Below are 144,179 nucleotides of genomic sequence, written 5' to 3' on the forward strand. Positions count from 1 at the left end.
GCTCAGCTCCTTATGTTTGCACAGCAAACACCGTCTCCTGCCAGCTCCCCTTACCCCAGCAGTTCAGTTTGAAAGTCGGGAAGTTGTTAACTGCAAAGCCCGACAGTCGTGTGTGTGTGTGTGTGTGTGTGTGTGTGTGTGTGTGTGTGTGTTAGCGAGAGTCTTTCTGCCTTGTAGTGGGATTACATTTTTGAAAACATTTTTATAATCAATGTTTTTAAAGAGGTGATCTGCTTTATTCATACTTATACTAGTACCACTAAAAATGTCTCCACTCATGTGATCATATTGTTATTGTTAAATGTTAGACTTTGTGTTCTTTTTCTTTTATTGACTTTTTTCCAGATGTGATTTATTTCTGTTGACATTTTCAAGAAGATGTTCTTGGATTTATGGTGAACTTAAACATTTTTAATTTAAGATATAGTCTTACAAGAGGAATTATTTGATCAATGGTTCTGGACATTTTTATTGCTCTTGAAATCTACTGCCATATTTCTTTCTGGAAAGTTCATAAGTGCAATGTTTATCATCTTCACTTTCATACACTAGGGTCATATGCATTATTCTGAAACACTCTTATTTTAAAACTTTTTAATAGCTATGTGCTGTGTCAGTCTGTGGATGTGCCACATTTTACTTAACAAATTCCATACTGACCTGAAAATTAGTCCTGTATAAACTGTTACAAAACTCAAGAACATGAAATATCACCTTGCTTTGCTCGTTTTATAGGATATAAGTTAGACAAGGTACAAAGACGGGTAAATGATCTCTGGTCCATGGTGTCTCTGGACTTGGTTAACTGTGAGATCCAACAGCTGAAATGAGTCAAAGGTGGGGGATTGGAGTCATTGACAGGTATTTTACCTCACAAACTCAGTGACCCACCAGAACTAAATGATAAAACTCTATGTCTGATGACCGATTCTGTATATTGGCTGTAGGACATCAAGAAATCAAGACATAACTGGTCTAGAAGCCCCCCACTGCCCTGCACCTCCTGAATATCTTTCATAGTTTTGGAAGTTCAAGGCAGGCTTCTGGGGAATAAAAGTCATCAATATTCTTATTCATCTGTGAGCTCGGTGGACTGCAATACCAGCCCTCTAGGCAGGATGTGCCCACTGGTGCAATAGTGGCATGAATAATACGGGGCACAGGGCCCAATCCACATGTGGGATTCGTGCTTAGTATTATAAACCAGTCCAAAAATCTATGTCTAGGGATGGTATCAGTCCTATGGAAAATGATTTGCTAAGTGGACACGGTGTCCAACTGCCTTCTGAATATTCATGTTTATATCCATAATTAAGTATGTTTTCAGCCTTGGTCAGAGACGCTTCTGTTTGCAGTGGGCAGTGGTCAATGCAGAGATTCAACTAAACAAGAGCTGAAAATAATGGCTGGAGTGCTCGGCTGTGAACAGGGTCTTCATCACACCCTCTGAGGCTCAGGGGACAGTTTGGAAAGTGTGTGGGGGAAAGTCTAAGAGCTGGAAGACGGGAGGAGTGATGTGAAATGCTATCTTCTGGATGGATATCATATACCTGTGAACTCACAGCACAAGTGGCTATGTGTTCAAGACCTGCATAAAACTAGGCCCTGTTAAAGATGGGGAATGAGTTTATGAGCTGCATCCCATCCCTGAGCTTGGTGCTATAGGAAGTTAATGGTGGCTGGGGGAGGGGAGCCATATACCTCAGTAGTGTAGTTACTGGTAATTGCCCTTGCTCCATTAAACAACCCCTACCCATGGTTGTGTATTTACTCTAATTAAATGCATGTCACACACACACACACACACACACACATACACACACACACACACACGCACACACATGCACATGCACGCACACACACACAATTATTGGTTCTGTTCTTCTAGAAACTCTTGTTCAATATAATATTCTTATGAAATTTAAAACCGTTGAAAACTATAGGTGAGATTGACAACTTTTCTAGGGACACACAGGACTTCCCTTAGGAGGCAGCCTGCATATAATTTCAGCGTGTGCTTTCTCGGGAATCCAGGTTGACTGAGACAAATATTTAATACCTAGAATTGGCAAAGGCGTTGCGATATGCTGTGTAACCCTCTGATAAATATAGGAGCATAAAGAAGAACGCAATCAAGAATGGACCAGTGGAATTTATTATTAACTCAGGAGATGGGGATGCAAACAAAGGTACTAGGCATACAGATCACTGTAATTCTCTTACCGTGGGGGAAAATTGACTGACGGAAAACAGTGATCAAATCATATGAGAGAGGTGGGGCTTCCATTGGTTCCTCTAGGAGCAGAGATAAATAAGACTGTGCTGTATGAGGGAGTCAGGGCAGATTCCTCTGGCATTGGCAGGGAAGTACATTTGCCTCTGTAAATTTCTTTCCTGGTGATGGGAAACCTCTCCTGGTCTACAGGGGCTTTAATGATAGTGAATATATCTTTTGAAATTTCATATACAGAAAAGCAAACTTAATACTTATTAAAATAAGGGTTTTGCAGAACATGTAAGCACGGGCAATAAAACCAGAGGAAGGATATCGAGAGGACTGAATGTTGTAGTTTTGGGAGCATGAGTAAGTGCCCCAGCCAACTCACACATTGCTTTCTTTCTTTCTTTATCTAGTTCTTAAGGAGTTGGAGGTGATGGGGGGAAGTGCACTGGTAAACAAGATCAGCATGGTAGCATCACAGATAGGCCAACATGGACAGGAGGAATTCCATGGGGCCCCATCCCTAGATGAAGAGCTACAGGTGGTCAGTGGGTACTGAGAGACAGAATCAGTTTTCAACAGGGATAAGCTCCCACATAAGTTGTCCCGTCCCAAGTTGTCAGCCCTGGACACGTGCATATGAGCAAAGCTGAACTGACTCACTAGGTCATGTATGCATGGATATTTACACACACCCTTGTATGCGCAAATGGATATTTATGTGTGCATAGATGTATACATTCTAAAAAGATATGAATTGTGGGGGGAGCCACAAGAGTAGTTGGGTGGAGAGATGGTGGGAGTGACACAGATCAGAACTCATGAATTTCTCAAAAAATTAATTTAAATAAAAAGAAGCTTGAGTTTGTCCAACAAATGGATCTTTTTAAGAACTGTTTTTTTAACATTAATAATTTGAACTGAAAATTACATTTTTCCTCAGTTTACACTCCCTTGAACATTCTTTAGTCTTTTGGCTCTGTCTTCTTTCTCGTTCTAGATGGCGATAGCTTCAGTTACCTCAGTTCCTGTCAGAGATGAGATCCACCTTCTTTATGCCCACAGTCCCCAGTTCTCCCTGTTGTCCGGTATTTAAAATGAGTAGCAGCTTTTGTTCGTGACACACTTGGCTTTGGAACCGAGGATAACGATTTTTGGCACTGGGGTCACAGTAGTCTGTGACCTGGAGCCCAGTAGTCTTCTAAAGGACTTCGTTCGACTGCTCTTCCATCTCCTCTTTATCCTTTGTGTTTCCAAACAGTGCTGCGACATTTCCTACTTTAGGAACAGGTGTCATGGTCACCTCCAGCATCTCTACCTTCAACACTAGGATCCCTTCTGGTGTCTGAATATCCAAAGGCACAAATCCCATTACACGTGTTTTTCTCCATAAGTTTGTCAATGATCCTCTTTGCTCATAAGAGAGGTTCTTAGCAGAAAAATTTGGAGTTGTCTTTGGTCTGCCTCCTCTCCATAAAATCCCAGTTCACCCTCTTCCATCCCACGTTCTCTCTCTACATTCAACACTGGGCAGGATTTCTCAGTGTTCTCCTGTAGCCCGAGGGTTGTGGTGAATTAGTGCTTCTTCATGAAATACAACTTACCCGAGTCGCTTTTCTTCCACTGACGCAAAATACCTGGCGACTTAAGGGAGAAACGGCTTATGTTAGCTCATGGTTTCATGGGGATTTCAGTCCGCCACAGCTGGAAAGTCATGGTGCAACTCACGGGAACCCATGGAAGTACTGGTTTTTGTTTGTTCGTCTGTTTGCTTGTTTTTGTTTTTCTAGACAGGGTTTCTCTGTATAGCTCTGGCTATCCCGAAACTCACTTTGTAGACCAGTCTGGCCACAAACTCAGAGATCTGCCTGCCTGTCCCTCCTAAGTGCTAGGAGTAAAGGTGCACCACACCATGGCATCTGATGTAGCACCATATCTGGCTCAGCATGCCCAGCATGGGCCAGAAAACAGGGCAGCTAGACCAGCAGGGGATGGAATCCTCACAGGAATGCTGCCTCCATCTAAGCCCATCTTACAAATTCAGCACAGACTTCAAATTAGGTCTGCAAGATGGGGACCAAGTTCTGGATAGACAAGCCTCTGAGTGGAATTTCTGATGCCAATTATCACAATGTAGCCATCTCATCCATGGAAACCTTCCTGACCTACTAAAGTTTAGTTTCCTGTTCCTGTCTGCGCCTTTGTTCTCAGCTAGGCTGTGGGCTTTCTCTGAAGCCAAGGCTTGAGCAGTCATTAACATCCGCACTGTATTGCCCAGGATTCCCCCTGAATAGCTGGGTGAACTTTACTTTTATTTATTTAGTTAATTAATTTTGGGACAGTTCTTTACTACCTAGGCTTGGCTGGCCTTGGACTTGAAGTGTTCCACCTTTCTCTGCCTCCTGAGTGCTGGGGTTACTAATATGTACCACCATGCCTGACTACCTGGATGCACTTTAAATAAACATCCATTGAAGAGTGACGATGGAGATGCAGCCAAACCTTTAGGTCACTGTTTCCTGAAAAGAGATCCCGAGGACTGTCTGTTACAGAAAAATTGTATTATATACAAGTTTAGGTTCCTGGGCTAGACCCTACATACTTTCAAACAGAAGGAACCCTGCAGTCTGCATTTTAAATGCATTTTAAAAATGTTTAAAGGTTGAGAACTATTGTTCATGGGTTTTGTTTTTGCTGTCCAAAGTGAAACTATTAGTCAGGTGACTTTCTTCTGCTGCTCACCTGTAGTTTGTCTGCACCTTGACATCGGCCACCACTTATGATGGCTGCTCTTGAGGCCCTGTTTCTCTGCCTTATCTTCTGGTTTCTGTTTCCTTCTAACTCATGATGGCAGTTAACATCACCTCTCCACATAACCATACAACAGCCCACAGGTACTTGTGATTTCAAACTTCTCAGCCACTGGGACCTTAGAGTTGCTGTAACCACACAGGCTCCACCGCAGGGCGTGAGGAAGAGCTCTGTAGAACCCAGGGCAAACTTGTGCCTCTTGTACTTGCACGGAATCCCACTTGGGGATTCCGTGGCTCTTTTGGTTCTTTTCAGAGTTCTGAAGGCCTGTAGCTGCTTGGCAGTGGATGTCCAGTAGATGTCAGTCAGTCATAGAGAATATTCTCTGCTCCAAGGATGGTTGACAGGGGTAGGAAGAGCCTCCTGCCTCCCCAGCCAACAAGACTGACATTTTTTATACCATTGGAAGGAAATGTAACTTGAAATCATAGTTTCCCTTTTGCTATTACTTTAAATAGTGACATTTCAGAGAAAATGATTTTCTAAGTCAAAATTAATCTACATCCAACTCCCTTTCTGCCTTAAAGGTTGGAAAGGCCAAGGAGCTGCTCCCTTCCAGGAGTCTAAATTTCACACAGTGCCAAAGCCTTGTGATGCTCTTGTCTATTATAGTGCTGGGGTAGGAAGGCTTACCTCCTCCGCCCCTGGCTTAGGCTGGGAGCGCTTTTGTCAATACATCTGATGTTTGTTCTCTGCCATCCATAGGCAGCCTGGAAGAAGTCTTCCTGACTTCCAGCTATAGTCCAAGATGGAGCAGGCCATTGGTCCTTCTCAACTGTAACAGTGTCAGGCCTATGTTTTCTGTCTCTGAGGAACATAGACAGAGGTGGGATATAGGCAGGAGTGGGAGAACATCATTACTACCTAACCACAGTTGACAGCACGGCTCTCATCCTCTCTGCATCTGATATGACGTAACCCAGAGGTTCTGGGGGGTCTATTTTGTAGTGCCCTTATGGGAAGGAGCCCTCAGACTTTTGGAAACTAGGCAAGGCAGGAATGCAGATGCCTTGCCTTTAAGCTGTATCTTTAAAAGAACTCCAAAGAATGTCCTATCTTTTTTAAAAAGTCAAATAGTTTCTACATTGCAAAATTCCTCAATGTAGTATTTCTCTAAGCCTTCATGAAGGTATATCGGGAATGGGCTAGATTGAGGAATGATAAAATATTTTTCTCCCAGAAATCTCACAGGCTTTAGTGAAATGTAACTGACAAAGGATGTATATATTTGAGGTATCCCACGTTATGATTCAATCTACACATAAGCATATAATGATTAACAGAGTCAAATTATCACATCAACCACCACACATTTGTACCTGGCTGTGTGAGTATTTGGAAAGACAACTTCAGATCTACTTTTCTAGCAGATTTTAAGTAAGATATACACCATCACCAACTGCTGTTCTCCTGCTGTATCGTATCAATTTTATGATTGTCAGGTTTTATTTTTTTTTGGCCAACATCTGCTGACTCCCTGATCTTGGGTAACCATGGCTCTATTGTACTTCTGTGAGTTAGAGTGTTATGTATTCCATATGTAAGTGATATTGAGAAGCATTGTTGCTTTTCCCCTTGGTAGCTCATTATATATATATATATATATATATATGTGTGTGTGTGTGTGTGTGTGTGTGTGTGTGTGTGTGTATACACATATATGCATGCCAGGAGAAACACCAGGCAGGGATAGATTTGTGGGAAACCCTTGCTAGACTTCTTCTATCACGTTCGCCTTAGGCCTTTTAGTCCTACTATGGATCAGCCCCTGGTACAGAAGAACTCCTTAAATGTTTCCTGATCCTTACAACACCACAAATTAATGTTACCCTCGTACTAGTTACTTATGTCACTGTGACCGAACACCTCACAGGGACAACTTAAGGGAAGAGAGATTTGTTCTGGCTCATGGTTTCTCATGGTGGAGAAGGCACAGTGGGAGAAGCATTTGGTTCTAAGCATCAGAAACCCATGGTTGATGCGTTCACATGTGGTTATAGCTGACCACAAGCAGAAACAGGACCAGAAACAGGGCTGTTATAATGTGGAAGACTCACCCTAAGTGGCCTGCTTCCTCTAGCTCTGTGCCCCAGTCATCCCAAAATCTCACACTATTGCACTGCATTGTGGGAAGGAGGTTCTGGAGACATTTTACACTTCTTTTCCTGTAGTGAGAGTTTTGATTTCTTTAAAAATCCAGTAATGTCATGTGAATATGCTTCTGTTTTAATCCTAGGTTTGGCATATGGGGTTGCTTCAGTTTGTCCATAGCTGCTAACAATGATTGTCTTGTGTTCTAGGGAAGGCATGAACTTTGCTAGCTGCAGACAGTTTGATTCTGGGGACTCTGGAGAGGTCATAAAGGCCAAAGCCCTGACAGGGGTGGAGCTGTGCCTAGAATGCAGCTACTACTCTGCTGCTGCTCCTGGATGCTGATGTCGCTGTTTGTCAAGTGTTGGTGAGCAAGCGGCAAGAAGAAGTTGGAGATATCCTGACATCAAAGACTGGAGTGGCCCCAAGGAACCCATTGCCTCTAACCAGCAGGAAATAGTCTATTTTGTTGACTGAAAGAAGTTTATGACCCTCCTCTTTCCCCTGTAACATTTTTCTTTCTTACCTAGTGTGGGAAGGATGGAAGGGATTAGGGTGGAATATAAGTTTGAAGGGAAGTAAAGTTATAAAAACCTAATAAAATAACTAAACAAATATACTAACATTTTATGAGTCATGGTTTCTCCGTGCAGTCCTGGCTGTCCTGGACTCTCTCTGTAGAGTAGGTTGGCCTTGAACTCAGAAATCCTCCTACCTCTGCCTCCCAAATGCTGGGATTGAAGGTGTGCCCACCTTGTCTTTATGTGTTCCATTCTCTAATTTACCTTAAAGTTTGATCTTTACAGACTGAAGTCCATGTTCCCCTGACTGGCAGGTGTAAGGCAGACATTCTGGAACATCCAAGTTTTGTAACACCAGTGAGTCTAGGGACTCTGTCAGACCAATGACATAAATGTTTCTAATATAGCTACCGAATGATTTCTTCCTCCACTGAGATTTGAAAGATTTTTCTTCCCAAATTGCCCAATTTCCTGTCGATTGTAATGTGACTATTTTAATCACAGAGTACTGCAATTGCTCCATGAAGGTCATCAAATCGCAATTCTGAGGCAGTGAAAAAGCATCATTGAGTTTGATTCATCTTCCATCTACTGTTTTCCTAAGGGCTCTGTATTCAAGCTTCTGGATTTTTTTTTTAACGACTGTTTGTAGATTAGACCATTAAACGACGTTTGACATTCTTATAATATCCTGTAAAGTGTCAACTATTGTGAAAGTTCTGTTTTTCGGAGAAAGTTTGGATGGGAACTTGGGTGTAGTTATATTAGAAGGGAACATGGAAAGGAAGGGTCATGCAGAGTCTTAAAGGAGCAGCTACATGGACCGGAACAGGAAGATGATGGCTTCACTCTGTGGAGAAGGTTCTGAGTGGCGTGTAGATCTAGGGGAGATCTGGAGACTCTTCCTGTCAAGGATCCTTTCTGGGGAACATCCCTCGAAGCTCGTCACAGATGATTAGAAGGAAAGGACCTCTGGGTACCATCCAGTTTGCATCCTCAGGCAGGGCGCAGAAGGAAGTGTCTGTCCTTCCATGGAGAACCTGAACCATGATCAGCAGCCCTTTGGTAAACCTCTCCCCAAGGAAGTACAGAGGGGATGAAGTGACTATTGGGAACTATAGAGGCTTAAAGACCACCACGTAGATAAAAGTCATGGCGGATCATGAGTCAGCACGTGGATAAGATGCTAGAAGACTGACTGGTAGGAAGATGGGGAAGGGAAGAGATGGGAGAGAAACAGGCTGAGAGGGAGCATCAGTGGATGTTGAGGCCTTCCATAAGTATGGAGGACTTACATGCACATCTTTCAGGCAGCCTTGGGCGTGGTAGGAAGTGGATCGTGTCTCTCTATTTCTGTAAGGCAAGTTTGGTGTTATTGATCCCTATTTACTCATTTCCATTTGTATCCTGACAGTAAACTCTGCATTCTCTGAAGAAAGTAGAGGTTTTGCAATTTCTCTGATTACCATGTACTAGTCACTTAAAACTACTTTTCCAGGCAAAATTCTATTCTTGATTAGCTCAGGAAGTACAAAGAATATATTTAAAAGTTATTTCTGAATCTACTTTCTGGTATAAAGGACATAGAGCTTTTGCATTTCCACTTTGTTTGAAAGGAACGTAAGTATATATTTTCCCCGCAAAAAGCTGAGTCAAAAGGAGGGACAACAAAAGATATGCTATGATTCTCTCTTATCCAACCAAGAACAATCCTTTCTGAAGAGAATTATTCCTTCAACAGTCACATGATGCTTCTTTAGCAGAGTCTATCCACTCTGCACAGAAAGTTAAAGCCGCCAGGAAAAACTGTATCCTTCCCAAGGTTAGATCTTGGTGGAGCTTCACTCTGCAGCCAGACTTCAGCTGAGCACCCATAAATGTGATGAAGTGAGGCGTTCTCTCACTCCTGTGCAGGGAGGAAACAGAGTGCTGAGACTCTATGAATGCAAAGCCCAGCAGACTGGTGAGGTGGTTTCTGTAGTAAAGACACTTGCTGAGAAACCTGAGCGTCTGAGTTCAGTCTGCAGGATCTACACAGTTGAAAGGAAAGAAAGGACCGTTGAAAGTTGTCCTCTGACCGCCACATGAGCACAATCTGCCGCAAACAAAGTGTAATAATTCAGAGAGCAGCTCAACCAGTAGCTTTGTGAGTTTGGGTCAAATCCTTAATCTCTTGTCTCTTTACTCATAAAATGTAAATAACAATGCTGCTATAGTATTTATAGTTTACTGATTAAATGAGAGAGTAAAGTAACATAATACTTAATAACGTTCAATAAGGTTTAATGTATAGTTGAGAAAATAGCAGTAGTATTTATTGTAGTAACTTTGGATGGTGAAGTCTAGCTGTTGGCCTATTATAGTCCATGGACCAAATCTGCCTCACAATTTATTTTTGTAAATAAAGTTTTATTGAAACATAATTGTGTCTTCTCATTTGGCTGCTTTTTCATTATAACAGCAGAGTTAAATGATTGCAGTATATGTGTGGATCACAAGATTTAAAAGAAAGTATTTGGCTTAGATATTAGCTTTCTTTCAGTTTGATAATACCTGAGATAAACAACTTAAAGGGAAGGAAGATTTATTTTGTTTCATGGTTTCAAAGATTTCATCACTGGCTAAGTGGGTCTTTTGTCTCATTTAGGGTTGTTCTCATTAGCTTCAGTTGTCAACTCGAGACTGCACAGAGTCATCTAAGAGGAATGTCTGGATTCGGGAACTTCCTAGATGAGATTGGCTTGTGAGGATGTTTATGGGAGATTGTCTTCACTGTTATTAATGCAAGAGGGCCCAGACCATTGTGGGCAGCCCCATCCCTAGGAAGGTAGAGCATATGTAAGACAAATAGCAGAGCATAAACCAGTGAGGGGAGAGCCAGTGAGTGTGCCAGCCTGCAAACAGCGTTCCCACAGTCCCAGCCGCGCTCCCTCAGCTCTGAGTGTCTGCACTGCCTTCTCCTTCTGGTTTTGAATGATAGGTTATGACCTGTAAGTACAAGATGGAAAAGTCCAAGTAAAACCAGAGAATGTTTTTAATCCAAGCAAGAGTGGAACTAGAACGGAAATAAAAACAAAATAAAACATGAACTTGTTCTGAAGCAAAAGCAAACTGAAAATCTGTTAGAAAGAAGTACAGAACACTGCCTCATAGGAAGAACATCCTGGGTTAAATGTCAGGAGAAATAGCAGGTTAACCCAAGGTAGAATAATCCTGGGGTTGAATGGTCTTGGCTTATGTCCCCTTTTAGATCTGTTCTTCTTGACATCATCAATGTAGAGGGAGGATGAGGACAAACTTGAACAGTTGGTCATTACTGTTTATCTATTGACTGTCAGCATGTCTCATTAGCATCTTTAATCTTTACCCACAGGTATGTGTGTGTTTTACTAGAGTAACGAATCAAAGATTGTTATCAGGCAGTGATCTTTATGCATGTATACATCGTAGCCTATTGGAATGTATACATCGTAACCTATTGGAAGTACCAAAATTCAATGGGCTCCTTAGCATGAAGGATCTGAGGTGTTACTTTTTCATGACTTGGGGAGTCATTGATTGTCACACTGAATCTGGAAAGGTATGCTTCGTGGCTTCACATTTCTGCTGTCCACAGCCCATGTGTTCTGTTCCTTCTTCCTGTGTGTCACAGTCTTAGACTGTGGTCAGGTCGCCTTACTTCTTTGCAGCTGTGATGAACAAATGGTGTGATGAGAAGTGCATGGTGGAACAAAGCCACTTGCCTTACAGAGACAGCAAGGAAGGAGAGAGAGGAGGACAGTGTCCCAGTGGGTCCTTCAAGAGCACAGCCCCAATTACTACTCCTCCAAGTAGACTCTACCTCCTAACAGTTCTGCATGCTACCAACCAAAGCTTTAGCGCATGGCCTTTGGGTGACATTTTTAGATCCAACACGTTTTATAGGAAATACTCTCTGGTTATTAGCACAGTATGTAAACACAGTAAACATATAACTGCAGTCACAGATATCTGTATCTTATCTTTATTCTTTTATTAGTAGTCCATAAAATGTGTTTTTATTTTATTTTATTTTTTATTATTTTAACTTTTAATTAATTAATTTTATATTTAATTGATTTTATTTTTAACCATAAAATGTGTTTTGATCATAGTCATGCTCCCTCCTCAATTCCTCCCAAATTCACCTCCCTTTCCTTATCCACTCAACTTTGTGTCATTAAAAACAATCAAAACCAATTTGTGTTGTCCAAATATTCCTAGATGTGTAGTCTTCTTTTGGAAGGTGGTAAACTTGTAAGGGGTTATATACTCTTGGAGAAAACTCTGCCTCTCTCTCTCTCATTCTCTCTCTCTCATTCTCTCTCTCTCTCTCTCTCTCTCTCTCTCTCTCTCTCTCTCTCTCTGTTTTTGAGGGATGCTGAGGGTAAAACCCACAGCTTTGTGCATGTTAGGCAGATGGTCTTCTCTTAAGCCACACCCCCAGGTACAAGACTTACTCCTTTTGAATGGTTCTAGTGAGCTCCTGAACTTTGTTGGGTCTACAGTGTATATGGGAACAAGACCACGTAGAGGCCACGGCTCCTCATTCTGTCGAGAGAATTCAGAGATGATTTAATCATAGCCATGTTCTCTGGAATTCTATTAGAAGCCTGACTAGCCCATGACATTTCATTCAAATCATTCTAGTTGCATTTTGTTGTTTTAATTTTGTCAAATTCACCTCACCCATGAGTAACTAACTGCGCATTTTCCTTCTGATTCATAAGAAAATCTCCTTCCAGAGAATAGATAAACAGACCCACCCTACTTTCAGAGCACCAGAGAGGCAGATGATTAAAGACATGTATGTTGAAACGTCTAGTTGTGACTTGATTACCTTTATTTCTTTTTTGGCTCCATGGTTACTTTAAAAAATTTCTTGTTTATGTTTATTTACTGCCCCTCTTTCAAAGAGAACCTGCTTAGGATGAAGAACATTAACAATGGAGTCAGGAACTAGTGACATCTAGTATTCTTCCTTTCTTTTTTAGTTAAAGTACCTTTGTGAATTCTAAAACAATTTGAAGACATTTGTCCTTGGTACATATAACTGCTTCTCAGCAATACCTAGGGTGGCTAAACCAGCCCCAGGGTGGTGGCATTTCCTCAAGGGTCACCTTGTCATAAGCCCCCCTCCAGCAGTATCATTGGATAGATCTTTTAAGCAAGCTGCTGCGTATTAATTAGGGTTAATTTTAAACCAACTTGGAGGGCTGAATAAGTAAACACGTATTTTGTAAAGTTCATTGAATGGTCTGTACATGACCTCAGTGCTATCCTCAGACTTCTCACATGTAATGGGGAAGAACTGTGTAGAACAGACACACTGGGGCTTCCGTGAACACACCTCCTGAGAGATGAGTGAGGCGTTCAACACAGCTCCGGTGGGCAGCGACGTGCCCAGACTCCACAATGTCACATTCCATCTTCCCTGTCTTTCCCTTCTCTTTTCATCTTGCACATTGGTAATCTGAACCCCACTCACTCTTGGCGCTGTTCTTAGAGTCACCCTAACTCAAGACGCGATGAGTAATGGCACACATTACTTTTCAATACCAGAAAGAAATGTGGGGCAGGAAGTACATGTTGTGCTGTTCTCCAGGAGGCAGAATAAACACCATCTGAAGATCTCGTAATTTAAATTATAAGTAAAGACCTAAATAGCCTTGGCTCCCTTTCAACAAGAATCTAGCTATAAATAAATAAATAAATAAATAAATGATATTTGTCGCCATGAGTTCTGAATCTATTTGGGCTTTCAATTTTTAACCCTTCAGAGAAACAGATCCCAAATAATAGGTTCAATTTTTCTTTAAGAAATCTGGAGGCCACTACAAAGAGCAACTGTTTATCTTATAACAGCTATGAAACTGTTTAAAAGAGGGTCTGACTGAGAAAACGCCTCAGCAGGAAACATTTGTGTTTATATCTCCATCTTGGTTTCATTGCTTACAAATTTCTTAGGTCACTGGTGATTTATCCCAGGATTACTGTTACAAAAGTTTGCTACCATTTATGTGACACTCATTCATCTGTAGAATTTAAGAGTTCCAGAATGTTCTTTACCTTGGCCCATCGATGTCTAAAGGACTAGGCTTCCCAACATTCAGATAAGTTCAGAACTAGAACAGGCTCTTCAATGATTATCTCTAAGTCTTTGGTCTACTTTCTAGGTAAAGGAAACAATTTCCCAAGGTCAGACAAGAGCAGCAGACCGGACCTGAGTTTTCTTTCTGTCTTCAGCTGCAACTAGGCCACCTGAGGGAGGTTCCAAGTAAGCAGAAAGACTTCAGATTGTGTGCTGCTGGCTCTGTGAACATACAGGTGTTAAACTGTAATGCTCTCCAATTCCTCTTGAGTGCCTACCAAAACTAGGTGATAAACCCTCCTGCTGAAGACACCACATACCTTCAATGGAACGCAGAGAGAAAACAAGCTGGCATTGAGCTGAGAGCTTTACCTCTGCGAGCTACCTTTCATAGTCCTAGACGGTGCTACACAGGATGCTGGGAGAGTAGAATGGTCATTCTTGGTTGTCAGCTTGACTAAACATGGAATTAAATAGATCCCAAGTGGCTGGCTACACCTGGGAACCAGGGAGGGATTCTCATTTAACTGGATCTTTACAGGTAGGAAGACTTTAACTTCACATCACTTGAGGTGAGAGGACCTGCTGTAATTCTGGGCCATAGCTTCTGGTGGCAGCCTACGTAAAGAACAAAGATGAAAGAAACCTTTACTGTTTGCCTGCTCGCCCTCAGCTTTGTTTCAATGGAAGCCTACTTATCTGCGATCTGATGCATACTGAAGACCAGCTGAGATATCTGGGCTCATGGACAAAACAACTACTGGCTTCTTGGACTAGGGCACTCTAATAAATCCCATAAATATATATATGAATTGCAATGTCCACCTGTCGGACAGTATGTGCTCACTGGTGCAATGGTGGCGTGATTGTTATGGACGGGTGAATGAAAGACTCTAGAAAGGAACTGAGCCTTCAACTGCGTCTCTGCAAGGGTGACTAACTGGCTAGCACCTCAGGGATGGCAGACAGGTCCAGAAGCAACAGCATTTCTCTTGGGCCATCTGTCCCCTAAATAGGTCTGTGTCTGATCTAACAGCCTCTGTCTAACCGATAAGACCTTTGCAAAGTACTAGCTTAACAAAAGCTCAGCTTCTACTCACAAAGAGGACTGAGTATCATTGGCTCACATACGAGGTTAATAGCTGAGATTTCTCCACTGTGCTGTAACTGCCGACTTAATTGTTTTTACCAATGTATTTTTAAAATGCCTGATTGACTCCCCCCCCTTTTTTTTTGTTTTTTGTTTTTTGTTTTACTACTATATGTTACCATGTTGGAACATGGAATTTTGGGTAATCTAAATCAGTGTTCCCAGGCCACAGTCTCTCAGATTTCTTTAGCTTCAGAATAAACTATTTCTTATCCCCTTCGCAAAAGAGTGGTGCTGTTGTGTTAACAAGGGTAGCCAAGAGGTCTCTGACTGGATTTGAGGTCCGCTCTGCAGGAGGGAATTCATGACACTGTAATCCCAGTGAAAAACGCACATTGGCAGGTCTTAGGCCCTAGGTGGAAACTTCCTATTGTGTTGCTCGATTGACATGGACTTAAACTGCCTTCTAAATATTTACTGCTATGGTAAATCATTCCCATAGACACATGCTGATCTTAGCCTTAATCAGAGAGACTTTTCTTCCCAGGGAGCAGAAGCGAATGCAGAGACCCAAGCTGCTCTAGCTGCCAAGGAAAAGTGATGGCTGAATGCTTGGCCTTAAACACGACTTTATTTTTAACCACCCCTGGTAAGACTCAGGAACACTGAGGAAAAGGAGAAGGCAAAAAAGTAAGAGCCAGGAGATGCAGCGAAAGTCTTTGAAATGCTACCTCCTGGGCATGACAGCCATTGCAATCAGGATTCCGCAGCATCTGAGGCTGCTTCTGCTGGACTTGCACAACACCACAACACAAGGTCCATCGCTAGTCCATCATGGGTCAGGAAAGAGCCCCAGAGCCCATCCCTCTGCAGAACTATGGCTACCTGTAGCTCCTGGACAAGAAGCAATCATTGTCTTCAGAGCCGTGCCACGGGTGAATGCACCAAGCTCCAGTGGACAGTTTGAAACCCACACCCACACAAATGGTCCTGGTTAAAATCACTGCACCATAAAACAACACAAAAGACACACATGAATGCGGGGGAGGGCTTGAAGGCAAGAGGGGTTGGCAGGGGAGGGAGGGAAAGTAGACCAAGTTAGAAGGAAGAGTAACCAGAATGTGTTATATTGATGCAGAAACCTCAAAACTAAATTTAATAAAATTATATTATGAAAAAGGAAGGTCAGAGCTTTTGTGCGCATATTATTAAAGTTGTTCAGAAGGAACTGTTTGATTTTTGCTCTCTCTATGCAACTAATCAGAAAACAACAAAAGGTGATGTAACTATCGATTGTGTATTTACAGGGACAAATACGCATAAGCATAAAACATAAGGGAGGATTTAGTAATCATATTCCTAGTTTCCTCCATTTATAATAAAACCTTAAAAGTTATGGATTCTTTTCAAGTCATTATTATGGACGAAAACTCAATGCTGTGTGATCATATGGTTGAGATTTAAAGGGGGTGGGGGGCAGCTTCTGTCATGTGTAGAAGGCACTGTCTCATAGTAGACAACAAGACTTGCATATCAACTGTTGACAGGCCAATGTGGATGGGGGAAAATCTCGACGGGACCCACCTCAGATGGAGAACTACAGGCAATCTATGGCTGTGGAAAGAGGGAAAACCAGTCTTCTTAAGGGATGAACCCTTGATAGGTTATCCAATCTCAAGAGGTAAGCCTTTCACATCTTTGCTTCCAGTTGAGCAATAACACCACATGGAGTCCTGAGGTTGATGTGTGCTGTGTGTGCATCTCAATAATAATTACAGAGGCCAGGAGGGAGCGGGGCGCACAGGAAGATCTGGAGGGGCTAGGGCTAGGGCTAGAAAAGGTATGAATACAGTACTCATTTAGGGAATTCTATTTTAAAGCCCTTTGTAATGTTAAATTATAAACATCTATGTGAATTTTTGGAGGATTTGAGGGTACTTGTTTTTCTGTAGATCCTTTGAGGGATACCAGGAAATATCACTGGTCCTCATATTTCTTTCTCGTTTTTGGTTTTGGTGTTTAAATTGTTTGCCTTTGGCTTCTGGTTTTTGGATTTTGTTAAGGGTGGACAGCTAAAGAGATGTCAATCTTTCCCAAGGCCTTATTAGCTCCGGTTACTTATTAAAGTCTGACCGGCAGGAACAAATACATTCAAAAGAGATGTGTTTCCTCTTTTTTTGGTCATCAGACTATTGAAAGGAATGGATTCCCCACTAAGTAGAATTTCCCCAGGAATCTCTTGCTAGGAGAAGAAATTGCTCTTGTCCTGTCGGCCAGAAAAGAAACTTATGTCTTGGGGAAAGACTTACAACTTGTTAGAGGACGATGCAGGGGGAGCCTAACTTTGCAGGAGAGACTGGAACTGAGACAGTGATGAGCAGGACCTCACCTTTCCAGGGTTGCTTCACCATCTCTCGCCTTCTGAATCTCTTCATCCCTTTCCCCATTGCGTCCCCATTGAATAATCCTCCTGTATTGTTTTGAGTATTAATTCGTCTCTTTCAATTGACTTATCAAGGCTGATTGGCTGAATCTGGTTTGCTGGTCACACATTGTGTGTGACCACAAATCTGGGGGCAGTCTGATGAGTGGGGCACAAGGTGGGTAACTTTCAGTGGGAGCACGTAGGGAGGCCGATGAGGGACCCTCTGCATCATGGTAGCAAAAGTAAAATGTGTTCTTAAGGTCACAAACATTCAAAAACACAGTTAGGCAATTATGAATAACCATTTTGGAGGAAGATCGGAGGTTCATGGCCCTTCCTGAGGTATGGAGAAGGTTTAAGGCCAGCCTGGGTAACTGAAGACCCTCTCTCCAAAGGAAAGAAGACTTTTTAATAAAAGACTGGGGATACAGCTCCGTGGCAGAATGCTTACCTAGCAGTGTAAGATCCTAGATCGAATCCTTAGTATCATAACAACGAAAACAAAAACCAAAACTAAAGCAAACAAACCCAGTTCTAAGATTTCCAGTGTGTTGCAGGCTATCAGGGATGGCTGTGATCTGCGGTCGCCATCTTTGTCAGTTAGGCAGAGCAGGGCCCAAGCAGGTGCCTCCTAGAGACATTACAGTGAGGTACGGTGGTAAGGACGACTGGAGCTTATAGCCCGTGTATACAAGAAGCGAGAAGGGAACTGGGGGGTTTGGGTTCTGAAATGCCCTCCTTTCTCCACGTGGACGAAGCACTTAGGGGTTGGAGTCAGATCCCTGGCTTGAACCGCTACATTTCTTGTTAGCGGTGTGGCTTTCGACACGTCACTAACTGAGTCTCAGTTTTCTCATCTTCAAAACAGACTCTTCCTACCTTTAGGCTCATTGTGAAGGACTCCATTTATGTAAAATGAGAAAAGCGGAGCTTAGCATCTGGACTACGGTAGGTAGGTGCACTGCGCACGAGGTGTAACAGCCTGGGATAAACCTACTCTCTCTGTAATTGTTACTGCACTTTCTTCATTTTAAATTTGTTTGGAAACAAGGTGTCATGTAACTCAGGTTAGCCTTGTAATCCCTCATCCTCCCTTGCCCCCGCCCCCGATGCCGGGGTTACAGGCATGAACACTCTTAAAGGTGAAATGATGAATCGTGTGGCTTTCTGGCCCATCTGATGACACCGCATGTTTCTGTTGAGCTATGGTTGCTGTGCAGGAGTGTGTGTGTTTGTGCATGTGTGGTAATGCATATGCACACCTATGTGTGTGTCTGCATATTTCGTGGTTGTGTCAGTAGGACACAGAGAACCCACAGGACTGGAAGCTGACTCAAGACCATTACGCTGATGAAGGGGGTTGTAGCTTTGTGAGATGGCTGAAGACAGAAGTAAAAGATGTTGTTTTCCAACTAAAGCATCTTGAAGACCTGGGAGGTTTGAGGCAATTCCTTTTAGCAAACACAGCTATGGAGTCTTTTTTTTTTTTTTTTTTTTTTTTGTGTACTTTTTTTTCAATTAATCATTCATTCTTGAAATATTTTAGAATGGATTAAAACCAGTACATAAAATAAATCTTCACTGTATTTGTTACATATGGCACAGAATAACTTAACACTTTATAAATATGTTTCATCAGTGCACAAAAATGGGAGAAGAACCCTTTTGCTAAAAGCAGCCCGGTAGCGATTTGGACTACAGTAGCGTTTTCAAAATTGACCATGAGATGGCGCTGTGGCCCAATAGATTAGGTAAGCTTTAACTGAGTTTTTCTTAATTATGGCGTTGAATCCCTTAAGTCTACAAGACTCTATCAATCAACTTGAAGAAGAGTGAAGTTTGTTACTCTTTTAATAGTATTGGCTAGAAGTGAATCCTTTCATCATGGATCCACAAATCATTCAATGGTTAGTTCTTTTCTCCCTTCCTGGGGAGAGGAGTGTATCTAAGAAGCCATAGAGGTCAAGAAGTACCAGACTAAAGTTACCATTCAACTTCAGATTAATGAGCTGAATACAGACTATTGATTTCAACACCCTGCTAGAACGGTGTTAAAATCTTCCCACCTAATTAAAGCATCTTCCAGTTTAAAGTGTATGTCTGTTACAAAGTAACCGCCCCTGGCAGTCATGGAAGGTCATAGGAATATTAGAACATGAATTCACATTTAGATCAACATGATTCAAACATGCACATGTGTGTGTTTTCGCCAACTTGCTCTTCTTCATATAAATATATAAATATTGAATAAAGTGCACGGGAACATGTCTGTACATATATACAGGTACACGTTTTCTTATATACACTTTAAGAGCTACTTACACAGAGAGAAAAGCCACAAACGCACTGGTAATATATGTGTAGTCAAAAAGACACCTTCCAGCAGGCTTTATGTCCATTCTGATGAAGATAAGTTCATGGGATAGAATCTGCAATCTTTTCCTTAATACAGATTGGTGTGTGCAGAGTTTTAAACTAAGGCAAAACACGTTAGAGCAGACTTCTTAACACTTCTGTTTTTATTAGTCAGTATGGACTAATCATTAAGGACTAACTCCTTTTAAATGCAACCTCGGGACTAGTGACATTATAAATTTTAGCTCTGAGGTGATGACCATCATTCAAAATGTCTGGAAAGACACGCTTAGGAAAACCTTAGTTTCCAGCTTACACAATGAAGCTTTCTACATACATTGACTCCTAAACCTGCAACATTTCCCATAGGCATGCAGCAAAACCTCTTTGTATTCAGGAAGAATGTTTCAGCATTTTACCCTGTATCTATGGTCTGTTTCAACAGTAATGTGCTCACAGTGTCCTGGTGGATTAACTTCAGCTGGTCTTTGTTGGTTTGTAGTAGCCATTTCTGCAAAACATTACGGTAACTGGTATTTGCTTTTTAATTGGGATTTGTCAGAGTAAATGTAGTTTTTGAGGGAAGGAACAAGAATATTGTTTTAAATCTTGGTATTTATGGATTGAATCCAATTTGCTGTGTTATTCTATGCATTGGGTGCAATCTTTGAGTCAACTGATATTTTCCCATTTCCTTGTTGGCTTGGCAAATATGAGAAAAAAAAATGAAAAAATTCTCGAGAGTTGATACAGGCCCCTTTCTGAATCAGTTAAGAAAGAAATCGAACTGGTTGATTCTCAAAATGAATCTATTCATACTTTTTTCATAACAACCAATTAAGTTGTCATTTTTAATGCAAAAATCTTATATCCTTGATAGCTAAGAAACTGCTCCACTCATCAGCTCCAGTCAACATATCACTATGGAAACAAGCTAACCCGCTTTTATAAATAATATAAATACATTAATCTAAAAGTGTCATTAAAAAATACCCCTATATTTATTTATTTAGTTTGGAGACACGATCTCATGCAGTTCACGGTGGCCTCATACAAGATAAACAGCTGAGAATGACTGAATTCCTGATCTTCCTGCCTGCATTTCCCAAGTGCTAGGATTACAGACAGCCGTGCACCATGATGCCTGGTTATGCATTGCTGGAGATCCACTCTAGGATTTCCTGCACGTGAGGCAAGCATTCTTTTGTCAACAGAGCTCTATTTCCCAGCTCTTTGAAAACATCAGTTTTACCTGATAACTGTCAATATGAAAGTCACTTGATTTTTACAGAAATAGCCTAAGAAGCTACTGCTAACAGCGAGAAACCTGAGTTTGTTGTTCAGCTGTGACAGTCAACTCTTTGTACTGGTCACTGCTCAAAGGGCGCATGCGCAGCGCAGTCGTTCCCTAGTGAGTTACCGAACACCTCCAGGATGCTGTTTCTTTGAAGCGCGTTCTAGAACTGTACTTGGGAAAGTGGAATTATCCTTTGATACTTTACAGAGAAGAAAAATATACGAAACAAGACCACATTTCAAATTCAGGTAAAGCCCAAGAAGTAGAAGAGAAAGCAGCGTGTTATCGAATAACATTTAAAACCCTTCCACATCTGAGAATTAACGACAAATGCAGCAAATGCTAGCGGTCTTGTGAACATTTCAAAATGGCATCTATGAAAAAGCAAGAATGAAAAATATTGTCAAGTATTTCAATGAATTATATTAGCAATACAAATGTCATATTACTGTCTATTTTTCTTTTCAAAATATATGTCGTGGTGAATTTGAAACACATTTTTTTTTAAAGAAGCTATTCATTATTTTCAGTATTTCTAGCTACTTTTATATACAATAATAGGTCACCAACTCACTCCCATGCTACCCATCCACAACATGGCAGCCAGGTTCGTATTTGACAATAGAAGTTAATTAGATGCATTTTATGCCTCATTACAATTGCACAAAAGGCCAATGGTTTTAGAGATCTCATTGGCAATGATTAAAGCATCGTAACACTCCTAGCTCCAATGCTGTCAGGACATTATAGTTGGTCGACTGGAGTAGTCTAATTTGTTGCAGCCTCCTTATCCCCGCCCCACACACATGGGTATAACCTTGTTCACATGCCCTGGGCAATTGCCATAGCATCCAGTTCATCACACACAGCTAACCTTTTCATTCACGGTTTCAATATTGTCTGTACAAGTCTCTTCCGACTGTTGTTTTCCCAGTGTAACCATGGAGCAGTCATCAACTGTCTGCTCAGCATCTTCCTGTGAGTTCTTTTTTTGTCCCACCTGGAGCTGACTAGACTTGTAGGCCAATGCTGGTATAGTGTTCACTAAAATTAACTGCAGTGGCTTTCTGTTTTCCTTGTACTGACACTGAATGTACCTTGAGAAGGCGGACCTATAAGTTTTATTGAACAACGTATATACCAGTGGATTGACAGCTGAGGAGAGATAACCAATCCAGACAAACACATTGAGCAGGGCTCCGATGACATTTTCATTGCAGGATTCTTTGCAGATGACGGCCATGATATTGGTGATGAAGAATGGGCACCACATTACAACAAACAGGAAGAACACGATGCCCAGCACCTTGCACGCTTTTTGCTCATTGCTGATGGACTGCATCGTCCTTCGGCCTGCGTAGGAGCCTGGCTCTCTGTGGATGGACCGTTGGAAAAGCTTTTCTGATGACAGAGAACTCTGAGGGAGGAAGCTGAAGGAGGCTAGTTTGGCTCGAGTGCTGAGGTCACTCACACACAAGGTGGCTTCTTTCTGAAGTGACTTGATAGTCAGGAAGTAGGTGATCACCATGATGGTTAGGGGGATGAAAAATGCCACAAAAGAGCCTATGAGGACAAAGTTGTCATCGGCGAGCAGGCAGCTCCCCTCCTTAAAGACCTTTGAGTCATCCTGTAGTCCAAAGACTGGGATCGGCATGGATATACCTGGAAGGACAGAAAGTGAGACAGATCAAAGGGCTGAGAATATGAAGTGAAAACTTCACCACATAACACTGGCTGGTCAAGGAATTGAAGCCAACTTACTGAAGGAGTTTAATATATTGCTGCAATGAAAGTTGGGCTAATTGATATTCCATATTGTTCTGATTATATTTTATTTATTAACTGGAGAAAAACACAAAATGGCAAAATGAAGCAAATAAAAATGACCACTAAAACCTCATCAACAGGCTAACCGCAAGGGCAGTTTAATGCTGTTTGTTTTGAGCATGTATCACACACATGATGCATACAGGAAGGCACTCACGCACGAACGTACCCACCCACGCACGTACCCATGCACGTAGTACGTACCCACGCACTCAGGTTCCCTCGCACGTATGAACCCACGCACGTACATACCCACGCACGCACTGGGTAACAGGACGAAGCTCTACTTTATCTACATTTCTTTTGACTTTCCACTTCATATTATACTATCAGCATTCTTTACTTCTTTTGTAAACGTATAAGCCTAACATATTTGCTTTCTAGCAAATTTGAAAAATATGAAAAAGGTAACAATGACTAAAGGAAAATCCCATTTACTCTCACCACCAAGGTAGGTTACTTTTGTTTGCACAGGACTTTATGTGGCAGTTTTAGATCGTCCTATCTCGTTTAATATTTATTATAAAACCTTTGCTAGTTGAGACAGGGTCTTCTACTAGCCTGGGTTAGCCTCAAACTCACATCCATCCTGCTTCAGTCGCTTGAGTTATATGATCCACCATGGCCAGTTTCAAAGTTGGACATATTTTAAACTACTTTTGGAAAACATTGTCTACTGTTAATTTCAAGTAATTCAAAATGAACTTAGGTTAGTTTTTAAAAGTTTTTACTTCAGAGAAATTTTAACATCTGTGAAACCCCAAAACGGACAAAGCCAAGGAAGTCCCTTAGCTTTTACAGTTGTAAATTCAGGACAGATGTTGTGTCCTCCAGGGTCCTCACCTGGGACCTCCCTCCTTGTTTTGAAGCAAACCTCAGACTTCATATGACTAAACATGTACACATCTTATTATATAGGTTTGAAAGTGACACCCTTTCAGAGAAACCCACTATCATAGACAGGCTTTCTCCTAAAGGGGAATTTAGTTTCCCTCCACATCATGAAATATCAAATTTGTGTTCAGACTTCCATTATTCCATAGAAGTCATATATTTTTATAGCAGAACATTCATAAGGATGAATTGCCAAAAACAAGGCAGCCGAAGACTTTTATTGTCTAATGTATGAGTTCGATCCAGAATGCTATAGTACATGGTAATATGAGCTTACAGCCGGCAGTTGCGGAATTCTCAGATTTGGGACAGCTATAACGGCCATCCAGGTATACAGCTCAGACAGAGGAGTATAGCGGTGAAGAAATGTCACAGCTGGCCCTAATCATGCTAAGTCTCCCCATGGTGACTGGACCTTACTTAGTGACGTTTAGCTTGACCACAATGTGAGTGTTTGTTCTCTTTTTGGAGCTACAGAGGTTTGAGGGAGTCTGGTTAGGCCAACACAATCATGGTATACTTCTTATTCTGTTATTTTCTCTGCCACAGAGGCGGAATCCTGCGGCTGAGAAAGGACAAGAAATAGCTGTACAACTTAGTTCAAGCTTGCTGCTTTTACCAAAGGATGCTCTGAGGAAAAGCTATTTCCTTTCCACACTGGCCTGTATTTCCGGTTTCCCGAGTTGCATGACAGAGCACCCTTCGTTGTACTTCCAGTCACTCTGTACCCCAAGATGTTGCTCTCTGGCCTGCTTATCCCAGAGTCAGGGGCCACCGTTTAACCCTTTCCTTGCCACACAGCAGCAACAACAACAACAATGAGAAGAAAAAAATAGCCAAACTTTGCATCGTCAGAACAGAGTTTGATTGTCTGCAAACAGGTGTGACTGTCCTAACATCCAGCTGGTAGAGGAGACAGCAGCCAGAGCCTGGTGTAATATTTGACAAGGTTGTCTCTCTGCTTCCTGCCCCATGTGTTTGTGTGTATGGGGTGTATGCGTACACGTGTGTGTGTGTGTGTGTGTGTGTGTGTGTGTGTGTGTGTGAGAGAGAGAGAGAGAGAGAGAGAGAGAGAGAGACAGAGACAGAGACAGAGACAGAGACAGAGACAGAGACAAAGAGACAGAGCGCATGAGCGAGTCAGTGAGCTTGGCCTTTGTCTAGGCTCGTGTGGGAGCCAGAGGCTAATATCTTCAATCTCCTCTCCACCGTATGTTTTGAGACAGGGTCTCTCACAGAACCATTTCAGCTAGACTGGATGGCCAGCGAGCCCCCAGATCTGTCTGTGTCCTTCCTGGTGCTCCCTCTTGCTGCCTTGCCCAAGTCTTTGCATGAGTGCTTAGGATTCAAACTTGGGTCCTCGTACTTGACGGGAACGAGCTTTGCTCCGAGTTGTTTTCGCAGCCTGACACGTCTCTTCCTGAGTGCCACCCCACCATAACTAAGGATAATATTTGTCTCTTGTCTATGCAAGGTCATACCAGTTCTTGGTGTTTTGGTTTTTGGAAGGTAAACATAAATGACATCATTCCTGCGTGCACCTGCCACATTGCTGAGAACACCTTCTGAGCTAAGAGCTCGGAGACTCTCTGATACCTCATCAGACTTCAGGAACTTCAGAAAATCAGCCATAAAAGATAGCCTCTGATTTATAAGAAGAGCACTTTCTTTTTCTGCCAGTATTTGAACTCACATCTGAGAGAGATGATTTTTATACTCATGCAGTCTTGTTATATAGACTCCCAGCTTACTTGGTCAGAAGGGGTACACTGGACATCTACTTCAGATGGACTTAGATGTGAGTCATGGTTATGGGTCTGGGTGATGTTTAGTTCTTCTATGGGATGAGGCTGGTACCAACCATGCCTTCATAGATGGAGTGAAGATAAAATGGATCAAATATGCAGAACACCAGCATGGTGCCTGGACCAAGCGAGATAGCATAACAAATGGCAAAACAGGTGGTAATAATTTTTGTGTGTGGAATTACTCAGAAAAATGATTATCAACATTATTTTGTCCTAATCTATTTTTGCTCAGCTTTTCTATGCTAGCCTTTATATAATAGAGTTCATAAACCATAAGAAGCAAAATAGTGTTTTGACTGTTCACTATTGGCGATGTAATGATGATGTAATTATTAGCTTCTGCCAGGGTCATGGGAGGTCTCAATCAATTTTAATTTGGTACAGCTAGCACTGTTGATTACTCTTCTAATGTGATGGATTATAGCCATTACTATTAGTCATGATGCATATAAACAAAATATCAACTGTCCAAAGAGGTGTATGATTTTGTTATTAAATTCTTGGGTGTTCATTTTCTTGATTAATACAAAGGAAGCTCCTACCTTGAAATCCTTTTCGCCCTGTTATTTATGACCTGGTAATGAGTGGCCATTTTCACTGGACCAGAATGTAAGACAGCGGAAAACACCCAATCCTTCAATCATGTGGACTTTGTAACTGTGTCTTGGGTGGGGAAAACACATACACTATCCACTCCCTGTGGGGTATTTGGTTTTGGCAGTGATGGAATCACTCACATGGACACAGATTCTCCCTCTAAAATGTCTGAGAAAAAGACTTGCCTGACAGGGTGATATACTGGCAGGATTGTTTTGTGCTTGGAGAGGACACCTTGATTTGGATGGAGGAGAATCAAACTCACGAGTCTTTAAGTGGTTAATAAAACTATCCCGACTACTGTTGCATGCCATTCATTTTCAGCTTTTCTTCCCAATTAAGTGCAACCAGCAAATATTTGTAAAAAGGCTGGTCAGAGAATTAAAGCAGCACTCTAGGAAGGGAAAGAAAGTCTTGTCAAGGAACAGAGGCATCTACCTAGGCTTTGTGTGGGTAACAGGGGGCTCAGAAGTCAAGGGAAACGCTGGCTGACAGCCAAGAGTATGGCCACAGTCATCTCAAGGGCATTACATTTTCTGGCTGCTTTCTTTGATAATAGTGGCTTTTTGGAGACCTGACATCTTCTCTCGTTGAAATTTCTGCATATTAAGCAGTTTGCTTTATGAACAAATAGACAGCGGCTTGGACTACGCTACTCTGCATTTCGTTTAATATTTTCCCCCCTGAGGAGAAGGAAACAGCAATCAAAATGCAGTAAAGGTATTAGAGCTCCTGTGCGTGTTTTGTATTCCTCTGCATTAAATCCCAGACAGTGAAGTGAACAGTGGGGAATCATGGACACTACGGACACGGAGGTTTTGGTGGGCACTCTCTTTGAGCTCAGCTCTCTGCTTGCTTTGCCCATAAAGTTCGCCAATCTCGTTAGCATCTTACCATGGGCTAAAGGATCTTAATTCTGAACTACCAGCTATGACAGTCAGGCTCTCCTCATAATCCTACACTTTTATGATTTAGGATCTTGGAACTAATGGTTCTTTTGTGGCAAGTACTTTCCTTTCGAATCAAGAAGTTTGAAGTACTAGGTAGCAAGGGTCTCATGGGAAATGAAACATTGAGAGTCGATGTATGGGGGCTTTCAGTGGGGGGCTGAGAGCAGAGAAGATTAAAACAGGTATTTCATGACCCTGAGGAACGTTTTGAGTCATGGGTTCAATTTTGCTCAGATTGTTACCTTTCCTTTGCATTTGAACACTTGCCTTAGAAGGAAGTGTAAGAGGGGGTTTGCTAGCAGTTTGACAGAAAGCATCTTATAAGTCAAAGCTACAGGAAAATCTTCACGCTGCGGGGAAGGAGAAATTAAAGATACGTGGGAAACTGGAACTGAAAATGGCACTCATCAACCTGGCAACATTTCAAGATCTGTTACACACACACATTCACTCTACATTGAGTGTTTTATGGATTAGATAAATATTACCCAGACTACCCTAAGGGTAGATAAGAATTTCACCACATGGAGATGAAAATTGGCTCTAGAAAGCTTATGAAACTTACTTGGAATTGCACAGGAATTGAGGGACAAAATTAAGACATACTAGTTTCTTACTTGTTAATTACCACTGAATTTCACTAATATTGCACATTCGTGCCTGCACATACATTCACATACCTACACATATGTACATGCATATACACATACTATTCATACACACACACACACACACACACATTCAATGGTTCTCTGAAATTTGAATTGTCATTCTTAATCTCAAAATAAGTTTCCTCCAGTGAGACTTATTACATTACATTTTTAAGGCTAGAAATTAGAAAAAAAACTTAAAACCCTCATTTGCTCTGAGTCTCATGCAACAGTTGCTCTCAACTTTGGTTGTATATTATAGTAACCCAGAAAGCTTTAAAAAAATTATGGTGCCTGTATCTCATCCTAAGAGTAATTTATAGACTCTAAGAAATATGAATGACCAGGTTCTGCCCTGACATTGGAACAAAAAACATGCCAGTGACCTCCGAGAGCTAAGCTGCCATGTGCATCCCAGAAGCTGGTGGCCTAGCTGCCTCATCATAGATGCTGGGTTCAGTGGCTCCTGACTCTGCCAGTCCCATTGGAGAGAAGAGGCAGGGCTTAAACACTGTGACGGTCTCCCACGGAAAGGTTGGTTGAACTGACTTGGAGATGCAGAATGTTGGCTGTCACTTCAACACCCGTCTGCATGGTTCTTGTTCTAGAGAAGCTTTAGTTACACTTGCCGGTTTTGCCCTTGGAGAATATGAGTGCCTGAATCATACTGCATAGTTGAAATCATTGAAATTTATTATTAAAAAATTCATCCATTATTTCTGTGGGGAGGACACATAGGCATGTCATGTGTGTGGCCATCAGAGGACAATTTTGTGGAGTTGGTTCTCTCTTTCCACTGTCAGTTCTGGGGACCGAACTGAGGTCTCAGGCTTATTCTGCAAGCACTTTTACCTCAGTGTCCCTGAGACAAATTATTATAACCTTGCTTTGCTGTTGAAACCACAAATAATAAAGGAACTTTGGGTGATGACTATGTAAATTAATCTGGTTTAATTATCTTATATACATGTCTTAAAACTCACTTTATATCATATATATGTATTCATTATAACTTTCTCTTCTTTTAGTATAAAATAGAGTTTATTTAGGGCATGGGGAGTTAAGAGGGTGGTAGGGCAGAGAAAAACAGAGAGAGAGAGAGAGAGAGAGAGAGAGAGAGAGAGAGAGAGAGAGAGAGAGAGAGAGAGAAATAGAAGAGTAGAAGCCGGTCATGAGCACATGGAGAGAAGTGGGGAGGGGGATGGGGAGAGAGGGACAAAGGGGCAAGAGAGCCAGAGCCGGAGCCGTCAGGATTTTCTAACAAAGCATTAATAATAAACTCAAATTTTTCTATACTGCATTTTAAAAACTATAATCATGTAGTGATATATGTTATCCAGCATCACTAAGTATTCTTTGCTCAGCTGAGTGTTTAGCAACATGCTCATAAGCAGCAATTTATTCAGTTAAAGGTCACGCCTGGGAACATTATTGAACCCATTCTTTTACAGCTTCCCTGAATTTCTATTGGGGAAAAGTTTTTTGAATACGTTCTGCGTGTGATATGTCTAGTTTTGGCAACTCCTGTCTACAAGTATGTGTAGAAACAGTCCTGGTGTCTGGAAAGGAGGGGCGTCGCAGCTCTGTGTCCACACAACTCTTGTCTATGGGAAGTCAAACCTACCTGTGGGCTAACACACTAGATTGAACATACTACACTAAAGAGAACCCACAAAGTTCCTGCTGCCCAGGCAATCACCGACCATTCAGCTCACCCTAGGTTTGCAATTTGGTCTTCGTGTAACTATTCACCATTCTTAATTCACATAATCCTGTAGCCTTTTCTCTCCGACACATCTTGAGCTATTCAGAACAGCCTTGCACAGGGCTTGCCTTTTTGGTTGGTTGCATAGTGATTTGAGATGTTCTGAAACTTTGCCTCCTCAAATAAATGTCTACTCCCAGTGACTTGGTTGATGTAGGCAGTGTCCTGTTGTTAGTATGAGCTGTCCCTTTTTGCATATCTAGAATACACTGGAGGGTTGGCTTTGACCCAAATTCAAATGGCAGTGAATAGGGTGGGTCCACATGGACCTTGACTGCCATGAAAGAGAAGCCACAGGGGATAGCTTAGGATGTTAGGTTGAGAGTCAGATGATAAATATATACTGGTATGTTATTATTAAAAGTTTAGAGCATCAAGGGCACTGTAAAATAATAACAGGGGAATACGGAGACTCACAGTTCATTTCCCTCCTGATCCAGTTCTGCCTACCTCTTCCAATGCTTCATGAACAGCTGTTTGTGGCTCCAGGATCCCTGCTAAGCAGGGGCTTGGGTTAGGCAGCCAGTTGGGCATCTGGGGGTAGGCTACCTGTCTCATGACTCTATTTGCATAGAAAGAACACGTGTTATTTGGTATGATTACCAAGTATGCCATTGGGCTGCAGATGGAGACCGTGTTTCCAAGCTGCCTCCTCCATTTCTTCCAAGGCATTTCCCAAGGAAGATTCTTTGTGAAAGCTTTCCAAATCATTCTCCAGCAAGGATGCTGTCCTCACTGTTGACTCCCTAAACATTCACATGGTGCTTCCAACATCGTAGTGACTTTTTTAAGTTCTAGAAATATTACACTTGTGTGATGGTGATTTTATTAATAGCAGAGGTAAACACTTATTATAAGTTCAGACCTCAGGTAAAAGCCTGTGTGACTTGGGATCAAGCACTATAAGTGAGGTGGGGTAGAGGGAGATGGGTTGGGAATTAGAACACATTTTATAGGTGCATCTTGGAATTACTGAGTAATTTTAGTGTTTCCCTTCATTGCTGTTGGGGAAACACAGTTAATCTGTCACAGATGGCAGAAGAAAGTGAAGTGGACGTTTATGTGAAACAGAAGAGCTACCCACAGGATGAAGCAGCACAGAACAGCCTACCTGAAGAGCCCAAACCACAGAGGGGCATGGCTATGGGTGCTGGCAGTACCGTGTGGAAATCAGGGATCTTGGTTTTCTTCCTTACTATTCTGATTCCTGGCCCATTATATTGCTTAAAGCTGTTTCTTAGGTAAATTTATTAGTGGGAAACTAGAGAACTGTATCGTGGGGAAAGAGAGTATTTAAAACAGAAGTTTGTCTCCTGACCTCAGGCGGTGGGATTTTAATGATTCAGCCTTCGAGGTAAGGGATATTAAGGAGAGAAGTCTGCCCTCGTCTTCATGTAGGACTTTGATGAGGAAATAGTGATACACTGGTTTAGAATTATTTTTGTAAACTTCCAAGATTTATTTAGATGAAAGCAATTACAATTCACTTCACGCTGGGTGAAATTCTGTAGGTAATACAAAGGGCATATGTGAAGCTTCAGGAAGCCCGGGATCTTATAGAGAAAATTAAATGTGCATACATGATTTATTAAGGAGGCAGCGCAGGAGGAAATGAGATGAAGAGCAAAGCAAAGCATAAGCATGGCTGAGTGATGGTGGAGTGGGGTGGTCAGAGGGAGTTCATAGTTCTGGGCGAGAGTCATGTAAGGAGGCAAGGACCTGGCCGAGCGTATCTTGGCATAAGTGTACCCGGCCTCCCTGTGTTAGCCCACAGGGCAATCTCCAGTTCTCTGTGCCACTGCAAGCTTAGACGCACCCACACACATTCCCTTTGATTTGTTTCTCTCTCTCTCTCTCTCTCTCTCTCTCTCTCTCTCTCTCTGTGTGTGTGTGTGTGTGTGTGTGTGAGAGAGAGAGAGAGAGAGAGAGAGAGAGAGAGAGAGAGAGAGAGAGAGAGCCAAACTCAAGGCCCTGTCAGTGCTCACCAAATATGTCCCTGATGAGCTATGAACTGAGTTCCACACTCATGTCTTGTTTCTTATAGACACTGAGTGGGTCCTCCATCTGCATCAGCAATCAGTTTTGGTCATTTATTTATCAATCAAATATTTAATTGAGTCCTTACTGAATGAGATACTTAGAGATTCAAGAAAAGAGGGGGCTTTACTATGGTCAGTTACTTTATAATCCAAGACCTTTTGGTGTCATCAGTCTCAAAGAAGGTTGCAGGGCGGGGGAGTAGACAGTGTCAGGGTTATCATCAGCATCCCACTGCTAAAAGAAAAGATGCAAGAACTTTGTCCTTGTTGAATGGTACTATAAAGTACATTAGCCTGGAATATTTGGTATCAAGACTTGCTTAGACACTTAGAAATCATTAAAGGGTCCAGCAAACTTTTGTTTTGGGGACTTTCAAGTATCTATTGCTTCAGAAATTCAGAAGAGCACTTTATAGGCAGTTTTTAACGATTCATTCAATGGTAAAATATTACATATTAGCACAAATAGTTTATTTTAAACAACAACAACAACAAAAAACCCTGTATTTTCCCAAATAAATGTGAAATGGCACTGTTTTATAAGTGAAAATCTGTCTTCTGTCTGGTTTCATAGAACATGGTGAATTGGCAGGGCTCTGTTTATCAGCTCCAGTCTTTGTGTATCACTAATCCTTATATCTGGAAACTGCACCCTGTTCTCATAAGAGGATGAGTCAGGAAGAAGAGCACCACCATTTTGAAAATACCATTGACCCCTTTGGACATCCTGAAGAGTGTCCTTGGGATTCCTGAAGACCCACACAGCATCCTTGAAGGCCACTAGTGTAAGAGAGTAAAACAGCTTATATCAGAAAAGTCCAGATTGCCTCCTCTGTTATTTGAAGTGAGCCTCTTCTCTTTTCTGAGTTTCTTCTGTAAAATGAGGATTGTTCAGTAATGTCCCTTAAAAGGATTGTCATCAGGAATGGAAATGAGACTTGCTGTGCCATTAGTGGCAGCTGTGGTACTGTCTGACAGCTGGCAAAGACAAGAGTGCTCCGTCAGCTCCCCTAATGCTCAGAGTTCTTCGTGCTACCTGAAATCCAGGCTGCTGTTGACCAAACCTCTAGCCGCCCTTGTTGGGTTCCAACAGAAATGCAATCATTTTTATAACTTAGTTTGGAGATGTGCGTGTGGCTTAACTCCTCTATACACGGGCTTCTATTAACCTCAAACCATTAACCACCCAAGACAGGGCCCTTCAGAGCAACACCGTATGCTAGCATGGCAAGTAAGAGAAGTGTTGAACATATTGTTCTCTGGGACGGGAACAATGGAGCCCACCACCAACACTAAATATTGGGCACAAATAATGGCTATGACTAAGATAATACATGATGAGTCAGATTCGCAAAGAAAGGATAAAGAGATGCTCACGATGGCCTCTCTCTGTGGGCCTTACGGCAAGTGGGATTCCTTGGTTGGCGTTAATGTTCATGAGAATTAGCATGGGAGACCCTCTTTCTATGAAGCTCCCAGTGATAGGTCCTCATTGACTCCATTGCTAGTCAAAGTGTTTGGATTTAAGAAATGGAAACGGTTTCTGGCTGATGCAGCAGAAACTAGGCTTAATAAAGTGATACTGAGCACGTCAAGGATGTGGGAGAAGGCTGGACTCCAGGCTGAAAGCTCAGAAGTAAAATTATACCATAGATGCAATGGGTAGGTGAAGAACATGCGCTGCTTATGTAAGGGCCCCTTCTGTACTTGGGGCTCAGGGGCTCAGCCCCTGGCAATAGGTGCCTTAGATGTGTGAAACAGTACCTGGTACCAAGTGTGGTGAGCCTTCCAGCCCCAGGCAACTGCTTCACCTCATTTGTTCACTTCACTCCTTCCCAAACCAAAATTGGTGGCTACTGGCTCCAAGTCTAGGTCTCAGGAAAAGTTGGCAAACAGAGTTCTGAGAGGTTTTAGAGTTCTTATGAACTTCCTCTAAATGTTGAAATCATGCTGAGAACAGCTCTGGAGTGTGGGGGCTGACACCCATTTTACTCAACATGGAGTATGATATGCAGCTGCTGTAATGGCTAATTAATTTCTGTTGTTCACCCCCACCATTTTTCACATTTGTTGGGCTTTACTGTTTTTCTGTGACTTTAGCAGTTAGAATAGGGTCAAGTATTTAATACTTTAAAAAAAAAATAGGGCTAGCAAGATGGTTAAGTTGGTAAATTACTTACCATCCAAGAACAAGGGCCTGAGTTAAGATCCCCAGAGCCCTCATAGAAAAACCAGGCACTACTTGTGTAGCTTGATCTTGTGGGACTCTCGAGAGTGGGAGCAGAGACTGTCTCTGACTTGGTTGACGGCCTTGAGATCCTTTCCCCCCAACTGAGTTGTCTTGTCCTGGCTTAGTAGAGGAAGTGCCTAGTCTTACTGCAATTTGATATGACATGGCTGGTGGATAGCTATTGAGGCTGGACCTTTTTTGAAGAGAAACGGGGAGGAGTGGCTGGGAGGCTGCAGAGGAGAGGTGAGAAGGAGGGACTGGAAGGAGAGGAGGGAGGGGAAAGTGATGGTGGAATTAAAACAAAAGAAAAAAGAAAAAAAGGAAACCTAGACGGAGTAGCACAAAACTGGAACCTCAGAGCTGGAACCGGGCAGGGGACAGAGATCAAGAGATCCCTGGAACTCATGGGCAACAAATCTAGATGAATTTACAAGCTCCAGGTTTAACGAGAGACTCTGGCAGAGGGTGTCATGGGGATGGCTTAGTGGGTAAGAACATTTTCTGGATGACAACCTCAATTCAAATCCCCAGTTTGTACCTATAAAACTTGGTCATGCTTACCTGTAACACTGGCACAATGTGGAGGATGGAGACAAGATCACTGGGGCCTTCTGGCCAGCAGCCTAGCCTCAGGCTCAGTGAGAGAGAGCTTGTGTCAAAGGAGTAAGACCAGGAATAATAAAGAAAAATGCCCAAGGTCCTCTCCTCTTGTTCCTACATTCACATGGCGTGCACACTTGGATACACACACAAACACACACATTCACACACGAGAGAGAGAGACACACACAAACATAGAAACATACACCGTACACACATACACAGACACACACAGAGACATACACACACAGACACACACAGAGACATACACACACAGACACACACAGATACAACACACACACACACACACACACACACACACACACACACACACACACACACACACACACACACCAGCCGGGAAGCACAGACTCCTCAATACCAACCATGACCTCAGAAGCTTCCAGAGCCAGTGTTTATAATTCAGTAGCGTACCTGAGCTGTGAGGTTGGGGGAGGACGGTTGGTAGACCCAGTGCCTGGTAAATGATATCTGTGCAATCAGATTCAATTAATAGGAAAACTGAGACACATTGTACAGTGAAACAAAATGTGTCTGTGGGCTAGATACACTTTTCCATTTTGTTATTAGCTTGGCAGGCTTAGAGCTTTAGAGAATTTCTCTTGAGTTCTTTTTAATTCACATCCCTTGTGGGCTTTTCACCTTGGCCTTACCCTTGGGGTCACTGTCTCTGTACTGATAAACTGACACCATTTCTACCACAAGGCTCAAAGTGGCTTTTTATTTGGTTCCTAAATCCTGAGATCAGCTAGGCTTGTTCTCAGCTTCATTTCAGATTCACGTCCTTGGGCTCAGAAAACACCACGTTTACACAGATAGGTAAATTCTCAATTTGACAGCGCCTTCTCAGGGCACGGAAATCCCTAACTAGCAACTTCCTCTGCTAACCCCAGCCACTTCAGCATTTTCCTTCTGTTTTAGCTGTGCTTGAGCTCCTAGAATCCTGGGAGCTTCTTTATGATTTCATCTTTCAACACCTGTCTTATTAGCCCAGACCCTCACATTTTAAATCCAGCTCAGGGAAGCCCAGGTGAAGAACTCTGAGTTTTGCTTCCTCTCAAGTTCTGTTTGCCATGAGCTGAGTAACGGGAAAGCTGCAACCCAGCAAAGAGTTTAGCACCTCTGCCTTCTACTCTGACATGTTGGCTCAGGGATTTGGAGGAAGATTTATTTATTTTTCTATGCCAGAGAAACTTTCCTGGGCTCTCTAATCCCTACTTGTGCATGCTCTAGCTTCTCCAGTCTAAGTGTGCCATTAAGCTTGCAGCAAGAGGCACTGGCTTCAAGTTAAAAAGCACCTTTGATGGAGTTTATCTGGTCGTTACCAAGAAGATGGAGTACAGCTTTCTTGTAAAGAGCTCAATAGAGCTTGATGGCCATCGAATGAAATGGTTTTCCTTTATATTCAATGCTTCATGCAAATACACATTCAAAGGTAACAGGCAGGGAGAGATGATTCAGGCTTGGTGTAGGTCATCACAGATGGTCTACCCAACAAGGAGCTGACAGGGTAGGAGGTATTCTTCCCATTTTATGAAGAAAACACACATGACCAGATAATCTATGGCTTTCTATTACCCTTAGGGCTAACACAAGGATGAGTTAGGAATGCAAGCTAGATCTGATCTATTTTATTTTCCCATAACTCAAATGCTTTAGGACCTTGGCCTGGAGGATGTTAGTCCTGTCTGCTTTAACTAGGCTGTTGTGTTTATAGGCCAGTTGGAAGGAGTTTTCATAGATCCCTTGACAACTTGAGGTTTATTAACATTTTCATGACTCTCGTTTTATAGCCAATGCTTCTGGGTTCTGAGGATTAACTGCATTCACTTGTGGGAGCATTGAGATGCGTATGGAAATTATTCAAGATTTCCCATTACTTAAACATGGGCCAAGGAGCAGAAAAAAGAGTTAGAAAACATCGACAAACTGAACCTCCACCCCAAGAGCAGGGCACAGTCACAATCAGGAAGATGCACGGACCGAGCTGCCTGCTTGGCCTCTTAGTTTTGCATCTCCTACCTTTGCACACTCATTGCACACTCATAGCAGTGTCATGGGCTGCGTGCCATCACCCATTTCCCTTAGCCCAGGAAATGGCACTGCGCTCTCTCTCTCTCTCTCTCTCTCTCTCTCTCTCTCTCTCTCTCTGTGTGTGTCTGTGTGTCTGTGTGTCTGTGTGTCTGTGTACTCGGCTCAAGAACATAGAGGAAACACGTTCATTATGTTCCCCAGCAGCATCCTAGTAACGTTAGGAACTCATGCACATTCTACCCTGCGGGGGACTTAGTGACCAAGTCTACCGTTCCAGTCTCATTGCTAGGCCTGCACTGTGCCTTTGGGACCCAGGTTTGCTCTTCCCCGATGTTCTTACTGCTCCAAGTCCATGGCATGTACTGGCCTTCCTCCCTTCCACCACTCGCTGCCTCTTGTAGGATACTAGAGCTTCACTGTTGGCTCTTCTGATCTTCAGCTCCATAAACTGCTTACTTCTTTATGGTTGTGGGACTTGCTGGTCCCAGTGCCAGGACACTTTCTCCATTGGTACTCACATAGCTGTGACCTTAACGATTGTCTGTCCTCACAGATACCCTCTCGTTAGAGGTCCCTTCCTGACCGCTCAGTTGGAGCTGCCTTAAATCACCCCCGAGCTTGGTTTCTGGTTGGCCTCCTCTTAAGCATTCGCCACATTCTGAGGCCACTTTATTGGTTTATTTGTTTGCTTGGTGGGTGTCTGTCTCCACGGATGTGAGCTCTGTTGGAGCAGAGATTCTTCCTAAGGTCATGCCCAGCACACAGTGCTTAAATAAAGTTTCCGGAATAACTGACCTAGAAAATGAAGCAAAGCAGTTATGACTGAAAGGAAGACTTTCTCATTGTCTCAGCGATAGACCTAAGAGACTGCCCAACTATAGGTCTTTTGAGGGTTAATAATTTCAGCACCTGGGGCTTTGTAGAAAATGCAGATAAAGATATTAATTTGAGAATCCTCTATATAATCTCTCGATTAGAGAAGCCTCTAATTCGTGCTGCCCGCAATGCCCCAGCTGATAAAACTCTCTTAATGCTTCTGACCTAACACTGTACTGGGCAAACTTGTCATAGGGATGGTCACAACCACCACACACCCACTTTAAAACAGAATGGGGATTAGTTAGGGACAAAAGACAGTGACGGGAGTAAATACGTGCAAACGAATCAGATATATACAGGTATATGTGCAAAAATGTCATAATAAAGCACAGTATTTTATATGACCTACAATAAGTAAAAACAAGTCAGATTAGCGGCAAATATTATACAAGCTTACTGTGTTCCAGGCGCTCCCTAAGTGCTTTCTGCAAATTAGCTCGCTTATTCCTCATAGCAACCCTGTGCAGTAGCATTATCTCTATTTGCTGATGAGAAAATGGAGAGACAGAAAGGCTAATCAACTTGCCCAAGGTCACACAGCGAGTGGCAGAACTAGAATTTTGACCCACACTCAATCTGGCGCTGTAGTCTTTGTTCTTTTATGCTGTGTGGCTCCAGTCTAACTATTTAGACATGAGATGCGCAGGTTCAGGGGCCAGGTTCTCTCTCTTTGAAGAGTTGAGGTGATCAGACATGCCACTTGGGTCCTGAATCCTTGGGTCGTAGGGGCCTAGAAGTCATGTTGCACCCTGTGCAGTGTTTTTTGAGCACACACCCATTTTGTGTGCTTGTGCCATATTTAGAGCCATTAGGATGCAGTGGAGGTGAAAGCAGGTCATGGCTTCCCAGAGGAGACATAAAAATGAAGGCAGCATGGGGGTAGCTTCTGGACCTCAGTGTGAAGGGATAATTGTCTTTTACTATAAGCCTTTAATGCACAATTTACAGGCCAACATTATTTAAATTACCACCTCTTCCACTCTTTCTTATAATGTTAAGTTCTGTCATTGAATTCCGGAGAGGTGGTGTCCTAGACCTGTATTGACATTGATTCTCCCCCAATTTAACCTGTGGAGGATGTCAGGAGTGGGGCCATGGAGAGCAGACACCCTTAAAGATGAATGCAGACACTTACATTTGTGTGTCTAAGTTTAGAAGGTGGGTTCTGCTAGTACTCTAATGCATAAGACATTTTGAATCACTAGGCCTAGGTGAACAGTGAATATGTTGCATATGTGGGGTCTGTGTGCACACATGTTCATGCCTGTTGGTAAAACAGGCTGACAGCTTCCCTGTTCTGCTTTTTCTGGACACTGCTTTCTTGAGAACAGGACAGTACTTTATAACTAGGAAACACCACAAGCAACAGAAGTCACAGTCGAAAACAAATGTGTCAGACCCTGTATGAGATGCAGAGGAATGGTGATAAGCCACTGGGGAAACTTGGCACCCTGACATCCCAGAAGTTCATTTGCTAGGTTAACACCAAAGCACCTATTAGAGTCTGACAGGCAGGAAAGGCTCTGCAATGTGGGTAATCTATAGGATGAAAATAGAAACTTCTAGAAAGTTGCTATAGTTTTCAATTTCACAGGGGTAGGTTTATAATAGTAAGATCATCCTTATAGCAATATTGTGGGTACATGTGCTGTGTGTGTGTGTGTCTGTGTGTTTGTGTGTGTGTGTGTGTCTCTGTGTGTGTTTGTGTGTGTCTGTGTGTGTCTGTGTGTCTGTGAGTGTGTTTGTGTGTGTCTGTCTGTGTGTTTGTGTGTGTGTCTGTGTGCTTGTGTGTGTTTGTGTGTTGTGTCAGTGTGTGTCTGTGCGTGTGTTTGTGTGTGTCTGTGTGTGTGTGTGTGTGTATTCAGCTGCCAACTTCTCTAAGATATGCAGCTAACTTTTAAATTTTGTGAGAATAACAGGAAGTTGTTTAGTTTTCTGTAGCCCATTAAACATTTGTACCTGATACATTTTGTGGTAGGCAGAATAATGGTGTTCTAAAGACTCCCAGAATGTATGGCTATGCCCTAGGTCATGTTCTACAGTAAAGAGGAGTTAAAGGAACAGTCAGGAGTACAGCATCCAGATCAGTTGATATTAAACACAGGCAGGAAACTTTGACCACCCAGATGGGCCCCATGTAATCACAGAAGTCTTTGGAAGTGGAAGCAGGAGTCAGGAATATTGATTTGTTAAAGCAACTGAGGGAGAGGAAGGCCCACCCACTGGTCTTGTCTGGCTTTGCAGATGGAGCAAGTTCATAGGCCTGGCTTGTGTCTCTCTTGTGGTTTGAAGGAGAAAAGCTGACTTCCATGGAGGTCAGGCTAAAAGGTATCATGTGCCCATATCCTGTCTGGAAACCTCCATGTACATCTGCGTGGATTATCACTCTACCTCAAAATCCTCTAACTTAATGCTTAGAAGCAGGAGAGAAAGCTCAGAAGCCAGCCAACGGCTCTCGTTCCTCTCTGCATTATTATTGGTTATTGGATACACATTGGGACCGATGGCCAACTTAAAAAATAAACCCAAATATCTGACTGAATCCACATGGAGTCTCACTTTGCATTGTGGGTAAGGCTGAGGGAGTGGGCACAGGCATGTCCCACGGAGCTCCTAGGTGATTCCAATGTAGTCTTCGTGCACTCTCCATTCCTCCCAGGCTAGAGAAGATGCTGGGCCACCACTCCTCTCTCTGCCTTGGGCAAAAGGTGGGCAGCCCTTGGCTAGGCAGTGTGGAGCCTATACTAGGGCACTGTCTACTCTGTGGCTTCTTCATTAATCCTCTGCTCTGGGCTGCCTATGGTTCCTACAGATGAATGAATGATCTGGTGTGTAGATATTTAGCTTCTCAATTGGCTCTGAGTCTATCGTCTTCCTCTTATTGAGAGGAGTAGTCTATAGTCCCACCTAGTATACCTTCAGAACAGGATGAGGCCCTCTTTACTTTTTACATTTTATTTATTTATTTATTTATTTATTTATTTATTTATTTATTTTTTATGTGTATAAGTGTTTGTCAGCACATCTTCATACTACCTGTGTGCCTAATACCTGTCCAGAAGAGGGCATTGTACCTTCCAGGAACTGAAGTTAGATGGTTCTGAGTCATCATGTAGGTTTTGGGTATTGAACCCAGGTCCTCCAGAAGAGAAGCAGTGCTCTTAGCAGCTAAGCCATCTCTCCAGGCTTCTCTCTTTTGATCCTGAGAGAAGGGGAAACTACCTGACTCAGGAAGGTGATTGTGGACATTAGCACCTCTTAATCCCATTGTGGGCTTATAAATTCCTCTGTTCCCTGAGACACGCCTCTGCTCCACCCCACTAAGACTTTTTTTTTGTAGACATGGTCAAAAAAGGCTTCATTAGTCCATCTGAACAGTTCATTTGTAGGCTGGACCAGTTTGGGACTGGTTGGCATAGGAACGCCATCTAAGAGGGATTGGGAGGGGGGTGATACTGAAGAAAATACTATCATTCCAGGACCAGTTCTTTCTAGATTAAAAGTTGTTCCAGGTTTTATGATCTGCAGGACTGATGACTTGAGTCAAGAAAGACTCCTGTGCACAGAGACATGGAGCTCTTGATTGTCAGCTTGACATACATGGGAAGAGGGAGTAATTGCCTCTACCTGATTGGTTTGTGTGCATTTTCTTGAGAGGATCCCAGAGGGAAGCAGCCTGGCTGCTACCTTGATCCTAGTCTCCTGATCTCCAGAGGGAGACAAGAACCATGCTGCAGCAAACCCAGGAAGTTGATCCACCTTTTCACTATTGTTCAGAAGGGATGCTGTGGATTGTTCAAACTCAGGGACGCCTACTCAACTCACAGGCTAAAACACAGAAAGTCTGATAACCATTCTGATCTTCAGAGACAGACATTTCACAGGACTTATCTAGGAGCATTTTAAGACCTGAAAAAAGTAGTATCCAAAATACAAAAATTTGTGATCTCAGAATTAGTACATTTAAATTTCTGTTAAAATGTTTCTATCCAGTGGACACACCTAATAGTTGAACATTTAAGTTATTTAGCACAGCTTATTAATATTTATAAGAGGATGTAAGTAGGCTCTACAAAAGTGAGAGGTACCAAAGGTCTGAAATGGCACTGGATGCTAGAACTTATGCTGTCTGCTGATCGCTCCTATTCTCGCCTAGACCTTCTTACAGGGACCTGCTTCCCAGCACCCGATAGGGTAAAACGATGACACGCTGTGAGTTGAGGACAAAGGGATAGATGAAAGCAGTCCCTTCCTGGGCCTTGTCTTAGAAAACTGAGCAATTTAGCCGTGGGCTGAGAACAAGACTCAAGACACTCTTGGGCCACTGCCAGTACTGTCTCATCCCTTGGGAGAGTACACAATTGAAAAATTTCTCTATAGAAACTCATTAAAATAAAAGCAAGGCATCAGTCCCTCATAGATTTATAATCAAACTAATATACCATTTTGAGACCACAAAGTCAAAGCTGAGGCACAGAATTCTATCTTTCCAATGAAAACTTCAATAAATCTAATTACTTTCATAATTTCCTAACAAAGGCAGGTGGGAAGGGACATTATTTAAGAAATATTACTGGAAATGCCATAAACTTCAGAAATTCAAGAGGTAGAAAGCACAGCCAGATTTCACAAAGCAAGAGAGCTTTTAAAAATGGCCGTGAGGCTCAGTTGCTCCTGGGGGGCACAGGTCTTTTAAATGAACATGGATCCTGTGGTGGTTTGAACGAAAATGGGAGTGGCACTATCAGGAGGTGTGGCCTTGTTGGACTAGGTGTGACCTTGTTGGAGCAAGTGTGTCTGTCACTGGGCTGGGCTTTGAAGTTTCACATGCACAAGCAGGCCCAGTCTTGCTCTCTTCCTGCTCTCTCAGCTCCTCTCCAGCACCATGCCTGCCTGGATGCTGCCATGCTTCCTGCCACGATGATAATGGACTGAACCTCTGAACTGTAAGCCAGCCCCAATTAAATGTTTTTCTTTATAACAGTTGCTGTTGTCACCATGTCTCTTCACAGCAATAAAACCCTAAGACAGACCCTGAACACCCCTTCAAGTTTGTGGCAGTGAATTCTGCAAGACTCATGAGGCTTCTTGAACAAAATTCTAGGCTGATGCAATAGAGGTCACTGATACAATTGAAGGTGGTGGTTATGAATGATTTCACACTTGGATTAGATTCCTTATAACTTAGATTAAGAGACATACTGTTATTTAATTCATAACTGGTTCATGAAAGGGTATATTTTACTGAAAGTGTGACAGACATGAGGTTCAATCCTGAGAAATATAACCTTTGTCCAAAACAGCAATGGTCCCTATCGCCAAACAGCTTACAGGTCAGTAGGTGACATTTATATATCACTATGATAAGTACTGATATGAAGACAGTACAAGGTAGGAGACACACTGGCATCTTAGACCCAACAGGCTGCTATAACAAAACACTACCAACAATGCCATTTATAAATCATACACATTTGTTTCTTACAATTCTTAAGGCTAGAAAATCTAAATTGCAGGCAACAGTAATTGGGTGTCTTCCTTATACATACACAAAACTTTATTCATGTAATCTTCAACATAGCAGAAGGGTCAAAGCTACTCCCCAGGGTCCCTTGTACAAAGGTGCCAACCCAGTCATGAGAGTTCTGCCCCCAGGATTAATCGGCTCTCACCAGTACATTACATTTGGGTTTCAGTATACAGACTTGGAGACACACTCCAATATTCAGACCCTATCATGCAGGGAGGAGCACTTGACAGGATTTGAGAACCGATTAGGAAAGATTTCTGTGGAAACTGATAGCCAAGCAAGCCTTCAAAAACACCAAGACTTTATCCAGACAAATTGGATAAATGCCCCAGAGGCAAGAAAGCTCAGCACATAATCAGAACGGAAAGTAATTCAATATGAGGTAAGGGTGCTCGAGAGACAGAGCTGGGCTCAGACGAAGATGTGAGAGGCACATCTTGAAGGGGTTTGCAAGCCATTTAGAGAAAATGTAGCTTCATCCTGGGGGCAATGGGTGGCTCTCAACCGATTTCAGGCAGAGAACAAATGATGTGGTGAATGGCCTGGCCATGTGAAGAATGGATTTGGGCTAGAAGGGCAGAGAGGATGCGAGAGCAAACAAGGGGGGTGGTGATGGCAGTATCGGGGACAGGAAGGAGGAGATGGAATTGGCAGGACTTAGTAATTAACTAGGTATAGGCGCTAAGGAAAAGACTGGGGGTTTCTGGCATAAGAACTCATGAAGGAAGAAACAAGTTTTAAAGGAACGGTGATTTTCATGTTGTCCAAGTAAAGTCATCTAAGTTGATATACACTGTCTTAGTCAGGGTTTCTATTGCTGTGAGGAAACACCATGACCAAAACAACTTGGGGAGGAAAGGGTTTATTTGGCTTACACGTCCACATTGTAGTCCATCATTGAGGAAAACCAAGACAGGAACCTGGAGTCAGGAGCACATGCAGGACCATTGAGGGGTTCTGTTTACTGGCTTGATCCCCATGACTCGCTCAGCCTGGCTCCTTGTAGAGCCCAGGACACCTGCCCAGGGATGGCCCCGCCCGCAGTGGACTATGGCCTCCCCTATTGATCACTTATTAAGAAAATGCCTCACAGTCGGGTCTTAGGGAGGCTTTTCTTTTCAATTAAGGGTTCCTCTTTTCAGATAACTCTAGCTTGGGTCAAGTTGACGTAAGACTAGGCAGCACATAGGCTTGTCCAGGCCGGAGCAAGAAGGTGCTGGGGGTTCCTCTGGCATGGGCCTCTCCCTCAGTCAGCCCTTGGGCCTTTAAGAAGAGATGAATGCTGGTGGTTAGGAGGTAGAGGAAAGAAAGCACCCCAAGGGCAATTGCGTTAATGAAGGAGAGTAAGAGCTGCGAGGAGCTGGGGTTGATACAGAGGTGAGCAGACTCAAGGCTGGGCATTCCTGGTCAGTCTTGCACATTACAGTGTCTGGGGTTTTAGAAAGAGTCAAAGATTTTTATGAGAGAGAGAGAGAGAGAGAGAGAGAGAGAGAGAGAGAGAGAGAGAGAGAGAGAGAGGAGAGAGACAGCATTTGTTTTAGAAATGAGACTAGTAGAGATATGCAGACTGATTTAGAGAATACAGTACGAGTGCATTCAAAAGACCAGCTCCCAACCTGGGCCAAAGGTCAGGGGGTGGAGAGGGAGGAATGAGTGTGGGAGACTGAGAATTGCAGCATCCACCTAGGTATGTTGGGAGGTGGCAAGGACGGTGCCGGGGCTCTGCTTTGGCCAACCTGTCAAATGGGCAACACCAGCTGGGGGCTAGGGAACATTAGGTGCCAAACATCATGACAGGTTGATCCCAGACCTTGGTTTTTCATTTTAGTCTAAAGTCTCCGAAACAGTAGAATTTGCCTCCCTACAAAAAGCAGCCATCAAGCACTTTGATCTGCACCAAGGAATGTGATGTCATTAAGGCTCCCCAGTATAGTATTATGGCTTAGGAATTAGTCCTGTATTTGTGACATGTTTTGTTTTTAGAGAGCAGTAGCGCATTCATATTCAACGTTGATGAGTGATGAAGTCCCTCTAGGATTTAGCATTTGCAGGACACTATTGTTAAATAATTCCAAAGAACCAGGTGCTTCTCCACAGCAGTGACTTTGAGGTTTGCTCAAGTTCTTGAGATGCCATATGTGGTGATGGTGGCTCCTCCCCCTTCCCCTCTTCCTTCTCCTCCCCCTCCTTCTCCTCCTTCTTCAAGAGTCAGTCAGTGGACATGAAAGTTGCCAGCCAAGCCTTTCTAGAAAGATCTCTAACTACGTTCCACCATTGAAGCTGTGGCGCCCAAACTTATTCACAGCGCCTGCCCTTGCCACTGTTCAAGTGTGTATTTCCCTGCTCATTGCCTCTCTCTCCTACCACTTAAGGTTGTGGGTGGGTGTAGGTAGGAGTCGTTCAGCTTCTCAGCCTGCACATAACCAATAGCAGCTTTCTGTCTGCGTGAGATCACTTTTCTGTAAATATTGACTCTTGGAGATCCCCGTTGGCAGGCTCTTTTGAACCAACACCACTTTTATGACCACACTGACAGTTAACAGCCCAATGCCTTTTGTTTTCCTTACCAGCCACTGCACAGAGCCCTAGAATCCTTCCCCATTAGTGCTGCACAGCTCTCCCTCTCCTGGGAGTCTTCAATTTTTTTCCCCAATAACCCACCACTTCAAGCTTAACAACCAGGTCAAGCAGGCTCTTGCCCTGGTGCTAAAACTGACATTAGGTCAAGCTGTTGTCTGTGCTGTACATGCTCATATTTTGACCACCATCCTGCACTGCCTTTAATTTGTTTTGCTATGTAATGCATGGAAAATTCCACAGCAATTAGATCAAGAAAGGATTCCTGATGTTAGCAACGGGCAAGCTCATTTATGTTAAAAGGGAAAACCATACCAACAGTTACTGCAGATAGATGGGTAGGCCTGTACATATGATTGAGACAGGCAGTATATACAGGCTCTGGAGAAAGGGATGGGGGGACTGGAGAATAATTACATTTATTCTATTTTTGAATGGAAGATGATGCTTTATTGCTTTCAAAGAAAATTAAGGCTTACTGAAAGGAGTCTAACTTGAATCGCGTTGACTATTCCATATATTCTTAAGTGGAGAATTTTGAATGAACCTTCCTCTTTAGCTGTCTTAATTGGATTCCAACTGGGCGGAATGGATTCTTAATCAGGACATATTTTATTTGCTTAAAATGAATATTACCACAGTTACCCCCTATTTATCAACAGAGTGGTCATTAAGAGCTATCAGCGGCTGACCTTGACAGATCCCATTATGAAAATAATGAAACCTGATGGGATACTATTATTCGCTAATGGTTCCGCATTGCGGAGAAAGCATGAGACTGGGGTGAAAGAGAGCTACTTCTTCAGGCAGGCTGACCCCAGGGAGGAGGTGAAGAGCGAACTAATGAAAAGCTCAGAGCTTGATGAAAAACGAATGCTTCGCAGGCAGAATTCTACAAATGAAATGCAAATTTAGATATATATCTTTTACTCGCCAGACTGAAAAGGTTGATTACTTAAAATTAGGCTCTCCACATGTTCTGGTTGAGAGCAGGAACGGGAGGCCAACTAAGAGAGAAAATAAGAATGCATCCTTTGAAAAAGTTCTGGTTACTGCTTTCTAATAGCTGGTTAGACATTGAACTGATAAATTGAAAGCATCCAGGCTTAGGAGGGGAATATAGGGGAAAACCCCAGAACAAGGTGGGAGGAGAAGTAAACCGAGATTCTACCTATCATGTCGGCTCTCTGCATTTCTGAAATCTGGAGGTCTGAGCTGATGGATAAAAGACACGCTTTTCTTAGCTTTTTTCAAAGGCATTTACAGGTTAGGCTCGTTGAGCTTGTCAAAAACTCCCTTCAGAAGTGTTAAATTTTTATCACCTTTAAATATTTGATCCACAGAAAACAGCCCGATGTTTCTCTTTTCCTGGGCAGAACCAGCAATGTGCACAGGACTATCCTTTCTTCTGGGACAGCTTGTGGGACGCTGGAAAGGCCTGTTGTAGCTCAGGTGTTCCCCCAGCCTTGCACCCACTACACGTGCATTTTGTCAGGCCCACAGAGCAGTTTGGCTTTTCTGCCTTCTCTGGCTAAAGTGCACAAGTGTCCAGAAGAGACGGTGACTCACAGCCCTTTTGCTAATCTTAGCCGGTGAGTTCAGCCAGAAGGGAGTCTTACCCAAGCTGAATCATGTGGGATGGGTTTTGTTCGTTTGTTTTTCTTTTCTTTTTCTTTTTTTTTTGGTAATTATCATCTGGATGAGAGAAAATAGCACCCACGGGATTGGCAGAAGCCACCTTGCCTGTCTTATGGTCTGAAGAGGGAGGAATCAGCCCTGGCTTACCCAATCCCTACTACCCAGACTTTGTGGCTCACTGATACTCCAGCCGGAAGCCAGCTTTGGGACTTTTAGGCCTGTCTATTGCACTGGAGCTCAGTGATGGAGGCTGAGCTCACACAGGAGCCAGCGCTTCCTTTATCTGGAAGGCAGAAGTGGACTCTGTCTTGCTGTGCTTGTGTCCCCGAGTCAGTGGCCTAGGTTGTGGATGATTTCCTACACCTGAAATTAGTTGTGGACCTCAAAATGACCTCTGTATAAGCATGCAAAATACCAGATAGGACTGGGTTCCTGGCCGGTGCTGATCAATTATAGTTACACAAGTGCAGTAGCCATCTGTAAATATACTTGACCTTGATCATCAGGGCACGGCATATAGGAAATGCAGATGCAATTCTAGACACATCATACTTTAAAGCAACTAGCTCCTTTGAAAATCCATTTTTCTGTAGTTCTCACAACCTAAGCTTACAGAGATGATCACCCTGCAGATTGTGGGCCTGCAACATGTGTGCTAATGGGTGTGTCACTGCGTGATTTTATGCTATGTTGTATTATCAAGTTGGTTATTTTAATATTAAAAATTATTTTATGTGTATGGGTGTTTGGGCTGCATGTACACCTGTGCACCATTCGTACGCCTGGTGCTAGAGGCGGCCAGAGAGGTCAGATGCCCTGGAACTGAAGTTGTGTGTGACCCACAGTGTAGGGGCTGTGAGTTGAACCCCTGTCCTCTAGAAGAGCAACTAGAAGTTCTCTTAATCACTAAGCAACCTCTCCAGCTCTCATGCCCTCAAAGTTAATGAAATTTGTTTGGCAGAAAAAAATTGTAGCGTAATACTTTTAAAGAAAAAGGCTTTTGGAACATAGTCTCCCAACGAGGAGCCTTGGAAACAGGAAAAACAGTGACTCTTGCTTGTGTGATAATTAATAGCTATGCCCATTCGTTGATATAAAACCTTGGCTCTCTCTCAACAGGAGTAAGGTAGTTTATTCTAGAACCAAATGATCATGGCCTGGGGGCACAGATTCTGGTCACCCCAAGTACTGTGTTCCAATGTGCTAACGGTTGCACGGAGTTTTACAGTATATCAGAGCAAAGGAGGCCATGAAGTAGACGCTTTGCGAGGGAAGTCTCTGCTCTAGGCCTCAAATCCTATCCAAAGACACTGTAAGCCTTTGTGTTGGTAGAAGCTACATTAGCTACTTCCATGCTCGTTCATTTGAAAAGCATCTACCTGATCATTGTAGAATGATAGGTACAACAGAGCCAGGCTAGGAACAGCTCCCAAGGGGGCTAATGCTAATTAGGCTCCTGGACCCACGGCATTCCAACTCTGTTCCACCATGAGCTTGAACTTGTTTTGCTTGTTAGAATCTTTAATTTTTCTGCAAACCACAGTTTACATATCAAATGAACTGTTTGGGACAAGGTATAGCTTATGTTGTATTGGTTAACTTGAAAAACACCTTCTAGTTCATAATAAATAGATCCAAGGTTACGATATCTCAGTATATAAACTGGGAACCCAGGCCTGAAGGAAGAGCAGGAAATGAAGTGGATGGAGCAGGATGAAGTGTGACCAGGAAGTAAATTTGAACCCCTTAAACAGGAGTAATTAGTAACTGGGGACAGTTCCTGCATGCCTTCAAGGAAGGATATGAGGAAGAAGGGGACAGTGGCAGGGGAAAAGAATGGGGGGTGGTGGTAGTGTCTGGAAAGACCTTTTCTTAAAGACCAGGAAAGATTACACTTCAAACAGTAAAAGCTTTAGAAGAGATACACTTCCAACTTAGATCTCTGAAAACATCATTGTCTAAAATAATGACTTAGCTGCTATATATTCAAACATTTAAGAATTCAATTCCAAATTAATGGGTTAATCCATATATATGTATATATTAATATAATATTATATATGGTGTATTTATATTTATAGTTTTTTTTTTAACATCGAGTTTTATTATCTAGTCTTGGCTGGCCTGAGCCTCACTATGTAAACCAGATAAACCTTAAACTGGCAGCAATCCTCCTGCCCCTGTTTCCTTAGTATTGGCATTACAAACATGTACCACCATACCTGGCTGTCTAATTGTCTGTTGTGTATGGTTATGAAAGATCTTGGTAGTGCTCTGGTCACTGAAGAATGAAATAGGTGAATAATATAGGAACTGTAGCCAACTGGTCCTTGACATGAATGATGGGGTTAGTTTTGCAATTCAGAGTCTTAATAAGGATTGAAATCGTATTTCCAAACCGTGTGGAAGGGCGCTCCCCTAGGCTCTAACGGAAGTCTGCAAGAGCGTAGCACTGCTAGGTGTGCAGCATTTTCTAGTAGCTCAGCGAAGGAGGCAAAGAACCGAAAGCAGGGCAATGAATCTAAGAACAGTTAAGTTGTCTGATTTGTACGGATTTATTTAAATATCAATTACCACTTCAGAACAGACAAAGGTACATTTGTGCCACCTATAGAATGAAAATGTTAGAGAAAAATAGCATAAAGTGAGCTTTGGGGAAAGTAATTGAATGGTGAGACTATTTTCAGGCCCTTGCCAGTCACTTCTAATGATGTCAGCCACTAATGAAAAATGGCTCAGCTCAGTCATCGTAGAAGACACCCCAGTGACCTCTCCCCAGTGTTGTTCCTTTTGGCAAACTAGTTCCCACCTGCATTTGAAGGTCTGAAATCTCTATAGCCATCTGTCATTTAGAGCAATTCAAGGTTTATTTTCTCAGATTCGTCAAACAAGGTGCTGCTCTAAGTGGCTGTATAGAGCTTTGAATGAATGTATTTTGTAAAACTGTATAAATATGGACATAAAGCAAAGCAAGCCACATGCCTGCCCTTTGCTGACAGCATTTGCTTTTGTACATTTGCTATTATAAATTGCTTCTCTGCTCTCGGAGACATAATCTTTCTAAAAACCTCTTGCGGGTCTTAGAATTTCTGATTATCTTCCCCGAAGGGTCAGTGAGCTAGTGTTTGTGTTTGACCAAATGTAATCACCAAAACGACAGTATTTCTATATCTCATGTTGAGAGGGTAGGTAGGAGGGAGTCCAGTTTCCTATAGGTGCCTCCCTCCAAGTTACAAAATTACCTTTCATCATTAAGATGTATTGTTCATTTGTACCAAGCCAATTAGTCGATACAGATGGCTACTCTGGTTTCCAGGAGAATCTAAAATGGACCATGCACGGCAGATGGTGCTGTCAGTCATCTCTTTTGAGGACTAGCTAGTTTTTATCTTGAGAATGTGTGTCATGGGTTCCATCTTCCAGACTCTCCAAAAAATGAGATTTCTTCCTATCTTTCTAAACTTTTATCTATGCCTGTGTGCATCGCTCACGATGACATGCGTGCCCAACAACAGTACTGTTTTCTGGACTATTCTTGAGAAGAAATTTTCTAGGTTTGAAGATGATTTTATCTGGAATCTCCCCCATATGACCTTATTTTGATCATATTGATGGGACTCCATGCTCTTAAGACCTCACCCCAGCAGATGTTAAGAACTTTAGTGTCTGTGGAATCAGGGTTGGTGTCAAACCACTTCTAAAACTCATTGGGACACAGGGTCTACTGTTATCCCCATCCCCAGACCTCATCTTTAATAATGTATTGAAACTTGAATTTAAATAGAGAGGGTTAATTTAAAAATATTTTCAAAGAGTGAGATAAAGAACAAGGCAGGTTATTTAAGCTTCGGGAGGCTGGGAGCTGTCAGGCAGCTGAGAGGAAGGGGACTGATTATAACCAGTTTAGAGAGGAGAGAGGCTCAGAGCTGTTGGCAGTTCAAGGTTGGTGAGTATAAGGCAGAAAATAAAACATTCCATGGTCCCAAAAGGCAGACAAAGATGAAACAATGGTGTACGGTTCACAGAAAGAAAAGAAGCCAGGGGGATGCTACACTTTATCCCTAGTCACTAACTGCGCTACTGGAATTATGGCTACGTCAGGCTGAGACCAGGCCTAAACCAGCCCTTCCTGTCCATGCCATACCTAAACTGACAAGGACGGATGGCACTTTGTTTATCCATTCCCTTAGACAGGGTCTTGCTAGGTCCTACAGAGCATCTGGCCTCAAATGCTAAATCTTCTACCTCGGCCTCCTAAATGCTGGGATTATAAGTATGCTGCCCCGTCTGTGCCTTGACTTCCCTTGAATCTTCAGAAGTGAGGAAAGTGTTATAGGCCTCCATTGTTCCTTGTAGTAGCTACCAGCCATGAGTGTGTGTGTGTGTGTGTGTGTGTGTGTGTGTGTGTGTGTGTGACAATTCATCACTGCAGGTGGCCAATGTGACTGGAGAATGTTAAAGTTTTAATTTAAAAAAAGTAAGTTTTTAATCAGCATAATTTTATGTCGCAATACTATACGTAGGGTCTTCTCCCTTGGGCAGCACAGAATTAGACTATTTGAGGGAAAAATTGGGGGGCCATTTACTAGGGAACAGTTTTACAGCACCCGTGCTGTTGAATGTGAATGAGTTACGTGTGTTGGCGCTGCCCATCATTCACCCTGATGGGGGCTGCCCAGGACTAGAGCTCCTGAGGGTTGCTCCTTCAGGGATGAGCTTAGCTCTCCTGGGCTCTGTGCAACCGTTGCCTGAGAACGTTTTGCTGTTTTGCTTTCACATATTCCATTATTTTCAAGTTCTGCTATCTTTATCTTGCCCACATCCTGGGAATCCTAAGAGGATTCATTTGTGAGAGTCTTAGAAATGGCTTTGTAGATTAAAATTCAGTAGAGAGTGTCTATTACTACCGGCAGTCCTGACTTAGAAAGATTAGACTTCTGACAGTTCACTGTTACAGAGTTCAGAGCGGGGAATCTGTGTCGTTAACTCAGGAGGTGGGTCCTTGCAGACACACCCTCTGAGAGAGGATTCTTACCCAGAAAGCTAGCCATCCTGCTGCTGCTTCACAGCCTCGCAGGCTCTGACTGATACCTGCCTGGGGGCTGTGCCATCATCAACCCTGTCCGAGGGCAGGGAGAGCTTGGTGACAGTGATAAGCATTGCACAGTGAGAACTCGGTCATCTTGAAGATAATAAGTCTTTGAGCTTTACTGTCCCTCGTTGGTTATGAAAGCATCATCAGGTACATAATCTCTTTGAGCCTTAGCACTCTCATGTAACACATTCTGATGACCAATGACAGGCTAGGTATTATTTCATTGGGGACTAGAGTGATCCGTGAACAGCTACCCCATAGTAATTATGTTTCCACTGGGGGAACTGGAAAGAAAACAAAACAAATACTTTACAAACATACTAGGAAGTAATGCACTAGGGAGAAAAGTAATCTGCAGAAAATACGTGGGGGAGACTACAATTTCTGCAGTGGAATCAGAGTAGATCTATCACAGTAAAGGCTGAAAAGAAAGGAACTATAACCCTATGTGGTCAAGTTTGTCAAGTAACTCGGGCTGCTGCAGAACAGGAGGGACCCTGAAAGTACAATGTGTTTGGTCAGTCTCACTGGTGACAAGAACAACTACCCTAGAAGTTTCTAACTATGCTAGAGGCCAAATAATTTAAAACAAACTCTCTCTCCCTCTCTCCATTTCCTTCTCCCCACTCCCTCTCTTCTTTCCTCTCACTATGTCTGTCTGTCTTTCTTTCTGTCTGTGTGTGTGTGTGTGTGTGTGTGTGTGTGTGTGTGTGTGTGTGTGTGTGTGTGTTGCTGGGAATTAAAACCTTGAATATTTTAGGTACACCCTCTGCCATACACCTAGCTCTAAATGCTTCACATCTAAAAGCTGGAATATAAGGCCAACTGTGAAACTTCGAACTATCGGTCTCAAGAAATGGGTATTTTCAACTTGTATCTGACTCCATTTATCATTGGGGATTTATCTCAATATTAAGAAATGGCTAGGTATGCAGAGATGGGGAATGGAACATAAAACCACTAGGAGCTGGTTATCCCTGGGACAGCCAGTAGCTATGCTTTCCCAGCTTTTCTGAGGATGTTTGAGGAATAGGTTGAAACACAGATTGTGTCTGTACCGGAAGCAAAGGGCGCCTTTGCTTGTTCATTATAAAAGGGCTGCTTTCCTTAAGATTAGCTTTGTTTTCTCTAGTGCAGTGGTTCTCGACTTGTAGGCCATGACCCCTTTGAGGTCCAATGACCCTTTAGTGGGGGAGGGGATGTTGAAAGACCCTTCTATAAGGGGTCACCTAAGATCATCAGAAAATATAGATATTTACAATTCATAACAGTAGCAAAATTACAGTTATGAAGTAGCAATGAAAATAATTTTATGGTTGTGGGTCACCACATTAGGAACTGTTTTTAGTATATGTGCTGCCGAAGCGAGCATGAGGAACTGTTTTTAAGTGGTCACAGCATTAGGTTGACACTGCTCCTAGCTAGTGTGATCAAGCATTTATAGCGGTGGGCAGTAAGACTCAGGCAGCTAGTGGGAGCAAGTGACTACAGTGCTATTACTGGATGAATCTATGCCCAAGAGTCATGTATCTGTCACCAGACAAGAAAGAATGGCAGGCTAACTCACCAGTTGGCTAGTGGAATATACTTTAAAAATTTAGTCTGGGAACATTTGCTCTGGATATCTACGTGAATTAGATTTTCAAAGATAAAATATATGAGAATTTAAGGAAGAACGATTTAAAAAAAAGAACCTTACACACATAATGCACTGAACTCTTTGAGTAATGAACGTCCAGATTGTAAAGTACACAAGGAAACGATGGCTCAATTGTTATCTATTGCTTGTAATTTTAAAAACGTGCTTGCTCTTTCTTGAGAGCTCTGCTTGAGGTCCCTCAACCTCTCATGGCTACCTCTGCCAAGTCACCAAAGACAGCCCAGGCTATGCCCTTCTTCTGCCCACCTTAGTCACCATGGATAAAAAGTACCAGACAGTCTTAATATTTTAAAACTTTCCTGCCCCATCCTCCTTGGTCTCTACCCATGGCAGAGGCTACAAGCTATATGTGCGCTGAGACCTACATGTTTGCTGCTTTCTCTGATCCACTGCCTGCTCTTTTCTCTCTCTGCATCCCCTCCTCTTCCTCCTGGGACCCGGAAATCCTACCTTCGCTCAGCGAATGACTTCTGTTGTCTTTATTGACACAATCAAGAACCAATTAGGGAAACAACACCTCTACCTACAGTTGTCACAGCATGACATGTTTCAATAATACATTTAACCTATTAATTCTTCAAACATCCTCAGAAAAGATCAGGAAAGCACAGCAACTCACTATCTAGGGAGAACTAGCATCTCGTGGTTTTGCATGCTTACAGAGGTGGTTCTTAAGTAGCAGTTTTTGAGGCAGGGTCTCCCCGGAGCTGAGGACTGAACCCAGGGCCTTGCGCTTGCTAGGCAAGTGCTCTCTACCACTGAGCTAAATCCCCAGCCCCTTAAGTATCAGTTTTCTTTGGGCAATTGGAAATATAGAATGAATGCTTTGGGCCATTGTGACAACTTCTGTTTCCATTTTCAAGCATTTACCCCACGTTTACCACCCTATAGCCATGGGAATGTTTTCCTTAAAAGGCCAGGCCTTAGGGAGCACTGGACATTTGAATGACGGGAGAGCTTAGCATCCCTGCTTTGGTGAGCTGCCAAAGCCGGGTCAGAGTCAGACTGAGCATAGCAGGTGATCTGGATGTGAGATGGACAGCAAAGCCCCGGGGCAGGCTGGGAGCTGAGCCTTAACATTTATACAAGGTCCTGGAGGGTAAAGGCATGGACGAGAACAAACACAGCGCCAAGATAATGGTTTCCAAGACTCCTCCATACGATCAAAAGTAAATGTCAGGGTTAGGACTCAGACACCATCCAGAGTCCAGAAAATATCACTGCCGATATTATTTCTTTAAAACGAGGGGACTCGTACCCTACAAACAGATGATGACGACTCCCAGCTCTTGGCAAGAACCTCTTCACTGGGAGTCAACCTGAAGGTTGACTCTGTAGGTCTCACTGAGTTCCTGTTTTATCCCATGTATGGTGTGACCATGGTTTAGCTTCAGGTGCTCTCTGGGCAGACACTCATCTTCAAATAAGCATGAGTGCAACGTAGGCCCAGCTCGCTTGCCTCACTGCATGAGGGTCTATGTTCAGTTCCAGAAGCTTCCAGGAGAATAAGGTGTAAGCTTATCCACACTCAACAGCTACTGAAAGCTCACTATTTCTAAAAGTAAGTGTGGTTGTTTTGAATAAGAATGGCTCCCATTGGCTTACAGATTTGAATGCTTGGTCACCAGGGAGTGGCACTATCTGAAAGGATAAGGAAATGTGGCTTTGTTGGAGGACCTACGTCTCTGGGGTTGGGCTTTTGGGTTTCAGAGGCCGGGCTCAGAGGTTCTCTCTCTTTCTATTGTGTACGGATCTGGGTGTAGAACTATCAGCTACTTCTCCAGCACCACATCTGACTGCACGCCGCCATGTTCCCTGCCATGACGTCAATGAACTAAACCTCTGAACCTGTAAGCCAGCCCCATTGAAATGCTTTCCTTGATAAGAGCTGCCCAGGTCATGGTGTCTCTTCACAGCAACAGAACACTGATAAGACAGTAAAAGCTTTTTTTACTGCTATTGTCACACCCGAGACCCTCAAAATGAGGTAAATACTCTAAAGAAGTGCTAGAAAAATAAAAGCCCTTAGTTTTAATTCCTTGATATATTACTCAATTAAATGACAGTGTCATAGTGATTGAGTGTATTGTGATAAATTGGCTTTAAAGAGTCTAAAGAGAGGAAAAGGAAAATTGAAACAACAAAGTCAACGAGACCCCAAGAGCAAAAGTAGAAGTACATGCATATCCCGTTGCCTGGGCAACCTTGCTTTTTCTCCCTCTGTTCATCCTCTCTGTCAGTTTCTGACACCCAGAAGAACTTGCTACCTGGGATCCCAGTAGCCACACTGGACTTGGACTCAAGTAAATGATTTCCACTTTCCTTCCTGCCATCCCTAGGATTTCTTCAGATTAATCCATAGCACACCCACTGGCCAGTCTTGTCCTCACACTCTACCGCCATTCCTTGGAGACTCCTTGTAACTGTGCAATGGACTCAGATCTCCTCCTTTTTGTGGATCCTCTCAGCACCCACTCTAGAACATTTCCTTCTTTGGGTCATCTGTCAGTACCTTGGAATGCCGTCTACCTGGGAACCCAGATAGGGGATCTCCAGTCTCATTCTGACCTTCCATTATAATCTTCCTAGTCTCACCCCCAGCATTATGACAGACTGCCTGCTGGGCCCTTTCTTCCCTCCTTCCCTTTATTCCGTGGGGAGTTTTCAAATCTTGCATTGGATCTAGCTTTCTTCCCTTTCCCTATCCCTTTGTTTCAGAAAAAACAATCTCTACTAAGGACCCTGCAGTGGTCATACCTGACAGGGACTGGGGTAGGTGAGTCACATTATCCTTCCTGGTCTCATTTATTTTGTTCAACCCCAGCCAGGCAACAACTTTCTTATAGGCATCCCTCCTCTGACCTTAATCTCATTTATTGGAAATTTCAGCTCTTGGTTCAGAAATAGGGTTTCCAGCCCAATCATCCCCATCTTCTCCAGGTAATTTTTTGCCTTACTGCAACCTACTTGCAGGATCTCTTTTTATCACACCTCCATCTTCTTGGGGACCCTACCTGAACAGGATCTCTTAGCTCTTTCCTGAAGCCCCCTCTACCTTTCCCCTGGCCTACCTCTATTCCTCTCTGCTACTTTTTGACCTGCAGAATCACTCCCTATCGGGCAATCCACAGACATCACACTTTACTACCATCCAGGGAAAGCAACAGGACTCAAGGAATGGAACACCCACCCAACAGAGACAAGGTAAGAAGAGAGGACATTGCATACTCACCAAAGGAAAAAAATCTATCAAGAGGATATCACATTTCTTTTTAAAAAAATTTTTTTGGATATTTTATGCATTTATATTTCAAATATTATCCCCTATCCTCCTTCTCTTATGTGCCCTCCCCTTCCTCCTGCTTCTATGGGGGTGCTCCCACTCCCACCCACCCACTCCCACCTCAATACCCTGGCATTCCCATTCACTGGGGAAATGAGCTTTCACAGGACCAAGGACTTCTCCTCCTATTGATGCCAGACAATGCCATCCTCTGCTACATATGTGGCTGGAGTCATGGGTCCCTCTATTTGTACTCTTTGGTTGGTGGTTTAGCCACCAAACCCCGTCACTATTCCTGATGCCAAGAAGTGCTTGCTGACAGGAGCCTGATATGGGTGTCTCCTGAGAGGATCTGCCAGAGCCTTACTGACACAGATGAGGATGCTTAAAGCCAATCATCTGAATGAGCATGGGGACTCCAATGCAGGAGTGAGAGAAAGGACTGAAGGAGCTGAAGGGGATTGCAACCTCATAGGAAGAACAACAGTATCAACCAACCGGAGTATATTGCATTTCTTAATATCTTATTCACCAAAGAGAAGGTTCATATAAGTTCATACAAGTCCAAATGCATACAAGAAACACTACTATATCTCAAATCATTGACCCTCATACAATGATAGTGGGTGATTTCAATACTGGATTTTCATCAATAGACAGCTTATCTAGATAAAAACTAAACAAACAAGTGATGGAGTTAAATAATTTCATAAATGAAGTGGATTTAGCAGATATTTACAGAACATTTCACCCAAATTCAAAAGATTGTACGTTTTTATCAGAAGCTCATGGAATTTTCTCCAAAAGTCACTACATACTTGGTCAAGACTCAAAAGTACAAGAAAACTGAAATAGCACCATATAAGCTATCTGAGCACCATGGATTACAGCTTGATCAGTGACAACAGGAACAACAGAAAGCTTACAAACCCATGGAAACTGAACTCACCACGACTCACTTAACACCCAAAAATGTGTTAAGACAGAAAGTAGGAAGGAAGTTAAACACTTTTTAGAATTGAATGAAAATGAAAACACAGCCTATGGGATACAATAAAGGTGGTTCTTGGATGAAGGTTTGTCACACCAAGTGCCTACATTAAAAATAATGAATTAGGGAGATCTCAGATTAGTAACTTAACAACACACATGAACACTCTAGAACAAAGAAGAAAATGAAAAATTAATTCTTTGAGAAAAGCAAAAAGATCGGCAAACTCTTGTCTAAAATAACTAAAAGGCACAGAGAGAAGATCCAAGTAAATGAGATTAGAGAGTTAAAGCGGTTGCTGGCCCCTGGTATTTCCTGGATGTTCTTGACACTTCATAAAGGCCATGCATACCACCACATTATTTTATTTCTGTTTTGTACCATGCCTAGTGCTATGGACTAGGTTCCCACTGTGGGCTTGAATGTAGAAGAAATAGATGGTATTATTCCTATTACAGATCTGGGTTTCCTGCCCTGACCAGCTGGCTTGATGTCAAAATCTAATTGATATTTTTCTTAAACTGATTTTTTTCTTGAGAATTTAAAAGGATGATTTGATTTCTAGAAAATAGTAGACTCAAAGTCTTGAGACCTAAAATTCTATTCTATTCAGCAAAACAAGTCATTGTGTATAGAGGTTGTTCAACTAAAGCAATAAATGTCTGTTAAACAACGACGACGACGACGACGACGACGACGACAACAACAACAACAACAACAACAACAACAAAAATCCTACACTCTATCAAATTGGAAAATCTAAAAGAAACGGATAATTTTCTTGATAGGTAGTAATTGTTAAATAAAGATCAGATAATTTAAACAGACAAATTACCCTAGTGAAATAGAAGGAGTAACTAAAAGTCTCCCCCACCCCCAAATCTCAGATTTTGCACATATAAGTGCAAACTTACACGTGCAGCTATGGAAATCAGTGTGGTTGTTCCTCAGGAAGCTGGAAATGAATCTGCATCAACATCCAGCTATACCACCCTGAGCATTTACCCAAAGGACTCTGTACCCGACTACAGAGACGCTTGCTAAAGCATGCTCAGTGTTGTGCTATTCATAACAACCAGAAATTGAAAACAGCCTGGATGAAAGCACTCCTAAATTCAGAGCAGAATTCTACCAGACATTCAAGAATGAGCGTTAATATATCTCAAATTATTCTATGAAATAGAAACAGAAGGAACACTGCCTGATTCTCTTTCATGAAGCAGCAAGTACCCTGATATCTACATCACACGAAGACCCAATGCAGAAAGCAGACTGCACTCTAATCTCTCTTGTGAACACAGATGCAAAAAGTTCTCAATAAAATTCTTGCCAACTGCATCAGTAACACATCAAAAAGATCATTCACTACGAACAAGTAGGCTTCATCCCAGAAATACAGGGCTGGGTTACAGATCTATCAATGTAATCTATCATATAAACAAAGACAAAGGCCACATGATCTTCTCATTAGAATCAGAAAGGCCCTTGACAAAATCCAACACCTCTTTATGATAAAAGTCTTAGAGAGATTAGGGATATGACAGATATACCTAAACATAACAGGGCAGTTTACAGCAAGCCCACAGCCAACAACTTAAGTGGAGAAACACTGAAAGCATGTTCACTAACATCAGGAATGAGGCAAGGATCACTCACTCTACTTATTAGCATAGAACTTGGAGTCTTAGCCAGAGAAATGAGACAAGTGGAGATCAAGGGATACACAAGGAATGGAAGAAGTCAATTACTTTTTATTTACAGATGGTATGGTAATAAAATAAATGACCCCCAAAACTCTACCAGGAAACTTCTAAAGCTGATAAATACTTTCAGCAAAGTAGCAGGATATAAAATTAATACACAGAAGTCAGTAGTCCTCCTACATACAGATGACAAATGGTCTGATATAGAAATTATGGAAACACCTTTCCCAACAGCTCCCCAAAATACTAGAATAACTCAAACCAAGCAACTGGAAGACTTGTATAACAAAAACCTCAACACACCAAAGAAAAAATTGAAGTGATATCAGAAGATGGAAAACTCTTTTATGCTCATGAATTAGTAGAAATAATATAAAGAAAATGACTGTCCTCCCAAAAGCAATCTACAGATTCGACACAATCCCCATCAAAATCCCAACACAATTGTACACAGAAATTGACAGGGCAATATTCGGTTTTATATGGAAGCACACATCCACAAAAATACCCAGGATAGCTAAGACAATCCTGAATAATAAAAGAACTGATGGAGATATACCATCATTTCTGATCTCAAATTATACCACAAAGCTATAGTAATAAAAATAGTATGGTGGGGAAGAGCCTGAGGAAAAGAAGGTCCAGTGACAGGCCCAAAGTGTGACCCAGCTCAAGGGAGTCCCCAAGGCCTGACACCAGTACTGAGGCTATGGAGTGCTCACAAAAAGGGACCTATCATGACTGCCCTCCAAAAGACCCGACAAGCAGCTGAGTCAGATGCAGATATGTGCACCCAACCAATGGACAGAAGCTGCTGACGCCTCTGGTTGAATTAGGGAAAAGCTGGAGGAAGCTGAGGAGGAGGGCAACCCTGTAGGAGGACCAGCAGTCTCAATTAACCTGGATCCCCAAGATCTCTCACATACTGGATTACCAACCAGGAGGCACACACCAGCTGAATGAGGCCCCCAACACACATACAGCAGAGGACTCCTGGGTCTGGGCTCAGTCAGAGAAGATGCACCTAACCCTCAAAAGACTGGAGGCCCCAGGAAGTTTACAGGTCGTGTGGGGTGGGTGGGGTAGGGATATCCTTGTGGAGACAGGAGAGGGCAGGGAGGAGGTATGGGATGTGGAACAGTTGGAGGGGGGACCAGGAGGGGGATAAAATATGGAATGTAAAAATAAATATGTAATAAAAAAGATTCTGCATAAAAGATAAAAAATAAAAATAGCATGGTATTGGCATAAACACAGATATACTGACCAATGGAATCAAACCAAAGACTCAGACATAAGTTCACACATCTATCGGCATCTGATTTCTCACAAAAAGCCATAAATACTGAAAAACAAACAACAAAAATGAAAAACCCAGCATTTTCAACAAATGGTGCTGCCAAACCGGGAGGCTATATGTAGAACAATGCAAGCAGATTCATATTTATTACCCCAGAAAACTCAACTTCAAGTGGATTATGGGCCTCAACATAAAGCTAGTTTATCTAATTTGACAGAGGAGAAAATAGGGAATAGGCTTGAACTCTTTGGTCCAGAAAAGAATTAATGTACATTAATAACACAGGTACTAAGTATTATACTATTAATTATACTAACAAGTATTAATTAATGGGACATCATGACATTTAAAAGCATCTGGATACCATCGGACACCATCATTTGGATAAGGCTGCCAACTATGAGATAGGGAAAGATCTTTACCAGTTATACATCTGATATCTAAAATAATATCTAATTTAGATTAATATCTAAAATATGTAAAGAACTAAAAATCAAAAAACCCAGACACCAAAAAATAACCAAATAACTCTTTTAAAATGCATAGAGAAACAAAACGTCTCAAAAGACGAAACACAAGTGACTAAGAAAAACAATGTTAAGAGATGTTTAACATCCTTATTCAGCAGGGAAATACAAACCAAAACTACTTTAATATGTCATCTTACCTCAGTCATGATGATCAAGATCAACAAAACAGCTCATACTGGGAAGATGTTGAGTAAGGGGGAAACATTATTAATTATCTGTGGGAGTGCAAACTTACATGTGCGGCTATGGAAATCAGTGTGGTTGTTCCTCAGGAAGCTGGAAATGGATCTGCATCAACATCCAGCTATGCCACCCTTGAGCGTTTACCCAAAGGACTCTGTACCCGACTACAGAGACGCTTGCTAAAGCATGCTCAGTGTTGTGCTACTCATAACAACCAGAAATAAAAAACAACTAGATGTCCATCAACAGATGAATGGGTAATAAAAATGTGGCACATTTATGCAGTGGAATGTTATACAGATGTTAAAAAAAGCAAAAGAAAATCATGAAATTCACAGGTAAATGGATAGAGCTGGGAAAAATCTTGAGTGAGGTAATGCAGACCTCAAAAGACAAAGATGGTATGTCTTCTCTTTCGTGTGGATATTAGCTTTGAAGTCTTTGATAGGCATGGGGAGATTAAATGGAGAGAGTGAGGGGAGAAGTGAGTAAGGGAGGGAATATAGGGGAAATCAGATAACACTAAGGGCCATTGACAGGGCCATACAGAAACCCTACAATAGACATTCCTTAAAATACATACATATATGAAAGAAATCTATATGAGCTCACCAAATAACAGGGGAAACAAAGTTCCAACAAGACATCTCTTGTCATCAAGTGAAACCTCTAATGTCAGAAATAAGCACCAAGTAATTGAGGTCCTCATGGAGACCCCCAGACAGCGTAGGCTGTTGCCAAGGCTATTGGTCAATCTCTGTAAACGGATGATGGTAAAACCTTATGGCTGAAGACAAAGCTTAATCTCACTGAATATGGAGAATTCGAGTTGGTGCCTAACTAGAGCCTTCACCCCTGCTGACTAGTGTCCCTAATACTAGGTTCTCTGCACACTCTCGGAGGAGAAAGGTCAACACCCTGCTGGAAACCCTTTGATCTGTCATGGTGACCTGTCTGCATGATATGCTATACAATAGAGGCACACAGGTTGCGGGAGAAACAAAACAGTCTCTGACTCGATTTAAGGACCATTCCATGAGATGGAACCCATGCCTGAAACAGTTTGAGGGGCTAAGAATCTGAGATGAGACAGACCTAGGGGAAAACCAATCGCCATTGTTCTGCTAAAGGAGCATCGCAATCAAATGACTATGAAGACATTCTGGTCATACTCAGAGATAAGTGTCCCGTTCAACCAGCGTGAGCTGAGCTGCAGCTTCCTCCTGCAGTAGACGGGGCCCAATACAGAGAACCACAACTGGACAATCGGCAGAGAGTGAGAGACCTTAGCACACGATGTCCTAAATAGGGTGTTTCCATGAAATCTCTTGCCTCAAGGTTTAGGGAATTATGCAGAAGAGGAGGCAGAAAGAGTGTAAGAGCAAGAGGGGATGGAGGACACCAAGGAAAAGGTGTCTTCCAGACACACCTGGACTGGCACATATGTGACGTCAAAGAGACTGAGGCAGCATGCATAATGCCTGCACAGATCAAAACCAGTCAGGGTCCCAGCAGTGAATTGAAGAAGTAGATAAGAATATCCACCCCCACACAAGAAGCTCTTCCGTTGACAACTACTTTCACAGGGAAAAACAGTTTCTGTAAGGGGGTCTCGCTGTGCTTACAAAGCGCACTTAAGGGAGGCTCCATGCTCAGTAGTAGGTGGCCAACACAGAATGCACTCAAAACAGTTTTTGAAGATTTTGGTATTTGGGCTTTAAAAAATATTTTATTTTACTTTACTGGTCGTTTGCTTGTGTATTATGGTTTTACAATTGTGTGTTTTATAGGTTTTATTTATATGCCCCTCTCTCTCTCTCTCTCTCTCTCTCTCTCTCTCTCTCTCTCTCTCGCTCTCTGTGTGTGTGTATGTGTGTGTGTTTAGCGTGTTCTTTCTTTGTTTCCTTATTGTTTGTTTCTTTGTTTATTTCTCTTTCATTCTTATTTGTTTAGGCAAGCGCCCTACCACTGAGCTAAATCCCCAACCCCTTCTCTTTCATTCTTATTTGTTTCCCTTGTTTTATTTGCCTGTTTGGGTCTTAACACAGAAAGAAAGAAGATGTGGATTTGGAAGGTCAGGAAGGCAGGGGAGGATCTGGGAGGAGATAAGGGAGGGAACGTGTCATCAGGTGTATCATGTAAAGAAACTTATGTTCAATGAAAAAGTTTAAACTTTAAAAACAGAAATAGATGTATATAACCTCATTGAAAGTAGACCGCTTTGTATATCAAAGGGCCTTGTCAAGAATATCAAAAGGGTTTATGGAATGATGTGTTAGAATGAAGGGAAATATTTATAAATCAGATAACATTACATTTCCAGGCCAGACAAAGAGCACCCAAAACTCAACAAGATAAAGCCACCAAGTAAAGATGGGCAAGGAACTCAGATATTTCCAGAGAAGCATGAAAGTGGCTAATAAACATGGAATAATGCCAATTCCATTAATTAGTAGGGAAATACCAATTAGTACCACAAGGGCATAACAGTTCACATGTAATTCAGTGGTCAGAATAAAAACAACTGGAAGCAGGAGTGCAGATGAGGGTTGGAGAAAAGAGAAGCTTTGGATATTGATAATGGGAACCCAAAAAGATCCAGTTGCTTTCGGGAAGACATCGGCAATACCTCAAAAACAAACAAACAAACAAACAAAAACACCAAAACCCCAAAAAACTAGAAACAGAAAACCTAAATCTATTAAAGGGCCCATTAGTTCCACCCCTGGGTACAAACCTAAGTTTTAAAAACAAGAATCTAAATAGTTATTTGTTTGCAAACATTCACTGTAATGTCCCTCACAGTAAACGGCAGAAACAGCTTAACTTCCCATTCATCAATAAGCAAGATGTTGCACCCACACAGAATATTATTTAGCAGTTAGCTGGTAATCTAAGGGGGATGGGGCGAGCCGAACACGGAAAGGGCGAACATTGTACAAGCCCACTTACATAAAATGCCTAGAATAGACAAACCATGGGAAGTAGGTTAAGGACAACCTGGGAGCTTGGGTGGAGGGAAGAAAGCATTAGTGATTAATGGACACAGTTTTGGTTTAGACGATGAAGGTTTGGAAATGGCGGTGATGACAGATGATCCTGGCCCTGAGTGCCATTCAGTGACACACTTAAGAATGGTGGAAATAGCAAAGTCACGGTTCCATATTTCGCTATGAGACTTGTTTTTAAAACACACATATATCTGTGGTTTTGGAAAACGGGAATTCTAAGTTCATTATACATGGGTGATAAGATTTATTGCAACCCAAACAGATACACCTGAGCTAATGATAAGCAGGCAAAACTAAAGAGACAAATGTAGACTTCCGTGAGGTGGAAGTGAGTTGAAACCAGACCAAAAGTGCTGTGTGGTTAATTTATTTCACTTTAGCCGGTTGGCTAGAAGTGGATTGGGAACGACAGTTCATACACCATGCTGGACCTACATGAGGGAAGAGTTTATAGTTTTGGAGTCATTATGAACCCGAGAGAAGGGGAGGTGTTAGCACTACAAGATTAACACAGAAGGATAATAGCATAGACCAGCAGACAATGTTCTTGCAACTTTACGCTATACTACATGTGACAGACAAAACATAAAATGGAAATAGCTGTGCTAGGATTAAAATATTTCAAGTGCTGCTGTATTATTCAGTTTTTTAAGAAGGGAAAGGAAGAGAAAAAGGTTGACTCAGTACCTTGAAGCTCAATAATGGTTTAATACCCAACTAGATAACTTGGTGGACTTGGGATAGATTTCCTCCATCCTGGAGTTGCACTGATGGTGTAAACTCAGTCTGCAGATCACAACTAATTGAGGTGGTGACACTGGATTTAAGCCAATGGTTTACTTACAGATTTTAAAAAATTCCACATTGTGTTTCGCTTGAGAGCTCCCTAAATATTCTCACTGGTAAGACTTCAAGACTCGGTATAGGTAAGATTATGGAGATGGAAATGAGCTTAGGGCTTTGGTAGCCTGCAGAAGCCCAGGTCTTCCAAGTCTTGGTCCCCTACTCATCATCACTGAGCAGTGTGAACTCGGATTGGCTTGCAAATCCTGCATCGCTGTTACAGACACATGACTGGATGAATTTGCTACTTGGAGACAACACTGGATGATACCAGCTTGTTGTTTTAAACCTATACTAAACTAACACAATTGGGCTGGGGAGTTAGCTCAGTCAGTAAAGTTGTCCATGTGTAAGAACCTATGATCCTCATGTACAAGAGACAAGATGCCCACAGTTATGCTCTGGCATCCACAAACACCTGTATACATACATGCATCCCTACACATGATTTACATGCATGCACACACAGATTAAACTAACCAAATTTGTTAACCTGCTGTGCCTTCTAACATTACAGGAGTGATTTCAACTTAGCTGTTCTTCGATGTTGACATGAAAGAGAAGCTAAATTTGGTCCTATAAATACAGCCTGGCTTGAACTCCTTATATCTGCCCCAGAAAAAAACATGTTCCTAACACATATATTATTTGGGTCAATCTTGACTCCAAAGATACCACAGGAAGTAGAAGGAAATCAGTGTGGAGGCACATCAACCCTGGGGCTGCTCTCCAACTTCATTTGGAGCAGGAGGTTGGGGCAGAATAGAACCCCTCTGGCCCTTCAGGCTTTTCCTACTCTAAGGCTATTGCTCTCCTGTTTCAGTCTGATGAACCCGGAGAGGCTGTTAAAGAATCAATTTTCTGCTCTGCATTTGACTATTTTGGAAAAGAAAAGAAAACCAAGAAAATCATCTTGAAAATAGACTCTTAGCATCACTCTCCCAGTGGGGTTTTCCTACAACTCAGTGTATGCAACCAGGAACTAACCCCACTTGAAAGTAATCGTGTGTTTGTAAACGCCACGGTTAGAGGTCTGAAGGCAAAGCTGTGGCTGGTCAGACCAGTGAGAGGCTTGAGCCTCCTGTGTAACCGTGACACCCAAGCACCTTGGAGAATGGCTCTGAAAATTGCATGGATCCTGTGCTTTGGATTCCATGCTGTTGGTCCAAAAACCGCTTTCTGAAGCTTGCTGAGAGTCTCAGCTTAACCTGACGGCTAAGACGTAACAGGGATACTGAAAAGGGTTATCGAAAGGTAGTTCCATTGGAGGTGAATGCCCTGTAAGACTTGTGGTGTTCAGAGCTGTTTCAGAACAGATCAGGGAAATGGTTCAACGTTTCCTTTTGTTTTTCTATTACAGGCAGGGGAAGTAATTATTAATGGGCAGGGTCATCTTTGAAACATCGTGGTGCCATTTATGATGAGAGGGGCTACATTTTAACGTTCTCATTAACTTGGAATGAAAACTGTTCCTTAGCACAGACTTCAGATCAAAGGTAACATGAGAGGAAATTCAAAAATGGAAAGGCCAGTACACTTGCTTGAGGAAATCCTGACGGATTTATCACAGAACATCTGTAGTACTGATTAAGTATTTCTTGTGTCAGTGATAGAAGCCCAGTGATATGTATCCCTGTCACGGGAGTAGTGAAGGCCGGTGAAGGGAAGATGCTTTCTTTCTAGTCAAGAGAATGGAACCTTCGGCTTAGATGGAGACCTTATATCCCAGAGGTCAGTCACCTGGCTAAGGGACAGCCCTTAGGAATATGGATCTACCTTAAGATCATGCTAACAAGAAATGAGGAATAGTTACCTCTGGGAAGGAATGCACTTTTTCTTCCCAAAATTCCCACCTGCTAGTGCAGTTGCTATCGAGCTACTGTAAGGCTCTACCATGGCCTTTTCCCTTCCTTCCTTCCTTCCTTCCTTCCTACATCCCTCCCTTCCTTTCTCCTTCCTTTCTCCTCTCTCCCTGTCTCCCTCCCTCCCTGTCTTTCTCCCCTTCCTCCCCTCCTTCTTCCCTCCCTCCCTTTTTTCCTCCCTTCCTCCCTTCCTTCCTACATCCCTTCCTACCTTTTTTATCTTTCCCTGTCACTCTCCCTCTCTTCCTTCTTCCTTCCTCCTTCCTTCCCTTCCTTCCCTTCCTTCCTTCCTTCCCTTCCTTCCCTTTCCTTTCCTTTCCTTTCGCTGATGATAGCTAGAGCCTAAATTCACCTTTTCTGGTACCTGGGGCTTCCTTTTTCTACCCCTGAACTCCCATGCCTAATTCAAAGTGCATGACTTTTTTTCTTCCTTCCTCTTAGCCATCCTCTGGACAGCTGCTGCGATGAACAGTTTGTCTACTTTCGTTTTCCTCTTAAACACTAACAACATTGTTTTAAAGCTTTCTTAGGAACCTGTTCTTAAATTATTTCATTAACAAGACTAAAAACCCCAACAGAGGACCCTGGTCTCTACTAATATGTGGCAACTCTGACCCGAGCAGACTTTCACCCAGATTTTCCATAACATCTCTTGCCCGGAGCACCTAAAATTCTATTATGCTCTATGGCATGGTTAAGTTGTCCTCTCTGCATATTGCTTCTGGAGGGGCTTACATAACAAACACATGGGCTGAACAGACATCCTGTGAGTTTGGACAGAAGTATGCATAGTGTGTGGCTCATGCAAGGCCGGCCTAAATCTCTAACCTAACGTTTGAAGTGTGCCTCTGAGTGTATTCTATCTCGGGATGCTCCTCAGCTCCTATTGAATCAGATTCTCTGTGAATGGCCTTTAAGAAAATGGTATAGCTGTTTCCTGCGATGCTCTGCCAGAGCCTGAAAAGTACAGAGGCGGATGGTCGCAGCCAACCGTTTGACTGAGAAAGGGGTCTCAAATGGAGGAGTTAGAGAAAGGACTAAAGGAGCTGAAGGAGTTTGCAACCCCATGAAAAGAACAATACCAACCAACCAGACACCCCAAAGCTTCCAGGGACTAAACCACCAACAAAGAGTACACATGGAGACCCATGGCTCCAACCACATATATAGCTGAGGGTGGCTTGTCGGGCATCAATGGGAGGAGAAGCCCTTGGTCCTGTGAAGGCTCGATGCCCCAGTGTAGGGAAATGCCAGGGCAGGGAGTGGATAGGTAGGGGAGCATCCTCATAGAAGCAGGGGATGGAGAATGGGATAGGGGGTTTCAGAGGGGAAGCCGGGAAAGGGGATACCATTTGAAATGTAAATAAAGAAAATATCCAATAAAAGAAAAGGAAAGAAAAAAGAAAAGAAAATGCATTTTCCACTAACTACTATGCACTTTTCAAAGAAGTCATGCTTTGAAGAGATGAAAGTTTTTACCCAAAGGTGCAGAGGTCCTCAGGGGCCATCATTTTTGTATCTATGTCCCACTCAGACTCGTCTGGATCATCAGCAAGAATTCACATTTATGGTTCAGTCACAGTCTCCTGTGGAGTCTCTTCCTTAACATGATTTATCCAAACTTAATAGAGAAAATGCTTTAAAGCATGCAGGTGAGTGGGTATGGCTACATATAGACCGTGGAAAGGGCTTGAGGCAAGGAGCCATGAAGGCTGTACTGGAATCTAAGCTCTCCATCCCCCTGCCGAGCATTCCCTGTGCACACTGTCTCTGCAATTGATTGCTCTTACTCTGATGAAATGGTTGGAGATATAACCTCATTAACACAACGAAGACAGTTCTTGGTGGAGTTAACATGCGGCTCTCCTGCGTTAAGGGAGAGACGGTGCAAGGAAAGTGACAGCGTGCATCTCGCAGTCTCAGGGCAAAGTCCTTGTGCTATATGATTTTTCATTCTTGGCTTCGGTCTGCAGCCAGCTTTGCCAGAACTGTCTCCAAGGAAACCAACATTAAATCTGTGAAAATACTGGAAAAGCCACGGTGGAGATGTTCATCCAGACGCATTTGTTGTACTTTTCCAAGTAAGGTCCCATATGCACCCAGGCAGGCATAAGCAGTCATTGGACTGTTGAAACAACTTCCTTATCAGGGAAACACACAAGGGCCTCTGGGGAAACATTTTCTCCCTTCTTTCAGCTCTTGGTTGGCACTCTTTATTTTCCCTCCTTTCTTCCCTCACTTGTCATTTATTCAGCAACATAAATGTGTCCCCCATTTGTGGTTAAATACGTATGTGCATATACTTCTATTTCTTCCTGTCTAGCTCAGGCCCATGATACATAGCTTTCAGGGAAGCCAACTGACAAAGCTACTATGTTTGAGTGTATCTCGGAAACCTATCTACTAAACAGATAATGATAAGAAGGAAAGTTTGCTGTTTTTGTCACGAACCTCCAACACCTAACAGCATTGTGTATATATCTTCAGGGCGAAGGTGGGATAGAGTGGCTGAAAGACTGGGGTAGAGGTGCTGTAGGGAGTTAGGGATGGTGGAGAATACAAAGGCTCTTGGGTAGAGTCACCTAGCTCACTGTCCTCTTGCAATGGACTCAATGAACCATGAAACAACAACAACAACAACAACAACAACAACAACAACAACAACTACGACCAAAACAAAGGATCCTCTGGTTAACTGAAGAAGCCTCCAACATCAAATGCATCATGTATACACGTGTGTGTGGCAGGGGGTGGACAGAGATGTGGCCCGATATGGAGTACTATATCTAAGATAAAAGCACAAGCTATGGAGTCACCCTGCTTCCAGCACACCTGGTAATTGGAGATCATCTCTTTTAACTTAAGACAAGCTTGAATATCTCTCTTCAGAGGAAGCAAAATTTTAGTCAGCATGTTTACCAATGGTAGATGTACGAACTGACCTGTTAGGGAGTAGATAGGAGGCAGTTCTTTGCCTCTTGTATCACACTGCGTATGATCACCTGGTGATGTACTTGGCTTGGGAATGTACCCTGTTAGAGATCACCACCCACATGCATCTTTGGAGTGGCAGGGTTAGTACTTTAAAAAAGGGGAAGGGTTGAAAAGGCATCGTAGTGAATCTGCTCCACAGAAGGCAGTGAAGAAAGGAAGAGAATCCACATTTGAGAGAGACTCTAATAAGCCAAGAATGAGCTAGGGAGATGGCTCAGTGGGTAAAGTGCTTGTCACATGACATGAGGACCTGAGTTTGGATCCCCAGGATGCACACAGAATTGGACATTGTAATCCTGTCTGTAAGCCCAGTGCTCTTAATTGAGTATGGGAAGTGGAGACAGAAGGTTCCCTATGAACAACAAGAGACCCATCTCAAGCAATGTGTGCAGCAAGGACCAATACTCAAGGTCCTCATAATATGACTTCATTTACACACACACACACACACACACACACACACACACACACACACACACACACACACTCCCCACTCACACACAATTTGAAAATACCAAGAGTGGCAAGCTGAGTGGTTTTGACCCTAAGAGTACTCAAGGACATGTTTTCATGTGTTAGGTAACAAGATTATTAACATTTCTGCACCTCACCACAGCCAAAGGACCTAACTACTGGAGCTAGATGTTAATAATGAATGAGAAAGGTAAATTTGAAAATTCACTTCCAGGACGCCACTTTTAAAACACACCATTGTAATTTCTACTTACAGCAATGCCAATGACAGAGGCCCTAACCCAGGGACCTCAGAAAATTGCCTCCTTCTGAAGGTTTATCATAGACCAGTGAAAGTGCCCATCGGCTTCTTCCCTAGAACAGCCTGTGCAGAAGAATTCTGCAAGTTTTCTGATAAAAATATTTCGCTCTCTAGATGTCATCAAGCAAGAATTTACAATGTGACTGGTATGAGCCAGGGTTAATCTTAGAACTGGGATATAAAAATAGCAGATGGTTGATGCTCGAGAAGGGCAAGTCTGGCAAGTTGGACTTGTGCGTGCCAGGGGAACAATATTCTGGCCTTAGATAAATGGATTTGTGTAACCAACCACTGATACCCATGGCAGAAGACTAGAGAATATTGGAGTTATAAAAGACTTCTGTCAGGGTCTCTAAGAAAGTTCATTTTTTTCATACTATATATTCTGATTATAGTTCTTCCTTCCCCAAGTCCTCTCAGATCCTTTGACCCATCCAAAATTCCCACCTTTCTTTCTCATTAGAAAACACAAGTATCTAATAAAAATTAATAAAACTAAAATAAGATAAAATAAAAAGAAACGAAATAGAATAGAACAAAACAAGTGGAGAAGAAGAGCCAAAGAAGAACACAAGAAACAGATGTAGAGACACACATTTGTCTGCCCAGAAATCCCATAAAAACACAAAACCAGAACCCACAGTGTATACGACTAGGAAGGTAAATACCAAATGCCCGACAATGCATTATGGGACTAAAAACCTCCCCAAATATCATTGAGTTCATTTTGTACTGGGCGTGGGGCCTGCCCTGAAGTGTGGTCTGTGTACTCCGAGAGACTCTTTTGTAGTGAACTGATTTTTCTTTTCTGAAAATTTTTATTTAAATTTTATAGAGCTTTTCACATTTATTTTCTTGGAATGAAATAAAATAAACCTGAAACAATTTATTTTTTCACTGTCAATGATTATTTTTCTGTTAAAATTTATCACTTATGAAGAGTACCTTTATACTTTTCTTAAAACATTAATTTGACTAACAGTAAGGCCTCACTTTACCCCTAAATTATAACTTATTTATTTATTTTCCACTTAAAATTAATTATTTTACTTATTTACATCTCAACTGGAGTCTCCCTGGTAGTCCCCCACTTCCTGGAGTTCTTCACCCCCTCCCCAGTCCTCAGCCTCTGAGAGGCTGCCTTCCCCACCCTCATATCCCCCTTCTCTGAGGCATCAAATCTTTACAGGATTAGGTGAATCCTCTGTCAATGTAATCCACTCTATAAACAAACTCAAAGGAAAAAAAATCATAAGATCATCTCATTAGAAGCCTGCAGGGGTTTGGGGAGCCCTTGACAGAAGCCAACACCCCTTTATGTTGAAAGTCTTGGAGAGATCATGGCACATGCCTAAACATAATAAAAACAATATACAGCAAGTCAACATCAAATTAAATGGAGAGAAACCTGAAGCAATCTCACTAAAAGCGGGGACAAGACAAGGCTGAGCACTGTGTCCCTATCTGTTTTTTGAGAAACTCTGTTTGTGGTGCCCTTTCCCATAGCAATCTCTTCTTGAAAGTTCTCCCTCCCTCTTCCTTTCTTTTGCCAACCCTGTGTACACCGTTCAAGATCCAAGTTTAACCTTTCCCTGTTCGGCCATCTTTCCTGATCCCCAAGCCGTGCCAGAGTTCTCTATATGTTGATCGTAATGCAAATTCTACTTTCTGCTGCCCGGAGCTGTCTCCAGGTTTTTAATGTGCTTATTACATACTTAACAATTTTTATTAAAAATTAAGTTGTGACAATTTTATGCACATCTGCAATATTTTGGGAGCCTATCCACCCTGTGGTCCTCTCATAGCCCTCCTATCCCTATGTCTGGTTTTTATTTTAAAACCGTCTGTGAGCATTTCCATGTGAAACCTGATGGGTGCTCATTTGTACCCTCACATGCTTATACAGACCCCTGCCAACTGTGGGCTCTCACTCATTTGCAGTGCTGTTTAATGTGACCTTTGAGAGGATTCCCCTGCTAGGGGGAAGGGTTCTATGGAGTTGAAGGACCCAAGAAAATAAATCTTGGGGACTCCGCATTCAGAATATAAAAATTTAATTGTAATTTGACCTGCAAATTTCCTTAGAAGGTGGCATTCCCGAATAAAGGATACAAGTATCAGGAGTAAACCAGACATGGACCGTTTCTGCCAACCAAATGATCCTGTGGGTAGGGGATAATCAATCCCACAAGCAGAAGTGAGTTGCCAACATCCTGCCCGGGAGACCCACTAGATACAGAAGCCTGCCTGCTTGCCTATTTCTCCTTTTTTCTGATTCTCCCCTCACCTGTTTACCCAACTGAAAAAGCAACATCTTTTAGAAAGCACTTTGATTCCAAACTGGGAAGTCCCGCTTTTGAAAGGAACGATTCCCAAATGCTTTCTGAAGAAATCTCAAAACCCCAGACGAAAGCTTCCCAGCAAATGAGGAGCACAACAGAGCAACACCCACCGAGGGTGGCTCTCTTACAGCCGCTACTAATTAGGCGTTGTTAATAAGCGTAGCAGTCCGATGCTGAGTAGGACAATGGAGCAAGTCCTTTCTTGCATAACTATTAGTCTTTATTACTTGAAGTATAGGGAAACATTCTAAAAATAGCTCGGAAACAGCTCATAGAAATACAATTTCTTTTAAAGGTGTCTCGGTGTCAGACTGAAGAAATGAGTTTTCAGCGGAGTGCTTGGATAGGCGTTTTCTATCATCAGAGGGGTTGGGAGCAAGATGAAGTACACTTTACTTTTGTTTAGATTGCTTTCTATTTCTTGTTCTCTGGAAACTTGTGACCTCACAGGGAAGTAAGATTATTATCACATAAATGGAAGATGTGAAGAGATAGGAGCGTGGAAGGAAGAACCAAAGTAGGGTAATACCTAATTTCTGGAGAGAAGAGAAGCTTGAGGAAGGCTTCTTAGAGGTGGGCGGTAAAAGTAGAAATCCTGTAAGCAAGGGGAGGGGGAGGGAGGCATTGCAACCTGAAGACCGGGCTAGACTGTACCAGGATATACAGCTTCGGTCACAGCCTATGGGAGTCTGCTTTAAAAATGTGAACACGCTGTCCCCAGATGGTAGCTAAGCCAAAAATGAACTCTTTGTTCCTTAATTGCTTTTGGTCATTCATTGTCTTGGGAACTGTCGATGATGTTCACTTATCGGAAAGACCGTTTAGAAATATTTTCAGATCCAACTTCCCTATGAGTGTTCTGTAAGTGTAAAGGGCAAAACCTCATGGTTTTCTTTTTAAATTGAAATTATTGATGGATGTAAAGATGTACATTTGTGGGGTGCCATGCTATCTGAATGCACATATACACCGGGTGACTAACGAGGAATGCACGGATACACTGTGTGGCTAAGTAGGAATGCACGTGTACAAAAAGATGCTAAAAGTCTCCTGTGAAAATAATGATGAATTAAACCGGTTAGGCTGCACTGTTCCCACTGTCCCCGTGTGTGCATCCTGGGAAGGGAGCCCTTCCTTCTGAATAAAGAAGAGGCTTCATACAAGAGCCTGAGCTCTGGTGTAGTCTCTGCGTCAAGTCCTTGAGGAAGGAGGCCTTGACTAAATGCCATCCAGCCTACCTTTGTCTACTACAGAAATAACAGCACAGACAATGGCGGTCGTGCTCAGCCTTGGGAGGCAAACCTTTCTATTTAGGACTTCGAAATTACCCCATGAGTTGAACATGCGTTTCTGCGGTGCAATTCTACTTCTGGAGAATGGACTAGAAGAGGCGCATGTGCTTGTCATCAAATGACCGTGTGCAAGCAGACCCTTCCTCCCCGTGCTTATCTTGCCTAATAACAAGATAAATAGCATATATATTTTTTTGCCATGGCATCAGCCAGGTGATCAAGGAAAGAGCTCACTCGCTTCATGTATTAGAGCAGGGTCACAGTTACCTCTGGCTGTGGGGATTGGGTTTGAGAAGGACGCTATAATCCACACTTGATGTCTCTCTTCTTCACTCAGAGAGATATTACAGATGGGACACAGGGTTGATTTGTAATTATGCTAATTCCCTAGTTGATGCAAGTTTAGACAAGCAAGAAAATGGCTCTGCTGATAGCAGTAAGCAAGGGGAAGAAATGAGCAAATGATGGGGTTTACCCAGTTCAGGGAACTGAAAGGCTGCGTGAGCAGGCGGTGGACGCTGGCATCTGTGACATAAGCCCCAAAGGCTGGCCAACACTTCCGGGAGTCTTCTCTGATTCATCATGGAGTTGTGACTTTCTTGGTTCTCTAGACCATCTTGTAAGTAACGGTCGTGGTGACTACAACCATGTGATCTGAAGGAGGGGATGGTGGCTCTGCCACTCTTTGGGATTTCGGACTCTGTAAATGAGAAGTTCTTCAGTTTCCTGTCTCCTGTGATCATGGCTAACACCGTCAGCCTTCTTAACAATCAGAATCAGTTCATAGCCACAACCTGAGCTCTGCATTAACCCTATAGACATGTCTCAGGAGACTCTGCTTGAATATCCGATGCCCTAATCAGTGACTCTGAGGGCTTCAAACGGTCCTGAAGTAGAGAATAAATCAACCCAATCTCAACTGAGAGGAGCCGAGCACTCTACGACTACTTTTATTTTTCTAGGAAAAAAATTGTCAAGCAGGGCAGGTGTCTGCTTTTAATAGCTTTAGCAAGGTTGTACAAGAGCGAATCCTTTCCCCTGTCACACTGGGACTGTGGGTGTACACACGGTGCCAAGGTCACCATGCAGTGTGCGAGGGTGGGGGTGGGGCATCTTTGGTCGAGCTGGCTGGCTGGCCAGCGAGTGAAAAGCCACGGCATGCTCCTGCCATGTCTCCATGACCCCTGAGCGACGTTCCCAGGCCCTTACTGTTTATTTCAAATTATATTTCTGAAAATTGCCCATTTATTTGTTTTATTTCTTTCCTTACTGGATTATTTGTCCTTAAGAAAAAATCAAGATCTAAGTGTATTTTACCTCTTAAAAAGAACAGTTTTTGGTCTGTGAGTCTAAGTATTTTTTGAGTTTGCTCACGATCATTTTAGTCATACCAACCATTTTCTACAGAATTCATTATGCCTCTATTTATCTTTATGGTTGCTGAACTTTGTGACCTGTGTTAAAAGGCCCGTTGCACCACTTAGATGAGCTAAAAATTCTGAGAAACAAACAACCAACCACCACCACCACCACCAACAGCAGCAGCAACAACAACAACAGCAGCAACAACAATGATGACCTGGGGATACAGGCAGATGAGAGAAATTGAGAGTCCCACTTTATGCTCCTAAGTAGAAAGGTTGGAATACTCATCTCGGATAAGATTTAGATTGGGAGAGGAATGAGAAGAAAAATCCAGTAGAAGTTATAGTAAGTGGGAAGGGATAAAGGAAATTACAAAAAGCATTTGCAGTTCGGTAAGAAGGGGAAAGGGGAGCAGCTTGAAAGAATGACAGAAAAACAGGTATAACACACACAGACAACAGGAAACTAATGATACCAACTGTCGTGGTGAATGTGGACAGGCTAACGTTCAGTGTTAAAGACATTTGCTGTCATATTTCGAGAAAGAATAAAATTCACCCCCAAGTATGAGATGTATATAAGGCAATGAAGCAAACTGGGTTAAAATGAAGAGACAGGAAGATAGGCTGGAGAGGACCAAGCAGAAGGAGGCGTGCTGGTGTTGGTATAGAGCGAAGAGGACGGCAAGGGTGCAGACTGGCCTCTGAGTGAGGGCTGCTAGCTCAGAAGGGAAGGGCCTGAGCCTCAGGGTAGGGGGCCATCTTGCTTCTGAAGCACTCACTGATCTGTCAGAGGTTGAATGAGTTTACAGCCATATTGTGGGTTGAGGATACGAGAGCTGAGGTCAGAGCTCTTAAAGTCAAGACAGATCAGGTTTTCACCTGTCATCGTAGGGGGATACAGAGGGAGTGTAAGGTGACAGCAGGAAAGCAGTCAGTTCCTTTGAGATCACTGCTTAAAATAAGTAGTATGATTGGGTTGAGGGGCTCCTGCCCATGCATGCACACACATGCACATTACACACACATGTACCAGGTCTGCTAATGCTCATGGATTCACCTGTGCTGAGAGCTAATATCAGTCCACAAGCTACAAGGCTTTTACACAAGATCACACAATGCAATTTTAAAAAATCTAGGTATAGCAACTCAAAAAAGTAAGGAAGGCCAGGGCAAACCAGGGGTCAAGAATCACCAGGTATCAGGTATCCAGAAAACAGTGATTGCCGTTTGATAGATGGGAAGGTAGAGGATGTTTGAAAAACTGAACTCTGCTAACTAATCAAACAAGGAAAATTTAAGAATCCAGTAACTGAAACGCAGTCTATGAGAACACACTAGACAGGTTTGGCAGTAGATTGGAAATAGCCGGTGTCACAAGACTCTGTTACACAGATCGAAGCAAGAAGAGAGCAGGAGGGAGAGAATGTGGAAACCGAGTCCTGAGAAACATGGGCCAGAGTTCCATGGGCACAAGCTAGAGCCTCAGATCAAGGGCAAGAAAGCACAGAGCGGGTGTGATAATATGGCTTATGAGTTTTCCAAAATGACGACAAGGTGACGTTGAACATCAAGGTTAAGAATCCACACACACCAAGTTCAGGATGAAGACAAACATAACCCACTTCCGGGCAGCACTTAAGAAAATCGCTAAAATACGGATGGAGACACCCAGACAGCCGAATTCTTACAAACTACAAACTAAAATAATCTAGAGATTCAGATGGCCATGGAGAGAGTTCTTGAAGAGAGAGACTGCTTCCTTCCTTCCTTCCTTTGTTTATTTATCTGTGTTACAGATTCTGGTGCCAACAGCCACTTCTAATCTGGGATTGAACCCAGATCCTCTCATATGCTGGACAGGTGTTCTACCATTGAGCTACAGACTAAGATTATTATTTTTTAATGACAAGTTCTCATAAGTTGCCCAGGTGGGCCTTGGATTTGTGCTCTTCTGACAACAGAATCTCAAGCAGGTGGCGTCCTGGGTCCGAGTCGCCAGGTCAGTTTGGGTCTGTACTGTACAGTGTGTGCTTTAAATGAAGGTAAAGCAGAGCGACCTAGAGCTACAGAGATGGAGAGCCAAGTAAAAGCATGGCACTGTGTGGCCGTCGGCAGGAGTGAGGCTGCAGACCCAGGCAGAAGTGCAGAAGGGAAGAAAGTGGCACGTGGCAGTGGGACAGTTTGCACATGGAAAACACGCCCAGTCCGCAGGGCAGCTGCGATGGCGTCTTGGGTCTTATTCATCCATATGTACAAACACAAAAGGATGTCAGGGCAAGTGAAGTTAAAGTGTTCTCAAGGTTTTGCATTTCTAAGAAGTGTAAAATCACTTGTTTTAGGCTCTCTATGATTAAAAAATAAAAAAGCATTTTGTTCTTGCTAAGAGAATGTAAAAGAATAGGTAATTAATAAGCTTACAGAGAAGGGTAAATGACAGTTCTGATCATTTCAAAAGAAGAACAGTGAGAGATTGGCTGATATCAGCCATAAAAGAACTAAACACTCCATCTGGAGACAAAGATGGGGCTGGAGTGATGGCTTAGCAGTCTGAGCAATTGCTGGTCTTCCAGAGGACCCAGCATCCATGTCAGGCATCTCACAATTGTCTGTAACTCCAGCTCCAAAGGACTTGACATCTCTACTCTCCACAGCCACCTGTATTCAATGCACTTATCTACACACACACACACACACACACACACACACACACACACACACACACACACGCACACACACGCACACACAACATACACACACGCACACACACTCACACAACATACACACACATACACACACATGCACACACAACATACACACAACATACACACTTGCACGTGCACACACACATACACATACAACATACACACACACACACACATACCCTACACATACATAAAAATTGTTTAAAGACAAAGATGGATTGCATTTTCAGAAACTGTGCTTCCGTCCTGATAGCACATTTAAAATACAAAGTTATAGTTCAACACCAGGATAGAGTAAAATACAGTCAGACAAATGATGATCAAGGGAAATCTGGCATAAACATAATATCTCCAGAGTTGATTTTTAAGGCAAGAAACATCTTTAGAAATGAAGTGAGCATTTGGTAAAGTTAGAGATCAGTATGACAGATAAAATTATTTGTGTGTAGCTAATAACCCATAGAGGGGTAGATAGTGTAAATGAAGATTAAATATATATATGTATATATATGTATATGTATATATATATATATATATATATGTTAAATGGCACCAGAGAGGTAGGACTAAGTTCTATACATACTTCTTTCTTATATAAAGATTTCAAAGGAAAAAATGACCACCTCTGAACTTCACATAAGGAAGCTAGGAAAAGAAATTGTACAAATACAAGATTAGCTCTATATTCATCAAGTTATCAAGAAAGTGGAATATATATAAGCTGAAGAAAAGTTCTACAATAGTCTGTAAAATCCTTAACTGTAATCAAAAGCAAAGTAGGTTGTATACAAATAGAATTCTGTACTATGTAGCCAGAGAAAAGAAATCTTCCCGTTTCCAAAAGTGTGCATAAGTTTTGAAAGCATAATAAGGACAAATGATCTCACTCATACATGGAATCTAAGAAAGGGTGGATTTATAGAAACAGTAGGGAGACACTTACTGCTAGCAGGGATTTTAGGGTAAAAATCTGGGCTCCGGCAGCTTCCAACAAGTGACATGCCAATTAAAAAGACCCAGAGATGCAGAGGAAGGGAACTTAGTCCTCATGGATAGCTTGCAAAAGACAACAATGTCCAGTGACCCCCAAGTCCGTCTTTGAGATCGTGCCATGAGCTTTAATTTCAATAGAGGGTAAGATGTATCATTAAACAGCCCTGATCAAAGCATGGCTCACCCAGCACTGAGCATTGTTGCCTGGCTCTGGTCTGCCCTGCAAAGGAGTCTGAGAAGATATAAGACTAGTGAGTTCTCTTCCGGAGTTGCAAGTTCTTTCCTTTCTGTCTTTCCCTTCTCTCAGCATGGGACTCTGGGAAATGTTGATCCAATGGGTTTCATGTTTAAATAATCTGTTAGCCAGAAGTGAGGGTAGAACCATTTTCTTAGAATAGTTCCTCTCCGATAAGACTGGTTCCATTATCAGAAACAGGTAGTGGTGGTGAGAGATGGGTTAGTTCCAGGGACCTAGTGAAGGATGTGGTGTCTACATTTGCTAGTTCTGCTCTTGTAATTTCCTCCATGTTTTGACTGCAAAATACAAGGCGTCTTGGTGAGAGGATTGAGGAATGGACTAATTTAATTATGGTATTACTTTACAAAATTTTTGTACGTTCAATCACCACAGTGTACATCTTGAAATCAGTTTCATTTGTTGACTATACAGGATTAAAAACAAAGCAAAACAAAACAACAGGAAATAATTGCAGATGGACTAAGGATCCACATATAAATCCACATGCAGGGCAAACTGAAACCTCAGACCCAAACAAAACAGTAGAAGCAGAAGCAAGAGAAGAAAAGTCAGGAAGAAGAGAGCTGAGCTTCTCTGGGAGTCAGGGGAGAACTGACATTTTATTTTTAGCATTTCTTATCTGATTGTTTCTCAGAAGACCACCTCACAGGTAGTTACAAGGTTGGGTGACCTCTAGTTTTGTTAGGTTTAAGTGTCTTCTACCACACTGGGAGAGACATTTGAACACACACTAGTCATCTGGTTTACTCTAGAATATCCACAGGACGGAGGGATGATAATTTCTGAATGATACTTTTTTAATGATGTCCATTGGTCAGCGTCCCTACAACCATTCCAACCTGTCTTCCTTCTGGGATGACGGCCAGAAAGAGCTAGGGCAGACAGCCTTATTAGGTGGTAGATAAAGTACAGAACTGGATTGGCCCGAGATGACTCTTGGCTCTAAGTGCTGCTATCCTGCGTAAAGGACTTATCTGCAAGGTGCTCTGTACATGGCTGGGTCTGTACAATGGTCAGAATCTCTAACTTTTGTTAATGGTGTCGTTGTGAAGGTTGAAAGAGATGGGAGTTGTTTTGGCCAAGGGTGAAATATAGTAGACTCTGGGACTAGAGAGATGGCTCAGTGGGTACAAGTCCTTGCCGTACAATGTGAAGGCCAGAGTTAGATTCTCAGCACTCACATAAATGTTAGCTGCGCTACCTGGAATGCTAGCCCTCAGGAGGCAAAGACAGGACCCCTGGAGCAAAGTCTGACTAGACTAGTCAGATTGACAAGCTCTGGGTTCAGCGAGAGACCCGCCTTATAAAGAATAAACTAAAGAAGGTCGTTGGCGTCAGCCTTAGGCCACTGCATTGAATGTGCAGACACAGAAACCTCTATACATGTACACACACACACACACACACACACACACACACACATACACGAGAAGAAAAGGTGATGGGTCACTTCAGTTTCTGCATGGCCAGAGGGACAGTCTATGCAGTGAACTTTGCTGCACGAATTGCACTTGACCCTTTGTCCTTGTTCCCTTCTCTGATAATCTGGCTCGTGGTCCTCAACCATGGACCTCTCTTAGGATCACTCAGTCATTTAAACCTAAGGGTTCTCCAGAGTGGTTACAAGCAGCTCGGTTGGATACCTGCTGGCCGCTTTACCTTCCTGTTCCGGGTGGGGCGAGCCCTGAGTTGCCCAGATTAATGCCAGCAGCATTTTCTTGGAACAGAAGCTGTCAGCTAAGGAAGGTGTGGTACACTCAGCAGAAAGAGCAGGGCTCCATGCCAGAAGCCTATAGCGCTAGTGAGTCAGACATGTGACACAGGAAACCACAACTCCTACTTCCTGAGGTTCCCCAACTTATCAAACAAACACAATGGTCTGTGCTGCCGACCTCTAGTGAGAACATAAGGCTGAAAAACAGATGAGGTTTTTCCCAAAATGTGCAAAGATGCTGTGTAACACATAACTTATCACTGTTACCATCAGAGCCAGAGGGTTCTCACTGTGCTCACACTTGCTGCACACACCCCTTTTAGAACACGCGTGTTTCCTCTTCTACAAAGTGGAGACGATGTCACATTAACTCCTGTTATTAGCAGGAAAGAAACGAATGAGCACAAACTGTGCTTGCTAATAGCTATTTTAAAAATTGCTTTTACTTTATCTGTTATGGGAGTTTTGCCTTCCTGTATGTTTGCACACATGCGTGTTCCTGATGCCCTAAGAGGTCAGAAGAGGGTGATGAATCTCTTGGAACTGGGTGGTGAGCCATCATGGTAGATGCTGGAAATCAAAACAGATCCTTTGCAAGGGCAGCAAGAGCTCTAAAGTTAAGCCATCTCTCCAACCCCGTTAATAGGTATTTTAAATTACAAAGTGGGTGAGTAGCATCAAATGAGTTCTGGAATTTTAACCTACCATCAAATCCTGCAGTCTTTCCTGGAAGTAGGAACCCAAGGGCCTTAGCAAATACAGCACTTCCGTCTGAGAAGCTTTGAGATTCTACAGCAGGTCTCAGGGAATCTTTGATTACAAACTAAGTATTTTGAGGGGACAGGTGAAATTGACTTTGCTGCCTGAGAGCTGCCCCTTTAGATCCGACTATGGTGACAGAAGATCAATATTAGCAAGAGGTGAGTGTGTGTAATCCGGCCTAACTGAAGTGGCTTGGAATCCTTTGGTGTGGATGTCACAGGAGGAAGAAAGGCCACAGAGTTACCAGGTGGCTACAATGCCCCAGCCCTTGAGCCATTTCCCTCTGTCCTCAGCTGATGCCCCTTTCTGGATCGTCCTCCTAAAAGGCCTATGCTGTCTGGGACAAGTGCCCACATTCCTTAGCAATCACAGTCCAGTAATGACAAATTCAGGTTTCTGGGAGACCCCGGGCTTAGAGTACTGGATGTGAGAAAGAACACAGGCACTCCTGCCTCAGGCTGCTAGTGTGCAGTTTCTTACATGTGCAAGACAATACCAACACGTGCTGTCAGCCATTGACATCGCAGATTCTCCCTTCCGATAATCATGAACTGGAGACACACCTTGCAAACAGGAAACAACAGACTTAGAGGGTCAGGTTTCAGCGCAACCACGTGGGACCCGTCTCCTGGGAAAGGACAGACTCTAGTTTCAAATGCAACCCTACTTGATGGTTCAGCTTACCTACAGATATGGTCCACACGGCAATGATTTTCAGGAAGGCTTTGGTTCTGGAGTTGAAGCGGCTGTGATGAATGGGGTTCTGGATGGCGACATAGCGGTCCAGGGAGATGGCACAGAGGTGCATGATGGATGCCGTAGAAAAGAGCACATCCAGGTAAATCCAGATCGCACAGAGCTTGCTAGGCAAAGGCCACCGGTACCCTGTGGGGCAGAAGTTTAGCATCAGTGAGTAGCTTCAAGCTTTCTGCAGCGTGTGATTGATCTATACCCCAGGACAACTGTTTACAACTTGGGGACCAAGTGTAGGTGACAGGCAAGGGGCTACAAGAGAGTTTTGATACTTGAACAAACAGTAAGTGTGCACTGTGACAGCACGGACAGGGGAGCTCAGGTTTGAAGGTGTCTGGACTGCGGAATTACATGAATGAAGGAGGAACTTGGTTTTTCCTCTTGGATGAGTCTCTTTTCCCCTTTACCTGGCAAACCACTTTTATTTAACAATCCATCCAAAGTTATGTTCTGAGCCCCTTAATTGATGTGCCAGTCACGTACAGCCTTTATTTATCCATATGATTGTCCCTGTGGCTAGTCCAATCTTAGTCACTCTTTTTTTTTTTTTTTTTTTTGGTTCTTTTTTTCGGAGCTGGGGACCGAACCCAGGGCCTTGCGCTTCCTAGGCAAGCGCTCTACCACTGAGCTAAATCCCCAACCCCAATCTTAGTCACTCTTAAGACATGTTTAGTCAGTCTCACACAGGCAGGCAATTAGTGACCGTGGGACGAAATGGCTTCAAATCTCTTGACTCTCTACCTATAGTGCATAGTCCCTTAATGTCTTATTAAGCTCAAATTTGGGGCACGTGAGAAAAGTTAAGGATGGTGAAGAAGGGCATCTGACCTTGGAGCTTTGTCTCGGGGCAGTGCTCAAACCATAGGTGACAGCTGGTTTTTGTGGGGACCTGCCTTTGGTGATTCTGGTCCAATAAGCTTGGAGCAGGTTGGAAAATGTGCATTTCTATACAACTTAGAAATCATACTGCTGAGGCTGGTGTTGGCACCCCCCACCCCCGACGTCTCCCTGAGCATCATAACCAACCAGTATAGCTTTGGGCCCAGTTAAATCATTCTCTCTGGAGGGCAGCTAGAGGTGGGGGCTCGACATCAGAGGATTTTAAAACTTCCCAGAGTCCAATGCAGGAAGCTTGGCAGGTTCTCTGCTGCCTTAGGAAGATGGAAGATGCCTTGGCGACATAAACGAAGTGCCCTGCTCCTCCCTGAGTGTTTTGGAGAGGATCAAACACTTGGATAAACTATCAATTTGTTCTGCTAACAGAAGGAGCAACAATATTGCGTATGCCTGCAAATGGGAAGGAAGATTAGAGATCAGTACTTCCTTTAGGATAGTACAGAGCTGAGGGTGAGCAGGCCCTCCTCTTCCACAAGTCTTATTTCTGTCTTAAGGCCTCCAGGGGTATTCAGAGAAGGAAAGGATGCTGGTCCTAAGTCTAATCCAAAACCTGCTAGTTATTTTCAGGAAAGAAACTTCTCCCCTCAAAGTTTCTTACCAAGAGGTAAGAAGAGAATACTTGTGCAAGACAGATTTGTGACTCGTGTGCTAGGACCAGCCTGGTTAAATGTCAAGTAGACTCTGGGCAAGTATAGGCTGCATACCCAGAAGTCGTCACTAGGGGGCAGCCTTGTACCCTGAGCTGAGTCCAGGGACCTGCTGCACTTCCTACGTGGCCAGGGCTACCCCTGCTGCCCAGCAGGTCACTCTGACTTCCTGCTGCGGTTTTGGGTTCTTGCAGAGTCACCCCTCCCACCCTATAGTAGGGTTTGCCTCTGAGGGTTGGCCAGGGTTTTAGGAAGTGAGAGCCTCTCTCCAGTGGCTGAGATATGATAAGCAAATTTAATGGAATTATTTGGGTGTGTCATTTCAATGGTCAAGCCAGGGCAAATGGATGCTTGATATTCCTTCTTCCTTGAAGCTTTTTGGGGCTGGATGGACATGATCAGATTGTAGCCTCTAGAACTTGGCCAGAAAATTCTCCTTTAAAGGTGTCCCTAAAACTGCCTGTAGGTCCGGTGACTGCCGAGTACATGTGCCAGCAGTGCAAATATTCTTTCATCTGCTCATTGTTAGGAGAGATCTGGCTGTTTTAGTCATACTTTGAAAGAATGTCACATTCTGCTCCCCCATGAAAGCTGTCCCAGTGTTTGCTGACTTCCTGAGAAGTTTGACACTGTCAAACTGGATCGAAAAGAGAGCGAGACTAAGAGCTTTCAGTTTGTTCTCCATCCGTCTCGAAAACCAGACAGGAGGAGTTTATGTGTATACATTTTTAAAGACTTGAGGGTATAACCCAAAGGCTTTCTTCTCTGGGCTAGGGACAGGGAGCAATTAAAACCAGAGTAATTCATTTATTCTAATGGAGACTCTGAATATTTTAACATTAAACCCACTCCGGCACTAATGCTCTCTCTGCAAATGTTCCAAGGTAATTGGGAAGGTTTTAACCACTCCATTAGAAGTGCTGAGAACTGGGTGAGAAAGATAAAACAAAAAAAAAAAAAAAAAAAAAAAAAAAAAAAAAAAAAAAAAATGGACAGACCTGAAATGATAGTTAAATTATACTCACGGAGTATTGGAACATAGATAATAATTTCTCTACAAAATGCATCCACTCTAAGGCACAAACTCACCAATGATCAGGTACTAGGCTGTCTGATTTTTTTTCTCTCTCAAGGAAAAATAGAATTTTAAGGCTAAAACAAAGCTGTCTGTTTATTTCTCTCCGGAGCCCCAGTCCCTCCGCTAACAGCATGCACAAGCTCTTGGGGACTACCGTAGGGACGGCTGACATGCTAACCCCACTCACCATACAGGATGGTTAACATGGACACAGGCATGACAAGGAAACCCAGCAGCATATCAGCTATGGCAAGTGACATCAGGAAATAGTTGGTGGCATTCTGCAGCTTTTTCTCTAGGGACACTGCCATGATGACCAGTATATTTCCAGCAATGGTGAGAATAATCACGACAGTTGTCAATAAAGCAGACCAGTTTTTTTCCTGGAGATGAAGAATGGAGAGGCATGTCGGTGGGAGGTACCCTTCACAGGAGAGGTTGGTTCTGTTTTCAGCATCAATTGTCCAGTTCGATGCTTCCGAAGTGTTAGCATCTCTGGAGTTGAAGTCATTATGGTAGAGCCTCGAGCCATCGCCTAATTGCATTAAGGAGTTTGGAATTGAGCTCAGAGAGATATTGTCTTCACAAAGAATTTCCATGTCTAAGCCGGAAGTTGTAGCAGATGAAGTGTGGAGAGACTATCGAGTCATAGCCTGGGCTCACCATTCATCTTCGTGCCCTGGCACTAGGACGTGCTGAAGCAGAGAACATGTGTGGCTCCTCTGGCTGTCTTCTCCTCTTCCATAGTAAGAGTTACAGAAGTGTGATGCCTCTTGATTATGCCTCCCTTCACGGTGCTAGGGAGAGCCCACGGCTGAGCTGTAACTTCTCACGGAAGCAAAGGCCAAAAAAGCACTTTGAGTATTCGGGGACACAAACGTGTTCCTGGTTAAGGAAGAAAAGTTTTGTATCCGGTGAAAATCTTTCAGCTAATTCTCGGGTTGAATATGCTGCTTCCAAGAGTTCAGCCATCACAAAGTTAAAACAGCATGAGATCCAAACGAGGAGGGAGGGCAGTGTGCCCTCTATATCAATTAAGGAAGTCAATTAAAAACCTACACAGTGTTAATGCCATCCTAACTGAATATTCTTGGGTTAACCCTTCTTAGTCTCAGGCAGAAGTGCCTCAGCCGCGGTCAGGAATTTGAGCTTGTATTTCTGGCTTAGTTAATGAAAGGAAAACGCGAGCCGAAGAGCAGCAGAACTTTCCACATCAGAAATTCTCACGGCAATGACGGCATCGTGGCCAAGCGTGACTTTAAGCAGAAAGAAAATCCCACAGCAGTAAAAGACAGCAGCCCAGGAACTTACATTCGTTGTCGCCAGGGTCCGCTATCCTGTGACTCGCCTGTCGCATGGTGACTGAGCCAGTGTGGAATCCCCTCTCTTTAAGCTTCCAGCAGCATAAGATGATAGTAATTTGATTTCTGGTTTTGCTGACTTCAAAAACCGCATGCCGGTTCCAGCACCGTTGAGGTCTGTGCTGGCTGCCTCTGCCACTGCTGAGCTTGGGTCCTCCCTCCCAGAGCCTGGCTGCTCGCTGAGGCGAGTGCACAGAGAGGAATCAGTCACCAGGGAGCCCCTCTCAAAGTCACACAAAAGAGCCGCAGGGAAAGTAGGAAACGCTGTCTGTACCAGGAGGCTCCGGGATTTCCACAAGAATAAGCAGCTCCTGGTTGCCTCCTTCCTCAGACCTCCCTCTGTCACTGTGTCACAACCTGCAAGGTGGCGACAGCCAGGAAGGGCGGACCAAACCGCCCCCTCCCCCGGCACGCCCCCATTCTTCTTTCTGCTACAGGTTAATTGAGAACCTTTCCATAAAAAAGAGAGAATGGGGAGACAGCCTAGGGGATGGCAGGCCGGCGGCTACATGGCAGTCATATTTTAGGCTGAGGGATGAAGTGGGAGAAGATACATAAGGCTAGGAAACCGCACGTCCTGGGATCTAGGAGCATCTGGCACTTCCAGCCACGCCAGTGGTTATGTGTCCAGGAGGGATGGCTGACAGTGGTGACACACGTTCAGAGGAGTCAGGAAATCTGTGGCAATAACTGATAAAACTATTAGAACAATTTTTAGTTAGTTAAAGCACACGCACTGTTGTTATGTGTCTACATCTCGCAACTAGCTTACTTTTCTTCGTCTGAAAAAGGTTGCCGAGAAGTAATTGAAAACTTCATGCTAGAAAGTGAAGGGTTTTGTTCTATTTTTATTTCTTCCAGAAGTGACCCTAATGATAAAGTGACTCGATGAAAAAGAGGCCCTCTCCCAAGTGGTCCTTAAAGGAAGATAGATGTACTCATGACAGATAAGAAAACCGATTATTTCCTGGACACCAGGGACTTTTGGGGGTTCTGTCCACCTAATTTTTCTCTGTTTATCTTTTACACTCTCAGTTCAGCCACTCCCAGGCCTTCAGTGTGTTCTCATGGCAGTGAGCTAAATGTCTAGTTGCCTTCTAGATCCTTTTGTCCGTGACCCAGGATCCATCCTGACCCCTCCTCCTAGGGCTCATGGACTCAGCATATGGTCCACCTGGCCCTTCATCCCTGCTCCCTGCCTCTGCCTCTAGGTTCCCAGCATCGCTCCCATCCCACGCACAGTTCTCAGCTCTCCTCTGCCCAGCCCACAGTGAGGAGCCCTTCTGCTCTTCCTGGGCAGGGACGTTATTTCCCAGATCGCCTACCTGTGACTAGGCTGCGGTCCCGTGTGTACAGAGTAGGTGTGAGGGTCACAGACCTTTGGTTCAGAATCCAGCTTTGTAACACGTATAACCTAACTCAGCTGCCTTTAGAGCCCACTGCTCCCCACTCCCAGGGCGTTATTAGCTTCATCATCCCTGGGTTACAGTGAGGTATAAGATAATATGCATGAATGTTTAGCCCATGCCTGGCTTATAGGATGTTCTACATTTTATACTGGCTATTTTATTCCCATTAAAATTATTATTGGTTGAAGGAAACATACATCATTACCCTCTTGCCTACATTCTTTATCTCTTCTTTGAGGGATACACAACTCTATTCTTAGTCTGCTCATTCTCTGGGGTCCCCGTGTTCAGGCCTAGACTCTCACAGGGTTTCTGTGGGTAGCCTGGCCACAGCCTGAATCTTCATGTTTCTGACATTTTTCATATTTGTGCTTGTAGTTCTTTGAGGCTGGAATCTGGACCGCCCTCGCTGCCTGTCTTTCTGTATTCTTCTTGTGAATTTCCAGGGTGCAGCTCCCAGGTTGAGAATCCCAGGTTTGCCTCTGGTTGCCTCTGTGACTTTGATTAAGCTCTTTAACGTCTACGCGTGGTTTCCTCATCTGGATAAAAAGGAATAGGATTAGCCGTGCACCTACTTCAGAGTTAATCTCAGAGTTAAGTAAATTTATAGATTCACCTTGCATATTATAAGCCCACATGTTTTTAGTCTTTCTGCTGTTATTGACTTTTTCTTTCAGGGAGCTTCCTGGGTACCATCCTGCCCCAATGGAGGCTAAGACTTCAGCATCCTCTGCAGTTTTTCATTTGGATGCTAATCACACTGAGTGCCAGCCACAGAAAGGCCAGAGGTGTGCACATCTTGTTCATGGTTGGTTGCTTTTTCACTTAGATACACAGGGAGTAAAAGTGTTAGTCAATGTCTAATGGTTTTTGAAGGTGGCACAGGCCTGGGATCTCAGTTATTTAAGGGGTTTGGGAAGTAGGGTAGCAGGTTCAAGGCCAGCCTGGGCAAAACTAAATATAAAAAAAGGGTTACTTGCAAACAACATAGACATGATCTCTCTAGGCTGTTGACTACCGATAATAGAATGTGAGTCAGATTGGGTAGGAAGATATTTGTATTCCTATAAGATGCAGATAGTAACGAGACTTTATTGTGACATTTTTATATGTGTGTATGCGTGATATGCTTTGATAATATTCAACCCTACTGATTCTAAGTTAGACAGACAGTCCTTTTGAGTTTGCAGTGTGTTACTGGCGAATGTGCTGTCCAGCACCCCCTGCTGGACTGTAGTGCTCAGTCCTGCTACTGAGGGAAGTATTACCAGATGGCTGTGGAGAAGTTCTGATATGTTGACCTTCTCTTTGCCTGAAGGCTGTATAGCTGTCAATTGCCTCCTTAGAAGAGCTCCTCACTAGATATGTTGAGACCTTTGTTTCAGGAATCATAAACACCTCCCCTGTAAACCCCTCCCTTACCCCCTTCCCTCTGCAAGCTGTGCCCCTCCCCTGTAAGCCCAGCCCCTCTGCTGTAAGCCTCCCTCCCTGTAAGCCCCTTCCCTCCACTGTAAGCCTCTCCCTTACATCCCTCCCCTCTGCAAGCTGTGCTCCTCCTCTGTAAGCCTGCCCCTCTCCTTCCCCTGCAAGCCCCACCCTTCCCCATCGTCTGCTCCCCTACAGGTGCTAATCTCTGTGAACCCTCCCACACAAACCTGCCTGATTTGGCTTCCTGGGAAACTCAGCCTAAGACTTAACTTTCTCACCTCCTGTTTTAATGTTTATTTTTTCCCACCCCTGGATGAGTCTGTCCTACAAAGAGCAGAAACAGAATAGAATGCTTAAGTTGGTGAATGCTTCTTTAGCATAAACTTCCAGTCACGAATGGACGATGGCTGTCTTATTATTGTTGGAAGAATTTAAGGTCAACAGCTCAAATCAATTTATTATTTGAGGCAGAATTCTAAAATGATTGGGCCTTGCCTATGGGGGTGCCTTTTACTTTGAACAGGCCAACAGAAAACAGTTGCTTAAAGTTGCTTTAAAAAACTGCTGGAGTAGCATTGGAAGTCCTTGCTAAGCTTCTTTTTTTTTCATTCTATAGTCACTTGGTTCCTGAAATATTAATGCTTTATAGATGTTAAAATATGTGAAGAAAAAGTTCCGCAAGTAAATAAATCTAGAACATATTGCATCTTTATAGCCTTCTCTTAAAAATACACTGTGTACATTAGCATTTTAAAGGCTGTGGGAGATCCTGTAATAAGGAAATTTGCTTCTATTTATCTCTTTTTTCCCTTCTTCCAAAACATTCACTATAGGTCAATTTTATTTTCTTTCAAAGAATTGAGTTATATTTTGCATTCATCAAAGTATAAAGACCTTAAATATGTAATTTAGTGAGTTTTGAAAAATTTATACACCCACACAACCATCACCCAAATCAAAAAACCTACCATTTTCATATTTCCAATACTTTTGAAAGGTTTTTCGTACCCATTGTTGACCTCTGCTTAGAATGTCTGTGAGTTCTATACAGTTTGCTATTGTGTGTGTGTGTGTGTGTGTGTGTGTGTGTGAGAGAGAGAGAGAGAGAGAGAGAGAGAGAGATTGAGAGAGACAGAGAGAGACAGAGAGTGGGTGGGCATGGTGAGACCAAAGGAGCACATCTCGTGTCCTGCTCTGTCACTCTTTCCCTAGTCTCTTAAGATAGGGTCTCTTACTACACCTGGAGCTCACCGTTTCTCAGTCAGCTGGTCGACTAGAAGGCTCCCATGGTCCTCCACATCAATATCATACCAGTGACAGAACTAAAGGTCCATGTGGTTATGCCTATCTTTTATGTGTGTTGGGAATCTCAATTGAGGTGCTCATGTTTGCTTAGCAAATGATCTTATCCATTGAGCCATCTCCACAGAACCATTGCCCCATACCAATGTAAAAAACAGGTGGTGATCCAGCAAGATCTTCAACAGTCTGTACATGAATATAGACTGGATCTACATTCTCTCTGTCCTTTTAAAATTTTACCTTTTCAAGATGGTGCCAACAGTAGCCTCTATTTAATCAACTAAATCTAATTTTGTCCTGAATTGGCAGCATGGAGTTCTTTTACTCCATGTCCTTCCTTAGGAATCTGTCCCTGAGATTTCTGGGACATAGATTTTACTACTGGGTCTAAGGATGAAAAACCACTATTCACAGATTTGTTTGTTTGTGGCATTTTAATCTATCATTTCCCCCCTGGATGCTGTAATTCTCAGGTTTTAAACAGGCTAGCCCTCTTTCAATTTTTTTCTTTTGTTGAAAATAGAAATTTTCATTTTATATATTCTGATTATGGTTTCTCTTCTAGTATCTCCCTGTTCCTCCCTACTTCTCCTCTCACGCGGATCTACAACCTTTCTGTCTTTAATTAGAAAACAAATAGTCATCTAAGGAATAATAAAATAAACAGGATTATTAAAAAATAAACAAACCAGAATATGACTAAATAACCAAACAAGGAAAAGAGTCAAAGAGGAAAACACCTCTCTTCCAAATAGAGATACCTGCCCACGCTGGCGGAGTGAAGACTATTCCTTCTATTAGTGGAAGGCACTGTTGACACTTATTTATTTATTTTTGTAAGGTTTTACTCAGCCACGCTGTCTCTGGGGCCTGAGTCATCCTTAGGTTTCAGGAGAAGTGTCACATTTATTTCAGGTCACAGTAAGACTGTTAGCTACATTCTTCTGCTGGAGTTAAGTAACCCCTCCAGTCAGGAGTGACCTAAAAGTAGTCTAATTGTATTTCCCCAAGTATCTCATTTATTATTAGCCATGACCTTGGTTTGAGAGAAATTACCACTTAGACTCTAATTATTTTCTTACATAAAAATAAAACTATTGGAAGAAATGATCCACGCTAGTCCCAAAGCACCACTCTTTGAAGTTATGTATTGTTTCTTCAAACTTTGAAACTCTCTTACAGGAAGATATTTGGCCAGGATGCCCAATCTTGTCTGGGTAATAACTGCTTGGTACTCCTCACTTACATACATGAAGAAGTAAGATTTGCTTTTCACTTTTAAGCAGGGTCTAGAGTGAGCCAGAGTTGTCCATAGGCGATGTGAGTTTCTGTTCAGTCTCACAAAAACACTTGCTGGACCTGTCTGCTGAGCTCAATCCTGGTTTTCACTTACTGTTTAAGGGGCTATCAAGAGGAATGGCTGAAGCCCTCTCCAAGTGAGAAGAGGGCTCTAGATCAGCTTTATCAAACCAGCATCACAAGAAAAGCAGGTTATGGGTAGAAGTAAATATACTCAAAGAGAAGGAAACACCTCTGTGTTTGGAGGAGGGGTGTCTCACCTGTTTGCTTCTTCCATAGGAGGCTGCTTCTCTCAGAGGTATGGCCTTGACCTTGACCTATTTTAGAATTTTCCTTCCTTTGTAGTGGGAGGGCACCAGGCATTAAAGGAAGCCTTGAACTTCTACAGGATTAAATGGGTAGACGGACTCCTCAGTTCCCGTGTCTTCCAATGACTTCACTACCATGACTAGGGAGCATTGCCTTCTCTGAGAGATACCAAGAAATCAGAAAAGTCAAATTTGTACCTTCATTGGGCTACTTTTCAAATCCAAATAACTGTTCTTTCTGTCTCTCTAATATCAATGATTCATGTGGTCAAGCCCTCAGGATGTTTTATAAGTATTTCAGATGGGGTACTGGACACCATTGAAATGTATCAGGACATTACTTCAATTTAGTTTCTTCAAAGGCCACAGAAAATTACTCTTCTCATTCCTTTGTTCATCTCAAACAACGTAGGCTCTGCTCTCTCGGATGAGGCAGTTGTTTCCTTTTGGTATTTCAGCTGTCTTCTAGAACCAGGGGTTAATTTGCTGTGACAGAAATACCAGAGACAAGTGACCTAGAGGCAGCAAAGGTTTACTTTGCCCCATGGTTTCAGATGATTTACTGGGGAGTCACTTGTCCCTGCTGCTCTGGCTCTTGGTGGCTTAGTGCCACACAGTAAGAGAGTGTGGCGGTGGGAACTTTAAGCCTTATGGTAGTTTCAAGAACATGCCACCATTGACTTAACTTCCTTCAGTTAGCATCAAGAATCCTACTCAAATATTCTAGTACTTTCCAAGAGGGCAATGGCCATGGTCCAAGTCTTTACCACATTGTCCTTTGAGGGGCACAGTTAAGATCCAAATCACAGAAAACTGGCTCTGTGACATTGAAGTGAAAAAGTCCTAGTCTTTATTTGTAAAAATGAATCATTTGATCTTAAGAGGCCTAATACCCCACTTTGAAGGCCATTATCCCCACACCTTTGGATGCTTTAGAAGACCAAAGAGGGCCATCTTATTGTCCCCCTCAGCTTGGGGAGAGAATGCTGGGTTTGTTTACTGGTTGTTCCATACAGTGTGTTTTGAGGCTTTTTTACCCTTTGAGAAAAAGAACTGTCCCCAGTCCTCAAGCTTCATATCTGTACTCATTAGCTGGGGAGCAAACATCCCCTCCCTCCCCTTCCATATGGTGAATCCCCAACAGTCTAGTTCACTGGGGTTTTAGCAGGACCCAGGGTTTCCACTGGTGTTAGGATATTCATTCCAGAGTACAGTATGTCTTTTGGGTAGTTTGAGTGAAAGCAAAACCCTGGAGTTGCTCTTCCAGAACTGTCCTTCAACAGGGTCCCTCAGTTATCTGGTACTCTGTATTTGCTGTATAACCAGAGCCATTTTTATGTTGCTTTTTTGTGAGATGATTGCCCCTGGAATCCAGATTGTAGTTTGGTGACTTATTTTAGGGATCTTCTTTCCAGAATCACATGCATACATTTTGTTCTTGAGAGGTTGTGAAACGTCAGGTTAGAGGGTTTGAAGAAAATGGCATTGTGCATTTATGATGTTGTCAGGGAGCTACATTTCTAGAATACAACTTGGATTTGTTTCTATAACTCCCTACCGACTCTGATATTATTTGATCTGGTGACTCTAAACACATTGTAAAAAACTATTATTGATGTCTTAATTTTTAAATTCTGAACTACAAAAAATAAAGTGTTCATAAGAAGTTGTGACATTTAGGATTTCTTTTCTAAATATAACCCCATATTTTATATATTCCACTAGATATTTTTTTGTCCACGTGGGTCTTTTGTGTAATTACCCATGTATATAATTTGTATGTGATATGGAAATTGTACAGAAAATTGGCAATACAGATTGGCAATAGAATTTTACTGATAGATATTCCATAATTCATTTAATTTAACCTTTTTTTTTGACAACCAGACAACATGTTTGCATTTGGGGTGCCAACTTTCAAATGTTATTAAATAACCCCTTAACGTTATATGCTGATGTACATTATCCCAAGCAGCTTCGTTATTTTCCTTGAACCTAACAAAAATTCCTTATGTGGACAACTCGAATACCTTTTATAATTTGTTAACAGCTACTCAGATTTGTTTCACTCGCAAATCAAAATTTCATTCCTTTTCAATTGCTACATTCATGAAAATGTCCTTAGGTATGAATTTTCAGGTCATAATATGCAGCAGGACTTTTTGGAAGTTACAGTGTCTGAGACTAAAATACTCTTCCTTTTTATAAGAGGCACCCCTACTCCCCATTGAAGCTCTACTGTCCTCTCCTGAACATGTTTATAACCATTTTCCAGACACTTCCTTGATAAAGATAAAGAACCTCTTCCCACATTGCTTGCTATAAGAAAACTCACTCTTAATAATGTTGGGAAAAATACAAATCGTCAATAGAATATGCCATAATTCACTTAATCAGGTTCCTTTTAATAATTAAAGTAATTAGACGAACACTTAGTTAAATAGAATAATTAAATTAAGCACATCATGATGTTGTAAAAAGTGCTAAATTAAAAATCACTGAATAGCTCTTACAAATGGTATGCTAATTTACATCTCCAGCCACAGCCTCGACTGTGAGTCCCCCTGACACGTTACCAGGCAGACTTGCAGAGCTGGGGCAGTATGCAAGGGTTTCAGCCTTTCTGCGTCTTCGCTGTGTGCACACGTTTAGCGCCTGCTTAGCCAGCTTTAAACCATATCTATAAAGAGAAGGGGGAGACACACTTCCATCCTAAGTCTTCGCAAATTTGCAGGCTATCATGTCACAGCTCTTCTGCTTTGTGATCAGAGCCCCCATGTTGCCTCTGGTCTTTGTCCTGTGCTTTGATGCTCCATACTGTATATTTTGCAATAGGGTGGCCTAAGACTGATCAAAGAATGTTCTCCAGTGGCTTCTTCAAAAATGATCATGTAGCTGGACTCCCAGACTGCTCGAAAGCTAAGAGAAATATTGTTGTCTATATACACAAGTAAAATTTGATCAGTTTAAAACTCCTGTGTCACACTCTATTTCTCTAAGGATCCTGTAGCTATTGAATTAACCACCCACTGGGCTTTCATATTGCTGTGGAGAATTTTGGTTTGAAGAGGCCACTCATGCTTCATGTGTCTAAAACTTTCATCTAGATCAGTGGTTCAAAATCTCTGGGTTGAGATCCCTTTCGGGATATCAGACAACCCTTTCACAGGGATCACATACCAGATATCCTAAATATCTGATGTATACACTGATTCATAACAGTAGCAAAATTACAATCATGATGTAGCAATGGAGGTAATTTTATGAGTGAGGGTCAACACAACACGGGGAACTGCATTAAAGGGTCATAGTGTTAGGAAGTTTGAGAACCTTGGATCTAGGTTCTTGAAGGATCTGTCTTCATTTTGGTTTTGTATGTTTCAATTGCCTGAGTAAATTATAAATGCACACACACTTTCACTGTCTGTCAAGCTTTCCTAAAATGCTGTAAGTCCTTTCTGTTAGCATGTTGATTTCTTCCTGAAGGTCCCTAAAGGTTTCTTGACTTCTATTTTGTTACGTGAATTTATTAGTATTTGAATAAAGAACAATGGGTTCCGTTATGACATTCCATATGTGTGTCATTGTGCTGTGCTTATATTCCCTGAGCACTGCGCTTGTTACTCCCGCTCCCCTGCTGTTTAGGAAATATATTTTGTCCATGTAAAAAATTATGATATTTATTTCTTCCCTCTCCATATCTTATACTATGCTCCCTCTGTTAGAATAATTTGTTTTTTATTATGGTCCTCCTTGTACTTTGATGCCACATATACATGCATATATATACATATATATGTTCATATTCTAACTATGATAGAAAACACCTTGTTCTTTGAGTTTGGCTTATTTTACACAGTGTGAGTTCTAGGTTTTTTTTGTAACTGGTCTACTTTTCTTCTCTTTGTGGCTCAGCCTAGGTTGGTCCCATAACTGAGCTACTGCCCCCAGTGCTGAGGTAAAAACTGATGTGCAAGAGCCTGTGCTACCCTGGCTTAGAGTCCTCCAGGTAAATACCTGGGGGTGGTGCTGCTGGGCATGGGGAAAATCCATTTTTATTCTTTCTTTCCTGATTTTAGAGGAAATGGTCTCCGTTTCCCCCCACTTAGCATAACCGTGGCTATAGGTTTGCCATACGTACTCAGTTGTACAGAAGTATACCCCTCAGTATAACAGACCGCTCTTCGTTTCCTCAGGTCTTTTATCCTGGAGGGATCTTAAACTTTGTCCAGGACCTTTTCTGTGTGTAATTTCTGCTCTCAAGTCTATTTAAGTCTGAATGTCTGTGCTCTGTTTATTGATTTATTTATGCTTACGTGTCTCTGCATACCTGGAATGAAACCAATGAAACAGAAGGGATGGTGTGTACCATCACTTTAAAGGTGCCTTTGAATTACGTTTGCAAGGATTTTATTGAAGATTGTCGTATCTTTGTTCTTCAGGCTCATTACTACATGGGTCTCTCTGTCTCTCTCTCTGTGTCTCTCTTCCTCTCCTCCCCCACTCCCCACTCCCGTGTGTGTGTGTGTGTGTGTGTGTGTGTGTGTGTGTGTGTGTGTGTGTGTTGTCCTTATTCGATTTTGGTAACAAGGTAAACCGAATACCGTGGAGTGAGTTTGGTAATGCCCCCTTCGCTTTCTATTTTATGGGATCACTGAGAAGCCACGGTTCTAATTCGTATTGCAAGGTCTGGGAGAATTCAGCAGTGACTCCATCCGGCCTGGGCACTCTCTTTCTTTGGAGGCTCATGTCATTGCTCCAGTGTCATTCATTTTAATTTATATATCTATTTAAGTTTTTTCTGTCCCCTTGATTTAATTTTGGTAGGTCACATATCACTTGGAGTTTATTATTTCTGCTAGGTTTTCCATCTGTTTTTAGAATATATATTCTCTAGAGTATTTTCTATTGATTCCCTGAATTTCATTGGCACCAGTAGAAACATAGCAATGTAGTGCTCTCTCTCTCTCTCTCTCTCTCTCTCTCTCCATCTCCAATTTTATTAATTTGTATTTCTTCTCTCTGACTTTTGGTTAGGTTGGACAATGGTTTGTGGATTTAAATATATTTTCATAAATTTATTGAGAATTTCACGCAATGTATTTTTATAATATGCATCCCATCCTCGCCCTTCAACATCCTTTGAACCTTCCAGTTCATATCATTGTTCGTTAGAGGACAGCACTCTGCTGCAGGCAGTTGGTGTAGATGCTGTATTTTAAATGGGCATTGATAGGGGACGGATCCCCCCTTTGGTTATTCTCTGTGGTTTGACTACTTGTGACATATATAATAATATCTATTGCATAAAGAACCTTCCATGAGAGGCAAGAGCTATACTTGCCTGTGGATATAAGGAAAACCATTTAGAGTGTAATTAGCAATTAATAGTGGTTTAGGACAGTGGCAGTAGTGGGTTCCCCTCTGGGTTCTATGGCCTCACCAGCCATGGCTAGTTGGTTAAGCTTACAGTTCCAGATATGAATTCCTTCCAATGAGCAGGCGTTAAGTCTCACTAAGTGGCCATTAGTTACCCCAGGGTATAAATGCCACCACTGCATCTTTCAGAATATCTTGTTGTTCTTGGTATCTTGGTCATTGTTGAGGTTCATAGGCCTTACAGCTGGATAGGACTCCTGACTGCTGGAGTATACATAGGTCCTTCTGATGCTGTGAGAGCTCTTCCTCACTATACTATTGGAGCTATTCTCAGGGAGAAAGCTTCAAAGTCAGATCATATCAAGATTGATTCCTCCAAGTCTGATGTGTGTGATGTCTTCAACACAAAGGTCTTACATGCAACAGCAATAACCTATATTATTTTTGGGCCTCTTGTACTCTGACCAACAACTTGAAAGGAGGTTTCCTAGGCTTAGCATGGGGGTTTTTGTTAAATAGTCCATGATGTTCGGAGGAGCCTTATCATATACAAGTGGTGCAACTTCAGGGAAAATTCATGTATATGCATATACATACTTATATATGATTTTCAGTTACCACAAGATGTTCCCTATGACTTTTTTATTGGTTATTTTGTTTATTTACATTTCAAATGTTATCCCCTTCCTGTTTCCTCTCTGAAAACCCCCCAAACCATCCCCCTACTCCTGCCTCCATGAGTGCTCCCCTACCCACCTACCCACTCCCACCCCACTGCCTTGGCACGGGGGCATCAAGACTTCACAGGACCAAGGGCCTCTCCTCCCTTTGATGCCAAAGAAGGCCGTCCTCTGCTACATATGCAGCTGGAGCCATGGGTCCCTCCATGGGTACTCTTTGGTTGGTGGTTTAGTCCAGGGAACTCTGGGGCTCTGGTTGGTTGATATTGTTGTTCTTCCTATGGGGTTGCAAACCCCTTCAGCTCTTTCAGTCCTTCTCCTAACTCCTTATTGGGGTCCCCTGCTCAGTCATGGTTGGATTTAAGCATCTGTAAGGCTCTGGCAGAGCCTCTCAGGAGATGTCCATATCAGGTTCCTGTCAACAAGCACTTCTTTGCATCAGCAATACTGACTGGGTTTGGTGGCTGCATATGGGATTGATCCCCAGGTGGGGCAGTCTCTGGATGGCCTTTCCTTCAGTCTCTGTTCCACTCTTTGTCCCTGTATTTCCTTTAGTCAGGAGCAATTCTGGGTTAAAATTGTGAGAAGTGTGTGTGGCCCCATCCCTCAACCAGGGGCCATGCCTAACCTCTAGATATGGTTCCCTATGACTTTTCCAATATCCTGAGAATTATTTATTCCTTTCACTTCTCTCTATCTTTCCCTTCTCCCACCCCCATGTTTGTTGAGCTTTTAATCTTTTCTAAGTACCAACTTTTGCTGATTCATCATTCTTTCAGGACTTGTTTCATTAATTTTCATTGTGAGTTTTACTATTTATTTCCGTCTACTCACCTTGAGTTTGTCTTGTTCTTGTTTTTCTAAGACTTGAGTTCCATCTTTGTGTATTAGTGTTCTCTCAATATATTTTGAAATTAAAATCAATGGTGTTCATTACATTAGAATTGTGTCCCTGTTTATAATGGGAAGAGCAACTAAAGAAGATATCTGCCCACTCCAACTGTGATTTAATTACACACACACACACACACACACAGAGAGAGAGAGAGAGAGAGAGATACACACACAGAGACAGACACAACACACAGACAGACAGACACACACACAGAGACACACATACACAGACAGACACACACATAGACACACAAACATAGACAGACAGACACACATACACAAGCAGACACACACAGACACACACACAGACAGACACACACACACATAGACAGACACAGAGACACACACAGATAGACAGACAGATACGCATGCAGACACATACACAGACAGACACACACAAACACAGATAGACACACATACACAGGCAGACAGACACACACACAGAAGAGATGAGTGTAGCCATGTTGGCTTTGTTTAAGTTCCCATTCCCTGGTAAATTACTTGATAATCTTGTTCCTCTTGGTTCGCATGCGTCTTTGCCAGTGAGATGTATTCCTGTAGACAATGTATTCACTGAGGTTTTGAGACAGACATCTGGTCTTCAGCTTCTGTGTGGGAAACAAAGACTGTTTACCTTTAGGATTACAGACATAAATTTGTTAATTCCTGTAATTTTGTTGGTTGTTTCTCTGTTTAGTTCAATAGCTGCCTTTTTCCTACTTATATTATCATCTTGCTGACTTATTGAGCCGGGCATGGTTGATTCTCAGTTCTCCTTTGTTTCTCTTACTCTTTGCTGGGGTGGAGACTATTCCTTTGCTGTGTGTGTGTTGACTTTAAGAGTCGTCTAGTCCCGGTTTGTCTGGCATGAGTTGATACAGTTTGCACCTGTCTTGAAATGTCTGTGATGATTAAACGCAAACCAGCAAGCAAACAAACAAACAAAACACCAAACACACCAACAACGTTACTGTTTAGAGCAAACTTAGCTGGTAATTGTTTTGTTGTACAGCTTAAAATATATCATTTCAGGCTTCTCTGGATATTAGGGTATCTGTTGGGAAGTTGATGTTATTTTGATATGTTTACTTTAGTAAGTTGACTTATACATATTTGAGATGGGGTCTGGTGTACTTCAGATTGGCCATGAACTCAATGTGTAGCCAAGACTGACCTTGAACTCCTAAACTTCCTCCTTCCTACCACTGAGTGCTGGGACTACAGGTGCGTGGAGCACTGTGGCTGGACGTTAGTGTCTTAATATTATAACTTCTGCTATAGCTTTTGTTTTGTTTTGTTGACAATCACAGAGTCTTCTCTAGTCATGTTTTAAATGAGGTTGGGGTTCTAAGTTGGCGTTCTGACTGCCTCTTGTGCTTGATAACTATTTTCTTTCCACAAATTTGGGGAAAGTTTTGTTCTAATTTCATCGACTTGGTTTCCCTGTCCTTTGTTTTTATCTTGGCTCCTCCTATCTCCTTCTATCCTTTGAATTCTTAGGTGGTCATGCTTGGTTGCCGATTTTTCCTCATTAATATGCAAATGTAGCAGTTCTTCAACCTTGTCTGCTGTCTTTGGCACTACATCCTGCTAGTTCTAGTCTGTTGAGGAGACTTTCCACTCTGACTTTATACTTTACCAGTTTTTTTATTTCCAACATTTGTTGTCTCAGGATCTCAATTTTCTTACTAAACTTCCTGTCAGTGTTACTGACTTTTCTTTCTGTTCCCGACTCTCATGTTTACAAAGAACATTGATCTCCTTACCTTGTTCTTCTGTGTACTTCCTTCTTGAAATTATTATTTTTTAACAATACTCTGAATTCTCTGTCGAACATTTCAACCAGAATCTTAAGATACAGCAACTCAAGAGTTCTGATTTTTTCTTTTCTTTTTTTCTTTCTTTCTTTTTTCTTTTTGGATTTTTAAGCTATGGTTTCTTGTGCAGCTCTGGTGGTCTTTGAACTCGCCCTGTAGATCAAACTGGCCTTGAACTAAAGATCTGCCTGCCTTCGCCTCCTAAGTGCTGGGAGTTTTGCTATCTTTTTCTTCTTCTTCTCTCATATTATATCCTGACTGTGGTTTCTCTTCCCTCATCCATTCCTCATCCTTTCCCTTCAGCAAATGGTAGACATCCCCCCCTCTTCTATATAGGAAACACATGGCATATTAAGCTGCAGTAGGACTAACCCTGGACAAGGCAACCCAGTAGGAGGAAAAGGGTCCTAAAAGCAGCAAGAATAGACAAGAGAGTCAAAGTCAGTCCTTGTCCTTAGGGTTCTGGTATATTAGAAAGCATCGCATTTCTTTCTTTCTTTCTTTCTTTCTTTCTTTCTTTCTTTCTTTCTCTCTCTCTCTCTCTCTTTCCCTCCCTCCCTCCCTCCCTCCCTCTCTCCCTCCCCCCTCTTCCTTTATTTTTGTTGCATTTTTCTATAGGTTGGGTAATTCGTTTGGTTTTATTGGGAGTTCATCTTAGTGAACAACCTCTTTTCCTTTTTTTCCTATTAAGTTTTAGGTGAACATACAGAGCAATGGGTTCCACAACAGCACTCTTTTCATATGTGTTCTTATTTCTTCCCTTTCCTTCCCCTTCCCCCAGGCTCCCTTCCCCTGGTCTTCTGTCCATCTGCTTTTGTAGCAAAAGTAGCACATTATCCTTTCTACTTACCACTTTCTCCATCCTCACAGTCTCCTTTATGTGTTCATGGTTCTCTACATCCCATAAACATACATACATATATGCATCATTTTATATCAAGGCAAGAGATAACATACAATCTTTATCTTTGAATTTGGCGAATTTTGTTTAACATATTGATTTTCAATTATATCCTTTTCTTGTGACTATTATTATTTCTGGATTCTTTGCGGCTGCGTAAAATTTCTTCAGACATTTATTTGTTAATAGTCAGCTAGACTGGTTCTGTTTCCTGGGCATTTGGGAATAGTGAAGCAATAAACACAGACGTACAAGTGTCCCTGGGGGATGGCAGTTGAGTCAGTCCTCCTTCTATGTCCCCAGGAGCAGTGTAGTGAGCAGCCTGCTCCCGGCGTCTCAATCCCCAGTCTCCTCAGAGAGGAAAGAAAATGCTGGAGGAATGACACAACTCAGCCAGAAATACGCAAAAATATACTTAAAATGGACCGAAGCCGAGTACCGTCGTACCAATGGCCTCAGAACAGCAAATAGAAGAACTGAAGTTGAGCGTTAGGAAGCTGAAAAGTGTTTAGTTCTGTGCAGAAGTAGCCACAAATAAGGCAAAGGAGGGTGTCCAGGAAAGAGGAAGGCGAAAGCAGCAGGGTTGTGAATAAGGCTGGCGAAGGATGAGCCTGGAGAAGGATAACAGGGGGCCATGAAACTGTGCTGTTCTGCCATGAAAAGAACGTGTCAACAAAAAACAAAGGAAGGGAAAAGACACAAAGTATCATGGCGTTTCAAACAACTACTATTGACCAAGAGAACCCCAGTGAACTAGATTGTTGGGGGACCAGGGGGGAGGATGGGGAGGGAACACCATAAGGAAGGGAAGGGGGAGGGGGTTGTTTGCCTGGAAACCGGGAAATGGAATAACACTCGAAATGTATATAAGAAATACTCAAGTTAATAAATAAATAAATAAATAAATAAATAAATAAATAAATAAAAAAGAAGAAGCAAGGGACAATGGAGGAAGCAAGTGCTGGGACACCTTCTTTCTGTATCCTCCCAAAGTGGAGTCTGTGCACTGGCTGTGTGGCAGGTAAGAGCACCCAGGCCAACCTGGAGACTAAGGCTAGACTATTCTTTTTTTTTATTATTGGATATTTTTTATTTACATTTCAAATGTTATCCCCTTTCCTGGTTTCCCGTCCATAAACCCTGTATCCCATCCTCCCTCCCCTTTCTTCTATGAGGGTGTTCCCCCTCCCCAACCACCTACCCCTTCCCGCCTCCCCACCCTGACATTCCCTTACACTGGGGGGGGGGGTGTTCCAGCTTTGGCGGGACCAAGGGCTTCTCTTCCCATTGGTGCCCAACAAGGCCACCCTCTGCTACATATGCAGCTAGAGCCATGGGTCTGTCCATGTGTACTCTTTGGGTTGTGGTTTAGTCCCTGGGAGCTCTGGTTGGTGGATATTGTTGTTCTTATTGGGTTGAAAGCCTCTTCAGCTCCTTCAATCCTTTCTCTAACTCTTCCAGTGGGGACCCCCATGCTCTGTTCGATGGTTTGCTGCTAGCATTCATTTCTGTATTTGTCACACTCTGGCTGAGCCTCTCAGGAGACAGCTATATCAGGTTCCTGTCAGCATGAACTTCTTGGCTTCATCAATATTGTCTGGTTTTGGTGGCTGTATGTATATGGGCTGGATCCCCAGGTGGGGCAGGCTCTGAGTGGTCATTCCTTAAGTCTCTGCTCCAAACTTTGTCTCCATTTCTCCTCCTATGAATATTTTTGTTCCCCCTTTTAAGAAGGACTGAAGTATCCGCACTTTGGTCATCTTTCTTCTTGAGCTTCATGTGGTCTATGGATTGTATCTTGGATAATTCGAGCATTGTAATTCTTATACCAAGAATCTGCTGTCTCAAGTTTGTATAACAGTTCTTATCTCTGCCTTGTCAGTGAATGCTGATCACCCAGCGGCCAGCACAATAGAGAATACAGTGGGATGTCCACTAGTGAGAGGCAAGAGAGAGGAAGAGTGAGATGCGAGGGAGGACAGAGGAATTGGAGCAATGAAGAAGGGGTCCAAAGAGCCAGATTAATAATAATACACAAGTACCATGGGGTGGGGCTGGGCGGTAGTCAGATTAACATAGACGTTTACCATATCATTTAACTGCTCAACTATTGAGGTGCAGTCTTACACAAATCTAGGTTTCTTTGTGAAGTTATTGGGGATTAGCACAAGGTAAATAAATACAGCCATCAGATTAATTTTACATTTACATCAAGAATAATTCATTTTCAGACATACCCTAATATAGGTGGCACCCCGGGTAGCAACCCCGCTCTAAGGAGGTGGCGTGGAAGACATTTGCTCCTTGCTGGTTTGTGTCCGCGTCCGTCCAGAGAGTTCGTCTGTTCTTCAGGTGCCGTTGCTGCCGCTGCTTCTGTATTCTTTTGCTGATATTAGAACTTATTCTGACTTCCAACATGGTCTAGAGACCAGTGACTCTCCAAGAATCCTTAGGGCCTGCAGCTCCAGATTGGGACTAGGCAGGCACAGTCCTAGGGACTGAGTAGCTATCAGATTTGTAGCCTCTACGGCGTGAAGACAGCTATTGTTGGACTGCTCAGACCATACTGTGTGAGCCAATCTAAGAATCTCCTTTTAATGTATGTTCTGTTCCTCCAGAGGACCCTAACTAACCTGCGAGAGTTTGTTCCCCTTCCTAAGAAGGACTGAAGCATCCACACTTTGGTCATCCTTCTTTTGAGTTTCTTGTGGTCTGTGGATTGTATCTTGGGTAATCCGAGCTTTATTTATAATAGCCAGAAGCTGGGACGAACCCAGATGTCCTTCAACAGAGGAATGGATACAGAAAATGTGGTACATCTACACAATGGAGTACTACACAGCTATCAAAAACAATGACTTCATGAAATCCATAGGCAAATGGATGGAACTAGAAAATATCATCCTGAGTGAGGTAACCCAGTAACAGAAATCTACATAATCCTAGATTATGCACTCACTGATAAGTGGCGATTAGCCCAAAAGGCTAGACTAGTCTTAAGTCCCAGATCGTCTGTCAGCTGTTTTCACTTTCAGTGGCTTCCCTTTGCACACCAGGGGCCTCTGGATGGTCACACTTAGCTTTGCAGTCTGTAGGCTTATCAGATTCTCCATATCCTCAGGACTTTTCAGTTTGGATGCACACTGATGTGGCTAATGTCCTAGTGGGGGTACCTCCCAAGGCTCGGGAATGAGGGAGAAGTAAATACAGCACTGGAATCTGTAATTGTGGACTGATCGAGCTCAGCACTTTAAAGCTCACTTCCCATTGAATAATTTGTCTACTGGAACCCAGGACTCTCAGGTCTTGAACCTGAGGTTGGCAGATAACAGAGGCTGTTCTTGATGCTGGCTCCACAATTACTATCCTGTGATTGGTTCAGTGCCAACCTATTCATGTTACCCTTCACCACTGAGCAAAGCCCCCTGCCTCCTCAGCTCCTGACACATGGGTGACAGGTCCTTTCTTCGCAATTGCTTCCGTTGCTGTTCCCTCATTCTGGAGAGATGATGGTTGAGTCTAGGTCTCCCTCTAAGGTCCCTCTTTAATCCTAGATTTAGATCCAAGCTTGCAGCTCTTGTTTACATGGGAGATTGTTTCATGAAGGCCTTGATGAATCACTATGTTTGGTCAAAATTCTAATCTCCATGGAATTATTTTTGAGAGGATAAAATTTTTCCTGGTATTCAACTTTTTGGGGTTTGTTTTTGTTGTGTTTTCTTCCTACCACTTACAGAATTTCTCCAGAAGACCCGACCGTGGTCCTATTCAGCGCATGTATGACTGGTTTAGACAAATTCTTTACTTATCCATATTCACTCTTTCTCCCTCTCTTTCCATCCTTCCCTATCACTGTCTACCCCTTCCTTGCCTCTCCTCTTGTCACTCCCTCACCTCTCCTCATTTCTGCCCTCCCATGTCTCTACCCACCTCTCCCCTCATTGCTCTCCCATCTCCCTCTCTCACTGTCTCCCCCATTCTTCCCTTTCCCCCTTCTCTTCTTTCTCTCATTCTCTTTCTCCATTTTCTCCCCTTTCTTTCCCTCTCCCTCTTACCCCTCTGTCTTTCTCTCCATCCCTCTTTCCTCTCTTTTCTCCCCTCCGCTCTTCTTCCTTCCTTTTCTTTCTCTCCCCTTGCTTCCTTCCTCTCTCCTCTTCCTCTTCCCTTCATCCTCTTCATCGTTCTTTCTTTTTCCTTCTCCTCTCCCTTCTTCCCTTCCACTTGCTCTTGTCCTTCATCTTGCTCACTCCCCTCTCCCGTGCCCATGGCTTCACTCTCCCCAGCCAGCAGATGCTGATGCTAGAAGGCTGTGGTCGATGCAAACACTGTTGCTGTCCTGTAGTTACTCACCACATCTTATTGATAACCTTTCAGAGCCTTTGCTCTTTCAAATGGGATAAGAAAGCTCATGCCCTCCTCAGTCCTCCTCCATCCTCTCTCCCCAGAGGCAATGTCGACCTTCCTTTCCTCAGTCTGTGGCCTTGGGGAGGGATGGGTGCTGACAGCTTCATCTCAGATCAGCAGTGACAAGGATGTCCTCAGCCTTGTCCCTCTGAGCTTCTCTGATCTTGGAGCTCTTTATACAGACAGGTCCTGTATAGCAATGCTGAAAACGAAGATTGCCTTTCTTTCTAACTCGTAGGTTTTTTTAAATGGTACCACTGAAAGAAGAGAGAAACATAATGTTCCTGTTTACATGTTTTGCATTAGAAGTGTTGTTATGTTGGAATGAATCATGCTTAAATTAGTTGTGCAGACTAGCTGTTCTTCCCCTAAGAGTTACACTTTGTATCAAGGCTTCCTTTCATTTGTCTTAAGGTTTGATGGTGTGGTTTTAAAGCATATGAAAATAAGTGAGATCTGTGTTTGAACATCAAGAAGCAGCATCTTTAATTTGAAAAATAATTAAAGAAGACACAGTGAGTGTCTCACGAACACTGAGAGTCCTGGGTTCCAGCAGACAAATTATTCAGTATGAAGTGGGCTTTAAAGTACTGAGATCAGACACTCAGCCTGGGTGTGCATCTCTCAATATCCCCTGGAGAGCAGATACCTTCTTCCTATGACTAGGATCAACGTATATTCTCTATAGCAGGGGTCAGCACATGATGGCCTGCAGACTACTACTTGCTGTCTGTTTTCTATGTGATGTCTTATTAGAGCCCACCCATGCATACTCATTTACATATTACCCATGATTTGTTTCACGACACAGTAGCATGATCGAGTCATCACATGTTGTGTGGAAATATCCCCCAAAACTTGGAGAGAAGCTCATTAAAACACAGGATGTTCTAAAGGGAGGTGAAACATCCCACCTCGCAGGGAAACTTGTTAAACTTCAGAGAGTCCCTGAAACCGACGAGGTGTACTAGACAGCCTTCTTCCCTAAGCATATATGAACAAGAAGGACTCCAAGGTAGGTTGCCAAACCAGCATGTCCATCTGGAGAAAACAGAGAACAGCTGAACAGCCCGGAAAGGACATTCCCCAAACTCGAGCTGCCCGGTGGCTGTGCAGCATGCTCCAGGTTTCCTGCTTTCCTGCTGGGCTGGGCTTCGGTTTAAACTTTTGAGTCATTTATATTCTTATAAATTATGCCTCACCTATATTCCCGCAAGTAGCCGTCTGTCTTTGGTGGTATTCTCCTTTGGCCTACCCCTGGTTCCTTATCTGGGGTGAGTAGATGTATGTCCATGTCTCCTCTGAAAAAGTGTCACAGTGTTGTGACAGCAATCCTATGCTATTAAGCTTTTTTATTTTAAACAGAAAAATAATTACTGAGCACTGATTTAGAATAATTGTCTATCATCTTGTAATTCTTTGCATTTCTTTCCATCAAGGTCACTTTGGAATAAATCAGAAACTCTCTGCTACTGGTGTTCCCTCCCAGGAAGTAGCATGTGGCATTAACATATAAACACACCTCCTCTGCTATTTCTTAGACACAGACCAGACACCATTTTGGCAAGGGAATACTTTTTGGAGAATGCCAAGAAATTTGAATTTTTAGAGACTTAGTAGAAATCTGTAAGATCCTTGCTGTGGCTTTCTTTTATGTTTAGAAGACTCTCCCGTAATGTAGTCATCCTTCGTGATCATTTAACTGTCTCTAAATTTTTTTTTACCACCTATTTTGAAGGTGATCATCCATGGCTTCTAGAACCATTTGCTATTAACCCTAGCAGCCAAAGACTATAAAGAAAGATTAAGGTGTATAAAACAATTTTATTTATCCACACATTCTTTTCTCTTCTACTCTGTTTGTTGTTATTTTATTACCAGATATGTTTTTCCTCTATAATAAGAAATTATAGCCATTGTATACCAACTGTAGTATTCTAAAACTTAGAACAAGCCAGTGAAGGCGGCATAGTTTTTGACCAGAGAAGCCATCATATGGCCCAGAGGAAGGGCTGGGAAGCATTCAACAGGGATCCCTGTGCTTCATTTTTCACTGATGTACTTGTCATATTTTTCCTGCAGTCCATGATCTTTTGACTCAGAACATAAAGGTCGCCTTCAGACCTCAAGTTTCATTTCCCCCAAGATCTTCTATGACTCTCGTTCCTTCTGGAGCCTAGAGGAGAAATGAGGTGTAATGGCAGAAGCTTCACCCTAGTAAACTCTTGGTCACTGTGTTATGGATGTTAATGTCCTGGTTCCTCCCGCGGCATCTAACAATGCTCGCACATGGAAATGAGCTGTTGCCAAGTCCCATTCACCATGAAACCCTTTAATACTTGAGAGGAGTGATTTTCTCCTGCCACACTTGGATCTGGCGGATTTAAACTGGAATTTCATCATCACATATGTAAGTGACACCCCACTGAGGCAAGGGTGCAGCTCCACATTGTTAACCAGGACAGCATAGTCAGGCTTCTTTGAGATGTCACATTGTGTATTATGGATTGGTGGCAGGAGATGCTTGGCAGTCCAGTAACTCATTTCCCATCCGCCATTGCTTGTCCAACCCAGGAAAGCATGCAAAATTGGAAATGTCTAACAATACTGTGAACTTTCCTAATTCTGGAGGTGCTATATGGACATTTTGTTGCAGGTGTTTTCCTATTGTATTATACATTCTTGTGTGCTCTCATGGCGTTAAGGATAGAGCAGTTGCCTTTGTATGGAACAGGTCCTATCTTGTTTTAAAGTCAGGGATGGGAGATGTGTGGGTCCTAATAGAGCCACGTGCTTCATACTGCACCGCACGGTGCAGGCGGCAGCTCTGTATGACAGAGGTGGAATCTATGGCACACATACCGTTAGGGAAGTAAAGAGATGTGCTCAGGTTTGCACCATGGTCCAGTGCTTGTACTAGAGCTCAGTGCTTACTTCTGCTCATCTTTTCCTAGTATGTCGCTTTTTATTTGGCTATGCACTTTTACATTTTATTATGTCTTTGTATAAAAAAATTTTATTAGATATATTTCTTTACTTACATTTCAAATGTTATTCCCTTTCCCGGTTTCCTGTCCATAAGCCCCCATTCCCTCCCCCTCCCCCATATCGGTGTTCTTCCTATCCTTCCCCCTTACTGCCCCCCCCCATATTCCCCTGCACTGGGGGGGGGTCCAACCTTGGCAGGATAAAGGGCCTCCCCTTCCACTGGTGCCCTGGCAAGGCTATTCTCTGCTACATAAGCAGAGAATAAGCAGTTGGAGCCTTGGGTCAGTCCATGTATAGTCTTTGGATAGTGGTTTAGTCCCTGGAGGCTCTGGTTGGTTGGCATTGTTGTTTTTATGGGGTTGCAAGCTCCTTCAACTCTTTCAATACTTCCTCTAATTCCCCCCAAGGGGGTTCTGTGTATAAAAATTTTTAATTGACTAATAACCACCGTGTGTGTTGTTATGGTTGTTTTTGACTTGCTTTACGTTTTAATTATGTCACATATAGACACACATGAAGGCACATACACATACAGATACACTCATGCATAGAGTGGAAGTCAGTAATCACTGATATTTTGTGATAGAACAATGCAACATTGTTTAAATATCTCTTCTGCAATTTATGTACAGATGAGCTTTTAAACAAGTATATACTTTGCTCAATGGCACTTTATGATTAATTACACAAACACATTATTTCTTTTTAGAATTTATTTGACTTTTTTAAACAAAATAAAATAGAGTAAGGTAAAACGATGACAAAAATAACATCAAAGTTGGTCAAGGCAACTAATAGAAGGAAAATCGCCCCAAGAGAAGGCACTAGAGTCAGAGACTAACTTGTTCACACACTCAGGGGCATCATAAAGATTCTAAGCTGAAAGCTACACTCTGTGTGGATTGCAGAGGATCTAGTGTGGATCTGTGTGCACCCTCAGCTTGCTGCGTCAGTCTCTGTGAGTTCATATGCTCAGTTGATTTAGAGGGCCTTGTTCTCTCTTCCCTCTGGTTCTTACACTCTTTTTATCTTCCCTTCCATGGGGCTCTCTGAGCTCCAAGGGAAGGGGTTTGCTGGAGACATCCCATTTAGAGTTATGACAAATTGTTTTTAGATACTTTCTGTATTTTTTTATTTTACCTTTCATTTCTAAAAATAGCATATTTTAAGTGGGTTCAGTCCTATCTAGTGTCTGCTTCATCGCTTCTAGGTGTTCAGTACTCAAAGGTTTCCATGGTTTTATACAGCAGGTATCAAATCAGATCAAAGTATTAAATTTTCATTATAAGTATAAATTCCCATCCTCCCAGTAAATGGGAACAGTACAGAGGCTTCAAGATTTGGATATAAAATACCCCAGAGGCTCCTGTTTGGAAGGCTTGGTCCCCAGCTCACAGTACTACTGAGAGATTGCTGGGTCATGGGGGCTCTGAGTTTGCAATACTTAACCCATTGATGTCACAGGGCTATTAGGAGGGAGGGCCTAGTAGTAGGAAGCAGGTCATGGAGGGTATGCTTTTGAAGGGTTTATCTTGTCGCTGGTCTCTTTCTGTTTCCCAGTCACAGCTAAGTGACTAAATCTCAACTCACAACTCAGTCTCCCGGATGTTTCAGCCTTACCTTGGACCTTAAGCTAAGAAACCAGTGGGGGAGCTCAGAAAGACCTCTCCCTTTAAGTTGTGGTTTAAGTTTTCATGTATCTCATTATGCATAAGAAAAGCTGACCTGCCAGACATAGCAGCGCTCATCTTTAATCCCACCATTTGGGAGGCAGAAGCAGGCAGATCTCTGAGTTCAAGACCAGCCTGGTTTATAAAGCAAGTCCAGGATAGCCAGGGTTACACAGAGAAACCTTGTCTTGAAAAACCAAACCAATCAATCAACCAACCAACCAACCATGAAATGCAAAAACTTAGTTGTTAAGCTTGTGTGTCCTTCGGTGCTGGCTTCTTAGAGCTTACCATCATCGAATCCATTTTCCAAGTACAGTTAGGCATTTGTTTTGGTATTTTTAAATGAGAAGTTTCAAAGTTTAATTTGAAAAATCAGCCTGGCCAAACTATTCTAAGCCTCAGTTTACTCTTCAATGAAATGGGATAGCAATACCATGTAGGTTGTTGTAACAACTAAATGTGGCATCCAGAAAGTGCCAGGTTTTATATCTGACAGGTGATGGGCCATCAATAAATGGAGCAACGAGAGTTTTGATTATGATGGTGGCTAAGGATGTGCCTGTAGGCCAAAGCAGCTTTGAAGGAAGTATGACATTCCAGGTAGCATGCAGGCCTGTCAAAATGTCCCTTCCACTCAATCTTCTTTCCATGTAAGGAAAAGCAAGTTGAAAGCTTGTCTTGTTCATAGAAAATGTCGGGGATGAGGGTCTTTTATTTTCCCAGTTAAATATGCCAAGCTGCCAGGAGACAACCTTTCTGGGGTCCAGTCATCTTTCTTTGTTAAGGAATGATCAGGGTCTCTGTTTTGTTTATAGTTCGGATAATGTGATGCTGTTGGGTTGGCATGATACCATTCAGAAGACACTTTTATTCTGATGGTACGGAACACAACACCTCTAATTTTTAAGCCTGGTGGATTTTCATTGTGATTCATTCATCCCCTATAGACTCCATTCCTGACATTTGCCTGAAAAGGAAAGCATTCTCAGGATATCATCAGCATCATATTGAGAGCTACTTCTCTTAGACTCTATACCTCACTTCACACGGATGGGACCAGGCTTGTGCATGCCCACTCCACCTCTCAATACTCAGTCGCTACATTCACAACAGTTGTCTTGGCACTCAGCTCTTGCCTACAGTGAGGTACTGTCACTCTTGTGCTTACCCTGTCCACTCCATAGCACCCAGGCACTCCTGCTCTTTCCCCAAGGGCCCCCATGTACAAAACAGCCATAGACCCACAGACCCACAGAGTAGAAAGGGAGCCATAGGTGAAGTCAGTCTATAGACTACACAAAGCCCCCTGACTCTCAGTGAGTAGGAGTCCATGGGAAATAAGCAGAAATTATTCTATTTAAGTTAAGTTACATTTAAAGTTACATTTGAGGGTATTTCTTTTAAGTAAAATTATTTTTGTTTTATAAGAAGATTTTATCATCATCTTTTGTATTTGAGAGTGCAAAGATATACTTGAGCAGGGAGCTAAGGAACCAGGTTACAGGCTGGTTCACATAGCCCAGGTATGGAAATTTATTGCAACTCATGGCACTCCTTGAAAAACAATGTCCTCTTAATATGCACATACCCTTTGTCTTCCTAAGTATTGGACAAAAACTAATATAAGGAAAGTTACAGAGGTCTAAGATGGATGATTCAACTACCAAAAATTATTCCATAGATTTATTTTCCATTGAAAACAGGTTGACCTAATACAAGAGGAGAAATATTCACATTAATCTGAGATGCATTGTTCATAATTATGATCATTAATTCCTAATACGAATATTTTTGCACTTTTTACTCTTGCTTATATGAGCGTTAGTGTTTTGAGGGAACTAAAACCTAAATGAAATTGGCCTGCGATATGTCCTATGTATTTTTAAAAAGATAAATATTTATATTTAGAGTACTTTTAGATTATTTTTTCTTTGTGACAATTTAATACATGAACACAACACATTGCTGTTACGTTGATGCCTTACCCCAGTATTACCTCTTACCCATGCTTTTCTGGTCTTCTTCCTCAGGACCCTTTCTTCATAGACCACTCTTTACAAGATTTCTTTTTGACTCCTGGGTTCTGCTAGTTTGCATAAGCATGGGTGGAGGTACTGAGTTGCAGTGGGGACAGTAGCTACACAATGGCAGGAAATGACTTTGCCACTCAACATGATTCTCTGGAACTTTGCCATGTTACATTTTTTTCTTGTATATTCCAACTTTTTAAAATAAGATTATAATCAGTGGCATAGCTAGCTGTGTCACTGGACTTATTATTTTTTTAACTTAGTAAAGTAATATAGATTGTTTACTACTTTGATGATACAAATAAGAGATCCATAAATATCAATACAAAGACATTTGCATGAGTGTTAATTATTTTTTCTCTGGGATTAATGCCCAGGGACAAAATGGCTGAGCGAAGCCTCCAGCTGTGTGGACAGCAGCTGTATAATTTTCGGTCAGGCTAGCACCAGCTAAGAGATGTGGCTTCTCTACATTTCTCCAGCCTTTGGTTCCTGATTCTGCTTTTCATTTTAGCTAGACAGGATTGCAATAGGGTCTCTTCATGGGATTGATTTCCAGTTCCCTAATACGCAGTGGTCCTGGCCACACTTCCATGCTGACCCACTGCCCCATCGTATGTTAACGGAGTTGTCTTTATGCATTTTGCCCTTTTCAAACGTTGATTGTCGCTTACTTACATTCTAGATGCTGCTTGGTCTTCAGATTGCAATTACTTTCCCCACACAGTAATGCTTCTTCTTACATTTTACATAGGATTCATCTATAGAAAAAAAAATTTGTAGTTTTGATGGGATCCGCCATTTAAAAATGTATAGATTGTGATTTTTGCCCCACGTTTAAGCATTTTTATAGTTCTATCTAGACCTCGAAACTTTCCCCATATTTTTTAGGGGGCTTCCCAGTTTTCTATTTTCCTATGGTAGATTTTGAGCAGTGTTTGCATAAGGTGAAAGATTAGGTTCCTTGTCTCTGGGTCCCGAGAGTTCTAGCGCTCCGAGTTAGAGACACTGGAGTTCCTCTGTTGACTTGCTTTTCTGTCTTCGCAAACTGCAAGTGGACATTTTGACGTGGACTACGTCTGAGGGCTCCCATTTGGATTTCATTGCTCACTGAGAAGATGCATTGGGTTCGGGAGCTTTACCTTTATCCTGTAAGCTTGCTGCCCCTCTTCCTCCTTCCTGCTGTGCTTTATGGGAATCCATTGGGCGTTTCCATCACAGGCTCTGCGAATCTCTATGCTCTTGTCTCTTCAGTTTCCTTGTCTCGTCTTACTGAAGTGGCTACAGCTTCTAGCACCGCACGGAGTGAGATTGGGGAGTGTATGCTTTTGCCTTTTCCTTGTCACAGTTAAGAGCAGCGTTAGCTGCAGGTGATTTGTATCAATTTATACAAGTTGCCTCCGACCCCTATATTTTGAGACATTTTTGGTAACCATAAATGGATGTTGAAGCTTGCCAACTGCGTTTTTTTCTTCTGAACCAGTTGATATGATTGTGTAATTTTCCTTCAGCCATTTAATGAGGCAGATTGCATAAACGGAAATGTCAGGAGAGGCCGGAGAGGTGGTCCTGCAGGTTGTGAAGCTCCTGCTGCTCTTGCAGAGAACCTGGGTCTCAGCCTTGGTTCACCGCCATCGCAGTGTGGGTACCTTGGTGTTTATTTGATTTGGGGATTGTGAATGTTATCGTTCTGCCAAACTTGGGAAAATGTCTAACCATTGTCTCTTAGATTAATTTTGGTTTTCAGATTTACTCTTTTCCTTCTTTCTAAGACTCCAAGTATGTGTCATTAACATTGGATCCCTCGTTAGGACCTCACAGGTCTCAGAATCTCTGTGCACGTTTCATCACACGCTCTTTTACACCCCCTGTCTTCCCCGGGCTGAGTGGTTTCTGACTGATCTGCTTGGTCAGCAATTCTTTATCCACCCTCTCCAACCTCTGTTGAGGCCATTCACTGTTTGTAAAAATTTGACTATGGCTAATTCTCAGTTTCTTTCTTTCTTTTTTTCTTCCTTTTTTGAGACAGGGTTTCTATGTAGCCCTGGATATCCTAGAACTTGCCCTGTGGACCAGGCTGGCCTCAAACACAGAGCTCCATCTGCCTCTGCTTCTCACAAGCTGTGTGCCTCAGCCGCCTCCTGGCTTTACGCTTTATTCTACTTCTTTGTCTCGAGCTGATATTTGTTTCTATCCATGCGTGTATGCTTATATTTTTCTCTCCATAGTATCCACATGCTGGCTATTTTAAAAGCTCTGCTCATCATTCTAAATATCTGCCTGGTGTTGGTTCCTGTTTTCTGCTCCTTTCTAATCACTCTGAGCTCTTCCTGTAGGAAGATGAGGTTTCCCCTCTTTTGTTGTTGTTGGAAACTGTTGTTTGTGTACTTGGTTATGAGATTCTAGGTCTTATTTATGTCCCCCATTGTTGGCATCTATGAAGTTGTCCCCAGGGGAAGAAATGCATGTGCTACCTTGTTACTGTCATGTGGGAAAAAGGTAGCCAGGCTCTTCACTGGGCGGAGGCCTGAGCTCCCCTTGTATCTTCCCCTGACACTGATGTGAATGACTTGCCATCCAGCACTGGGAACCTTATAGACCTTGGATCACAGAAGCATAGGGCTTTGGGTGCTCTGTCTTCTCAGCAAGGGTAGGAGTATAGCTTCCCCGCTTCCCCGCTTCCCCACTTCCCTGCTTCCCGGCTTCCCCGCTTCCCCTCTTCCCCGCTTGGCGTTTACTTGGTGGTGGTGGTGGCTTATTCACTGCTATTTGACTGGAAAAGAGTAGTTGTTAAGATTTCTGTCTTCCTAGTGTCTCAATTACTTTTCTTATTGCTGTGATAAAATACCTGGGAGAGCAACTGCAGGAGAAAGAGTGTCCTCTGGTTCCACAGCTCCAGGGCACGCTCAGTCACGGCAGAGATTCAAGGCTGTAGAAGCTCGAAGCAGCTGGTCCTCCAATTCACAGTCAGACAGGAGGACGGTCAAGGCTAGCTTTCTCCGTTTTATACAGTCCAGGACCCAGGCTCAGGAAAGGTGCCACCCTCTCTTAGGCTGTGTCTTCCCAACTGAGTAAATCTTACCGGCACAGGTGCTCCTGGAAGCCGGATTTCTAGGTGGTACTGGATCCAGTTAAGCAGCACACACTGCCTTTACACCTAGCCTGTCTGTGTCCTTTGCTTAGGAAGAAGCTTTTGTGTTTTTTTTTCCTGTTTTTCCTTGGGTTTCCCAGTTGCTGTCTTCTGAGGTATCTATTTGGGGATATATGAGGCCAAAATGAACCCTAAAGAAACCACCACTGTGTTGTTCCTTAAGTTAAACAACCCAACTAGATTTTTCTGCTTTCTCATTATCTTCCAGAGTCATCATGTTCTATGTATGCATATGGGTACTCGAGTACACGCACGCGTGCGTGTGCGCACGCGGGCGCACGCACACACACACACACGCACACGCACATGCACTAGTAGAAGGATAGGATAAAGTACACCTCTTCCTAGTTCTGAAAGTACAGTGATTTCCTTGGAGGTTAGTGAAGTTCATTTCAGAACGGACGACAGAGACTGAAGAACCTGTGTAGGGCGAGTGCTTGTCTACAGGAAGTCATCTGGGTTGTGGCTGTTTACCAAGCAGCTGGCATGGGAGCAACAGAGCCTTAGAGAGGGAGTTTGCCTAGCAGAGCTTCTAGTTGGTGGTTTATTATATAGACTCACAGTTTCTAAGAAATATTTCCTTGTTCTGATTCATTTGTAAAACAAAGATGCCAAAGATTTTTTTCTACAATATTCAGGTAGTTTGAACACCACATGAATGAACAGATTAAATATGAACGGAGCTGGGAAAACAGAATGAATGCCTCTCAGAAGTTTATGACAAATTTTAAATTATAAATAATGGAGAGCAATAATCGTTCATACTAAGTAAGGAGAGGGGAAATAACATGAATTTAGAAAGATAACTGAAAACATTTAAATTCCATATGCATTGCTTGCATAATAATTTGAGGTACAATTTATTAATCGTAGTCAACCCAGTCAGAAGATGTTCATTACATATTCCTGACAAACTTTCAGCTGTCATTTTCTTGTCAAGAAGCCCCGACTTTCCCTACAGTGTTTGCTGTGCCTTTTAACTGTACTTAAAAAAAAAAATCAGAATCCTGTGAACAGAATTAGGTTAGAGATGTTCTGTCTCTGATAAACCTCTCAGGTAGAACCGAGGGTTATTTTCTGTCACCTGTTTGCATTTCTAGTTACCCTGACAGGCTTTTATATATAACCCCCCTCCCCCACTAGTTTCTTTTCAACTGCCTCTGGCATTTCCTCGTTCATTAACAGTTTATTCAGGGCCTCCCATTATCCAGACTCTAGGAGCTGGGCAGGCAGAAGTGAGCTGCATGGATTCAGTATCTTCTGTGCGTTTCCGTCCCGTTTGGGAAGATGAGTCGTAAACGCATATGCGAAGGAATATCCAAGATTTGGCCAAACGGTGTTGAGTTTTTAGTGAGGCAACTGGCAGAGGGAAGAGGATAGAGGACGAGAGGTGGTAAGGGATAGGAGAATGAAGGATGCCTGGGAAAGGCTTTTCTGAACAATACGGATGGCAAGGATCCTGTGAGAGTTGCAGTAAGGTTCTTCCAGCAGAGTCAAAAGGAAATGTGAAGGTGTTTGTGGGAAACGTAAGGAACAGCAGACAGCCCAGGTAGCTAGACGAGGGTAGGTGAAGGCACATGGTGGATGAGGTCGGAGAAACCGGTGGTCAGCAGGTTATAGAGAGCCCACAGCTTTGCTAAGTGTCAAGGGGGTTCAGCAGAGTGGTTTGACCCCTTCCTGGAAAATGTACTGAAGAAGCAGCAGTACTCGTGGACTGGAATTATCTGGGGAGGAAAGACCTACTTTGATTATGAACAGAGTCATTCCACGGGCTGGGGTCCCGTACTGAATGAAAAAGAGAAAGGGAGCTGGGCACCAGTCTTTTCGCCTCGCTCTGCACCCTGACCGCAGGCACGATGTGATCAGCTGCCTCTCCCGACTGCCGCCAGGCCTCCCTGCCATGATGGACGGTACCCTCAAACTGTGGCCGGAAATACATTATTTTCTAAAGTTGATTTGGTCACCATATTGTCACAGCAGCAAGAACAGTGACCAATCCAGAGTTGAACAAACCTAGGGCCAATTTGATTTCTTCTGCTTACCAGGTAGGAAAAAAAAAATCACTTGCTTTGTGAGTCATTCAGCTTTAGTCTAGGGATAATTAAGAAATCAGGATTGTTTTTCTTATAGTGTTATTGTGAGAATCAAAGTCACGCAAAGACCTTCTTCATAGTCCCAAACTTGTGCGGAAGGCCTTTGTATTCTTTGGAAATATCTTTAACTCTGCTTAAGATGGAAAAAAAAAGTGAGCTACAATTCACTGTATGTGTTAAGTTTTGTTTTGTTTGTTTTGTTTTTTTTTTGGTTCTTGTATTTTTTTTGTTGTTGTTTTTGCTCTAGCATAAGAAAGTGTCAGGAAATGGGAGGCTTAACCTGGTGACTGTGGAAAGATATACTGAGTGTAGACTGCTGTAGCGTCAGAGTGTGTCGAGGGAATACCTTAGTTTGGCTTTCTGTGACTGTAACAAAACAAATAGCTAATAGAAGTTTATTTTGGCTTGGTTTCTGTCATTCTGGCCCGTGGTTCCTTGTGCCTGTGACAGCACAGTAGATTATAGCAGTAGGAATGGGTTGAACCGTTCTCCTATGGTGACCAGAAGGAAAAGACAAGCAGGCAGGGTCTCAGTCTCCCCTTCAAAGAGTCCCCTAATTACACAGCTTTCTCCACGAGGCTACCCCTGAACAGTTCTGTCACCTTTCCATAGTGTCACAGGGTGACAGTTTATAACACCGGTGGGGAAGACTCCAGACTCCACCTATAGCAGGGATAAGAATGAGGCGATGCCACATCTGGAGGGTTTTGATCAAAACAACTAGAATTGCTATTTATTGAGTTGTGAAAGACTGTGGAGAAGCATTTTTATTTTTAAAGATTTTAAGTATTAAATTCCATTTTGGAATTCCATTTTGGTCATGCAAAGTCGGGTGGTTTTAAAGACATTTAAATGGGGATATTAAGTAAATGTTGGAAAGGGGGCTGGGGCTGGAGTACAGCATTAGACAGTTTTCAGAGTAGGGAGATTTAAGAACAGCTGTCTTAGGAGTAATAAGGGGTAAAGGAAAGAAGATGGAGCCCAGGCTGCCCTGATATATAACCTGGGTAAAATGAAGACAGCAGGTGATGCAGACAGTGAGGTTGGGAAGAAGTCTAGAAAAAGAAGCATTGAGAAATCCAAGAGGCCAGAATTCTCCAAGAGAACTGGAATGTGCCAAACGTTGTTTAGCAGGAACAAGGAGAAGAGAGAGAACTGCTCAGAAAAAAAAAATCTCACGACTTTGTTGATGGAAGATTTTGAGAGAAGCTGGGCTGGAAGTCTGATTGGGATGGATTTAGAACAGAACACCAAGAAGGAATAAAGAGTCAGAAGGAAATAGAATTTTGCTGTGAAGAACGGCACGGAGGTCAGGCCGTGACTGGAGGGGGACTGAGATGGGGGACCGTGCTTCCAGGGACTGTTAGCTGACAGATTGATGCATTGGCGGGGCATGGAATACCGAGGCAGAAGAAGAGATAAACAGCTATGTGGATGAATAAGTTACCAATGAGAATGAAAGAAAACAGATAAAAGATTAGAATGACATAAAAAATTCCACTTTAAACCGTCAGAGTTTTTGAGAGTACTTTTCCTACCATCTCTGTAAATGCCTAGCCTCCGTCCTATCCCCACAGGATGTGCTGCGTGATATGCACACGCATTGCTCCGCTGGCTCAGTGCACACGGCCTCAGCGAAGCATCCGCTCTCTTTGAGTCTAGGCTTTTGCTCAACACCTGTAAGGTGAGCCCAGAACCTGTGTGGGCCGAGGGAGAGAGCCCTGTCTCTGTCATGATCAGGACTGGTCCAGATGTGCACATAGGGATGTAAGAACACAGACTGGGGAGTCCCGTGGAATTTCAAACACAGTTGCTAAATGATAGAAGAACGCCTTTGACTAGAGACTGAGGTAGAAGCTCCAAGTAAGAAAGAACGGGGCAAATGCAGGAAGAAAAACAAAGACAGAAGACCGCCATGCCAAGACAGAGAACGACATTCAGGTTCTGTGTCTGTTTATTCTCGACGAACATTTCTCCTCGAAGTTGCCAACTGTCTGAGCCACTTCCCTTTGCTTTGCTTTGAGCATCTATTCATCTATTGGCTGTGCCTGGAGGGTCCTGACTTGATTTTCTAACACACAGCTAACAAAATGATGAGAGTTAAAGGAGTTACAATGTAACAGGATGCTAGTAAGAAAAACTTTGGGCTTTCTGGTGGATTTTCATGTCTGCACTGAGTGGGCGTGGGTAGCCCACAAAGGGAGATTATGGCGGAACCTAAACCTTCTGACGTTTTCCCCCTCAGACTGCTGGATCTGTCCACATCCAATAAAAGGCTGCACAGTCTTGCTTGCTGTCTTGGTGCTCACATTTTGATTTTACTGTGTGAATGTATATAAAATAATTGGGTCTGTGGGACTGCACATTCAGGCTGCGCCTGCTGGCTAAGTACATTGGCATTCATCTTGGCAACCCACCCTGATATTTTCTCATGAAACTAAAAGGAAATAGGAATCCTTTATTCCCAACATTGAACGGGAGTGTTCGAGTGCACACACCAGCCACAGCATGAACATGCACATAAGGACTAACTTCCCTTTTGCCTTCCCCACCAGAGAAGATCACCATGGTCACTGGCATTAAGCCTTGGCACCTTTTCTCTGGAGGAAGAGATCATCCACAGAACAGAAGTGGAGATATATATTCTCCAATTCTATTTTCCACCCACAGAATTATGAGGGTTCCAGAATTTTCTTCTGGAGGCCTTCGGGTTCGGAAGACCTTATATGTGTGAAGGACTGTGGTGGCTGTGTGAAGTGAGAGTATTATCAGCCTCTCCATGGCTGTGGGGAAGCCCTTGTCAGCTACTGCAATGCAGAACGGAAGCTCAGAGAGCAGATTGCTCCCAAACTCTCCATTGAGCCGCAACAAGACAGCCCACCCAGTGTGTTAAACTGTGCCTTAAAATCAAGCTGTCTTTTTCCTCTCAACATGCTGATTTTCTATATCCGTTTACCACTGCAATCTCTCTCTTCCTGAAAACCGGCCAGGATCTAGGACCATTTCAATAGTATGTAAATGTTTATCTTTCTCCTCAAAAACAAATAGTTGTTCTTGAGAATAAATTTGTTTCTATGGCTGATTAAAACGACCTCATTGAAACTGGATTGATCACATGTAGTCTGAGAAGGGATGCTAAGATAGTTCTGGGTCTGGCCACTAGGGGGCTGCAGCTCCTGCCGATTGTCTCTTGTATCAGTGGTTCTCAACCTTCCTGATTGCTGCCGACCCTTTAATACAGTTCCTCATGTTGTGGTGACCCCCAGCCATAAAACAATTTTTGTTGTTGTTTCATAAGTATAATTTTGCTACTTTTACGAATCGTAATGTAAATATTTGTGGTTTTTGGGGGTTGAGATCCACAGGTTGAGAACCAGTTTAGGCAGTCTTACATTGTTTGGAGCCCTTGTGTAAGGATGTAGTGTCTAATCGTCCTACTGGGAGGACCTTAGAGAGAGAGAGCAAGAGGCTCTTAGACTGTGTAGAGAAACAGAGTTCCAACTGCACTCAGATTCCTAACCAGCCTCACCAAAGCCACAGGAAGCTGAGCTTAGACGTTTAGCGGTGCTCATACCGACGCAGGCCAGCAGCTAATTGAGACTGAAGGATCAAGTGCGGCAGAGCATGGGACACACAAGAAATGCCCGGAAAGCTGAGTGTAGTGGTACACGTCTGTAATCTTAGCACACAGCAGGCAGACACAGTAGGATGACTGTGAGTTCAAGCCTACACAAGGCTCACACAGCGCTACCCACTCTCACTCTCTTTTTAACGGTGGCTGCTCATACCATCTCATTAAAAATTCTCTTAGAAGATTAGACTAGCAGACAGGAGTAAAACGTCATACAAGAAGCCATTTAAAGTCTTTATGTGTTGGGTATAATTGTTATCCAGCAGTTGGCAGATAAGTAGATAGCTCTAACGTCTTTGAAGAAATTACTCTCTTCTTGGTTTTCAGTGCAAGCAGGTTTTTCGAAGGCTCCTCTGTTAGCATCCCTGCCCTCCTACGAAGGTGCCTGAAGTTAGCTCATACTGAGAGGCCTTCAGTGTAGGCTGAAAAGGACAGAGACAAATGGTTGGAGATAAGGAGTTTAAAGCCGGGGATGGATAGACAGCTTGGAGGAATCCCTGAGGAGAGGAGTCGGGACCACAGGGCAGAATCTGGATCCTTTCTTAAGGCTGGCTGAGGAAATCTGGTGTGCGTGGGGGCGGGTAGTAGGGAGGCATGCTTCACAGCTTGAGCCTGTGCTAGGAGGCAGGAAAGGGGGTGGGGAACACAGTATGTGGCCCCCACTTTTGCTGTAAAGTCACTTCTGGAGGTGTGATGTGCAGGCCCCACATGTTCTGCTTCCTGCTGCTGACTTTGTCACTTCCCCACAGCAACCTCCCTCAGTCCCCAGAATAACCCTTAATCCCATGTTTCACGTGGGTATGTTTTTTAGGGGAGCAGGAACCGAATGAGAGAACCATATTGTACCCAGCATGGCCTCAGCTAACCAAAGTTTCCTGTAGAACTCTGTTCTACAGGATCCACCCTCCCTGTTACCCTACCTTTCTACAATCCTGGGGACACTGAACCACTGGGCTCCCAGACAAATGACTGTGTCTTAACATATCCCTTGCAGGAGAATAGGGTGAAAGGGATTGTTTAAGGAGGAACTGTGCAAGGTCTACTGTGTTCCTCCACACCTCAGCCTGACTTTCCTTATGACTTAGATTCTTAGGGCTTTGCTTACCTCCATCCATGTCGCTGGCTCCTCCAGGGCCAAACATGGTTAAGCTAAGGCAATCTCGAAGGTGATTCCTTTCTCAGTCTAGATGTTGACATGCTCTTGACCCTGAGACCTCTTGGAATAGCTTAAGCAGACCAGTGTGCTTGGGTGAGCCAATATCCTGGAACGCTTGAGAGATGAGGGCTTTGTAGATAAGTGTTGTAAGGTTAAATTCATGTGAACCAGCACATGAACAGTACACTGTCTTGGCTGCCTTTTGTAGTTTCATCAGAATTCAGTCTAGCCTAGTGTATCTGATTCTCTGTTATGGTCTGAACATGCCTGTTTATTCCCTAAATTCATATGTTGACATCTTAACCCTCAGGGTGATATTAAGAAATGGAGTTTGTTATGTGGAGACTTGGCTCAATGATCAGGAGCACCCATTGCTATTGTAGACCTGGGCTTGAGCCCTGGCTCCCATGCGGCAGTTCAGAGCCATCTGTAACTCTAGTTCCATGGGATCCCATGCCTTCTTCTGACCTCTGTTGTCATCAGGAATGCACATGGTGGATATGCATCTGTGTAGACAAAACACTCACACCCTACTACTTTGAAAAGCTAAAGAAACATTGAGAGCAAAAGAAACTGTATGTTAGGGTTCCCTAGAAGAATAGAACCAATAGAATGTATGTGTACTACAAAGAGGGATTGCCTAATTGGCTTATACTATAGGGGCTAGATAGTCTAACAGTGTTTATCTGTACCAGAGAGGGGCTGAGGACCCATAGTAGCTCATTCTACAAAGCTGGATCCCCAAGAAGTACCAATCTGTTACTGGAGGTATTGATACTTCTTGGAAAATCACTAGTTTCTAGTTTGTATTGAAGACAGAGGCAGTGTCAGCAAAAAAATGGCCACAGCATCTGGGATAGCGACTCACTAGCAACACATAAAGAAGAGAAGAAAGTGAATGCTATTTCTTTGGACTTCTTTGTACCTGGGCAACTCACCAGAACCTGGCATCTACTCTGAGTGAACCTTCTCTCATTTCTTATCACTTCCTGGCCATGCCCACATGGACCTGCTTAGAGGCATGTCTCTTACTTAATTCGTCATCCCATCAAGTTGACAATCATGGCTAACCATGACAGTGCCTATTGAACAACTCCAGTGGCCCACCTATGACCTTTTACTAGAGAAAAAGACCACTAGTTCACTGACTAGATTCTTTATGGTGATGGTCCCATTATATTCCTTCTTACAAAGCTTTCCACCTTCAAGTATGATGAACAATTCCAGCATTGATCCACAGTTTGTCCCACATTAATTAAATCTGAGGAAACTTAAGTTGTCACTAAGTTGAACACATTTGTTATTTGCCACCCACCATGTCACAGTGAGCTGTATTATGGAGTCTCTTATGCTCTCTGACTCTAGGTAGGTCTTGAGGGCTTTTGTTGCTGGAGTTGTCAATAAAGAACTGAGTAACTCTCCTGCATCCCTGGCTCTCTAAGACTGCATTCATCTTGCATGGTTTACTGAGGACAGTCAGCTCTTCCCTCTGCTGTTCTGAGTGCTTCCACTGTGCCTTTACAAGTGTGCTCCTGTGTCCTTCCATATTCTACAGACTCTGACCCTGTCTGTATAGTACTTTCCTCTTTCACGAAGCCTAGAGGAAACTCTTGACATTGTCAAAGAACTCTTCACATACTGTTTTTATCCTTGCCAGAGACATGGATGTTTTGTGGACTCGAGACAGCTTTTAATTTCTAATGTCTAAATTCTAACACTCTAATAATGAGGGAACAGCACACACGAAGCTCAGCTTCCTTTCTTATTTCTGGCTATGCTTATGCTGAGATGGCCTAATTAATTAATATTTTTAGGGGTGCTGTGTCTTTCTCAGTAGCTCAGACTTTTAATCCTTCTGCCTCTGACACCCCAGTGCTAGAATTGCAGGTGCATACTACAGCAGGCAGCATTGATACAGTTTCTGAGTGCTCACATCCTTGCCAGTGCTTCCAATGGTTGTTTTCTATGAGGCCCCATGTCTCAGTTGCTCTTCTCTTGGTGTGATAAAATACCATCAATAAGGCAACTTATACAAGAAGGACTTGATTTTGGCTCGCCTGTCATAGAGGGATAAGAGTCTGTCCCTACAGAGAGGCATGACAGTGGCAGGAAAGGCAACTGAGAGAACAATGAAGAATTAAGACAAGACTACAACACTCAAAGCTCGTGTGTGTGTGTGTGTGTGTGTGTGTGTGTGTGTGTGTGTGTGTGTGTGTGTGTGTCTATTTCTCAATCAAACTACCACATTCTACAATAGTTTTTTCTCCTTGGGAAATTCCATATTTGCTGGCTAAAGTGCTAGAAACCATGATTCAACCAAGATAACAGTGCCAGTTAAAACTGGGTTACCTAGAGACTCACAAGGAGTCTTTAAGATGTTGCCAATATGGCGACTTATATATTCTATCATGCTTCTGACTTTGTTTCTGGAATACTTAAATATTAATCATCATAGCATATTTCTCACAGTTTTAATGCTGATGGTTAGTCACAAGTTCCATCTGACTTGGAAGTGACATTCCAGGAGTCATCGTGACTTGAGGTCAAGTTGATTTCTGGTTGTTCTAGTTTATATGTTTGGCAATGATATTGGAAATTTATTTTTGGCTAAGTCAGATCTGCCTAGATCATATCCTACTGATCCACGGCCAGATCCATGATAGAAAACAATGTTCTTAGGAATGAGAACCCACAGAAGCATCACACAGAATTTGCGAGACAGTCTGGGATCCTTTCAGAGGAGGAAATTCTCTGAAGAGGAGAGACATAAAATTTAGGGACAAAGAATCGTAAAATGTGTGTAAATGTAGTGCCAAGAAAAGAGAGAGCAGTACGGGGAATTCTCAGATGTTGCTCTATCTATAACCAGAAGCACAGGTTGGCTGCCTGTGGCTTAGAAAAGCATTCCTAAAAGACTAACAAGAAAGCCTGATCTCTCCTGGGCCATGCTGTTGCGACATGGCAGGATGCTTAAGAGGAGGAACCTAGTGTGATGTCTTCTGGCCATTGAGGTGTGCCCTTGAAATGAATGTCACAACACCAGACCTGGCCTTTCTTTTTCTTCAGCGATCGTGAGCTGAATAGACTTCCTTCGTAATGGCCCCCTGCCACCAGTTTCTGAGCTTCTCCAAATCCCACATCAATAAAACTTAACAGTTAAGGATTGAGGCTTCCAAATTGTGAGCCAAAATAAACCTTTCTTCTTTGTAAATTTACTGTCTCAATTTTGTTTTGCTATAGTAATGGAAAGGTAACAAGCTGAAAATATAAGTTTTAAAGTTATATAGCTATGTAGCAGAAATTTAACTCTATTATGGAGTCTTTCTAGGCTTTAGTGGTATAATTAAGTAAGATAACTGTCAAGGGCTTTGGATGGTGCCTGGCATATGATGAACAGTGATGTGGAAGTATAAGCTGAATAAACCTTTTCCTCCCCAAGTTGCTTTTGGGAACCTTGATTGAGAAGATGCCTCCATAAAATCTGGCTGTAAGGCATATTCTTATACAGTGATTATTGGGGGAGGACCCAGTCCATTGTGGGTGGTGCCATCCCTGGGCTGGTGGTCCTGTTTTCTAAAAGAAACCAGACTGAGCAAGCCATAGGGAGCAGTAAGCAACGTTCTTTCATGGCCTCTGCATCTGCTCCAGCATACAGGTTACTGTCCTGCCTGACTTCCTGTCCTGCTGCCCTTTGATGATGAAGTGTGATGCGGAATGTATGCTGAATAGACCCTTTCCTTTCCAAGTTGCTTTGGTCATGGGGTTTCATCACAGCAATAGTAACTTTAAGATAAAGGGAAATAGTACAGTATGACTGGGAAGGCTTGACAGTAAGAATGGGAAACTAGCTGGTCACATGACATCCATGTCAGAGAATGGACAAGAAGAAGAATTGATCTACAAGGTCTTAAAGTCAACATTTAGTGACCCACTTCCTCCAGGGAGGCGTCACCTTCTAAAGCCCCTTCATTATTCCCAAAGAGCTCTACCCTCTGGGCACCAAATCTAAACATTTCTTCATGTGCTGTTCTCTCTCTATTAGGAGTCATGATGATGATATTAGCTAGCAACTGATTTCTTCTTCTGAACCCAAGGCCCTCAGAGAGCTCAGAACCTAATATCTATAGTGTTCCATAGTCATATATTCTTAAACAGCCCATCACAAACGACTGCACAGGCCATAATGCACACCACTAACCAATTCTCTGCTACTGGTACACAGACACTTGTATTGTTTTGCTGTCTGTAGAGGGAATGAGATTTTTTTTTGTCAATTTCCTAAGTTGGTATCTCATGTTCAGATGTCAAAGTAACTGTGTTGTGGTGAACTTGGGGATGACTTCCTGTTGAGTTCTTTAGTGATGTCACTCTCTATGGGTAAGAAGCCAGAGATAGGCTAATAAATGCCCATTGCAGGAGAGAAGGATTATCAAACTGGAAGTAAGAGGTTAGAAGGTATACACTGAATAAGAAATGAAAAAGTTTATGATCCATCTCTTCTTCTTTTCTTGGACTTTATTACTTCAAGGCATACTTGTGGGAATTCCTAGTGTGTTTGGGGGGGGGATTCATATCATCTGTAAACAGACATGAGGTGGGTTAGAAAGCTCCTGAATGAAGATAAATGTGAGGAATCTTGCATGTAACCCTTACTGAACATTGGTCCTCAGGCTGGAGCTAAACATCATCCAAGAAGTTTTTATAAAATCCAACTGCCTGGGTCACAGACCAGTATATGAGACTACACATTGGGATATCTGGGAAGTTTAAGAGCTATTAATTCATTTATATATTTATGGGCTATGAAGATTGTTTGAATCTTATTTTTTTAAAGCCACCAGGTAAAACTTCCACTGGCAGGAATGGCGTTACATCTCATTGAGTCATTGGACAAAGGAGTCCCATAGTACCTCTCAAACATTGTAGTCTGTTGTTAAGCTAATAATTGCTCTCCACAACCTGATAGTAGGGCCTGATTGCTGGGGTCCTTGTTTATATCACAGAACACAGAGAAGTCAAGCTTGTGCCTAACCAGAAGCTTCACTTCTGGTGACTAGAATTCATGGTACCGGAAGGTATTCTGCATGCTACCAGAGTAGAAAGGACAATCCTGCTACAAACCCTGTGACCTAGAGTAGCAATGGGCCTGTAAGATACGTGGTGCCATAGCACCACAAGGGTTATGGGACTTAACACTTACTCATGAGGTAGAACCCATAGTTGATGCTACTAAGGTATCCAAGAACCAGAGAGACTAGATAGATCATGGGCCGCAGGGAAACAATATCCTAATTCCGCTAAAGGGATGTAGAAACAAAATGACTCCTGATGGATAGATCAGTGCCCACATCAATCAACCCCACATCACAGGAGCTTCTTCTTCCCCTTTCTCTTGCTTTCCTGTCCTGCTCTCTCCTTAATCCCTTCCCTCCTCTCTCTCCATGTGCTCATGGCCAGCCTCTACATTTCTACTCCCCCACCCCTGCCTTTCTCTGTTTCTACTATCCTCTCAACTCCCCTCCCCATGCCTTGAATAAACTATTCTATACTAAAACAAACAAACAAACAAACAAACAAACAACCCCAGATAATCAAACCAACAAAAACGAGCTCCTTTTTGCAGTAGATGGGAGTTAGTGCAGAGACCACTGCTGGACAAGGAGTAGATGGAGTTAGTGCAGAGACCACCGCTGGACAAGCTGGAGAGAGATCTTTGGGGAACTTAGTCCTAAATGAGATGATTTCATCAAATGCCTATGCAGAGGATTGTAAGAGCCACAGATAATGTCTGACTTCAAGAACAGTGTCTTCTAGACTCTACCGGACGCTGACACTTTATGAACTCACAAAGGCTGTAGCAGCAATCAAGAGCTACAGATGTTCAAGCCAGATGGAATTCCACCACTGTGAGTGGGAAGAAGGCATGGGATTCCACCTTATCCTAGAAGCCATTGACTGCTGATATCTGTAGGGCAAAAGAAAAATCAGCTTTCCCCAATAGAGTGACTGCGTATATCAGCCACACTCCAGGCCATGTCAGATTAGTTGGCCAGAATAAAATGAATGCAATGGTATTTCTCGTGGACATTTTGTTTGGTTTTGGTATATTTTGTCTTATTGGTCCCCCTTCCCCATTTTGATGTTCATTTCTTCGATTTTTATGTCAGCGAGAGAAAGAGGAAGAAAAACATAACATTGGATGGGAGGTGACGTGGCGAGGATCTGGGAAGAATTGGGGGAGGGGAAAACATGCTTAAAATATGTTACCTGAAAATTTTTAATAAAAACAAATTAAAAGTATATCTAGTTGTCTTCTTCAAACCACTTTCTTTCATGATCCAAATATCTTATCAAATTTGGGAACAATTTTCATAAACCACATCAATTAGAATCTGAAGATTCTCAAGTTTAGGATTTAAAATTTACTTAGCAATTAAAAAGGCTTAAAGTGTGGGTTCTGGGAACTATACCCAGCATGTTCTGACTCGGTAATGTTGGAGTCCGTGGCCCCAAGTTTGTGTTTGTGGTTGATTCCTGACAGATACTACTGCTGCTGCTGGTGGTGGTTCTGGCCTCTGGAATAATACTCTCTGTATTTTCTTCTTGTTCTCAATGATTTAAATGTAATTCTTGGGCAAATCTTTTAGCTTTGCCTTATTTTTTCTTGGAGACGAAGGAGAAAGATCCTGCACTCTATCCGAGAATAGACTGTAAGAGACACAGAATGCGATGTAAAGCAGTTGTATATAGTAGAAAGGACAATTTCTAGGTAAGAGGTGGTTAAGAAATTGATGACCTTCTCCTTTCCCCCTTGCTTTTCTGCATTAGTAGTGAGGGGCTGCGGTTTGATTTTAAGAGATGTGGTGGCTGTACCTTATAATAAGCAATGGCATCTAAGACTATAAATAAAAGTGACTTTAAAGAGAGTATGCATATGGGTGTTCTGTCTGCTGTTTGCTTGTATTCCACGTGCATGCCTGGTGACTTGCAGATGGCATTGAATCCTTGCAACTAGAGTTAGAGATGGTTATGAGACACCATGTGGTTGAAAAAAAGGAAGATGGATCCTGTGTTCTTCACTGATGAGCCATCTCTCCAGCATGAAAATAGACATATTTTAACAATTTTGATCATATACCTAAAAGTGATCCTTTTTATAATATTCACATTAAAAAGGAAATTATATGTTTGAGAGAAATTATAAACAAGCCTAAAAATCTTTTTTCCTCATTTCTTTTACATGATTTTATTTGGAATTTAACTGACAGATTATGTAATATTTTCATGACATTTATAATGGAATATTTAAAAATAGTGTATTTGTGACACAGTGATATAACCTATACATTTTACATATATAGACTAAAACATTAGGCTAGAGTACATGTTAGCCTGTATTATGAGTGACACAGGAGTAGCAAAATCTAAAATCAGTTTTCCATACTCAACATCAGGATTTTCTTGTTAAGATTTCTCCATATTTATAAGTTTGGAAGTGTTAAAAAATCTGAGGCATCGTGTCATTTTATACTTTCATATGCCATTGTAGATCTCTAAAAGTGATGTTGCTTTCTCTGTGACTACAAAGACATTATGATACTTAATAAAATGACAGATAATTATTTAATAATACCTAATACCATTATCTCAAAGAGTTGTATCCTGTCTCTCTTTACATTTCAAGTCACAAACCAAGCAATTCGTTCCCCGTGTTCTGTGTTTATATTTCATAAGATTCTTTTATCTCTACTGTCTTCCTCCCCCATTTTAAATGATACTTTAAAATACTGAGGCATTTATGTGCAAACCTGTAGAAGGTACCGATTTTAGCAGGGTTTCTTTACTTTCTTGTGATATCGTGTGTGTGTGTGTGTGTGTGTGTGTGTGTGTTCTGTGTGTCCTGGTATGAACATTAATGTGGGATAATTGATTTTATTCTGGTGTTGTTGTTTTAGTCCTTGGGATGTGAAAATGAAATCTCTCCTCTAAACCTCGCCATTACTGTCTTGTCCAATGGGCTGTTGTTATTTGGTATCTGAATCAATTATTTCACTCATGGCCTTCCTAATCATCCATTTCTAAATCTGTTCTTTTATTCTGCATGGATTAGCTGATGTATGTTTGATTTTAAAGATCTCCAACATTAACTAGGTCTTGAACTACTTAGAAGAGGAGTCAGGATGGCCATTTAACTTCGTATTCTTTGCTTTCAGTCGGTAACTTCCAGAATAGGTTTATATCGCATTTACTTCCAAGACTTTCCAACGATGGCTTCCCTTGTTTTCTCTTTTACAATTAACATTATTTGTGGGTGTTAAAATATTGCCTTGGTCAGGCATACTCACTCTTTTGATGACTGCTTCTACCCTCTTGACACGACTCATTGTCTGATGAATGTCCCCTGGCTGGCACATGCTGCCCCCGTGCACATGGCAGATATTTGAGACATGCGTTTTGGAAAGCTTCTTTGCCTATGGTGGTGAGCTGAGTTTGGTGACACTCATTTTGTTTTAAGAAAGCAAGCAGACAGGCCCAGCACATAACCATACTGTGCAAAGAATAAAGTTTTTTTTTTGTGGTTAATAAATATGACTTTGAGGTAATTTAAAAGGACAGTAATGGGGTACTAGAAAATGTTCGTTTAACCTAAAACTCAGAAATTATAAATTATACTATTTTAGTAACTGTATATAAAAATTCTGTCTTGGCACCTCTTAAAGAATTCCAACCATGAGCACTTTGTCTCAAATTTCTTTTCATTTTTATTATTACACTTGCTATGGACTTAATGTTTGTGCCACCCAGGAGTTCCTGTGCTGAAGAGAAAGCTTCATGTGGTGACATTTGGAAGGAGGACCTTGGTGTGTCATTAGGCCCTGTGCCCTTAAGAGTAAGGATAAGATGACGGAGGTGAATCTCACTCTCCTCCCTGTGTAGATGCAACAGAAAGGCAGATTCACAATCCAGGACACTTTGATGGCTTAGATTTAATCCCAAATTACTTGCCCTTCAAAGGGCAGGAGTTTCTCATTTGCTGTGGGAATAGACAGCTAGAGATGTTGACACTGAGGTGAAATAGTGTCTCGCCAGACATGGAGTCTGACCATTACTTGCCTGGCTGTGGATCTCTTTGTCTCCAGAGCTGTGCAACCCATGGTGATTGGATACCACAGCCCACAGTGAGAGACTTCTTTCAGGTATAAAATTTCTGTTTTGTTCTTTTTCCGCATTCAATTGTGTGTTTGTGTGTGTGTGTGTGTGTGTGTGTGTGTGTGTGTAAAGACTTCTGTCCCTTCTATTTGTTTAAGAGTGTTTACAAATGGTAGGTCACTTTTCCATAACAGCTAAAGTCCTTCTAGGTCATCCTGGCCCTTAATCAAATCAGCAACCCCTGATTCCAGTTCTTCTGGTGAGTAATATTTCAATGATGTAGTTAATTTTATTTTTTTCTTTCATAAAAATAGATATTATTCTTTTCGTGTGTTTTGATTTTAGTCTTCTCTCCTCTTGTATCTCCTAGTTCCCACATCCCCTTGGATCTAGACCCACACCTTTTGCCTCTCATTAGAAAGCAAAGAGGTTTGCAAATTATAATAATATAATATGTACAATGTAATGTAATAATATATAGAACAAAATACATTGTTATAGAATAAAACACATAAACAGAAAGAAGAGTCCAAGAAAAGGCCCAAGAAATAGGTATAGCTAAAGAGACCCCTTCATTCTCAGATTCAAAAATCCTGTAAAAACACAAAACAGGAAGCCTTAATATGCACACAAGGATCTTTAAAACAAAAGCAAAAATAAAAAAAATAAGAAAACATTTTTTAAAAAAAGCCCTGACATGACACAATGATACAAGGAACCTTGAATGGTTCCATTGCGTTCATTTTCCTGTTGGGCATTACTGTTGGGCGTGTGGCCTGCATTTAAGAGTAGTTTGTTTCCCCAGGGAGACTCTCTTGGAGAAATCTAAACTTCCATTTGCAAGTGGATGTCAGTTGAGATTTTTCCTGGGTTAGGGTTGAGGGCACTGCCTACTTCTCTTTTCAGCTCTAGGGCCCCATCTGGTGCAGACCCATGCAGGCCCTGAGCATGCCTCTTCAGTCTTTTGAGTTCATACCTGCATTGAAAGCCTGTTGCCTTGATGTCCTCAATCCCCTCTGGCTTTTATAATCTTTCCTCCTGAGGGTTCCCTGAGCCCTGAGAGGAGGGATTTGATAGAGACACCCCATTTAGGGCAGAGTGTTCCAAGGTCTTCCACTCTCCGCTTATTGTCTGGCTGTGGGTCTTATTGTCTGCATTTGTTCCGTCTGACAGAGGAGGAAGCTTCTCTGATGATGGCTGAGGAAGGCACTGATCTATGAGTACAGCAGAATGTCACTGGGAGATATTTTATTGCCACATTCCTTTTGTAGAACAGTAGTATTGTATTTTACCCTTTGCTATCTAGTCTCAAGTTCATGATCACGAACAGTGTTGGTTATGGATTATTACATTTTGTGGAGTAGGCCTGAAGTGATTTAGATATTGCTTGGTTACTCCCACAAGTTTTCTGCCGCTATTGCGTTGAAGATGGGATGGTGTTTATGCTTTTCCTTTGTTTGCATGCAGTGAACTTTCCAGTACCAAGAACACTAACCAGTAAGGGTAGAAGTTCTAGGTAGGCACCAGCTCTCCACAGTCAAGGAACTGTGTAGGAATTATCTTTAGCAATAGGGTCCTGCTGTCAGTTTGTGGAAAGCAACATCCTGGCAGATTTCCCATGGGACCCCTTTGGCTATGACATAACCCATTTCCAATACTGGAAGCATCATTTGCTGACAAGAGATGTCCAGTTGAGATTCTGCCTCTCACATTATTTGGCCATTTTGTTTATCTATGTATATATTTAATCTTTATTTATGTATATATTTTAAGAAACTTCTAATGTATTGTTTCCATTCTATGCCTAAATTGGCCCTCAGTTTTAGCTTTCTCTCCCACATCTCCCCCCCTTATTGTCCATCCTCTTCTCTTCTTCTCCCCAACTGATTCCCTTGCTTCTTCCCCCACCCTGAACATAACTATCCTCTTCCCAGGCAGAGCTATCTGTTCCCTCGAGTCTCTTACTCTACATCTAACTCTTATGGTTCTATGGATTGTAACTTGCTTACGATTGACTTAACAGCTAATATCCACAGACAAGAGAGTAACTACCATATTTAACTTTCTGGGTCTGAGTTACTTTCCTCACTTAGGATGTTTTGTGCCTGGAGATTATTAGATTTAGTATTTTTTTTATTTGACTAAGTCTCCATTCCTATCATGTCTCAAATGCCTGAGAGTCTCTCTTCCATCTCTTGTAGTCTGTTGTTGATGTTTGCCTGTGAGGTTCCTGAGCAAGATTTACCTCCTTTGGGTTTTATTCATTGATTCTATTTCTAGTTTTAGAAATTGAACTCTTTTATTCATTTCTTCCCACTGTTATTTGGGTTTCCACAGATCCCTTATTTCATAGATAAAGGATTTAGTAATTCCCTCTTTTAGGACCTTTATCATCTTCCCACAGGCTATTTTGAGCTCTTTGTTTTGTGCTCCAGCCATGTCCCGTTTGTCAGAGTCTACCATAGTAGGGTTGCTGGGCTCTAGTGGAGATATATGGTCTTGGTTGATATTATGTTTTTATGCTAGTGTTTAGGCATCTGGGTTTGTGCAGATTGGGATTCTGGGTTCTAATATCTGGTACTATCATTGTTAGATAGCTGTCTTGATTCTGGATTTCTGTTGACCTCTTCTTGTGAGGTAAGCAAACTGGAGATTGCCACATGGACACTTTTAAACCCGAGTAGAAATCTTTATTGCTGGCCAGCAGCTGCATGCAGAACTTTCCCAAATCATGCATTCCTGAGCCTTATAATTCTTTGCCTTTTACGGACAAAAGTCATTTCCTGGTTGGCAAATTTCAGTTAATAAGAAGCAGAACAGCAGAATCCAAATATCGAGGTTCGTACATTTAGGGACATTTTACTCAGAGACTTTCCCAGCCACATTCCAGAACTACTGACTTAGCTCCTGTTCCCATGTGGGCAGCCGGACTGACAGTTTTTAATTTTTCAGGTGCCGATGTCTCTGTGCTGGGTTTTGAGGTCTCAGGTCTCAATGGTGCCTACCTTCTTTGTTTAAGGGTAAGATCCCACAGAACTTTGTTGATACTGTCGTTGTTCTGGTTTATGTAGTCACTGCTTGGAGGACTTTTCTACAGTAGACTTTCCAGCTCTTCCCTGATGTTCCCTGAGACATAGATGCAAAGCCGTGATGTAGGCGTATCCATCGGGGATAAGTTCTCACAATCCATTGATTTCTGCATTGTGTCCAGTTTGGGTTTTCTCTGATGATCTCCATTTACTGTATTTATTAAGGATTGTTTCATGATCCAGAACATGGTCTATTTTAGAGAGATTTCCATGTGCTGCTGAATTGAAAGTATATTCTTTGGTGCCTGGGTAGGCTATTCTGCACATATTTAGAGGTTCATTTGATGTAAGATGTTACTTAATTCTAAGGTTTCTGCTTATTTCTTTTGTCTAGATGATCTGTCTATTGGAGAAAACTGGTTGTTGAAAACACCTACAATTATTGGATTTGTGTTCATCTAAATCTTTAATTCTGTTAGAAAGCTTTTCATGAAATTAGGTGGACAGGAGTTTAGTGCACATATATTTAGTATTGGGATATTTCTTTTCCTTATTAGTGGATCCCTTGATTAGAAGCACTGTGGCATTTGTCTCTTCTGATTAGGTTTAATCTAAGTCTGTTTAGTCAGGTGGTAGGAAGGCAATACCTGCTTCCTTTATCATCCCATTTTCTTGGAATACTTCTTTTTCATCCTTTCACTTAAAGGTGATGCCTATCCCTAAATCAAAGATTAATTCCTGGTAGACAGAAGATGGATGGTTTTGTTTCTTAATCCATTCAGCTAGCCTAGGAATTTTGATTGGAGTGCTGAGGCTGTTTATTTATATTAATGAAAAATCGCAGTCATATTTTTTGCTGGCCTGTGTTCTTAGTTGTGGTTTATTTTTATTGAACTATGGCTTCACATGTTATATTTCCAGAGTCCCTTGGCTGTGCTTATTCCTCCCCTCAGCTTGAGTATTGCTTCTAGGATTCTGTTAATATGAATTTATTTAGGCTTTTTCTTTCACAGGAAAATTCCCTTGCTCCATCAGCTATGGCAGATAGTTTCCCGAGGTGCAGTAGTCTAAGTAGGCAGTTGTAGTCTTTTAGAAGGTGGAGTGTCTTGCTCCAGGTTCTTCAGGATTTCAGAGTTTTCACTGAGAAATGGATGTTTTTTATGATGTTTTTATTTTATGTGTAATTTATCCTTTTTTTTCTATTTCAGCTTTCAGTAGTTTTTTTTTTTTTTCTTTGTTTTTTTTTTTTTTTTTGGGGACCGAACCCAGGGTTCTGTACCGCACTTAGTATTTTTTAACTTTGATGCCCCGGTGTGGTTTTTTTTTTTTTTTTTTGTTGTTGTTTTCTTTTCTTTTCTTCTATTTATTTATCTATTGCTTGCCTGGTTGGGATTCTGTAAGCCTCCTGTATCTTTTTGGTGACATTTTCTTCTTGCTAGAGATATGGTTTATGTTATTGACCCGATTGTGATCTTAATTCACATTTCCTAAATACTATTAGGTCTTTTGAATGACTTCAGTAGAGCAGTGTCTATTCAAGTTCTTGGCCCATTTGAAAGTAGGGTTACTAATCTTTTGGTTTTGGGATTGTAGCAGTTCCTTTGATATTTTGACTATTAACCGTTTTTAAGATGGACTATTAACCTTTCATAAGATGTGTAGTTTACACACACTTTACCCAGTTGTTGTACTGCTTTTCACTCTATTGATTATTTTTTCTCTTGTTTTTAAGAAGCTTTTCAGTTTGATGCATGTATTTTCGATGCCACAATCATGCAAGCATTGTCAACATGGAGCTTCCATCCATGTTAATATCAAGGAGCTTCCATTCTATGTTTATTAATACCATGTAATCTCCATTCTATGTCTTCTTGTAGGAATAGGAGACTTGTGTGCTTTAAGTCTTGAATTGGTTGTAAGTTTCTACTAATTTTGAGCTGATTTTCATGCATAGGAAAGAGCAGTTTACTTCCAAACTCTTTTAAGTACTAGAAAGTACTGATTAGGATCTTATCCACATGCTTGGATCACAGGTAAATCCAAAATTTAATAACAACGTGGAGGTTGCTTTTACAGATTTCTCTATCTCTACAAACTCCTCAGTTCTTATGACTTCCTTTGGTTTCCCCCCCCCCTTTGATTAGAATCACTAGGTTTTGACAACACCCTGCTCTGCTCTGGGCTTCTGCAGTAGTAACCATGTGTGGGGTTAAATAATGGGAGTTCTAATAGAGGGGAGAAAACAGTAAAATCAGTCCTGGTACTTCTGGGCATGTTGTCCATGTAATCACTGCATCCCGGAGGCTGATGCAGGAAGATCACTGGGAGTTTGAAGCCAGGCTGGGATACAACAGGTGAGAGAGAGAGAGAGAGAGAGAGAGAGAGAGAGAGAGAGAGAGAGAGAGAGAGAGAGAGAAAATTATATTATTTATTTATAATTTTCTGCCATCATTAATTTTTCTGAGTCATTTAATAGTTTCCGCATACATTCTGCCCATGCTTTCTAATTAAATTGAATGGGGGCAACAGCAGGAAGCATGTTTATGATATCTTAACTACAATTAGAAACTTTGGCTTAAAATATGAATCATGGCTGTTTTTTTTTCCCCATGAAGATTCAGATAGTAAATATTTTACAATTGTAGGTTTTGTGGTTTTGGTGAAATTACTCAACTCTCCTGTTTTAGTTTGAAAGCAGGTGCTGGCAGTATGTAAATGAAGGAGCATTTGTTTTGGAAGACGGGTGGCTAGCCTGGGGAGAATAGTTTGCCAACCTCTGCTTAAGGAAGGGAAGGAGCAGGGATGAGGCAAGATAGCAGGGAATTGGCAAAGGCTTGCTGTGGGAATGCAGAAGAGTGGAGAACACCGAGGATTACCAGTTTCTTAGGCAGAGCACTGTGATGGGCCTTCTAATTATAGTCTACTTGGCGTTTAAGCACCATGGGTTTGCTTTCTAAATTGGAGGCCATAGTGGTTTTGCACTTTTTCTGCTGATTCCTATTTTGCTTTGTTCTTATGTGACAAGACTCCTTTAACGAACGCTTTATCACCTATGTCTTTTTCAGTGTTGCATTTCTGACAGGACTCTGGAGGAAAAGCAACCTGGCTCATTATCCAGCCCAGATGCATAAACATACTTGAAAGTGCTGCCTTCTCTTTAGGTGTCATCCAGGAAGATGATGGATAAAGAGGCTGTTTTAATAATGGAAGGCTGACATTTCTAACTGACTCATGTGGGCACAGGATCAGAAGATTGGCTATTTATCACAGGAAAGGCTGCTGCTATTAGTTCAGGGTAAACAGTGGCATTCTCTTTTACATTGTCCCCAGGCCACACAAATCAATTAGAAGTATGTCTTATTAAAGACTCTGTGAGTGTCGAAACAAATGTTGTTTGGTGAGCTGACCTGGGGGAGCATTCAAGGCCTAGATGTTTTCTGGTGATTTAATTTTTTTGCTTCGTGGAAACACGAAGAAACAGTGTTCTCGGAAATTGCAAGAAGAAAAATATTGGAAGATAGGTATTGTCTCAATTTCAAGTGGAATTGGCAACTTCATGTTGTTCTGTGAAGTAGGGTGCCTCCTGTGCAAAGCCCTGGAGGATATGTGACTTCCTAAGATTTCACATCCATTGCTCACTGAAAGAGGCTGTTTTCTGAAGCCCTTGTTCATATTTCCAACGAACCTTCCTCAACCCTGCTTTCTGAAGTCGTCACTGAAAAACAATGTGCTTGTCCATAGTCTTCTCTTTGTGGGAACTGGTAGTGAGTGGAAAGAAAGGAGAAAAAGAATGAAGAACAGGAGAGAAGGAATAGCAAGAGAATAAGCACAATTTATTGTACAATGAGTGGTTTATTACTGTCAAAGATAAATTACCATTTAGTCTCCAAAAGCACACATTGGAGCAGCCACGAATCACTATGGGGAAATGGATCAAGGAAGAATTCTTGACTTTTGGAGCTAGAGACCTCAAATGGTAGGTAGACACTAAGAGGGAAGGATTATGAGTACATTAAGCTAGTAGAGCGAATTTAAATAAAGTTGGGTCTCTGTGTCTGTGTCGGGGAGACCAGGAAATCTTGAGCGTCAAGCAGAGATCATATACAAGTTTAACAAATGTATGAGGTTCTTTAAATAAGAAAGGCCCCCAGAGGTTCATATATTTAAATGCTTAGGGAGTGACACCATTGAACAAATTAGGAGGTGTGGCTTTGTTGGAGGAAATGTGTCACTGGGGGCGGGCTTTGAGGTTTCAAAAGCTCAAGCCAGGTCCAGTGGCTCTCTCTTCCGGCTGCCTATGGATCTGTATATAGCACCCTCAGCTCTTAACTAGTACCATGTCTGCTTGTGCCACCATGCTTCCTGCCATGCTCATAAGAAACTAAACCTCTGTAAACCAGCCCCAATTAAATGCCTTCCTTTGTAAGAGCTGCTGTGGTCGTGGTGTCTCTTCATAGCAATACACCACTGACTAAGACAGTATAGTAGACTGGTGAAGCTTGTGCTGGTAGAGGAATGAGTAAAAATGGGAGGGCTGGACTGAGAGAGGAAAGCACTGATGCTTAACTGTTGTGGGAGTTGTTAGGAGAAAGTGGTGAGGCCAGACCAGGGAGGACTTTGTGTCAGACCCAACTTGCCTCAGGGGTAAGGGGTAAGCTATTTTTGCTTGTAAGAGGAGAGATGTGTTTTAAGGCTATAATGAACTTGATAATCATTGATGATTTTGATGGTTAGTCCTAGACATTTTGACAAACTGGGCAGAGCCTAGTCAAAGAGATAGCTGGAAGAACGGCTTTCAGTATTGGACTTCAGATGCCCCGAGATGTGCCTCAGGCTTGACACTCAGGGAGTGACACAAGCCCTCAAGAGCCTTACCCCAGAAGAGTGTTAGCCAGGTCTGTTGTGTTACCTGGATTAATTTAGTAAGGGGTCTTGTTAACATCTGACTGGTTCTTGTTACCCTTCCTCATGGTGAATGCCATGCAGAATAAAATTCCTGTAGATTTTGGTCTAGTCTTTATTTATAGGCAAAGGACTTACCCCAATTTAGTAGTCGATTTCTTGATCCTGTTCAATAGTCCGCCATGTAAATCCAGAGGGGTACTCCAAACTCCTCCCTTCCTCTGGTCCACTCTAATATGAGGAGCCCTGCCATTGGCAGACCGGCAGATAGCCCTCACATCTCCCCATCCTTTATCTTTGTAGACACTTTTCCTAGTTAGACTGAAAAGGCCTGAGAGGCTACAGAGACATTTCATAAACAATAGCTTGCTTTGGTCTCCCTTTCTTTCTGCAGTTAGATAATAACCCAAGAACTCATCCAAGGGATAAATGAAGACCATAAACTATTTGGAGTACCTGAGAAAGGAGCTGGGAGTTTTGAGAACATTGTTACAGGGCTTGCAGACAGTGACTGTACAGGGAAAGGAAATCCCAGATTTCAGAGGAAATTGTTGGGTAGTAGAAAGGCTTATCCTAGACGCTAGCATATATGCATATGGGAATCAAGGAGTGCTAATAGGAATGTTGAGCTTGTGGTTTGAATAGTAATGTTAGGAATTAGTTTTGGCAAGTTATCTTTCCCTAGAAGTGGAGTCAGACATCTAGGTAATGGTAGGAATTAAGGTATAGATATGTTTTTGCAAGGCATATACTAGAGGGGAGTAAAGCAACTTTGCTGGGATCACCTGTCAATCCCGGTACCCAACAAGGAGAATTGAGAACCAAAAGGTGAGTTCAGAGAAGCTGATTAAAGCAGAATAAGTGACCTCTGTATTAATTAAATATTGAATTATAGTTCCTAAACATCTAAAGTAACCTGGGGCTCTTCCATAGAGACAGGAAATACAGAAGCCTGAACAGATTCCCAGGTTGCCCTCTGAGCTGGGCATGGCTCCATTCTCCATGGAATCTTCATAAACCAGGAAGAGAGTCTCAGGTACTGTTGAGCCCCATGGGTAGAGTGTCCTTGAGACCTTTGGTAATGGGGTAACTTTCCCATTTGAAAAAGTGAGGGACAGTCTTGCTTCTAGTGTCTCTTTTGAGGTTGCAAAGTGGACACATGCCAGATGATGGGTGAGGGGGGTTGGCAGCTATGACAATGTCTTTGTTGGTCACAGATGGAGCATACAGAGGGTCTCTGTGGAGTGGGGGAGAGGCCCTTCTATGACCACGGTCTCCTCATTTAGGATATGGAAATTTGGGCTGTATCATGGACAGAGGTACTCAAGGATGCTCCAGCATGGAAATGGAACCAGCTGTGGCAGCTGCCACCTGTCTGGTCCTTTGCTTTGTGTACCCCATTGTTTGTCTTCCTTCTTTGTCTTTGAGGGCTCCTCCTGATTTAGTGAGCTTGGAATTCTATGTCTTGTGCAGTGGGAAAGAGATTTGGGTCTCTTGTTCAGCTTTTGTTTTGACTGATGTCTAGAAAGGTCATGAAATAGACTTTGAGAATGGTAAACCCTTCTTTGGACCCAAGTTGGTTAAGCTATGATAGATAGCCTCAGGCAGTTTGGGTGTTACAGAGCTGGACTTTGAATGGAACTTTGAATTACCCCTCTTAGTTTAGTGTAAAAAAAGTATTTGATTACTGCTATTTTCACACATTTTATCAATCATTTGAATATGTAATTATGACACCCTTCCCAAAATCTGTATTCTAATAGGGCTACCTAGGTCTTTTAAAGAAACCGTATCTTTCTCAGAGGGGCCTCATTTGACTTTCAGGCATGGACCCTGTCAGATCATTGCTTAGCCAGTGACCAATTGCAAGGCTTTTCTTCATGGGTACAGGATAAGAAAAGCAATAAATATAATGCCAGGTTATATCATAGGAAGTGGTGAGAGCCACTTTTTAGTGAAGAAGAAGGGGTCTCAGTTAGAGGCTGAGTTTGGCTTCTGACTTAAGCCAAGATTTCTCTACTTGAGGGTACTTTCTGGATGAGGCTTGCATTGGAGACTATTTCTGGTCTCTCAGTCATGACCTTCCCTATGTACATATCTTACACAGTTTCTTGTGTTAATTAATTAATAAACAATGGGTATAATGCATGGCATATCGTAGATATAAATTTTACATATCTGAAAAACATGTCATGTTAAGTGCATGGGCAGCCGTCTGGGTATCCTAAAGAGAAGGGTATCCAAAGATAGGGAAAATGATTTTAAAAGGCAACATATAGTCAGAATTTATAAATATGATTTATATAGTTTTCTAGGATGATGAAAGATGTGGAAAATGATATATGGTTTCTTTGAGGATCATCCAGAGAAAATTTTACTTAAAAAGGTCACACTGGGATCCAGGGTAGTATATAATGGGGCTATAATTAGCAATATTAAGAAGCTGTGCTGGCCATATTAGTGCTTAAGAGCACAAGGTTGCAATTTATTGTCAGTTGACATGGGTTTTGATCCACTGACGGTGTAATGTCTTTGTTGTATAATATCTTTCTGTTATTCATAATATACTCTTTTAATACGTACTGAGTTTACGTTGACAGGGTGATTTCTCTGGGAGAGCTTTAGGTGACTTCTGTCTTGAGCTGGGATTTCTTTACTTGAGGGTGCTTGATTAGAAACTTGGAGTTCAAAGTTCAACAGTTCAACCTCCAGGGAAGTGAGAGTAGATGGACATTGAGTTCCATTATCAGTTATCAGTGATTATAAGTAATCTTGTCCATGTAGTGATCCCTCCACATATATTGGGGTGAAAACACAGCTAAGGGAAGCTTCCAAGCAGTCATATACATGTTGAAGTTGTAGTGTCAACGATTGGGAAGTTGTGTTTTCTTCCACACCTCGCCCTATGCATCTCTCTAAGTTGTCTATAACTTGTACTTCTTTATTCTTCATTCTTATAAGGAAGTACTAATAGTGAGCGAGTCATCCGCCTGAGTCCTGTGGACTCTTTCTCTCTTTGATGGGAAGATGTTACTTTTGTAGCTTGCTGAGCAACCTTTGAGTAGACCAGTCACCCTTTGAAAGTGCTGTTTGAAGTGATGGGATTCTTTACAGACAGAACCCTTAATTTGAGTGTTTGCTAACTCCAGGAACTTCTGTCAGAGTTTCAGTGTGAATTTTGGATACTTAGCAGAGAATT

General features: G+C 42.4%; 1 protein-coding gene across 1 annotated transcript; it reads right to left on the reverse strand.

The window, feature by feature from the left end:
- Positions 1-21,430: 21,430 nt before the first annotated feature.
- On the reverse strand, positions 21,431-87,697 carry Htr2a (5-hydroxytryptamine receptor 2A). Its single transcript, XM_032917716.1, is given in 4 exon segments — positions 21,431-22,582; positions 83,305-83,505; positions 86,183-86,485; positions 86,488-87,697. Coding segments are annotated over 4 exon segments (1,347 nt in total). The 5' UTR covers positions 86,528-87,697; the 3' UTR covers positions 21,431-21,779.
- Positions 87,698-144,179: the final 56,482 nt, after the last annotated feature.

This window comes from Rattus rattus, chromosome 12, assembly GCF_011064425.1.
Source record: "Rattus rattus isolate New Zealand chromosome 12, Rrattus_CSIRO_v1, whole genome shotgun sequence".
NCBI lineage: Eukaryota > Metazoa > Chordata > Mammalia > Rodentia > Muridae > Rattus > Rattus rattus.